At 37.5% G+C, this 144,179-nt stretch overlaps 4 protein-coding genes and 1 pseudogene across 4 annotated transcripts in view; 2 read left to right on the top strand and 3 right to left on the bottom strand.

Annotated features, from left to right (window-relative positions):
• GOLT1B (golgi transport 1B) overlaps positions 1-2,178 on the top strand; it is a 16,075-nt gene extending 13,897 nt beyond the window's left edge. The window contains exon 5 of the mRNA XM_027838581.1: positions 1-2,178. This exon is cut by the window's left edge and continues 345 nt beyond it. The gene's annotated coding sequence lies outside the window, so the exon portion shown is untranslated.
• A 7,877-nt stretch (positions 2,179-10,055) lies between these two features.
• SPX (spexin hormone) lies at positions 10,056-21,102 on the top strand. Its single transcript, XM_027838853.1, has 6 exons — positions 10,056-10,491; positions 10,634-10,681; positions 15,645-15,725; positions 15,862-15,919; positions 17,347-17,409; positions 21,018-21,102. Exons 2-6 carry the CDS (start codon positions 10,637-10,639, stop codon positions 21,050-21,052), a joined length of 282 nt encoding a protein of 93 aa, XP_027694654.1. The 5' UTR covers positions 10,056-10,491; positions 10,634-10,636; the 3' UTR covers positions 21,053-21,102.
• A 14,356-nt stretch (positions 21,103-35,458) lies between these two features.
• On the bottom strand, positions 35,459-94,678 carry GYS2 (glycogen synthase 2). Its single transcript, XM_027838758.1, has 16 exons — positions 94,367-94,678; positions 90,808-90,989; positions 89,185-89,376; positions 84,825-85,007; positions 74,061-74,205; positions 64,516-64,633; positions 63,343-63,463; positions 59,894-60,000; positions 55,591-55,650; positions 54,680-54,758; positions 52,288-52,401; positions 50,152-50,278; positions 45,681-45,776; positions 43,676-43,839; positions 38,881-38,961; positions 35,459-35,813 (listed from the first exon to the last, which is right to left on the bottom strand). Exons 1-16 carry the CDS (start codon positions 94,485-94,487, stop codon positions 35,598-35,600), a joined length of 2,106 nt encoding a protein of 701 aa, XP_027694559.1. The 5' UTR covers positions 94,488-94,678; the 3' UTR covers positions 35,459-35,597.
• Positions 94,679-105,228: 10,550 nt separating this feature from the next.
• On the bottom strand, positions 105,229-106,919 carry LOC114025395 (annotated as a pseudogene).
• Positions 106,920-112,949: 6,030 nt separating this feature from the next.
• On the bottom strand, positions 112,950-142,257 carry LDHB (lactate dehydrogenase B). The gene is made up of 8 exons (XM_027838889.1): positions 142,150-142,257; positions 136,499-136,633; positions 129,886-130,003; positions 125,869-126,042; positions 124,398-124,571; positions 122,444-122,561; positions 116,107-116,230; positions 112,950-113,313 (listed from the first exon to the last, which is right to left on the bottom strand). The coding sequence occupies exons 2-8, from the start codon at positions 136,625-136,627 to the stop codon at positions 113,146-113,148; spliced, it is 1,005 nt and encodes a 334-aa protein (XP_027694690.1). The 5' UTR covers positions 136,628-136,633; positions 142,150-142,257; the 3' UTR covers positions 112,950-113,145.
• Between the last annotated feature and the right edge of the window lie 1,922 nt (positions 142,258-144,179).

Genomic DNA, 144,179 nt, shown 5'->3' with positions numbered 1-144,179 from the left:
AGAACTGTGATGCCTGATTTCTGTCTCCTTATTTTGAAGGTGCAGGAGAGCCACCAGGCATTTGGGTTTTGTTTTGTTTTTTTAAGAAATGCTCATTGCAATGGCAAAAACGTTACCTGTTGTTTATCAAGAGTTGTAGCTCCAAAAGTGTTGCATGAGTTAGGATGGATTATGTCATTTTAATGTATTAAAAACAAAGGAAAATCCAAACAAATTTGTTGTATGAATCAAACTTTTTTTTGTTTGTAAATACATAGTTTAAATAAACTTTTGCTGTTCTTAGGAATCAAAGCCAGATGTAAATGCTAACTGGATTTACCTTCTGTGCTGGAATATGCAAAGGTGATTCATTTTTTAACTTGGATTCTAAATTATAGGTGACTAAAGCTCTCTTTGGTCAGTAGAATACCTTGGATATACACTTGGGGGATTTCATCTCCAAGATACCTGCATGTATAATTACATGTGAGCATAAAAAGATGTACCCTTTGTACCCTTTGTCCACTAAGTAACCTGTTACATATCTTGTCTCATGGAATAGTCTTTTATTTAAGATACTTAATAATGCTAACTTGTATTTTTCCTATTCAAACATAGCTTGTTTTTGAAAAGTCTGTCTGGCATGACGATAGTTTCCTTGGGGAGAGAGAAGAACTCTACAAGTTTCAGATCTTATTTTGCTAATGTTCATAAAGAAAAACTCCCTAAAGAGTTAACTATTGTTTGCCTTGGGACATGTGAAGTGTTGAAAAGTTGAAACTTTTGATTGTATCTTAAAGGGCTATTCATATAAACTGAAAAGTTGGTTTTCTTATTTAAAAGTGTCTTATGTTTCATGTGAAGATTTTCCACAAAGAGTTGCCTAAAAAAACCTGAGTGATGATATAAGCAAATTATTTTAGGCTATTTAGTGGCTAGATTCTTTCAAAGCCAAGGAAGTCAAGAAAAATGTATTCTGTTTTGTTATAACTATTTGGCAAGTGGTACGACATTCATTTTTTTTTATAGGCTTCCCCAGTTGGCATGTTTTTTTCAAGGATGTAGAAACATTTGAAACACATTTTTTTTATCACCCACATTACAGCTTGTTTTACCACTTATGATCACATTCATTTTTCTTTTTTTTACATTTTGCAATGCTTCTTGATCCAAAAAAAATCATAATTGTAGAAATTTGATTTGCGTTTTAAAAACATTCTGCTACTTCTCAAGTTTATTCTGCTGAAAGAGTTGATAGTGAGAAAAAGAGGAAAAGTTCCCAACCTCATCAAAAACAGAAGCAAAAGACTTAAATATACAATGAAATGGTTCAGTGTTGTGGATTCAATGCAAAGGCATTTGACGCATGACAAAACTCATGCAGCGGATAAGACATTTTAAGATGGAGACTCCTACCTCAACAGCTGTCGGAATCTTAAAAGACTTGGTGTTTTATGTCTGTGTGATGTTCAAATAGGCTCATCCACTGAAGAATGTAAAAAAACATACTTCGGGCTTTGAATGTTCTAGGCCTTTGTTCTACCTATTTTTGACAGATGATCATTATTTACAGTAGATTATAAAATCTGTCTTTTTTAAAAGCAAGAACAAAATCTATTTAAATGAATAGCTGCATTGCAATTGGACCTTTGTAGATGCGAATTTCTATCAAATTATTCCTTGCACTGTGATAAACACTCCTTTCCCAAGAACATTCTTTTAGCAAATAATGTTGGGTAGAAATTTGGAAGAGATCTAACAGTGATCCCTCAGTCAATGAAATTGAGAGGTGGTGCAATTTTCATTTTAAGTGAGCCCACTGTTAAGATCAGTCTTGATTTCTGAGCTGCTTGGAAACATTGTATATTTTATAAATGTACTGGTCTTCTGACAGAAAGCACTGTAAATACCACTGTCTCTTTCTTAAATTAGCTTTCTGTCTTTGCTACTAAAGTGTAATTTGATTTCCAGAGAGGTAGAGGAAAAGGTCAAATGCTGCCTAGCCTTAAGTGTTTCTGTCATTGCTCAAGTGTATTTTCTGTAACAGAAACATAATTGGAATGTTTTTCTTTCCCCTAATAAATTGTAATTCTTAAAATATTGCTGCTTTAAAAAGTCTCACAGATTATGTGATCTAAGCAATTGAATAATGTAAATACACTTGTCTTACCTCTCAATAAAAAGGTACTTTTATATTAAGTGGTGGTCAAGTGTATCTTTATTCTAAAATTCAAAAAAATAAAGGCAGACAGACATGATAAAGTAAACCACCTCACTTTTTTAATGCACTTTATAATGTGCTTTTTATGAAATTTATCATACACTTAGTACTTCTATAAAGTACTTGGTATAATTCATTTACCAAATCACAGTATTCATGTAAAGTAACTGTATTTTAAAAACATGAATTTTGTGAATAAAGCACCTATATCCCAAGGGTAATTTACTTGTTTTAGATCATCTGGCTTCTGGAAAGAGCTTCCAAGATTGGCAACCTTCATTCAACTTTGTAACTTGCCTCTACAGTCTCAACCTTGTGTATAGAAAGTTATCCACAGTTGAGTTGCATCGCAGTCAGGTAGATAAGTGACTGTAATCTAGGTATTTTAATTTCCCTTTCATTTCAGGCAACTGTTCTTGGCTAAACAATTTCCCTCAGCCTTTTAACTGGTATATGTAATTAAAGGATTTTTGCAGGGTAAAAAATGATACTTCACCTAAAACCATAGTAATTTTCCAGTATGTAGTGTTGGTAGTAACTATGCTTTCTGAAAGCTAGATGGATTTATTTACAGGTAAGGGTATAGTAATCTCAGATTGCTACTACTCTAACTGTTGACAGATCACCTCACCTACCTGGGCCTCAGTTTTTCCAGTTACCAAATGAAAAATTTGAATGAATTATCTCTAGGATCTATTAGACCCTACTTGGTGTATTGTGCTACATGCAGGAGTTTACTGTATATTTGCAGCTATTGAGGGCAGTCATCACAGTTGTCAGTAGTTGCTACAAACAGTTGCAAAACAGATGAAGGAGGAATTCAGGAATTATGTAGGGGGGTTAGGAGTGCCCTTTTTTTTTTTTAATTTGACCAGTATCTTGTGGGTAAGATGCTGTTGATGTATGATGAGTTACTGCTTGTAAGAATAAGGCTAAATGATGAACCACTTCTGTTACACTCTCATCATTATGAACTCTGATCCTTATCTGATCTCAGTCTGTAGTCATTCCACCTCTTCCTCTATCCTGTAAACCCAAACATTCTTTGTCCTCACTGTGATCTCCAATTCTCTGAACTTTCAGTTCTTTTCCAGGCCATCGCTGTTGCACTGACTGAGCTCTTCTCCATCTTGACTCCTTGGTAAAGCAATTCAACTCTACAATGTCCTCCTCCCAAGTCCCTTGCCTCCTTTTTGTCTTGCTGATCTTTCCTGGCCAAGCCTCAACCTTGGATTACTTCCATTATCTGTTTTCCCTCCCTCTTACATGCTGCTGAACAAAGCTGGAGAAGATCACTGAACTATGCTGACTTGAGTCCACTACAAATTTGTTGCGTAATTTCCACTGGGTTCTTATTGTAGCAAGGCAATCCTCCCTACTTAACCTACTATCTCACTCAGTATTGTGGCTTTTCAAATGTTTTTATCCTTCCTCAAATTAAACTTGCCATAGCTTCCCTCCCTCCACCCTTCAGCTGAGAACTTTGCCTCATATTTCACTGGAAAAACTAATGCTATTTGCCAAAAGCTCCCTCTTCTCCCCTCCTCCTCATCTCACTTCACCCAGATCCCACGTTGAGACGTAGTCCATCTCCTTGCCAAGGCACTCCTTCCATGCACAAGTGATCCCATTTTATACAACCTTCTCCAGCAGATCGGCCCTTCTATCCCTGCTTTCTCACATCTTCAATTTCTCCTTATCCTACTGCCTATAAATATGTTCGTGTTCTTCTCCCTACCCCCGAAATTCTCAAAAAAACACTTGCTCTAGCCTTCCTCACTTGCTATTAATTATGCCATACCTCTTCTGCCTTTTGTGGCTAAAACTGAAAAGGCCATCTACAACTATCTAAAATCCTACAATCAGTCCTACTTCCTTTTCTCTTCTTAACTCTGCACTCTGGCTTCCATCTCATCATTCAACTGAAACTGCTCTCTCCAAAGTTGCCAATGATCTCTGAATTGCCAAATCAAATGGCCTTTTCTCCCTCTTCATCCCTCTTGACCTCTCTGCAGTCTTTGACACTGTTGGTCACTGTCTTCTCCTTGATACTTTTGTCTCTAGGTTTTCCCAACACTACTGTTTCCTAGTTTTCCTCCTGCCTGTCTTTTATTAGTTGAGCCTACTAACCGTGGATGTACCCCAAGGCTCTGTCCTAGACCCCCTGCTCTTCTATACCCTTTCATTTGGTGATCTCATCAGTTCTGATGTGTGGGCCACAAAATTCCAATCAACAACAAAGGCAACTGAGGCAGTGCTCTAAACACTATCAAATCAATTTGTTAGGGAGACTGGTGGTCCCTAAGCAATTGAATCCAAGACCTCCCTCTCAATAAAGGATTCCCCTGTCCTGTGGAAAGATGAGCAGCAGAGACTTTCCACAAGCCTTATGAACCTTATTTCAAGCATGGTACATTTAGGAGGGGGGATACAGTGGAGAGTGGGGGTAAAGGTCAGTGCTAATAGAGCAGCACAAGCTAAGCTAAATCCTTACAACCAGTCTATCTAATGCAGTATAAATCTATACATCAATCACAAGTAATACACTCATCAATACAGGATGGGTAAATTAATCATAACTCTTATCTTTACAGCATTGATTAGCATAGCTTAGTTTTACTCTGTTCCCTAATACAATCACTGATACTTATTAAATCATAATCTGGGTAAATATTAATAAGATTGAGTAGGGGTATCAAAATTATCTTCAATTATCTCTATACAAATACTTCTCAGATCTGTTTATCTAGCCTTAACCTGTTTCATGTCTATCTCAAACTGACTGTCTTATAAACCTCAAACTCAACATGTCCAAAACTGAATTCATTATCTTCCCCTTCTCTGCCAACTTTACTCTTCCTTCTCTTCCTAACTTTACTATTATTTTCAAGGGCATCACCATCCTCCTTGTTAGGTTTGCAATGTAGGTGTCATCTTCAATTCCTCCTTCTTTTCTCCCCTTCCTATCCAATCAGTTGCCAAATACTATCCAATCTACCCTCCCAACATCTCTTCCATATGACTTCTTTCCTCTGACACTGCCACCACCCTGGTCAACACCTCAACACCTCACACTCAGACTACTCCTGTAGCCTTTTGGTTGGTGTTCCTGTCTCAAGTCTTCCCACTCCAGACTATTCAGCTTTCAAAATGATCTTCTTGAAGCACCAGTCTGAACATGTTACCTCCCTACCTCTACCCCATTCAACAAACTCCAGTGGTTACCTATTCGAGGATCAAATATGAAATTCTCTGCCTTTGTTTTTAAAGCTTTTCATAACCTGACCCTTTTCTACCTTCATAGTCTTTTTACACCTTACTGTCCTTCAGATAGTCTCTGACCCAGTAACACTGGCATCCCTTCTGTTCTTCTTACACATCATTCTGTCTCCTGAATCCATGGCCAGAATCCTCTCCCTCTTCCTCTCTTCCCCATAGTTGCCCTGGCTTCCTTCAAGTCTCAGATAAAATCCCACCATCTTCAAGAAGCTTTTCCTCATCCCCCTTATTGCTAGTTCCTTCCCTCTGTGATTATCTCCAATTTTTCCAGTATGTATCTTAACATAGTTGTTTGTCTATGCCACCCAATTAGATTGTAAACTTGAGGGCAGTTATTATTTTTGCCTTTTTTTGTACTCCTGGGCAGCTAGGTGGCACAGTGTTGAGAGTGACAGGCCAAGAGTCAGGAAGACTGATCTTTCTGAGCTCAAATTGGACCTCAGATACTTACTAATTGTGTGACCCTGGGAAAGTCACTTAACCCTGTTTGCCTAAGTTTCCATATACATATATGTATGTATGTATGTAAACATGTATATATGTGTGTTATATATACACGTGTGTATAAATATGTGTGTGAGTAACCCTGTTTGCCTCAGTTTTCACATGTGTGCATCTGTATACACATATGTGCATATGTGTGTAAGTATATGTATGTGTGTGTATATATGTGTATATATACATATATATGTAGTCATGTGTTGCTAAAGGTTGGAAAAAGGACAGGTAAGACAGCAGTCTCTGAAATCAGCTCCTTAAACACTGGACAAGAGTACATTTTGATTGATTTTTTTTTCCCTCTAAAGATTGGGCAAGAAGATATGAAACTAAATATATTAAAATATATATATATAAAATACATTATATGTTGTATCACATCTATTTTTATGACATTAGATTTTATATAACATAAATATTATGTACAACATATAAATAATATATAAATATTTTTAAATATATAGCATTTTAATTTTTATTTTTAATAGTACCTTAATATTAGCAAAAATTTGGGGATCTAGTATATTCAAAAACTCAGCAGCAAAGTCAACTAAAATGCAAGTCATGAGTGGTCATTTTTGATCCAAATAAAGGAGAATCAAACCCCTGCTACTGGAGATCCACCACCTCCAGCACCAAGCTGATCCCAGTCCCTCGGACTTCCTAGCATTTCAGCCCCTCCTTCCAGCTGGAGAGACAGCCGCTAAGGTGCTCATACAATCCATGAGAGTGAGATCAGGAACAGAAGTGGTTCAATGCAATCTTATAAATGGAGATTACTTCATCAGCCCTTAAGCATATTCTTACCTTTTAGTCCTAACATTAACTAACAGTTCCTTTCTCATACTTCACACTTAGCACCTCACAAAAGAAATTACAGAGTTAAAAAGGACCTTAGAGACCATACAGGCCAGTCTATATCTGAATTTAGCACAGTTCTTGACACATTTGTTGTTGCTATTGTGCAGTTTTATCTGACTCTTTGTGACCCCATTTCGGATTTTTTGGCAAAGAACTGGCATGGTTTACCATTTCCTTCTCCAGCTCATTTTATAGATGAGGAACTGAAGCAAAAAAGGGTTAAGTGACTTGACGAGGGTCACACAGCTGTGAAGGCCAGATTTGAACTCAGGAAGATAAGTCTTCCTGACTTCAGATCCGTCACTCTATCTGCTGTGCCCCCTAGCTGTCTACCTTGGCACATAGAAGATGCTTAATAAATACTTGTTTCTTCATTCATAAATTATAGCTGAAAAATTCATCACCCTGCAACGAATCTTATGGCTATGAGCCTCTAGGCTGATTATCTAGTCTGATTGGTCCTCGGGCAGCAGGTGTAACAAGCCATCATTAAGCTTATACTAAAAAACTTTCCAACTTAGTAGGACCTACCAGAGCAGTGGGGATTAGTTTTCGAGTATGGGTTGGACTAGATGACTACCGATATCCTTTCCAACTTGGAAATTCTGTGATTCTCTGATGTGTTGGCATAACTTTTGAAAATACAGGATCATCCTCCCACCACAATGAGGCATCTAAGTAGAACTTCAGTGGTGATTTCTATATGATCGAATCTAAAGCAGAGAATTTCACTATGCAAGTGGGATAAATAAGGACTTTTCAAAAATGATGCTGAATTCAGGATCTTTTTAGCAATCACCTCTTTCCTAAACAGATGTCAAGTGCCATTTTTCAGGCAAGCACAGGTTTTGCATTACTAAGTGGTAAAAGCAAAAATCACCTTCAGTGAGCCCTTGTTCAAGAAGACTTGACCATAGCAAAACCTGGTCCAACTATCATCAGAATCAAAATTCATCTTTGGATTTCCCTCAGCTGCTATGCACAGAGTAGACATCTAATAAATGGTTGTTGTTGAATGAATGAATGCATCAGTACGTATAGATGGATGGGTAAATGAATGGATGGATGGTCTTCTTGTTATTTATTAAGTAATTTTCCTATTTCAGCATATTTCTGATTTAGTCATCCCTCTCCAGGCTGCCCTGCTGACTCATTTCCATAAGACCTTCCCTACCGTGCCCTAGAGATCTCTTCACCAGGGAAGGTCACTCCATCTCTGGACATAATCACATTGGAAGTTTCCTCCTCCCCAAGGTTTCACCTTGCTATTGACTGCTTCCTCTGAGAACCTACAATTTAAGAAGGAGGCTCAGGTCAAAGATGATCCTTGTCCAGGTGGCAGTGTTGGCCCATCTACACAGGACTTTCTCTACCATGCTCTCCCAGCCCCTCTGTTTCAGCTCCCTTTGCTGTGTTGTCTTCCCCATCAGAAAGCAAGTTCCTTATGGGTAGGAACCACCTTTCTTCCAGCTTCTGTTTGCATTTCCAGTGCTTAGCACAGTGCTTGGCATATAGTAGTGTTCAATAAATGTTTGTCCATTGACTGACTGGTCACTAAGAATTTAAATGTTTAGTAAGTAAACAAATATATGGCATGTTCCTTTTAGAGTACCTACTGACACTACATTGACTTATATATTGATTGTGTCAAAACAATGTGGATTATTAAAATGACAGCTTTGACATAAAACATTTGCTTTAGAAATCAAGTGGAATTAGTCTAAACAAAATATTGATTTGTTTTTCCTCAAACTTGAACAATAGGTGAGATAATTAAAGAAAACTGTCTTAAGAGAATTATTATTCTTGATCCTCTCTTACTCCTTTTTCAAATGAGTAGGGAAGTGGTGGGGCTATTTTTCAAATGTTCACAGAATTACAGAGCTGTTGGGTTTCAAATATTATATTATTTTATCTGATAGTGTGAGTATAATATTCCTGTGCTTTTTTAAGCAGATGCCTTATTTCAAGGATTCTTGATTTTGTTGGTGTGAGTACTCCCTTCACCAAGGTAAATTGCAACTCCTTTCTTAATTAACATGCAGTCTTCAAGTTTTACTTTGTCTGAGGATTTCTTCTTTTTGAAGCCAATGTGGTAGGAACAATAACAACTCACCTTCCTTACTTAGTGAGGCTGGTCCTTGGACCACAGACATATAGTCCATCACTGGATAGTGCTCAAAACCTTTTAACGTATTAAGATCTATCAAAGCTTAACTATGCTGGTGCAGCATTTAAGATGCCAGAGTCACCTTCCATCCCATGATAAGGAAATGGAATAGGGTATTATTTAAGAAAAGGAGACCTTAAATGTGAAATTCTTAACTTCTGATGAAAAGAGAAACATTGGAAACATGTAAACTGAAGGCAGATTTATTGGGCCCAATAATGATAATGAATGCATTCTTTTATTTTACATTTGGGAGCCATGATTGTATAAATTCTGTATAGGACTTGCTTTATGAACTCTCCACTGTAATATATTAATGGCTATCTTCGTCTGAGTATTTAATTGTTCACAGGAGACAAACTTCAAGAAAGGCACTAGCAAAAAAAAATCTATGGCCTCAGATATCTATTTAAAAAGATGACTATTTTTGATTGTGTCAAAACAACTCTTCTTTGATATGGATTATTAAAAAAGATGACAGATTTGACATAAAACACTTGCTTTAGAAATCAAGTGGAATTAGTCTAAACAAAATATTGATTTGTTTTTCCTTAAACTTGAACAATAGGTGAGATAATTAAATGACTTGACTTTGATAGGCTTGGCTTTTCTCAAAAATGTGAGAATCTAAGACAACTCCAAAACACTCATGATGGAAAATGCTATCCACATCCAGAAAAAGAACCATGGAGTCTAAATGTAGGTGGAAGCATACTTTTTGCTCTCCTTTTCTTTTGCTGTTTTGTTTTATTTCTTCTTTCTCGTGGTACCTCCCATTAGTTCTAATTCTTCTATACATCATGACTAATGTGAAAATATGCTTAATATGAATGTATAAGTAGGACCTATATCAGATTACATGCAGTCTTAGGGAGAGGGGAGGAGAAGGAGGGGGAGAAAATTAAAAACTCAAAATCTGATGGAAGTGAATGTTGAAAACTAAAAATAAATAATTTTTAAAATGCAAAAAGTGTGGATAATAAGCCACTGTACACACACACACACACATTTGTATGTATTTATATAAACATATGTGTGTGTACATACATATGTGCCAAAATAGAGAGAATTGAAAAAGCTTGGTGTAACCTGGATGTACAAGATCCAAAGGGAAACATTTTGTGGGATCTTTACACCCAAAGCTTTCTTCCTTCTGGGTTAGCCTGAAGATCATTATAATGTCCCGAGCTGTGTTCTTGACTGTCTGTTCCCATCACTTGCTTTGACTTTGATTGTTCCTACCTTCCAGGTTTTATCTTTGAAGGTCCCTGCTCCATTCTGATTGCTTTTATCCTTGATTGTTCTTTCCCACTCCTGATGTCTTAATTTATCCTCAAGCCATCCCTTGTGTGAGTTAGAATGCACTCATAATAACTGCTTTTAGCTCATCTGCCTTTTCTAAGTTCAACTTGCATGCCATGGAGATGAGATGTACAAGTAGACACCACCCAAGAATCCAACAACAAGTGACATTTTGGAAAGTGTGAGTACATTGCTGTGCTAATACAGAACTGGTATGGTGAAATGACTCAAATTCCCCCCCCCCCCCGATGATTTCCTTCTCCCATGACTCCAAGAAGATGAAGGAAGAACTCCCATTAACTGAGTAACTGTTCTTTCCTCAGGAGATGGGGACTAAAGCAGGAAGTCAATTTCTTCGGCAGCTGGCAGTGGTCAGTACTAGCTAAGTATGTCCACAAATTCAATACCTCCTCCTTTGTTTTCTGTTCTTCACTGCTCTCATTAATTTTCCCACTATATAAAGAAAACTACTGGTTGCTAATCCTAGTCTCATGGTTAAAGTTGGCAGTACTATGAGCCTAGGCAGAAATCAAAGAAAAAAAGACTCCATATGCTCCAGACTGTCAAAAGGGTTCATGACCAAAGGGTCTAGATGTAGTAGAACGAATTTTTGAAAGCCAACCAGTGTCTGGGAAAAGGGATCCTTTACTGATGTACATGTTGTTTCCCCCTGGTGATTGGTTTCTCATTTTTCACTTCTATTCTTTACCTCTAAGGCTCCCCACATGAGCCCAGTGATGCATGAGGGAACAATTATCGTACTCCATGTGATAGATGTAGATGAGGATTTATTCAAGAGGAACCACCTGAGCAGCCCTGATCTCACTTATATCACTCATATCTACTTACCCGTGGTGGTTCTGTCCTTGGCAACTGATTTTTGAGGGTTTGTTTTTCTTTTTTTCTTTTTCCTTTTGCTCTCTCTCTCTCTCTCTCTCTCTCTCTCACACACACACACACACACACACACTGTGTCTCTCTCTCCATCTCTGTCTCTGTCTCTCTCTCTGTTTCTGTCTCTCTCTGTCTCTGTCTCTGTCTCTCCCTCCCTCCCTCCCTCCTTCCTCTCTTTCTCTCTTCCTATTTCTGCTACTGGGAGTTAAGCTTTGTTTTTGTAAAACCTGTTTGAATTTATCTGATTTCATTTTTATTCATTTTATTTTGCTTCTAAAAAAAAAACAAAACTCCCCACTTCAGAAGATTATGTTTTATTTTGCCTTTTCTTTCTCCTCAGTGACCAGATTTTTCTTTAATCTTTTTGGAATGCATTAAATCTTTTTTAAAAAATTTCAATTTCCCATGTAGAGATTTTATTGTAATTTCTGGTTGTTTGTTGTATTTTTAAACAACATTTATTCCAGGAAAGTCCTATCCCAATTTTATTTTTTTATTTTATTAGCTGTTATATCTAAACCTTTATCCAACAAGTTCTTTTCTTATATTCTACTGGCAAAATAGGACATAGTTGAGTTTCTTCTATTTCTAATTAAACAGAGGGGTATGGCAAGAGAAGAAAAAAGAGGCCCACAAACCAGTGTATTCCTTGTGAAGGGGTGCAAATACATTATTGATCAGGCCCTGTAGTTCCATATGATGGCTCTGAATGACGGTGCTACCTACCTCAGAGGAAATATGTTGTTTTCGACTTTATTAAACTGTCTGTTCTGTTTCCTGGTCTCTGCAACTATAGCCGTCAGAGGAGCTGTGCTCCTCTGATCTCTAGGTGTCCCAAACTTCTTGACAGCTGCTAGTTCTCAAACCCTCTTAACTCAAGCTGCCAAGGTCAATCTCCCCCTCCCATAAGAAGCTTTCTTATTTGGTCTGTGGAAGTTTGTATGAGGGGTTTAAATTTAATGGCTGCTCATCCTAGCAGGGCTGAGTCACCTGCTTTCTTCCTTTAAAGAAAGTGGGACTCTGGCCTCACTCTTTATGAGACATCTCAAAGGGGAACAAACGAAACATTTCAAATAGAGAGCCAGAAAACAGAGTTGTCCCTTTTGAAGCCTGAGTAGGCTTCCTGACCCAGTGATCAGTCCTCCCTCTCCGGGGGAGGGAGTGGGGGAGTGGTGAAGGGGGAAGGGAATGGGAAGAAATGGACCAATCAGAGTTTAATGTCTTCATCCAAAAAAGCCAAGTCCTTCACTCCTAAGCATGTGTGTCTCCAGAAGTGGCCACGTGCAGGTTAGGCCTACCTGCTCCATAGGATAGCTACTGCTTCTTCCTTCCTCTATCCCTCCTTCCTTTTTTCCTTCATTCCTCCATCTTTCCTTCTTTTTTCTTTCATTCTTTTCTTCCTTCCTTCTTTCCTTTTTCTACTTATCAATATACCACCACCACTTTCAAGAAACCTTTTCTGCCATTCACAGTGACATTTTCCAAAACTTATTCTAATGTCTTTTTTGATTAATTTTCTTTCTCTTTTAATTAATTCTCTTTCTCCACTTAGCTCTCTTTGTGGAAACATTCCCCAGGGTTCTGTAATCAGCCCTTTCTCTTTCTAACCCCCTTAGTGATCTCCTTCAGTCATGTGTCTTGAATTATAACCATCATGCAAATGCCTCCAAGGTCTTTAGCTTCAACCCTGATCTTTCCTCTGAGCTTCAGACCAACATTTCCCATTACCTTTTGGACATCTCTATTTCCATTTTTAACTATCATATCTAACTTAATCTATCCAAAAACAAGCTTATCATATTCTCCTCAATCATAATAATAACTCACATTTAACTAATGCTTTAAGATTTACATAGTGGGGCAGTTAGATGGCGCAGGCCCTTGAGTCAGGAGGACCAGAGTTCAAATCTCGACTTCAGACACAAACACCATAACATGTCTAGCTGTGTGACTCCAGGCAAGTCACTTAACCCCAATTGCCTCATCAAAAAAAAAAAATGATTTACATAGTAATTTCTTCCTAACAACCCAGTGAAACGGGTATTATTTTAGGCACTTGATATCACTCATATGAACCTCATACCTAGTTTTCTTGCCTTAAGGCTCCCCACATGAGCCCAATCTATCCAAGACATAGAATAAGAATTACAGATGCTCAGAGCTGCAAAGGACATTACAGGGTGCTCTTGTCTAGCCTTGTACCTAAACAAGAATCTTCTCAAGAATATAAGGATAAATGATCATTCATCCTTCGCTCAACTACCTCAAGTGAGGGGGAACTCACCACCTCTCAAGACTATACTCAGTTTTTGTATAGTTAAGTTTTTTCCTTACATTAAGCCTAAACTTGGCCTCTTGGTAACTTCCACCCACTGCTTCTAGTTCTACCTGATGGGTCCAGACAGGTTTATTCCCTCTTCCATGAGGCTGCCTTTCAAATATTTGGAGAGAGCTATCATATGACCCTTCCCAAAATCCTTCCAGGCTAAATATTCCCAGTTTTTTTTTTCAACTAATCCTCACATAGCATGAATCTAAGTCTTTTATGATCTTCTTGATCCTCCTCTGGACAATCCAGTTTTTCAATGTCCTTTCTGTTTGTTTGGTTTTTTTAAGCAATTGGGGTTAAGTGACTTGCCCAGGGTCACACAGCTAGTAAGTGTCAAGTATTTGGTCTGAGGCCGTATTTGAACTCAGGTCCTCCTGACTCCAGGGCCAGTGCTCTATCCACTGTGCCACCTAGCTGCCCCTTCAATGTCCTTTCTGGAATGTGGAACTCAGAACAGAACATAATACTCTAGATGTGGTCTGACCAGTGCAGAATATGGCAAGACTATCACTTTCCTAGTTTGGAGTACTATGCTTCTCTCAATGCATTAATTAGCCTTCTTGATTTCTAAGATTACATCATCAGAACAATCTTCCTAAGCACTACCCGAGCTAAATTGATCCCCTGCTCAAAATTCTTCAATCACTTTTCATTCCCTACAGAATAAAATTCAAATTCCTTAACTTAGTCTTCAAAAGCCTCCATGATCTGCCTTTTTATAACCTTGTCTATTACCACCTTCCATACATTACTCTCAGGTCAAATTGCATTACTAAGCATTCCCCCAAAAATTTAATTAATTATTGGTCTAATGCCATTGTTCATTGTCATCTCTACATAGAAAACCTGCCCCTCCGAAATGCTACCCCTTAAAATCATATCCATCCTTTAAAGTCTGCTTAAATGACAGCACATTTATTAAATCTTTCCTGTCTCCAACTCCTATGGCATTTTGAACTTTTTTATACCCTCCTCCTTGCACCTTTTACAGTGTTTTATACATAGTAAGCACTTGAATGAATGATGTCAGTCAAATAACGAGTCCATGACACAAAGTCATATTGAGATTCCCTCACACTTTAACTTCTCAAAAATTGAGCCAATGTTTAGTTGTAGCACCAATTATAGCTTGAATAGTAAATAGATTGCTTGACCTGGGGTCAAAATGACTTGGGTTCAAATCTTACCCCCCCACACACACACAATAGCTGTGTGACCTTGGACAAGTCACCTTATGTTTCTAAGTCTAATTTGCCTCATGTGAAAAATGGAAATAATAAGATCATCTATCTCACATTTCTATAAGCCACAAATGAGATATTGTATGTAGAATACTTTGGAAATCTTAAAGTGCTATGTAAATGTCAATGATATCATTCAACTTTTGTTTCTGCGCAGAGTCATTGATCATTTAGAAGACAATGATGTTTCCTTGAAAATTAGTGGGACAAACTGAGTTGATGATGCTGATGTATTCAGAAGGTTGCCTGGCTGACGTGGCTGAGTAGCTAAACTGAGAGTGTCTACCCTTTTAATCATCTTGACTTCCTGCTGGCTAATCTCCCAGGAAGAGTCATCAGACCTCTTTCTCTATCTCCAGGGCTGACGAGAAGTCCCTTTAGACACTCACTCTGAAAGAAATGGAAAGGTGTCCATTGACAGGGAAGATTTAAAAAGGTCCCTGTATTCAAATTGGTTCAGATAAGTTTTACCAGAGAATCCTGGCAGGAAGTAACAATGAAAGTAGGTGAGGTTTTCCTTTACCACAGAGGAAAGCTTACTTCTTGTTAACAATTTTCATCTTTAGTCAATAAGCATTTCAGAGGGTGGAGAGTATTTTAATAATTATATTTTTAGAATATAGTTTCATCATATTAAAAAATATTTAACAATATTTAAGAATTGAACAGAGCTTGATAATTATGCTAATATTCATTGATTAGTATTGTTGATCCATTTTTTCCTTTATTCTTTTTGGAAAGAACATTCATTACATCTTGTGGTCTTATTGTAAAATTTATATATTGAGCATCATAACAGCACGAGGAGAATTTGAAATGTCACAACACAAAACAAATATATATAACCAGGGTCCTTGTTTCTCTTTGTAGGGAATCCAAAGTCTGAAAGCTTCTGGCCTGGCCTTGCTCCTGGCAGTTTCATTTATCTCTCTCTCCTGTTGTGCTCCCCAGGTAACCCCATTCTTTAAAAGTGGAATCCTCTAAATCTGTATGCAGTTATTCTTTTGTGATTGGCCTTTCTGTTTTTAAACCCACAGAGGACTGAATCATAATGTCCAATTAACTGTTCTTCTCCCTGGATTTGTAGAGACTTTTTGAAAGAAGAAACTGGACTCCTCAAGCTATCCTCTACCTTAAGGGAACTCGTAAGTACTAACCAAAACAAACAAACAAAAAAGGGCTTTCATTTTGTGAGCTATTTATTCAGTGAGAGCAAGAGTCCATAGCAAAAGATGCGGAGGAACTCTGACAGGCTACTCTTTTTGCCTTGCAATTTTAAAAATGTCTTTTAAAATTAAACAAGACTGCAGAACTGAAAAAGTAAAATTTTTCAGCTAATTAGAAATTTTCACAGGCTCTAAAAGCTGGCTTTGCACTTGCATCCCAATATTCTTGGGAGGAGAGAACTGGGCTCTTAGATTGGTTACAAGATAACATTTCCAGCTCTTGAACATAACTGCCACAGCGTGTAGTCCCAGTCTATATATTGGGGTGCTCTGCCAGCCTTCAAATGTGTCAGATCCTGTGGGTTAGTATGCTGAAAGAGGGAGATCATCTTTATGTGAATTGGGAACCTGATCTTTAGCCAAGTTAATGCCTAAAGAAGCGCCGAAATTATCACAGGGCAGACTGCTTTTTATTTGCTTTTGTATCACCTTCATTTCTGAATATATTCTTCCTCTTCGCCTTAACCAGCCAGATACATTGTTTATCAGGATTTAAGAAAGAAAAAAAAGATAGAGGGAAGTAGTTCTGCCAAACCAACCAACACATCAGCTATATGTCACAATATGTGCAATATTCCACATCTATAGGTCCCCACCTTTCCAAAGAGTAGATGGATGGACGTTTTTCTCAACTTTTCTTGATCAAACTTGGTTCGTTATAATTACATTCAGTTTCATGTTTATTTTCTTTTCCTTTACATTGTTGTTGTTTTTGTATGTTGTTTTCCTGGTCTTGCTTACTTCACTCTTGCTGTGCGTCAGTCCACAAACATCTTCAGGGCAGAGTTTACAGCAAAAAAAAGCCAAATTCATTTTTTAAAAATTTAAAAACCCTTCTCCCATCCTTTTCTCTTCCCTCCCCTCCCCAGGTCCCAGAGAGGCATTTTTCTTTCTTTCTGGAGTCAATCAGGGTTAAGTGACTTGCCAAAGGGCACACAGCTAGTAAGTGCCAACCATCTGAGGATGGATTTGAACTCAGCTCCTCCTGACTCCAGAGTTGGTGCTCTATCCACTGCACCACCTAGTAGAGGTGTTTTTCAAAATTCCTATCAATCACCTTCAGGCTGAAACTTAGAGAAAGAGTTCCATTGGGTGAGATTCTAGGATTTATTGAGGGAAGTCAGAGAGATTATTTCCCCTTCCCTGTTACCTAGCAGGACCAAGCCATCCTCCCAAGTGTATGTGTTACACACACAATGAGATAGCAGCTATTCAACTTAGCTGCCCCTCTCCAAAGCTGCAGCCAGCATCCCCCTGAGGCTATCCGAAACTCCAATCTGCTTCTCTAGTTTTGTTGTTGTTGTTGTTTGTTTGTTTATTTGTTTTTGTGTTGTTTTGTTTTATAGAAGGCCGTCAATTCATTTCAGAGGAGAACCAGAGGAAAGATCTCTACAACAGACTACAGCTGGGTAAGAGAAACAGAAACAGAGATACCAGATGCCTTTGAGTTGGAAGGGAGTCAGAGATTATTTTATCTGATTATTAGATAATTCAATAATTTAAAACTCACTTTGTAATCTAATGTCTGGAGAAGTTACATGACTTGCCCATGATCACACAGCATTCCTTAGAACAAAGGTCCCATGACTCCAAATCCAGTGCTCTTTCCATTTCATCCTGGAAAGGGGGAGTGTACTTTGCTATGATTCATTGCATCATAAAATGTTGGAGTGGAAAACGAAGTGAAACCATATAGTCCAATTCATGTCCGGATAAAGAAACTGAAGCTGAGAAGTCAAGGTAATTTAACAAAATAAATGTAGAGTTGGAATTAGAATTTTGTGTCTATTGACTTATATGTGCTGGGCTTACCATTGTTCCTGTCAGTCAATGGGCATTTATGAAGCACTTACTACATGCAAGGCACTGTGCTAAGAACTATATCAAGAAAAGGAGATAGGTTTCATGCCTAAACAGATTCATTTCCACAAGAAAAGACAATTTAGCCCTGTGCTCAAGTGGGACATTTTTCTTGTGATTACTACTGGTCATACCAACAACAAAACAGCTTGCTCTCTGCTCAACTGCAGTCACAAAGGGGAGCAGTTAGGGATGAAGGTCAGGCAGGGTTCACAATTTCACCGCTGCAGGCTGTGCCAAAATCAACAGGCATAAAAGTGAGATACATGGGCAACCAAAAGCAGATGTGTTTAAAAAGTAGGAGGAGGAGTGGCCTTAGATTTTTAGGAAAAAATGACACAGTTACTTCATTAGAACAACCTTTGTTTAAATTACATTCTTAAAAGTCTAGATGTGCTCTAATTCCTCTGCATTGAAAAAGGTTGATTCTGGGCATAAGATTTAAGTGCCAGAATCTTTATAGGGAGATGAAGGTGGCATAGTGAATAGAAAGCCAGTGCTGCAGTCAGGAAGACTTGGGCTGTAGTCCTTCCTCTGATACATGTCGGCTATATGATCTCAGGCAAGTCATTTAAACTTTCAGGGCCCCACTTTTAGACTGTTAAGTTTCAGAACAAATGCTGATTGGTGGGAAGGAGTTAATTCACTGGATGTTTTCTACAGTAATGAAACTGACAGGACTATATATATATGTGTGTGTGTGTGTGTGTATCTATATCTATATACACATGTTTATTATGTGTATATATACATGTGTATTACACATGTGCATGCATATATATGTTTATATTCTTTGTTATATCATATATGCATGCCTTGTGTATTTGTGTATATGTATGTATGTATGAAAGTGTGAATCAAATACACTTATTAAGCTAATGATATGTGTCTGGGACTGAGAAGGGCTGGGCATATTATGCAAAAATAAAGTAACCCCTGTCTTTAAGGAACTTATATTCTTTTGGAGTCAGATGCCATCTATATTATAAGTATATAACAGAATAAATACAAGGTAACCATTTTAGGGGAAGGTACTAGCAGTTAAGGTTGGTCAGGAAAGGTTTCAGGTAGGTGTCCCTTGAGCAAAGTTTTGAATAAAAGGAGAGATTCTAAGACTCACAAAGGTGTCTCTTCAGCATTCCAGGCATGAGAGAGAGCTGGGGGCAGAGTAAAGTATAGTAAGATTGGAAAGGCAGGCTGGAACCAGATTGTACGTGAAAACTAAACAGTGGAGTTCATATTTGATCCCAGAGACATTAGACAACCATTTCAGGAAGAGAAAAGTGGATTTGGATAGGAGCACAGAAGACAAGTTGGCTAACCTTGACACTACTATGATTGGGTTGCCATTTCTTTCATTTCAGATGCATGTCTATTTCCTCTCCCCATTTTCGTGCTTAAGATGATTTTTAAAAAGCATCTCATGGCTCGTATTAAATTATGGGGCTTTTTTTTAAAGGCACACCTACCTCCACTTCTGCAAAGAAAAAAAATCACCATGTGTCCTATGTAGTCCTCAAATATTGTAGAAGAGCGAGAATTGTAGCACACATGCTGTTATTGCTGTTCCTGGTACATCCTTATCAAAACTGTAGCTAGGGCAGGACAGCTAGGAGGTTGCCAAATTTCAAAGGAAGTAAACATTTGCACCAGTTGAACTTTCCACTTGGTCATGCGCTTCTCCAGCAGTGGCCTAGACTGTCCCAGGTTTTGTGTCTTCCCAACACTACTCCAAAGGTGATCAGACTATAAGTTTTAGAGCTGCTTGCTCCAGGCACCAATATTGCTAGTTACAACTTTGATCATTGCTACACTGTTGTCTGCAAATGTTCTTGTTACTCTGAAAAGCTAGTGATCTTGAAATTACTTATTATGAAGAAAATATTAGCTTACTGAATGCCTGCCAGTGAGTATAGGACATATCACAATGTTGAGAATATATGGCAAGTATCCAATATGCTTCTCTTGAATAGGATTAATCTGACAGCAAACCATTTTGTAATTTTTTTTATTGTTATATCATTTTTTAAGGAGGCAATCAGGGTTAAGTGACTTGCCCAGGGTCACATAGCTAGTAAATGTATGAAGCCAAATTTGAACTCAGGTCCTCCTGACTCCAGAGTCGGTGCTCTACTTTAGAGCTGAAAGGGACCTCAGAGACCTATAATCTGTCCAGCCCCCTTGTTTTCCAGTCTTCCCGTTGATTTTCAAATTTCAACTTCCTCAAATCAAATTTCATAAATCAGATTAAACCAGAAAAACATTTTTTCCTTATGCCAAATTAAATTTAACACTATTTTAGCGTTTATCAGACACTTGTCCATTTTATATGGTAACGATACTGCAAATCAAGAGTTATCACGTTCATGCTGAGTTAGTGAAGTTTCCATTTATCCAGGAGTGAAAAGCATGTAAAGAAAAGATAGAGGGCATTCTCCAAAGCGTGATCACATCTACAGCATCCTAGTCACATAGACAGGAAAGGCTCAGACCTGTCCTTTCATCTAAGACTGACTCTCTCCAATATGCCATGATGCTTCTCTAAATTTTCACAATACAAAATTAGTGTAAGTTATATTACGCTATAAACTATTTCCAAGGAAGTGTCTAAATCTTTTAATAAATCATAGATTTAGGCCCAGAAGAACCCTTAGAGGCAACCAAGGCCAACTCCTCCCATTTTGTAGTGGGGGCGGTTAAACGGCAACGTGCCCAGAATCACACAGTAAATGTCAGAGGCAGGATTGAACTCTATCCACTGTAGCCACCTTGCTGCTCAAAATCCAGTATATTGAATAAAATAAGGCGGCCACCAGCTGGACCTTTGAAATCTTTTATTTTATATAGACTTTGCTTTTCACCATATTTATTAGATCAGTCTAGACATGGTGCAGTGCATAGAGCACCAAGGCTGAAGTCAGGAAGACCTGAGTTCAAATCTGGCCTCAGACACTTACTAGCTGTGTGACCCTGGGCAAATCACTTTACCCTGTTTGCCTCAATTTCCCCATCTACAAAGTAGGGATTGTAATTGCACCTGCCTCCTAAGGTTGTTATAAGGATCAAGTAAGGTGCTAATTAGTAAGCACTATATGAGTGTTAATTATTATTATTATGTGATGAGAACATTTGTTTACATTTTATTTCTCCGGAAAAGCGCCGCCAAAGCCTAAACCCAATACCTATTTCTGAAGCTGTCACCATGTTCTTTGAGTTCCTGCAGAAACCACCAGAAGAAGGTAGATATGTAATGAACCCTTTCAAGTGAGACAAGCAGAATTTTGTATACTTTCTTAGAGACCATTTTGAATATAACAAAGTAGCTTCATTCTTGTTTTGAACTTCTTTAATTCTTTAATTTTTATAGTTATAGCCCCAGAAATTCACAGCAATGTTTGTTGTGAAGAGGCCAGAATACTGAAATTATAATAATCCCTCAAAACAAACAAAACAAAACAAAAAATTCCTTAGTCAGATTGTATAATTTAATATGAATTTCACAATTTAACACTTACTAGGGCTTCTGTTACTTCAGAAAAATTTTTATCTCCCTTTTATAAACTGAAGTGATAACTTGCATGGAGTTGGGAGGGGAGAAGCCCCTCTCTCTTAATGTACCATTAAAGATAATGATTCAGTTCCACAAAGAGGAGCAAATATAAAGTTTATAGCCAAAACTAATTTTATATCACAAGAATGAGACACAGTCTGGCACAAGGCTGGCTCTTTCTACTGAAAGAGCATGGGATTTGTAATCTGGGGACCTGGGTTCAAAAGCTGACTTTGTCACTTTAGTAGTTGTGGGACCTTAGACAAGACACTTAATTTTGCTAGGCCTCAGTTTCCTCATCTATGAAATGAGAGGTTTAGGAGATGTCTACTATGGTCTGGTAACTATGACATATTTACATCATGTCTTGAATCTGAAAACTAATAAAAATGTAGTATGGGAAACAGGAAAGTTTTGCTAATGAACCACTGCTGCAGACCCCACCCTGAATTAGTGTGGTTCAATGGATGAGAAACTGGACTTGGAGTAAGGAAGACCTGTGTTCAAATCCTGATCCAGGCACTTACTACCTGTGTAACCCTGAGTAAGTCTCAACCTTCCTATGCCTCCATTTCCTCATCTGTAAAAAGAGGTAGATATTCATAATGGCCTTTAAAGTCCTTGCTAACTCCAGATCTATGATTCCATCTGAACTTCAAGAAGTTTATTGTAAGCACTTCTTAGGTCTGCTGGTCATGGTTGGGGATGTAACAAAAAAAAAGTCATAAAAATAATAATAACTCAAAGTTCTATAGGATTTTATGACTGGCAAAGCACTTCCTTACCAAAAACCTTACTTTCAGTGTCAAGTTTAAGGCTGCACTAAGACTTTTGGGACATCCTGTCTTAGTTTCCCTGTTTCATAGATGAGGAGCTAATGCTCACAGAGTCACAGTCAGGACTGATCCACAATCAATGTGAGTAATCAGTAGAAGAATTCTAGCATTTTTCCCCCTCATATAATGCCAACAGTTCCTGGACAAGGTATACACACACACACACACACACACACACACACACATGCATGCACGCACTTTTTTTTTTTTAAAGAAAATGTTTTATTTAAAGTGCTAATTACCATTACCATTACATGGTGTTCAATACAGGCCTAATTTGCCCTTTTGTTCCAACTGGGATTCCCTTTATGTTTAAAATATACTATGTACAAGACAGCAATGGTTACTGGAATAGTCCTATTTATATGATTAAATCATAGGTAGAATTGCAGACATGAAAATTTTAAAAAATACATCAACTTTTAAATAAATACAGTATAATGACAAATATGTACAAATACTCCATACAGTTATGTCCTTTGTATTAAATTTAGAAAATTTTATATAGGATTATGCACAAAAGATGACTTGACTATATTTGAGTATCAGGACAATGGTAACAGGTTTTTTTTTTAATTCTAATGGATTTAATAGGCCACATGTCTCTTTAATCAATTGTTGCTCATACATAGGCATCTAAATTATTTCAATATACATAGTTTAATTGGTTTCTTCAACAACTTAATATCAATCCATTGTACATCTCAGAATGTCAAGACATAGTCTTGGTGAATTTCATATTGCACCATACAAAGAAGGCATTTTTAGTGGTACTCCTTGTAATTTCTGTACCCTCTCAGGAATGACTTTTTTCTAAATGGGCAGTATTAGATTTTTTTTTTAGCATTAGATTTTCAAACAAACAAAAAATCCAATAACTCTGTGTGCATGGCCTTAATTTAAAGATAAATGAATGCTGCATAGACTTCCAAGAATGTTGCAAGATATTTATCTGTATGTATGTTATGGACCCAAAACAAATAGGCTTTGAGATGTTAGTTAAGTCTTATTTTCTTTAAACAGGAGAATTGATCACAAGTTTGAACTTGCAGTAGTATGCCCCTCTCCTTCCCTATCATGTTAATAATTGCTGCTTAAATTGAAATCAGGGGTTTTGATTAACTAGGATTTTACTTTGAGACATTTGGTGATGGCATCAACGAACAAGTAAACACATTCAACTTTCTTCAGAACAATTAGAAAATATACATGAAGTTTTTTCTGACATTATCCCAGCAGGTTTTTGTGTACCATGAAGTTTTCCTCAGAAGTATACTTTATAAAGAATTGAATTTTATAGGACAGAAATAAATAAGTAAACTTTTTTTCAGTTTGTTAAGATTGTTTAGCACAGAATAAAATGATAAATTTTTAAATTTTAAATTTAATTAAATTTAAATTTAAATTATTCAGAATAAAAGGAAACAGTAAAATAAATTAATTTTTCATTTAAAAATATTAAGATCTTCTAGAAATAATACTTCAATGCCTGAATGAAAGATGCTGGTGCTGAAAACAGATTTATTAAAAACATCACACAATGGCCACATGACTCTGGGATACACACTGACATTTTATTTGTAGTTCGTTGATATTTACAAACACTTTATTTAAATTATTTCCCTTCATACTTACAACAACTCTGTGAGGTAGAAATTACATGTATGAATATCTTTTGAGGAATCTGACTTGCCCATTGTTATACAACTAGAAAGTATTGATTGTATATCAGATTGCTTACTGTCTCAGGGAGGGAGAAAAAGAAGGAGAGAAGGAGGGATAGAATTTAGAACTCAAAACTTTAAAAAAAAATGTTAAAAATAGTTTTAACATGTAATTGGGGGGAAAATAAAATATTGTTCTAAAAAATAAAGCATACAAAAAGAAAGCATTGGTTGGAAGTAGGTTTTGAATCTAGATGTCTCCTGATTTGAAGTCTTATGCTCTTTCCACTATCCCATACAGCTTCATAATAGAATTTTCAAAATTATTGTTATGGCATACATATATGAAATAATAATGATTTAAAGCAATCAATAAGGAAGCATGAAAAATGTGTGGTACAGATTATTTATAAGTGCTTTGGTTATTGAGAATGAGGAAACAATCATTGTGGACTGAGAATAATTTTTGTAAACGAAGTGGGTCTTGAGCTGGACCTTGAAAGAAGAAGAGGGCAGGATCCATTCTTGGTAGGAGAAATAGAATGAGGAGGAATGATACCTGCAAGGGAAGAGGGGCAGTGGTGGTGGAAGGTGAGAGAGGTAAGGTCAACTAGTCTATTTGGAATGAGAATCCATCTCCAAATATCAGGAGAGAGGATTAAACAAACAAGGTGGGGAGAATTGCTGGGAGGCCTTAAGCAACATGGTGAGAAGTTGGCACTTGATCTGATAAGCAGTTGTCGAGTGCAACTTTCTCATTCTGCAGTGAAGAAACCAAGGCCTAGGAATTTGCTCAAGGTCACATAGGCAATAAATGTCAGAATTGGGACTGACTGCAAAGCCAAGACTTTTCCTACTGTACCTCACTGCAGTGCTTTTGGAAGATTAATATGGCAAGAGTATGAAGAATAAATTAGGTATAGCAACAAGTGGGGAGAACCAGGATAAAACAAGTTTGTAGTTGTACCCTGTTTATTACTGTCCACCACAGGCTTTGAGGCTTTACTGAAACCCAAGAAACTGGACTACTTTTTTTTTTAATCTACTTAAAGGCCATAGAGAAATGAATTTTCTGGCATTTAAAACATGAGCACTGATAAAAAGTAATATTAAAAAGTCTATCTTATTGTGTCCCCAAGAATGCCACACCTTGGACTAGGCCAGATGGAAAGTAGGACAGGAAGATATTGGACTAATACACGTATGAATTGACTGTCCAGCCTAAGATGAGGATGGAGGTGTAGAGATAGCTCTAGGAGAGTTCATGAAGGTGACTGACTGGATATACAAGCTGAAGGAGGGAAAGGAGCCAAACATAACTCAAACATTTGAGTGAAGGAAAGAGGAGGGATACTATCATTAGAAAATGAAAACCAATTTAGAGAAAAGCCAAGTTCAGTTTGCAATGATGGCAGGATATGATCAGAACTGTGCTGTAGAATGAATGAGAAGTCAGAGCTGAGATTTAAACTTGGGAGCCCTTAATATAAAAGTGATAATTGAAGCCTTGGAAATAGCTGATTTCCTCTAGGGAGAGTTTAGTGGGGAAAGAGAAAAAGTCAGAAAGAAACTTGCAACACTATAAGCCCGTGAAGGAAACAGGAAGCTGGAGAATTGAGAAAGAGAATGGCATCCCAGAACCCAAGAGAGGGAAAGAGAATGAAGAAGGAGAAAGTGACCAACAGAATGAAATTCCCAGAAAGGTCAAGGTGGATAAATATTTATGAAAAAAAATTTTTTTTTAAATGTCTTGTGTTTTAGAAGAAGGTAAGACAGAAAGAATCTGGGGACAAAGAACCTTAGACTCAGATAATATTCCCTTGATGATTGTACTGGGTTTTGAAACAAACTTTTATAATTTTTTTTTACCATTGTCTTACAGCTAAAGAGATAAATCTTGATCAATCAAGATTCTTGGAAGATAATCTATTAAACTGGAGAAAATGATCCAAGTTACAGAAAATTTTCCTTAAATTTCTGTTGAAGCCATTATTTATGTGAATAAAAAATATGGTCTACACATGGTCTGTGTTCTGAAGGAATATATACATATGTGTGTACATAAATATAATATAATCTCAGTTTAAATCTTTTTATGGATAATTATTGAAAAATATTTTAGTGGAAAACGTTACTGCTTTTTTATTTATTGTCTGTTTCATTTAGATCACAGTGTCCCACTTTAAATTTGTCACAGCATTTTAAAATTAAAGGCTCAAATATGTTCTAAGTAGTCCTTCTTGTAACTATTAGACATCTTGATAAGTGACTTTTAAATTTTTTTCATGGTACTACTCACTACTATTTTATCTCTAACCTGTTTGATAGTGGCAATTAACTAATGATGCTACATCCTGATGCTAGTATATGCTACGCTTATGCTAGCATAAAGGGAGGCATAATTTCTATGATGTGAGTAGATATCTATCATCAATTGCATTTTATCAATTTAATTTAAAAGTAAGTTTCAATGGAATATGAATCAACCCCAGCTATCCACAATTATAACGAGGTTAATGCATCAAATGTCTTTGGGGGGGGGTGGTAGGGGAGGAGTGGAGATGGGATCAAGCCTGTTAGAGGGAGCTTCCTCTTTTCCATGCAGATCATCACCAGCTCTGAAACTTAGAGTCTTAGAAAATTGCCTAGAGAATCTGAGAAGTCTACTGACTGGTGTATGGTTATACCATCTTATACAACCAGCATGTGTCTAAGGTAGAACTTGAAACAATCACATGTGTCTGAGGTAGAACTTGAAACAATCTATTCCTGATTCCGAGGTCAGTTCTCTATCCACTATACACCACCACTCTCATATTTTATGGACGGAAAAAGAGTAATAAAGACAGGTACACTAATACAGTGTTCATGGAACTTTGAATGGATCCAGATGTTTTAGTAAACAATTTTAAAAGCTGTTGAAGGAACTGGGGATGTTACGTGCTGGACCAAGAGTCAGATGAGATCAGAATTCAAATCCTGAATCTTACACTTATTAGTTCTGTGACCATGAACCTCAGTTTACATATCTCTAAAATGGGAATAATAATAACTTATAGAAATGATGATGATGACAGTCATCCCACTTATAGTGATAAGGATGGTCCCCATTAGAATGAGAGATTTAATACTCCTCATTAAAGATAGGTAGAAGAAGCAGAGTTTGTTCTACCTGTCTAGTAGGTTACTTGGGAAATCATCCTAATTACAGCAATCACCTCCTCTTCATTTGGCACATGTTCCTCTAGACATGGTCTAGGGTTTTAAGAATGTTAAAGAATCATTCACATATAATATTTCATAAATCTATCACAATTTCAACTCATGTCTCACCCCCTTACCCTGGAGTTCAATCCATGGAAACTTCTAAATGAAGCTTGTGGCTCATTTCATCTTTGTGTGAGAAAAAGGCATTCATGCTTATATTATAATTAGGTACATTTGTTGCAAGAAGTAGAAAGGTAATAGAACACCATATTGAGACATCCCAAATGGCTGTTTGCTACTCTAGTTTAAAAGAAAAAAAAAAAAAAAAAAGCTTACCTGTCTGTTTGTTAGGCCCTGTGCTATCTTCTGTTAAGGCCTGAAGTTCATACACAGTCTAATCAAAAAAAGCACTGCTCCCATGTCTCTAGACACCTGTAATCAGGTAAATCCAACCATTTTTACTAAGGAAAAGCTACCATATGTTTTCAATAAGTATGTTAGAGAGAAAAGAGGATCCCTGCCATCTACCATCTATAATAGCTTCTGCATCAAAGGGGATGGGTAACTCAACATTGCTTCCTTCTCTGGTTGGTCTCAAATAGGTCTTTAGCCAGCCACTCAAGAGGTCATAACCTCAAAACCCCAGCCCCTCACATACCCACTGAGAGAAGGATAGAGTCTACTACCATGGCATTGGTAACACCCATTCATAGGATGCCATGTAGCATTTAAAAATGACTGTCTCTAGGTGGTCCTGTGTGGCTATCTTCTCCAGTGTTCCCCAGCAGGTAGACCAATGTCCGAACTAAAAGTTTTGCTCTCAGTATGAAAGATCACAACATTTTGTCAATTTTTTAGATCTGGGGACTTCTGTGCTCTTGGATTTGTCCAGGAAGTGTGCAGTGCTGGATTGAAATGAGAGAAAGGTGAAGTTCTATCTGGGCAGACTTGTAATACCTTGTAATCCCTTCCTCCTTGGTTGTTGTTCTTCATTCTCAAAGAGGACCAAAATGACATCACCATGCTAGAGTCGAGTTTCAGTGTGTCTGACTGTGGCTGATCAGACCAATATGAGCTCGGTATGTTCTACCAAAGGTTGGACACAAATAGCCCATGTGAACATTTGGGGTGGATTCTCTAAATTTGCACATCTCAAGTTTCTTTTGAGCTACTTCAATTCTGCTTTGCTCATAGAGCACAGATCCTTCTCTGATGAGGGCATGTCATGTTGAGTGATCCTGTGCCAGTGTCTCCCATGTCACACAATCAATTCCAAAGTTCTTAAGAGAGACCTTGAGAGTGTCCTTGTATCACTTCTTCTGACCACCATGTGAACACTTGCCCTGTGTGAGTTCTCCATAAAATAGTCTTTTTGGCAAGTGTATATTTTGCATTTGAACAACATGGCCAGCCCTTAGGAGTTGTGCTCTCTGAAATAGAGTTTGAAAGCTTAGCAGTTTAGTTTGAGAAAGGCTCTCAGTGTCTGGTATCTTATCCTGCCACGTGATCTTCAGAATCTTCCTAAGATAATTCAGATGGAAGCAATTCAGTTTCCTGGCATGGTGTTGATATACTGTCCAGGTTTCACAGGCCTACAACAATGAGGTCAGAATAACAGCTCTGCAGACCTTCAGTGTGGTAGTCAGTCTAATACCTCTTCTCTCCTACACTTTCCTTTGTAGTCTCCCAAACACTGAGCTAGCTCTAACAATATATGCGTCAACCTCATTATCAATGTGTACATCCCTGGAAGTACACTACCAAAGTAAGTGAACTTATCCACAGCATTCAAAACTTTTCCATATGCTGTAACCAATGGTTCCACCAATGGATGGTGTGGTGGTGGCTGATGGAGCACCTGTGTTTTCTTGGTGTTAATTGTTAGGCCAAAATTAGCCCAAGCAGCAGAGAATCAATCTATGCTTTATTGCATATCAGCTTCAGAGGCTGCATTGAGTGCACAATCATCTGCAAACAGAAAATCATGCACTAACACTCACTCCACTTTGGTCTTGGCTTGTAGCCTTTTCAAGTTGAAGAATTTACCATCAGTGCTTAGGTGACCTTGATGCCGTGTTCATCCTCATTGAAAGCATTTGATAACATGGCTGAAAACATCATGCTTAAAAGCACGGGAGCAAGTACACAGCCTTGTTTCACTCCATTGATGACTGGGAAAGCACAAGAGCACCGTCCATTATCCAGAACGCTGGCTAGCGTGCCATAATGAAATTGATGTAAATGCTGATGAACTTCTCCTGGCAACCAAATTTTGATGTAATTTTCCATAAGCCCTCATGACTGACAGTATCAAAGGCCTTGATCAGATCTACAAACATTGTGTATAGACCTAGCATTTCTCCTGGAGTTGTCGGGCAGCAAACACCATATTTACCGTTCTTCAGCCCTTTCTGAACCCACACTGGCTCTCAGGTAGATGGCCATCTTCCAGGTGAAGAATCAGCCTATTAAGGAGGACTCTGACAAGAATCTTTCCAGAAATGACTAAGAGAAAGATGCCCCTGTGATTGTCATAGGATAATCTATTTCCTTTACCTTTATAGAGATGGACAATGGAGGCATCCTTGAACTCCTGAGGAATAATCTCCTCTTGCCATGTAACCTGGAAAATTTTAGTCAGTTTTTGTACGAGCCAAGGACCCCTACCTTGTAAATCTCTGCTGGAATAGAATCAGCACCAGGTGTTTTGCCACACAAAAGGAACCTAATGATATTCAAAACCTCTTCTACAGCAAGGGAGGGATTAATTTCAACCTGAGGTAAATGTCAGTGGCTTCAGCATTGATTGATAAATGGTCTGTTGAGAAGACTATGGAAGTGTTCAGCCCATCTCTCGAGGATCATGTCCTTATCAGTAATCAATGTGGTTTCATCAGCACTGAGTAGTTCAGATGCTCCATAGGTCTTTGGCCCATAAATAGCCTGCAAGGCATCATAAAAGTGTTTTGGATTGTTACTATCAGCATAAAACTGCATTTTATCTGCCTTCTTACTGAGCCAAGAATCCTGCATCTCTCTAAACTTTTCTTGTACTGAACTTTTGGTGGAATTAAATGTTGCCTTCTTAGACATGGATGAACTATCCTGCTGGTAAACCCTGTGTAGTTCTCATTTTTCATTTAGCAGTTTCTGAATTTCCCCAACATTTTCATCAAACCAGTCTTGATGTTTGCAAGTGTTCTGACCCAGATGAGTAAATACAGTGCTGTACACCAAATCTCTGAAAGCTGCCCACTCCTCTTCTGCTCCACTGTTGCCAGCTTGTATTGGCTCAACTTTCCCTCCAAGTTAGCAACAAACTGTTCCCTCTCAGAGAAGATCTCTAATCTGTGGACGTTTATTCTTCTGGTGGTTATTTTGCCTTGGGGCCTGTGCTCTTGTTGAGTGTAAATATTTAGCTTGGAGAGGAAAAGTCTATGACCAGTTCAGCATTCTATACCAAGCATTGCCTTGGTCACTCTCATATCCTGTCTGTCTCTTCTCCTTACAGTGACGTAGTCTATAAAATGCCGATGTTTGTTGCAAGGGTGCATCCATGAAGTTTTACTGCATTTAGGTAAACAGAACACAGTGTTAGTGATGAGAAGGTCATGAGATCCCAAGTCTTCAGTAGTAAGTGACCATTGCTGTTGCTTTTTCCAATTCCATTCCTCCCAAGGACTCCCTGCCATGTTTGATAGTCTGAGCCTACTCTAGCATTAAAGTCGCCCAGAATTATAAGCTTGTCCTCTTTTGGCACATTGATGATAAGGATCTCCAGGTCTTAATAAAATTTGTCTTTGACCTCATGAGAGTTCATCATGATGGAAGCACAGGCACTTATTAGGGTGGCATGGCATTTCCTACAAGTGGCAATCACATTGTCATGAGTCTGTCATTCATTCCTTTTGGTAGGCATACAAGCTTGTTGACTAGATCAGTTTTGATTGCAAAACCTACACCAGCTTCACTTCATGGTGCTCCCCTTCACTGTGGCCATTCCAGAAAATATGTATCCTGCTCCAATTTCAGTAAGCTGGCCTTCATTTGCCAGCCTTGTTTCCCTAAGGTCTGCTATTTGGATGTAATACCTGCTAAGTTCTCTTGCAATAAGAGCTGTTCATCTTTCAGGTCTACTGGATTTTGTGTTGTCTATAAGGGCGCACACCTTCCAAGTGCTGATGGTGAGTGGACTCATCTTTGCAGATGTTTTCATATATATTTTTGTGTTTCAACCACAGTCCTCATCTGTTGCAGTAGTGAGGTCAGGGTTGGGTAAGCAGACAATTTTTTAGGACACCTTTTCTAGCCCATTCCTCACATGAGAAGGTGAGCAGTGCAATCCTTAAAAGGCTACTCAGGGGCAGCTATGTGGTGCAGTGGATAGAGCACTGGCCCTGAAGTCAGGAGGACCTGAGTTCAATTCTGGTCTCGGACCAGACTCTTGACGCTTACTAGCTATGTGACCCTGGGCAAGTCACTTAACCCCAATTGCCTTAAAAAAAAAAAAGGCTGCTTAGACACCCAGGGGGCTGCTGAATCCCACTGCTGCTTCCAGTGAGAAGATGACCCTATGGCCTAGGTTACCTGTGTGCAGGATTGTGACTACAGCTCCCAGTGTATCCGCACCTGCGGCGTCATCACTTGCTTGTCACCACAGGACTTTGAGAAAGGTAAAATGGTATGGGTGATGTCTTTTGATTCACGTGTAAATTGGATTTAAGTTAGGCAGAGTCATCATAGTCCAGTGACAGGACAGAATCAAGACAAATGGTGATGGCTCAAGATGCAGTGGATGACCTTGGCATCTTCGATGTCTAACCAAGGTTCAAGTGCTCCACAGCACCTGCTTCAGCTGCCTTCATGGCCATTGGAACAGATTGTTCTCATCCACCCATTCTACCAGGAGAAGTCTTCACATGCATGAGGTAGACACCCCCTTAACTCACCAACTGGTTTGAGACCCCTTGGTTACCCTCAACCTAGTTTAGCCTTGTCTGCCAAAACAGTTTACCAGGGTATGGCCACTGTGCATGCTACAGCTTCTTGGAGCCATGTGTGAGAGTAAGATGGAACAGTGGACACCTAAGGTGGAAAGAAGCCCTGCAAAGGGCTCAGCAGCCTTCAAGTCAGAGGTACTAATATTCCCCGAACACACCCTACACCCTTCTTACACCCACTTCCTCCTTAGGAAGATTCTGAAGATCAGCTGGCAGGATAAGAAAGCAGACACTGAGGTCCTTTCTCCAACTAAACTGCCAAGCATTCAAACTCTACTACAGAGAGCACAACTCCAATGAGCTAGACATGTTGTGGCAATGCCAAATGTACACTTGCCTAAAAGAGTCTTTTACAGAGAATTCACACAAGGCAAGTGCTCACATGGTGGTCAGAAGAAGGATACAAGCACACTCTCAAGGTTGCTCTGAAGAACTTTGGAATTGATTATATGATGTGGGAGACATTGGCACAGGACCACCCAGCATGACCTCCCCTCATCAAAGAAGGTGCTGTGCTCTATTGGCAAAACAGAACTGAAGTAGCTCAAAAGAAACTTGAGATGTGCAAATTTAGAGATGGTCACATGGATTACTTGTGCCTGACTTGTGGTAGAACATTCCAAGGTCCTATTGGTCTGATTGGCCACAGTTAGACATACTATAATGGACATTATCTAACTTGACTCTAACATTGTGATGTCATTTTGGTCCTCTTCCAAAACAAAAGACAGTAACTGACCAACCACCTCCCAAGAATGTTGTGGTGCTGTTGGATAGAGGACTAGACCTAGAGTCAGGAAACCTGAGTTCATATCTGGTCTCAGGCACTACTACTAGCTTTGTGACCCTTCATTAAGTCACTTAACCTGTGTCAGACTGTTTCTTTATCTGTAAAATGGAGATAATAGTAGTACTTACTTCCCAGAGTTGTTGTGAGGATAAAATTATAATATTTGTAAAGCACTTTGCAAGCCCTAAAGCCCTATATAAATACTATTATTATTATTATTAATGATCAGTCTGTAAATGTGAGGTTAATGGAGTAAATCAAATAAGCCCACCCCACATAAAGTAACAACAACAACAGTAATAGTTAGCATTTATATAGCATTTTAAGGTTTTCAAAGTACTGTACATAGGGGCAGCTAGGTGGCACAGTGGATGGAGCACTGGCCTTGGACTCAGGAGGACCTGAGTTCAAATCCAGCCTCAGACACAAAACACTCATTAGTTGTGTGACCATGGGCAAGTCACTTAACCCTATTGCCTAGCCAAAAAAAACATGTGCTGTACATGAAATGCTATTGTGGTACCTCACCTTGGTAGGAATAACCTCCAATACACTGAATAAAATCAATCAAAGGTATTACAACTACATGTGAAAAGGCTTTGATCAATTTATATATTTCTGTTGAACCCTTAGATGAATTGTAGGAACATTATAAAGGAAGAGTGTTCAGGGTGGCTCAGGAAATTTGGTCACACCCCAAGGGTTTTCTAAAAAAAAAAAATAACAAACCAATGCAAAACCAGGTTAAATAGATTACTTCAAGCTGTAAATAAAGAGAGAATATTCCAGCTAAGGCCCTGAGGGGTTGCTTGGCTGGGAGCAGAGCAGTCTGGATTGCTCTTGGTCTCTTCTAGCAAGGCCTTAGGATTTTGGGCCTCCCATCTTTCCATCAGTGTTCTAACATCACCCCACCAGGGACAGCAGCATCTGGGAGCAGTGTCTTAACAGGAAAGTTAATTTTAATATTGTTAATATCAAATGCAATATTCCTTTCTCTGTTTCAGAAAGCCATCTTGACAGGAAGAGAAGCCCCTCAGTCCAAAGAATCCTAGGAATGTCATTACATTCCTGTTCCTAAGGCACTTTACTCTCAATTAAGTTGTCCTGAGCTCCACCCTGGGATTCTGGGCTCTGTTTATCCTGTAAACAGAAACTAACTTGGACTAGTCACAGCTACAGAAAGTGACTCCAAGTAACCTTGCCCCCACATTAAGGTTTGGGACAAATTGGATCACGAAGGGTAGTAACAACCAGAATGAAGCAAGTTTTCTTGTTTGGATTACCAAGGGTAACTGGTCTCACTCCTCATATGCCATACCTCACACCCTTTTTCTTCCTGAATGTTTAAAAACCTTTCTGTGATTTTCCCTTGTGAACACCCCTGTACTTAGATTCATGGCAGTGTCCCAGGCTTGTGACCCTCTTCATCAAGATTAAAGATGCCTAGCAGAGTGCTTGACATATATATAGTAGGGGGCTCAGCCTTGGTAATGGCCACAGTGGTGACAGCCACAGTTCTATCCTGTCTCCATCCCGGCCTGGGGCTGTGGGAATGATGGAGCACAAGGAAGAAGCAATGATGGCAGCAGGGTGAGGGGGTCACTGTATCATAAATCTGTTTATATCTGACAGATAATGAAGCACACATCAAAGGAGACTTCACCTCCTTTTCAACAACAAGGTTCCTGGCAGGCAAAGGAATGTGCCCACAGCTTTGCCATTTATCTTACTGTTATGTCTTCCACACTCCCAGGTATTACCATCCCACTTTCTGTTTGACTCTCCAGACTTCCACTGTCCAGCTTTACCATCCACTCTGCTGCTATCCACTGCGCCACCTAGCTGCACCCCTGAAAATTAATTCTTCAGGACCAAAGATGGGCGTTTCCTTGTAGATGATGAGCCTCTGAGTCATAACAGCTAAAAAGAGAGAGTCTTTTCTTATGTAGGGAATGACAACATTCATATATACCCTAAGTAGAGTCCAAGTTCCTTGAGAACAGGGACTGTCTCATTTTTGTATTTATGTCCCCAGTGTCCAACATAGTACCTGGCATATAGTAGGTACAATAAATGCTCATTGATTGGTTCATTCAACTGGTTATTTTCAACCATAAGTACTGGTGCACGCACTACTAGGGTCTGAATTCTTTGGGAAAAAAATGCTTTGAGTTGTCAGGAAGGCAATCACTGTGTCTTTATATTTAGCACATTATAGATGACACTTGGCTATTATTCCCAAAAATAAAAAAAAATTAAAAGAATATTTCTTAATTAAAAAAAGTATATTTTAATATTGTTGGCCTTTCCTGATAGAATGTTTTCTTTTCCAAATTTTTTAATTTACTAGCTAACCATATTTGGGTAGAGAAATTAGGGGAAATACCTAAATAAATGAAACCCAAATAAATAAAAATGATTTTACTTATTGGGTTTTATTCTGAGGATGGTAGAAATAAATTGCCACTTTTTTTTATCTCTTCTGACTTTTTCAGTAGTGACTAGTTTTCCATTATCACCAATTACAAGAAGAAAAGACACTTTCTCTAAAGTTTACTTTATTTCTATAAAGAATTTTTTTACATATATTAGCTTAGGTTCCTTAATATGTGATGATCCCTAATGACTATGATTTGAAGTTACTGTTTCACAGATGATAAACATCCATGAGTAGGCAATAGTACAGAAACTCAGTTCTTGTGTTCACCATGTTGCTTTTTCTTTTCATGAGGGACTTGACCCAGGGAAAAGGGAGACTTAATATTTATCCGGTCCTTTTCAGCTTCTTCGTCTTCATCGTATCTCTCATCCTCATCTTCTATATCACTATTTTGAGGACTGGAATGCTGAGAGCTTGTAGGTGATGGTGGCACTGATGAAGGCCTTGGAAATTTAAAACCTTTTGTCTGCCAGAAACAAACATTATAATGACTGGTTACTCTTAATTGCACAAAAATTGGGCTGTATTTTACTTAGCAAAAGTCTACTTAGTAAAATTCTCCCGTATGCATATTTAATAAATCATATGCCAATATATTTCTCCTTGTCTGCTGAGGTACCACTAATAGGCAGTTTGTTTCGACTTTAGCAGCTGATCAATAGAGTAATCAACAACTTAAAAGGTCCAGTGACTAGTAAGTACAGTGGAAAGAGTACTGGATTTGGAGTCGAAGGACCTACGTTCAAATATCAGTTCTGGTGTCTACTTAACCTAAATAAAACCAAGTAAGTTCATCTGTAAAAGGAGAGGACTGGATTAGACAGCCTCTAAGATTCCCCCTGCTCTAAATCTATGATCTTCTGTCGATCACTTCAAATTTTCTTCTGCTGATAGATCCTCTTTGTAATGAGTTAGTTATTAGCTCAGGAAAATTTTGTAGATGGAGGTTGGCAGACCTGAAGGTGACAATGATACCTTTTAAAATTAGAAGGCAAAACTAGGGACGACCTGAATCCACTTACTTCTTTTGGCAAAAGCATCTCTGTTTAGCCCTTTTAAATAGAACTGTCCTTCTACTTTCCCTGCCCCTTTTGCCCTTGGAATAGGTGGGGGGTAGGGTGGAGAAACACCTGTTATATCAGTTGTGGCTACACGGAAGAATAGGGTTTACTTACCATGGTTGTTTAAACATTAAATCCCCCAGGTTCAGTAATTATTTTTATTGAAATAAGGGTTACTGTGGTTTCATTTTAACATATTTAGGTCTTTTAAATCAGCATCCAATCAAAATGGAGATTATTTGCCTTTTTCAATAGCTTCTTAATGAAGTTTTGTGAGACAACAAAGTTGTTCAGTCATTTCAGTTGTGTCTGACTTTTTGCGACCGCAGATTTGGGGCTTTTTGTTTGTTTGGTTTTTGGCTAGGCAATGGGGTTAAGTGACTTGCCCAGGGTCACACAACTAGTAAGTGTTATGTGTCAGAGGTCATATTTGAACTCAGGTCCTCCTGAATCCAGGGCCAGTGCTCTATCCACTGCGCCATCTAGCGGCCCCCTGGGTTGTTGTTTTTTTTTTTTTTTTGGCAAAGATAATGGAGTAGTTTGCCATTTCCTTCTCCAGTTCATTTTACAGATGAGGAAACTGAGGCAATCAAGGTCAAGTGACTTATCCCACACAGCTAGTAAGTGTCTGAAGCCAGATTTGAACTCAGGAAATGAGTCTTCCTGACTCCAGGTCCAGCACTCTAGTTACTGTTCCATCTAGCTGCCCCCAGACAAGTAAGTACACACAGACTATATTGATGAAAGCAAAAATAATTCTTTATGAATTTTTGGAATCTTATAAGTCATTATTATTTTCCTTCTCCTCCTTCCAAAAAAATTTGAGATGGCAGAGTAATTTTTTTAAATGTTGGGGTCAAAGTCTGCCCTCTGATCCCCATTTCAGCTTTCTTTGGGAATATATCACCTATTGTTATAATGGAATTTAATAGGAAACATGCTTCTGTATTCAAATGCTATGTGCTGCTTGGCTGGGGAAATTTTTTAAAATGGCATGAAAGAACTGGACTATGGAGCCTACTGTACAATAGAAATTTCAAAGCTATGACACTGGCACCTGAAATCTGTTGTTGAGCCATAAACACAGCAAGTGAAGCTGGGTCATGTTATACCCACCAAGGGGTACAGAGTTAGTCCCTTGAGGAAAGAAATGTATGCCATCTGCTGGACAGTTGTACAACTGCAGGCATCAGCAAAGGCCCCAAGGTGAGCTGGGGCAGTGAGACTGAGTTTTGCAATTCACAAAGCCGAACAGCAAGGCTCAGAATGGAGCAAAAGGAAGAAAAAAGAAGGGGGAACAGTGGCAGGTGGCAGGTGATCAGAACTGCTGAGAGCGAACTAGGTGTGGACCCAGATAAAGGGGTCCTGGAGCACTTGGAACAAGCCTTGGACCTTGCCCTGGCTGGAACCCCACCCAAAACAGTAATGTAAACCACAACCACAGTACAAGCCTCCTGGAAAGAGATTCTAACTGGGGGGAAATTTCTTGATTCTATATGGGCTCAGATGTGAGTCCTTTATGTGTTCATTAATCTGTTCATGAAATTTTTGGTTTGCACATTTAGAACCTGAGATTTTATAAAAAGAAACTTTTAGCTAAATTTTTCTTCTTTTTTTCCCTTTTAAGATTATTTATTTTTAACATTCTTTTAAAACATATTTGAGTTCCAAATGCCCTCCCTCCCTCTTCCTGACCCACGGAGAAGGCAAGCAATACAATATCATTCGTATATGTGAAATCATGCAGTACATATTTCCTCATTAGCCATATCTCAAAAAAGCTAGAAAAATAAAGAAAACAAGAAAATTATACTTCAATTTGTACTCAGAATTCTTCGGTTCTCTCTCTGGAATTAGACAGCATTTTTTTTTTCATCACAAATCCTTTGGAATTATCTTGGACCATTGAAGAGGGGAGGGAGCTAACCAGCCTTCAGCTACATTGGCCCCTAGATTCCAGTGATGGACTTATTCTGATTCCCAGGAAATTCACCTTCAACCAGTCCTGCCCTGTGCATTCCTACCAGAGACCAATCATAGCTAACATTTTAATTCTTCTCTACCTGGAGCAGACATGCTTGTCATCTAGAGGTTTCAAACACAAGTTTTTCCCCAGCTTGTTCAGAGAAAATGAGAGGACCATCTATGTACCCGGTGAGGGACATTAATCAGCATTAATCAGCAAAGGATACAAAGGAGTATCCTTTCCCCTCACCAAGGCCAAATCCTCTACTCCTATCCTTGATTCCATCCAGTTCTGTTTTCTTACCCACATAGTCATCCGTCTTAATATTCATTCTTTTCCTATCTGCTTTGATTTGAATGTGGAAAAGTGCGTATATTGATTTTGTCAGTAACTAAATGCTACTAATAGAGTTTCCTGTGAAAAAGAAGTTTACATACATATAAGTACATATATAAATAATTTTAGCAATATATAATAAATTTTATATATATAAAATTTTTTCTTACCTTTGGTGGTGGTGAAGATTCAGCATGAAATTTATCTGGAAAAGCTCTGCTCAGTGTCAGGTGTCTGGCATGCATATAGTACTACAGTAGAAAAACAATTTTACATGTTTTTAAATATATATAATTTTATACGTTCTTCATATGTTTCTGAGTTTTGAAACATTTTCTAAATAAACAATCATTCTTCTTTCACACCTATGAGACTTGTGGCACTGCAAACAGTACAAATTTGCTCAGGTGCTGCCTTCCTTAAACCAGCAAAGGTAGTACACCACCCTGTTTTATCTAATAAAATAATGCAAGATCTGAGTTGTCCACCAGATGGCTCTCTTCCTGGGCCAAGAGTCCAAGTTTTTGTCAGTCTTTCTGGAACATCAGTCTTGATAAAAGCCTAAGTTATTACCCAGCTTAGCCAGCTTCCCCCATGGTATCAAGCAGTAGTACTGGCCAGTTTCAGAATTTAGTTATTGGATGAAATTGGATATATCACTCAAAATGTAAAACCATGTAATCTGTGCTTCATACTAGGAATTCCGTAACTTTTTCAACCCCCTTCTTCATTTTCAGTCAGCTTTCCTGTACCTCTATTTAATATGAAAGTAAAGAAATTCTAGTATTTACCATGCATATACACATAAGAAATAAAATGGATTAATTAGTTTTAATAGTATGACATAGTTATTTACCCTAATTCTTCATACTCCTTGAAAAACTTCTCATACCCCCTGGTAGTATACATACCCCAGGTTGAGAACCATGGTCTAAAATAAGTTCTATAGCTCTTATCTCATTCCTGGACTCATTTTTGTTGGTTCACAACTCCACCCACATTCACTAGACCTAGATTTATATATCATATTGTGATCATAGAATTTATTTAATGAAAAAAGGAAAGGAAATGGATCACATTCTCCTTCATGGAGCCATTCATCTGTAGCCACCTAATAAACCTCCTCCCACTTATCCTACCAGATCTTTGGAAGTGGTTGGAGAAATTTCTGAATCACCTATATCTGTAGTTCTTGTAAAGGAATAAGGAAAAGGGTACATATTTGTGTGTCCAGGAATAGTCTTCCTTCTCAGCCCTCCGTCCCAATTAAACTTAATTTCTGGGAATTTCAGTGTTCAAGGTCTTCTCATCATAGTTACTCCTTTTTCCCCCTGCTCCAAGGCCATAACCTTCACAGAGCTTATCTCTGACAGTCTCATTCACTAACCAATATAGTGATTGATAGATCACAATCTGTTCTACTTATGAAAGCCCTGTAGTCCCAATGCAAAAGTGTTGTTTTCAAGGTTAGAGGAAAGAAAAAGAAGCAACCAAACCTATATGCTCATAGATAGGTCTTGTGACTTTCTATCCTATCATGTGGCTTTCTATTTATTGCAGCTGTGCATTCCCCAAAACTCCCAGGGAGGGACAATGGGCAATCTCCCTCCTGTGTATTGCAAGATCATCACAAATCACTTTGCCAGTCTTCACCCAAGGCTCAGAGAAAGATAAATCAAACAGATAGAAGTTAAGGCCTGGGCACAATTTACAAAATAAGGAAGAAAAAAATGAGGGGAACTACTATCCTCAACCTGATTTTGACCAGTTCAATGCCAAATTGAGAGAAATACAAATGAAAGGAACCTTGAAGCAGAGTGTCTACTAAGTCTTATCATGATAGAAAAGATTAGTCTACTATGTGTTTCAAATGTTGGGAAAGCCAATTTCAAAGTGTTCAGAAAAAGGCAAGATCCAATGGCCTAAATTTCTGCTGAAGTCACTCTAAGAGCAAAAAGGGGGAACTATTTAAATCAATCAATCAGCAAGCATTTATTAAATGCTATGCCAGCTGCTGGGGCTGCAAAAAGAAAAATTAAAGAGTCCCTGCACTCAGGGAACTTAAAGATTGGTGTGGCTCAGTAGAGATCTCATTTATCAGCTCAAAATTTTAAAAGATCTTTTTGGAAGATAGAAGCAAAGGCAGGCCACAGGAAAAGACCAAGGGGGCAGCTAAGTGGCGCAGTGGATAGAGCACCAGCCCTGGATTCAGGTGGACCTGAGTTCAAATCCAACCTCAGATACATAACACTTACTAGTTGTGTGACCCTGGGCAAGTCACTTAACCCCATTGCCTAGCAAAAAAAAAAAAAAAAAAGACCAAGAAAGAGTAGTATCATCCTCTGTAAGTGTAGTGGCAGGATTACCAAACTGCCCAGAAAGAGCTAAAACCGGCAATGCATGCTAAAGATAGCAAAAAGGAATTTTTTAAGGTTATGTTGGAGGCAAGAGAAAGAACCAAAAGGGACAGGGCAACTACTCAGGGTAGAGCAAAGTAAGTGAGATGTGAAGGCAGAACTACTCAACTCTTACTTTGCTTCTGTTTTCTCCATAAAGGGATAATTCAAGAAAGCTATCATAATCTCCCCATCTTCTTTTCTCTAGGATAAACATCCCCAATTCTTTTAACATGATATGAACTAAAAGCCTTGCACCATCTTGGTTGCCCTTCTTTAAATGCTCTCTTGTTTATCATTGTCCTTCCTAAATTGAAGCACCCAGAACTGTATGTGATACCCCAATTATGGACTGACCAGGGTAGAGTATAGTGTGACCATCGGCTACTTATTCCTGGAAAAGATGTTTTTCTTAATGTGAAATTGCATTAAGCTTTTTGATGGCTGTCTTACACTATTGACTTGTATTGAGAAACCTGTTCTGCTACTTGCTGGACATCTTCACCTGAATGACCTGTAAGCATCTCATTTCAACATGTCCAAAATATAACATTTTATATTTCTCTTTAAACCTATCTCTTCTAAAAACTTCCTGTTTCTGTTGACGATACCACCATACTTAAAGTTGCCCAGGTTTGTAATCTTAAGTGTCATCCCTAACACTTTGTTCTCCCTCAAATCTCATAAGTAATCAATTGCCAAGTCTTATCTACATTTACTCTTCAATGTCTAATTTCTGTTCTAATCTATTCCCTCCTTTACACTAACACAGCTTCTATCCTAGTTCAGGTCCTCATCACCTCTCATGTGGACTACTGTGACTATGTCCTCATTGATCTCCCTCCCCTCTAACCTCTCTAACCTATTCTACAAACAGCTATCACATTTTTTTTAGGCAATTGAGGTTAAGTGACTTGCCCAAAGGTAAGTGTCAATTGTTTGGTGTGAGGCCGAATTTGAATTCAGGTCCTCCTGGCTTCAGGGCAGGTGCTCTATCCACTGTGCCACCTATCTGTCCCTAACGTTGATATTTTTAAAAGACAAATCTGACCAGGTCACCTCTGACCCCACTCAAAAAATTTCAATGATTTTATATTGCTACCTGAGTTTTTTAAAAAATTGTCAAATTTAAAAAAATGACTGGAAAATTACCAAAAAAAATTAGAAAGGACTTAAAGAAAATTATTAAAAAACTACTACATTCAATATTATGCCAACAAAAATGAGTACTTAAAGAATGAATATTTACCAAAAAAAAAGTCCAACTTTATTTTTAAGACGGAGACATACCAAATAATTCAAACTCAGAAGGAACATTGAGAAAGCCATAAATGAATTCCAAAAGAAAAAAAAGATCCCATGCATCTGGACAAATGAGGCATTGTTACATCAAATTTGGAAGCCACTGACCTAAGTTTTGATCACTTCTATGCATGGTTCAGGTAGACCAAAGAAAGAGGTCATGAGAGTTGAGGAATCAAGATGCCAAGGTGTTCAAAGGAAGGCAGTGAACAGGGGTCAGAGTAGAAAAAAATACTATGAGCCAAGTACTGAATTTAATTGGGATGACAGAGACTTACTGACACCTGGAGGTCCAAAGATGACAGCAACAAAGATCTGGGCAGAATGGAGTGAATTTTTTTTTTTTTGGCTAGGCAATGGGGTTAAGTGACTTGCCCAAAGTCATACAGCTAGTAAGTGTTATGTGTCTGAGGCCAGATTTTAACTCAGGTCCTCCTGAATCTAGGGCCAGTGCTCTATCCACTGCGCAACCTAGCTGTCCCAAATGGAGTGAATTTTAAAAGAAATGAAATGACTGCTGAGTTGTGCTGACAGAGGAAGAGACCGAAAGTGGCAATGTTGAAGAAGGAGTACCCAAACTCCCTCTCAGAGACCTATGTGTCAGGACATCTCAGAAAGGGAGCAGGATCCTTAGAGAGAGTGCCAAGAGATAGTTTGTCTTCAGGGAAAAGTTAGGTTTCAGAGAAAGACAGAAAGAATGTGAAAGGAAGAGATCTAGGGTGAAGGAGAGCTTGTTAACAATAAAGGAGGATTCCAGTGGAAAGGAAGGGTAGAGAAGGATGTGAACTAGGGAAAATTATGTTAGCTGTGCAGTAAGGATGGCAGCCAGCATGTGCCTCCTTCACTACCATCAATGCAGATTCCTAACAGACCCACACTGATCCCATGTTCATTTTTTTTTTTTTGGTGAGGCAATTGGGGTTGAGTGACTTGCCCAGAGTCACACAGCTAGTGAGTGTTATGTGTCTAAGGCTAGATTTGAACTCAGATCCTCCTGACTCCCAGGCCGATGCTCTATCCACTTTGCCACCTAGCTGCCCCTCTCATGTTCATTCGTGATATCTCATGAGGCACAGGTCACCTGATGAGGTGGCACAATGGGGACAGTGTGGTCTAACATGGAGGTAGAACTTGGGACTCTGACAGGCAGTAACTTAGGAACCAGGTGAGAGAGTGGGTTGGTCAGGGGGCTGGCCCTATACCATTTCTGCACCTGGGGAAAGGCCTTGACAGCCTAAATCTAGTTCAAACTCCAATGTTCACTTACCCTGCCTAAGTATTTCCAGTCCAGCAGATCAGAAAGTCTTTCAGTTCTGTTCCTCTGGATAATTCTCTGGCGACGAGACTGTTTGCAAAATCCATAGAGAAACTGAGTCAGCTGATTACAGGACTCATCTGGTGAGCAGAACCTCCTATCAACAATGTAAATACCTGAAGGGCATAAAAGCCAAAACACTCGTAAAATTTCAGTTTTTTCTGACATAAGTTTTCTTTCTGCTTTCCTTCCTATTGCTCTTTTTCCTTCTTCCCCTTATGCCCTTTTTATATTATTCTCTTCTTTCCTTCTTACCTTAGATTACCACCTGTTTTCCTCCTTGCCTATAACCCACCCCTTTCCCCATGATCCTTTACTTTCTCTGTGACCTCCTTCTAACTAGCTACACTTGGTTAAAAGTAAAGGGTGGGAGTCTTGGAGTACCACACTAGTACAGCAGAATATGCGTGACAATAGTATTACAGTCATAAAATGTTAAAGGAAAAAGCCATACACATGGCTGTGTATGGTCAGAGCCTGAATGTTATTTTCTAGCTTTATTTGCTGCTAGGTCATTTAGATGTGGCCTGTTTGTTTTGTTTTGTTTTGTTTTTGTTTTTGTACACATTGGTTTTATTCTTTTTTTAAAAGTCATTTTGGCATGATATCATACCAAGAGTATTTCTACTGATGGTGAGTTAATATAATTCTTGCACCTCATCTTATAGTATCTTCTGATGTTAAGAGAAACATGTAACCAAACCTGCATAATTGTACAGTTGTCATATAGGTCTATTTCACTGTTGGTGAGGTGCCCATTTGACGGGTAAACACATTTAAATAACACATAGGTGACTATAATAGGGTAGTAGTGGTAACCCAATTTAGTATGAGCTAACAAGAAAGTAAACTGATCTTGTTTAGATTATTTATTCTTTAGAGCAGGAGTTCTTAATTTGGGGTCCATGAACTTGTGTTCAAGAATGTTTTGATGAGTATTTCAATATAAATGGTTTCTTGGCAATCTCATATATTCTATTTTATACGCTTAAAAACATTATTCTAAGAAAAGGTGGCAGGTCATAGGCTTCACTAGTCTACTAAAAGGGCCCATGATACACAAAAGGTTAAGAACCTCTGCCTTAGAGACTCCCTCCTGGGGAAAAAGAAAAAAGAAAAAGAAAAGGTCTACAAGCCTCATAGGAAATCTATTTAAAGGCCAAATCATGGGTAAAGTCAGTTTTGGTTTCTTGGGGGTTTTTTAGGTAGAAATGATAAATGCTTATCAATTTACTCACCCCCACACTTTGGTTATTATAATACTTATCCTGGACAGTAGAGGGCAAAATAGATACACAGAAAGCAAAGGAACTGATACATGAACCGAAGGACCATAGGATTTAGAGCTAGAAGCTACCTCAGAGATCGTCTGGCCTTCTTCATTTTACTGAAGAGACTAAGTCCCAGGAAGCCTCACTGTTTTCCTGAAGCTTACCAAAGCAGTAAGTGGTAGCACCAGGATTCCAACCCACATCCTCTGGCTCCAAATTCAATAATCTTTCTACTACATTGCTCTGCCTATCTTAGTGATAATGACCTGTTTGGGATATTGGGACATATCATTAAGGTTTATAACCTTATCTTACCTACAGCCACAGATTTGAATCTAACTTTCATTTAAACCAAGAATGTAAATATTAATTAAATGTATTGTTAATTCTATAGAATCAGATACAAGACAAAAAACAAGCCAGTGTTATAGACTGTGTATGTGTATATGTGGAGAGACGGACACACAGAAACAGAGACAGACACAAACACAGACAGAGAGAGACAAAGAGATTGAGAGAGATGATAGAGATGCATATATGGATAAATGGATGGAAAGATAGACAAGTAGGTAGGTAGATATATAGATAGATAGATAGATAGATAGTGATCTCATCACATATGTGCATGTGTGTGCATACATTTAATCCATCTTGTTCAAGGTTTAGTTGAATGATAAAAATCTTACCGTAAGCAGCTGGGTCAGTTACATGTTCTTGCATGAAACAACCAAAGCCAGAGAGGTTTGTTGTCACACTAGGAATGCCCATCACAGTGCATTCAGCTGTCAATAGACAGGGAGAAAGGTTCTACTTTATACTTAGAACAGAATTATCCTGTGGAGGAAATAGGCCATAGTTTCCATCTATCTAGCGACAAAAAATTTCTGGTCCAGGTAGGAAAGGTGGTTGACATTTTCCTTCACATAGAGTATATTTGCTTACTTATATAGGCCTTATCCTAAATTTGTGAAGTAGGCAAAGAATATCTTTAACACTCCCTGTTTCTGTCCCTTGCTGCCACCCTTTCCCACTCCATAGGCACCAATGGACTCAAGTTCTTTCCCTTTTCTCCCAATCAAAGCCAGAAAAAAAGTTTAATAATTTTTTTGCATTTAAACTGTAAAATATTCATAAGACTTAAAGTGTTACCCTATCTCTGAAATAGCCTTCTCCAGCTCATTTTACAGGTGAGGAAACTAAGGCAAACAGCGTTTAGTGACTTGCCCAGGGTCACACAGCTAATAAATGTCTGTGATCAAATTTGAACTAGGTTTCTCCTGACTCTAGGGCTGGCTCTTTACACTGCACTACCTAGTTGCCTTAATTTTGTTTTGCCTTCATGCAAATAAATGGAGGTCTGTTTCAGAGACATTATATAAATTGCATTGTGCTACACTGATTTTCTACCTAAATGTAATTAACCAAGATTAAAGAAAAAATTCTATCTTATACTTTACCAAACTTAACAGCTTCACTCTATTCTTTATATTGCTATTCTATATATTCTGAGCTCAAATGACATTCAGATTTACCAAACAAGCTGAGGCTTTCTACAATCTTCTTTGATGGTAAAGATGAAAATGGTTAAAACTTTGATTTCCATGAAAATACAAATTTTACTTTTCAGAGATAGGGTAACACTTTAAGTCTTATGAATATTTTACAGTTTAAATGCAAAAAAATTATTAAACTTTTTTTCTGGCTTTGATTGGGAGAAAAGGGAAAGAACTTGAGTCCATTGGTGCCTATGGAGTGGGAAAGTTGCAAACAACTCCAGGATCTTTGCCAAGAAAACCTCAAATGGGGTCACAGAAAACTGGACAGGACTGACACAACTCAACAACGAAACAGAGTTGTTGAACCATTTTTTTTTTTTTTTACTAGCTGTAGGTATGTCTTGCAATTTTAAGAATAGGAACTGTTCATGTGACAGGCTCATAGAAAAATATACATTTCAACTAAGGCAGGAGTCATAATGGTTCCCTGGCTTATAAGAGAATTTAAATTTCTTAGGGTCTTAGGTTTTTAGGAAAATGTACTTCCATTCAGATTTTAAAAAAAAAGGGGGAGATGGTTGAACTTTAGGTACTAAGATTAGTTAGTTGATGTTTCTGACTTTCCTGGGAGAGATTACACAGCAGTTATCAATAAATTAGGGATTTTGAAACATATATAGCTACTTCATGAAAGAAAAAAATGTGGCCAATACAATTCAATACCATTTATTAATTATTTAATGTGTGTATGTATTAATGTGCATATATATATACATATATATATATACTGACACATATATAGATATATTTTCTGTCTACATGGTCTACAAAATATTAGATGATACATTCACTAAAATCAGGCTTTTGTTTTTATTATATATTCCTAAGCATAACACAGAATAAGGCTAAAATAGCCTATACATGCAAAATAAATGATAATAAAATTAGTTTAAATATATGTTCACATTCATGCGCTCAGGCCATCAGAATATATTATTTAAAGGATAGCTTCTAATCAGTTACATTTTTCCTTCATATTCAGTGGTTGATCTTGAGAAATATTAGGGATACTATGATAAATGAAAAAGCAGAATACATTAGCAGATATATTAACATAAATTAAAAGGGAATTAAGGTATTACAAACTGCTTTAAGAGATTTATGTGGAGTATTCAATAGTGAGTAACTAACTTCATGGCCAATATGAACTATTCAAAAATGAAACTAAACTCATTGAAGCTTAACTAACTAATTGATGTGAATAGCACTCTGGCTTCTTTTGGAGGACAGAAAGTCAATTGAATAGGTTATCACGTCCTACCTATCAGTAATCCTCTTTACTCTCTTCTCTCCTCATTCCTCCCTGAAGAACCTAGAGTTTTGGTGGGTTTTTTAAATGCTGGTTAACTTGCTTCTTAGAAGAAACCTAAACAGTGAGATTATATTCTGTGTCCATTTATATAGGCCAATAGTTTCCTCTTTCTATTGCAAAAATCCAGAAGGGCCTTTCACTCTGTATTGTATACTTCTTTGGACACTAGTATTTGCTTTTTGCTACAATTGAGTTTCTGAAGATTTTCAAAGTTCTTCATTGTTGTAGTCAAACCTATGATCCATAGTCCTCCAACCTCCGCCTTCCTTTTATCTGGGTCATTGTGTTGTTGTTTAGTCATTTCAGTCACATTTGATTCTTCATTGGACTTTTCTTGACAAAGGTACTAGAGTGGTTTGCCATTTCCATCCCCATATCATTTTACAGATGAGGAAACTGGGGCAAACTGGGTTAAGTGATCTGCTCAGGATCACACAGCTAGCAAGTGTCTGAGGCCAGATTTGAATTCAGGAAGATGAGTCTTCCTGACTCCAGGCCTGGCACTCTAACCACTGTACTGATGGGGTGCTGGGGTGCTTGTATTCAGACCTCATTTCTAAGATCATATTTCTCTCTAACTTCAGAAACACTATCCCTGACAGTTTCCCTCCAGCCCAAAGACCCTATCTCTGGCAGTGACTCATGAGTGGGGCCAGTGAAGCAAACTATCTCTCCCTGTTACAAGAACAAGTTGACCTCTGTAGAATTTCCCTTGTACTACCTTTATAATTGGTTTCCTTAGTCATCCTATGTGTTTTACTTTATGCTTTTAAAAACATTATTTTGGGGGCAGCTAGGTGGCACAGTGGATAGAGGACCGGCCCTGAAGTCAGGAGGACCCGAGTTCAAATCCACCCTTAGATCAATCACTTGACACTTACTAGCTGTGTGACCCTAGGCAAGTCACTTAACCCCAACTGCCTAAAGCAAAACAAAACAAACAAACAAAAAAAACCATTATTTTGAAAAGGGGTTCATAGGCTTCTCTAGACTGCAAAAGGGGTGCATGACCCACAAAAAAAGCTAAAACCCTCTAATATAGAGGAAGTTAGGTATAAAAATGGATATGGGGAATGCACTTAGAGTAAGGAATTCCTAAATTCAAATCCTGCCTCAGACACTTAATAGCTGTGTGACCCTGTATTTCTCTCTGCCTGTTTCCTCATCTTAAAGGGAATAATTAAAGTATTTACTTTTGGGGCATTGTTGTGAGGATTAAAAGGTAATGCATGTAAAGTACTCTATAAATCTTAAAGCACTATATAAATGAGAATTATTATTATTATTATTATTTATGGTCAATGTCCCATTGTTCATAGTAATGGATGAGAATAGAAATGCATAAAATGATACATTGCTTTCATCATGGTTTTCTAGAATTGCTTCACTTTTTTTTAATTTCATTGAACTTATAGTCAACTTTCAGTTGGTTTGTGGGTTTAAACAAGAGAACAGGATTGACCTGGAATTGCAGACAGAGGGGAAAAGACAGGTCTATCCCGGAGGTAAGGACCAGAACAAAATATGAATTATGAGGAATATGTATATATTTCTAAAGTTGTGTGTGTGTGTGTGTGTGTGTGTGTGTGTGTGTGTGTGTTTATGGAAGCTGAGAATTTCTACTGGCCAGCATGCATTCATCTTCAGTGTCCTGTTATATAATATATACTTATTAGATTAGCTAATATAGTTATTCCTTCCACATCATGACTTTCACCATCATGGTTTCCTACATATAGTGGGTTGATATAAGAAGCTAAATGTTTTTTGGGGGGAGTTTTGAGGAAACTGCAGATGACACATGAAGGCCAGCAGACAACAGAGAAAAAGTTTAAAAACTTAGAAATGCATAAAATATATGTATAGTATTGTATAATATCAACATGTTTTACCTTTTAATACCATAATAATTCAGATTTCTTCTCTGGTATGAAGGAAGGGACAAAAAATTTTGCATGGATTTTCCAGATCTCAGGACACCATACCCCTACATTCCACAATGTGGAAGGGACAGTTGTATTTACTATTTTATGCATTTCTATCCTCATCCATTACTATGAACAATGGGACATTGACTGTAAGCCATTCTTTGCAACAGAGATTTTAAAGATAGGTAAGACCAAAAAAAAGCAGTTAAGGAAAGTCAACTGACTCCTAACTCATCTGACAGTATGCTCTCAACACCCAACCATGTGCATATGTATGTACGTGCACACGCATACACACACATACATACACACACACACACACACACACACACACACACACGTCTGTATATATAATACTAACCTGGAGTATAACCCCAGGGTTCGTAGTATGATGGAAATACTCCAAGATGACAGCCTCTGACGAATTCTTCATAATCCATAGGTAATAATGGACTGGTTGAGGAAAGGAATTCTGGATGTAGAATCACCTAGTTAAGCAAAACTCACATGAGAAAGAACAGGAAAGGAGGAAAATAAAGCATAAAGGTATCTCATTGCCTATATGATCAAATATAGTATCTAAAATCCTTTAACTTTTAGAGTTTTGTTTTTGTTTTTTTGTTTTTTTTTACAGCATGGCTTCCTCTCATCTTTCTAGACTTGTTATTTACTATTTCCCTTCTTGTCTTCAGTAGTTCTGCCAATCTGGCCTTCTAGCTGTTCCTCACATGTGGCATTCCATTTCAATGCACTCCCTCCTCACCTGGGCCTCTTAGAATGCTTTGTTTTCTTTAAAATTCAGCTTAAGGGCCACCTTCTACATGATCCTAATCCACTTAGCATCATGTTCATATTGTATATATTTTGTACATATTCACACTATATGTACATTCCTCTCCCTTGTTAGAACATAAGCTCCTTGAAGGCAAGTGCTGTTCCATTTTTGTCTTTGTATCTCCAGCACCAAACAGTGCCTAGGACATAGTAGTCCCTTAATAAATGCTTGTTACAGATTATCTTAATTCAGTAGTATTCATTTTTATAGAGGATGTAAAAGATTAAATTAATTGGAATTAATTTCTCCCAATAGGTCTCTAGATCATTATCGGTGCAAATTGATTGACATAAAATAAGAACCAACAGGGACTTTCACTAAGCTTCAGACAGGGATATTTGTGAAATTTTTAAAAGTATTCCATTTACTTCAGCAGACATTAAACATCTATTATGTTCATGGCATTATGCAGGGTTCCAAATTAATAAACCATATATCTTCCTTTTATTGATTATTTACAACTTTTTCTATATATATATATATGTAGAGAGAGAGGCTGTTTGTACATAGTTTGCATGTTGTCTCTCCCAATAGACTGTGACATTCTTGAGAGCAAGTACTGTTTTTGCCTTTCTTTGTATCTCCAGCACTTAGCACTATGCCTGGTGTACAGGAGGTGCTTAATCAATGCTTACTGACTGACTGACTATTGTAGAGTCATCAGCTTTTTGGTATGACACTGTTATTGAAATTCAATTGCCAACCTGAAGTATAGAAATTGTCTCTCCTGATAAAATGTTGGTCCTTGAGACTAATAACTTTTTCATCTTTATTTTTGTGTTTCTAGTGCCTACCATAGTTCCTGGAACATTGAAGGTGCTTAATAGATGCTTGCTAATTGGAAAAGCAAACTGACCACTGAATATCTAGTTGGGGAAAGCCCATATTCCATCTAGCAGTATGGGAAAACTAGAACCACCCACATACAAAATCAGTCCAGGTCTTCCAGCAAAACAAAAGGACAGCACAAAAAGAAAAAAAAAAAGTAGTAATACATTAAGTCTTTCAGGGATAGATCCTAGATCACAGAATCAAAGAGTAGTGAAAGAGATCTTAAGGATCATCTATTCCTCTATCTTAATTTTTAATATTGAGAAACTAAACTCCAGAAAGATTAAATATCTTGTCCAAAGTTATGTACCTAATTAGTGGCCAAGCCAAGATACAAATCTGGGTATCTTGATGTCTAATCTAGTCTAGTCTAGTAGTTTTGTTTGCAAATGAAATCATAGGCCCCAGTCCAAAAAAGAAAAAAAAAGTGACAGTAAAACATGCTAAGAGGATTTACTTGGTAAAACAGTCTTTAGAGGATGTGCCAGAGGGTTTGTCCAGATTCAATGCAATCTCCTACATTTGACTTTTATCATAGAAAGAGAACTTTTCAGAATTCTGACCTTTAAAACATTTTAAGTTCTGCAATAATAGAGTTAATAATGTTTATTATATTCTACTACTTCATGAAAAGCAGAACAGTATATTAATAAACAAAGATTTCAACAAGTGAAAATTTTAAATTCAGATTACAAACACCACATTCTTCAAACAATCTGGTAAAATGAGGTTATACTGTTACAACCTGAGCTTCTCATCTATGTCCTGTAGTAAAGATCTATAAATGAGAATTTAATTTTCCAAAACATAGATCAGAACAATTAGCTCTACCTTGACTCTGTCTGTCCGGCTGTTGAAAAGTCCAATCCTCCGGATGGTACTGAGGATGGGATCAGTGGAATCATCGATCATGTTGTGAGTAGTCACTGGAGGCAAGCTTTGTCGCTAGGGTGTAGGATGAAGAAAAAAATAAGTTTTAGAGATAATCCATATGTGATTGGAATCAGCAATAGCTGATTGTCAGCATTTCTTCATTATAATAACAGTGTCCACTTATTAGCATGCCATGGTTTACAAAGTGCTTTCCTCATAACCAAGAAGGTTATGTAAGTGTTCTCTTCATTGTGCAAATGAGCATTTTGAAGTTGAGCAGTGAAGGGATTTGATCAGTCACAGAGTTAGGTTTCACAATGGAAATTTGAACTGAGGCCTTTTGATTAGAGGTCGCAACTTCACCCACTATACCATAACATCCTTCATTTCTTGATCTTCTACATGTAGAGGAGCCATGTTCTCCTTGGGATCTACATCCCAAACAAACCTATGGGGAACATAGCAGACTCTTATTGGAAGGGAACATTTGAGACGAGTGAAGATTTCAACCAAAGAGAGAAGAAAATGGCCAGGGAGCCAGCAAGCTGCTGTGTCTGACATTTCACACCAATAAATAGAAGGCTTTCCATTTTCCATCCTGGGATGCAATCACTGCAGAAAGTTTCTTAGCTATAGTTCCCTTCCAAAATTTCGGATCCAGTGGTTTGATACAAGCCTTCCAGTTCAACCAGGGGTCAAGTTGCTAATAGCCCTTTGTCCTTTCCTAAGTTGCTTCCTTATGCTGAAGCAGTGGCACTAAGTGCCAAGAGAGTGGGCTTACAAGTCTCTTTTTCCTGTTTTACTAGTTTAAATGCCTAGGTTGATAGAAAAGCTGGTTGTGAGCAGTGGTTAAATAGGTGGTGAATCCCATCAGGTTCTAGAAACCAGAATGTGGCCATGGGATGCTGCATTATGAGGAGCTCATTAGAGGAGAGATAGATAGATAGATAAATAGATAGATAGGAAGGAAGGAAGAAAAAGGGAAGGGAGGTGGGAAAGAAAGAAGGAAGGAGGGAAGAAGTGAAGGAAACATGAATTTATTAAGGCCCTACCTACTATGTGCCAGGCACTGTGCTAAAAGTTTTGCAAATATTATCTCATTTAATTCTCGCAACAACCCTAGGAGATTGATGCTATTATTATTTCCCATTTTATAGTTGAGGAAACTGAGGCAGGTAGAAGTTAAGTGCCTTGTCCAGGATCACACAGCTAATAAGTATGTGAAGTAAAATTTGAACTCAAGTCTTCCTCACTCCAGGCCCAGCACTCTACCAATATGGTACCTAGCTACTTCTGGAAAGGAAGAAAATGGCCAGTGGATTGGAAAGCATTAAAGAAGCACAAAATCCTTCAGTTCCATTAATCAAGGGTGAAGTCAAAGACATTCAACTTTGGTCAGGCTCTAATGCCTGGAAAATAAAGGAATCAACTGAGAAAGAAACTCAGGATGAAGATTGATGTGTATACATTGGGTAAATAAGATGTGGGTAGCATTCAAGGAGTAACACACATAATCTACCACCCTGAATCTCTATATTTTCAAGAACAGTATTGGAAAATTGCTTTTTTTTTTTTTTAGATGGCAGACCTCAGGAATCCACCTGAAAGTACTGTTATGGGCGTCATCATAGTTGTAAGATGAGTTCTTTATAAATCTCTTCCTGAGATGTACCATTTTTCATACTCCAAAGCTCCTGGATTCAAGTGCTGGGAGTTACTAGCTCCCCTTACTCCTTTATACATTTCTTTGGTGTTCTCATGTACTCTCTTGAGTAGTCTCAAGAACTTGTTTTTCCTATTCTATAAATTGATATGAAAAAACTTAAAATTCTCTCTAATTCCCTAGAAGTTTGGGAAATGAATGGTGGGAGATTTATTGTCCTGAAAATCTTTTCTCAAAAGAGGGCATTGGATTATTTTCTGTTGTGTTGTCTTTTGGTATTTTTCAGCACTGCTTATCTTGGTCACATTGCTTGAAGATTTGCTTTATTATTATTATATACTAGCATGTTTATCCCCCCTCTATAATTAATCCCACCAAGACTATCCCCCCATACACAGAGCAGCTGGCCATACTACAATTTAGCACACATACATTTTTCTATGGTACCTTACATAAATTGTGTTTTATACATTTACAAGGGGAAATGGTTCACTGAAAAGATTATGCATGAGTAGAGAAAAAACACAATTTAGGTGAAAATATTAGAGCTGCCTTTCTCTCTTTAGGATGTGTGTGTGTGTGTGTGTGTGTGTGTGTGTGTATGTGTAAATCAGGATTTTAAAATACCCATTTTCATTCTGGTTCAAATTACTGAACTGAAGCATGGAAATTTTTTTTCTTTTTTACCTGAGTGGAAAAGATGGCTCTTTTCATAATTGTCACATCATCTCGATCCAGGATCTTATTCAAATCAGGAATTTCTCCTCTGTAGAGAAAATATATAGAATAAAGCAAATTAAACAAAGCAATTCCCAATAAAAACTCAAAGTTTGTGAAAGGCATGGAGGAATTCCCTTTCAACAAAAGTACTTCCCGTCAGCAGAGGGTTCTAATCAATTTGATTATTTATGCAAGAGACATTTAAAATTAACTTTCAAGGAAGTTAACTTCACCCCCTGAATGGGATTCAGTCATTACATTTGGCACACTCCACCGTACCATTTACTAAAGCTCTATCTGCAGCATACAGAGTTTTCTATGGAGATCCCTAATCTAAGTTGGACTGGTAACAGCAAATGATCCAGCCCACCCTACATCCACCAATATCCATTCAGACCACCACCATCACCACAAGTTAACTAAAAGAAAAGCTTCTCTATGTAGTTATTTACAAAGGCCTCAGACTATAACTCAATCCACCATGTAAAAAGCCTAGCAAGCCAAAGATGACTTAGATTTTGATTGCATAATGACTTCACATGTATAATGGATATCATATTGCTTGCCTTCTTAACACATTGGTGGGGGCCAGGGGGAGAGAGAGAATTTGGAACTCAAAATTTGAAAAAAATGAATATTTTTTTAAAAAATAATTTGGTTGCATGTTTAAAGGTCATTTTCTCTAGGTATAACAATAAAATTTATTCTGTTTGTATCAAATTATGGGATATATAGTATCCTGGCCTCCTGACTTAACACATCTTTAGAAAAGTCTTTGTACATGGTGTACATATAGTACTTATGTTATAATATATATTCTAAATAGAAATTGTTTTTAAAAACCTAAATATTTGAAATGATGTCTTCAGGGTACCTACCTTAGTAGTGCATCATAGAGTTTCTTTCCAAACTTTTCTTTCACTGAATTTGCAGTATCCCTGTTTAAAATGAGATATTTTAGAATTAATTTTTGGTGCCATAGTTTGTCTTATTTAAAACTTTGAATGTTATTTTAAAAGCCCTTCTTTTTCTTCCTTTGAAAATGTACTGACAGCCTACCTATTGGGAAATAGCTAAATAAATTACAGCCTTTAAATGCAATAAAATATTATCATGTCATAAGAAAGGATGAAATGGACAGTTTCAGAGGAAACTAAGAAGATCTCTATGAACTGATCCATAATGAAGTAGGTGGATCCAGGAAGTCCAAAGGAAGGAAAACAAATACTTGGGGAAAAAAATAAAAATGAAAATTTTTAAATGAAGAAGAAAAGAATTTGTGCTGACAATTGAGAGTTTAGACTAACTCTACCTATTTTCTATAGTGCTTCCTCCTCCTCCTTATTATTATTTGCATTCCATCTAAACTATCCCAAATTGTTGAGAATTTAGTCTATAGTTTATATAAAATTTTAATTTTAACTTCTATCAACAAGTACAGGAATTCAAATATATGCATACATATGTATATATGTATATACATACATACATATGTGTGCATACATATATTAAAATGAAGATATAAAAATGAATAAGTGAAATGAAACAAAAAAAATTGTAAATGATTGTAGTTTGTATAGCTTCTTCAGTTAATGATTCTTAACACCAATTCAAAAATGTATATATATTAACTTTTGCACACTAATAGATCTACAATTTTTTATGATTTCTTTTTTTTACTTTTTCTGTTAATTTAATATGGATATATTGCTGTTATTGTTGTCTTTAATTACATAATTATAATGAGAGCATATTGGTTTTTTTGGTTCTACTTAATTTATTCAGTATCACTTCATATAGGTCTCACATTTTTAGAAATTTATCATATTTGGTTGCTTCTTAAAGGCACAATAACATTTCCTTGCATTCCTATGTAATGCTTTCATTCAGTCATTCTCCAACCATTGGACATCTACTCTTTGCTATTACAAATGGTGCTGCTAAGAATGGTTTTATGTAGATGGGTCTTTTTTCCTTCCTGGCAATAAATTCCTTAGGGATATAGTCTATTAGTATCTCTGGGTCAGAGGATTGTGAACATTTTTTGGACATTTATTGTATAATTCTATTTTTCTTTCTAAAAACATTGGACAATTTCTCAACACCAGAAAGAACAGAGTGCCAGTTGTTATTATAGCTCTGCCAATTAAAATTTTTAAACCACAATACTTTAAAAGTATCTGCTATGACCAATGCACTGTATTAGGCACTGGGAATACAGTGACAGAAACAAAACAGTCCCTGCCCTCAAAGAGCTTGAAGTCTATTGAAAGGATGAGATATGCATAAAAAAATGTAAAATATATCCAAAGTAATAAAAAGTAATTTCAAGAGGGAGATAGTATGACTTTGGAGATAGTACAACAAGAAGGATCACTTCTGTAAAGTCTCGGAAGCAGGAAATGGAAGTTCATGTATAGAATACAACTAGGACCTGGTTGATATGACCTCCTAGAACAGAATTGTGAAGGGTAGGAACAAGGATGAGACTGGAAATAAAGTGGGTGAGAGGAGTTGGAGAGACAGATTATTGAGGTAATTAATGCCAAACTGAGTATTTTATACACTTTATTATTCAAGAGGAAATAGGGAGCCACTGAAGAATTTGAGGTGATAAGGTCAGGTCTGTGTTTTAGAATATCACTTTGGCAATTGAGTGGAGGATGGATCAGAAAGGGGAGACAATGGAGGCAAGGACACCAACAAGGAAGCTACTAAAATAGTCCGTGTGAGAGGTGATGAGAGCCTGAAATAGAGTAGAAGCTGGAAAGTCTACCATTCTCATCCACCCACCCACCAAACTGGCTACAAGAGGACAAAATACAATTTAGTTTTACTTTCAAGCTGTGGGCAACCACTGTTTTACATATTGAGAGGGAAGAAAGAGTCATGAACAACTCTAAGGTCACTTAAGCAGCAAATGGCACTAGAAAGCTATGGAAAGACAGACTAAGTTGTTATGTACTACGAGGTTTGGTGGGGGGGAGTGCTTCCTCCATCTTCCCTCTGTGGAAGAATAGTTTTCTTTTAGGTCTTTCCTTGTTCAGGGGTGGAGTTTTCTTTTAAAACCCTTAGTTCTTCCAAACAGTGGCTGCCCATATAGGTAGCAATGAAGACCCTGTTCAGGTTTTCCACTATGAATTTGTAGTGGGTAAATTAGGAACTTGGACTCAGTGGTCTTGAAGGTCCCTTCCAGCTCTGACATTCTTGGGAGTCTACAGAGACAAATGAGGCTCTTATCTTGTTCCAAGAGTTTTCTTCCAAGATTATGGGGAGAGGAAGGTGGTTGTACAATTACAGAACCATGTAAATCTAAAGCACATTTAGATGATCTAAATTGTTGTAAAATTTAATCTAAATAATCATTTTCCCTGCATAACATTTAATTTTTAGGGTTGTTGTGTTGTAAAATGCTTAACACAGTACCTAGCACATAGTCGGCTCCTAATAAATGCTTATTTCCTTCCTTCCTTTCAATGATTTTTAACAAATGTTTTATTTTCAAATAGAAATGTCTTATTTTGCATTTAAAGTTTTTTTTAAAGTGTCTGTCCACAGCTTGGAAGTAAAACTAAATTATATTTTGCCCTCTTATAGCCAGCTTAATGGGTGGGTAGATGGAGAATGGTAGATTTTGGGGCCAAAACTGAACACCAGCCAGAGTTTATATACTGAATTTTGGCACCATGGATTGAACTGAAGGGCAACAGGTTTGCTGTTCTCCAATGACATGGATGAATCCCAGGGAGCCAGGGACAAATATTCCAAAGTTTTCCAGTGGCAATCTGAGATGGAAGAGCAGGAATTGCCCATATATTTTTTTTTTCCTGAGCTTATTTGTATATCAAAGATTTATATTGTTTCATTTTTTCCTATAGAAACACTCAGAGATACTATGAAATATAAAATCATATGTTTTTATCTTCAAAAAGTATAGCTGGGTTAGCTGATTCTGGGGTGAGGCCTAGTTTCCCTTGAATTAAATCATATTCTAGATTTGTTTCTTTTCTTTTCCCAAAATTGGGGTTCCTGGATGAGTCATTCTTAGCTACTTGGAAAATTCTTTTTTTTTCTAATCAATTAAACTAGTTTAATAACATTGTGCTTACAGAGTTGAATTTGAGATTTTTCTCTTATGGCACAGGATGCATTTTATCCATCCAAAGGCTGAATTTAAACTTTAGTACTTTTGAGGAACAGTCATATGCAATTTCTTGAAAATGGTAGTTAGGCTCTTTACTCCCAGATTTTCCTCTTGATCTGATTACTCGAGTTACTTCTTTGAATTCTGTTTTCTAAGCTTATCATCTTTGCTTGTAAAGTTTTCAAAATTTTTTCTAGTTTGGATATCCTTTGGTCATATTGGGTGGATTTGCCTTCCAAAATGAAAATTTCATTTCTTACCAATTCCATGCTTTTATTCATATCTACTACCACTTTTTCTACATTGATGATCTTCATTATCATTTTTTCTTGGGCTGTTTCTATAGATACTAGTACTTATGCATTACTAAACTGAGATTTTTCTTTGCTCTTATCAGCTCTTTAAAAAAAAAACTGATTTCATTCTTTGAAAGTGTTAGGTTTTTTTTTTTAAGAGAGCCAATTTGATGTGTATTATACTAGATCCAGCACTTTTTCTGGGTCATTGTTGAAGTAATTTTTTAAATTTTTCCTTCTAGAGACTTTTCAGGATTTTTCAATTTTTAATATTATTGTTTTGGAGGTTTTATTTTTTTTCCTACTTGCTCATTTTCTTGTTCTTTATTTTTTCTTTCTCTGAGAGACTATTCTTTTTTTGAAGTCCTTTGGTGGTCCCATTTACATGTCTGTCTATCTAACTATTAGTATTTCTATCTCTATTTGTATTGGGGATATTGAAGAGTTGTGTTCTTTCCAAACTTCTTACTCTACTGTTTAGACAAAAACAATTTAATCAATTTTTAAAGAAGCATCTCATGAAATGTCTCCAGACAGTTCAATCCAATGTCAGTGTGTCCAGCCATGCAGATAGCCGTAACTCAGCATAGTACATTAACTGAGCAAGACTCAAATGGAATTCATTCCCTAATAATCTTGAATTAAGAAAAGGGTGCTCAAGAATATGTAGTATAGAGCAGTTTTTAAAAGAAAATCTTTTCAGGCTCAAAGCTCAAGAGCATTAACAAGAACAGTGTTTACCATAACTGCTTTCTCACTGCTTGTCCTTTCAAGGTTTCCACGTTAAAATTATTTGTCTTGGCAGGCATAATGAAAAACACCACAACTGTGACATCACTTTTGTGCACCTGACAACAGAAAAAACAACAAGAAGTGCCAAATGTTGAAGATAAAATGAAAAATATGGTAAATTGATTTTTAAACCCTAGAAAAGGGCATTTATATTTCAATCAGTTAAAGAGCAAAGATCCTCATTTACAATCTACATCATGTAATTTTCTAGCCAAACTAGAAGCCCTCTTTAGCCTTCTGAGTTTTCCTTTAATAGATCAATTTAGTTTTTTTCTTTCACGCTGGCTTTTTAACTTATAATTTTGTAAAGTTAGAAGTGGAAAAAATTAGGGATTAGGACATCTTCACCACACAATTTTCATAGCTTCTATATTAGTTGAACCTCCTATACTCTGCTTTAATCAACTAAGTATTCTTATCAAGTGGTGCTTCTCCTGTCTTATTGCTAGCAAGTTCTTACTTCCTGATACTCTTATTCCTGAGATTCAGAGTCACTTTCTTTCAAGGCCAAAAAAAATCTTTCCTGTTGCCTTTTCCCTCACCCCCAATTTTCACCAATGTAACTCAGTCCTATTTGTCCCTGGTCACTATTCTCCTTTCACTGTACCTTTTAGAACAACTTTTTTTTTTTTTGGTTAGGCAATTGGGGTTAAGTGACTTGCTCAGCTAGTAAGCATAAAGTGTTTGATCTGAGGCCGGATTTGAATTCAAGCCCTCCTGACTTCAGGGCCAGTGCTCTATCCACTGTGCCACCTAGCTACCCCTGAACAACTTCTTATCATTAACAAACTCTCCATCATTATATATCTCTTCTTATACTCTCTAGCTCTTTATTGCTTCTGAGATGACAAAAACAAAGCTTTCTCCAGAATACACTTAATCCCTTGTTGCAATCTCAAGCGCAAGGTTTTTTTTTTTCCTGTGATGTGCCAAAAACTGAGCCTAAAAGAGGAGTAAACTTATGCTTCCTCTCCACTAGAATTTCCCAATCCTATGTCTGGTACCATCATTTAGCAACCTCACCTTGTTTGAGGTTCACTCCATCCATCTGTATCACCTTGTCCAGTTCCTCATGGTAAAATTATCCATGAGCTTTTAGGTAGGCTTCCCCCCTTGTTCAAGTATGCCTGGATAACAGCTTTCATTTATACTCCCAGATTTACCCTCACACTTAGGGATTGAAATATTTAAGTTTCAATCTCCTTGATCATCCTAGTCTTCCAATTAATCAGCACCCTCAACTCTCATAACCTACATTTCAATTCTACCTCAGCCACTCTTCTGGTTGAGCGTATCTTAGAATTCACTATTATCTCAAACTATTCCACCTTCATGATCTTGAATTCCCCTTTGTGATTATAATCTCCCATCCTTCCATTTCTCCCTCTGCCTCATCCCTCCTAAATCTATTGTTCGTCCCTACTGTGATCTCCAACTCCTCTCTGTTCTCCCAGTCCATCATCCTTCCTCTGGTATCACTTTCCTCCCTTCATGAGTTTGATGCTATCAGTAAGAAGTCAAGTCGTCTTCTACCCTTGAATCTCCCTTTCCCCCTTGTCTTTCCATTATTCCTTCCCTGCAAATTCTCAGCCCTGGGTTACTTTGCCATCCATCTTCTCTGTTTCAACTCATGAGCTACTGAACACTGCTAGATAAATGTCACACTACTGTACTAACAAGATCCACTACAAATTCACTTTGAAAAGAGAATCTCAACTAAGCCCTGATTGATAAATGGCAATCCTTTTATTTTTTCCACAGCTGAATCTTTACTACACCCTTTGCAGTGATTGTTCCAATACTTTCTCCTCAAGTCATCAATGCCACACCACCCCACCTCCCTCTCAGTAATTTATCTCTCTATTTTGCTGAGAAAATAGAGACTCTTTATTGTGAGTTCTATCACTTTCTCTTCTCTACACTTTAAAATCTCTCTTATTCTTTTATCCATCCTCTCCTCCTTTGCTCTTGATTACATCCTCCCCTTGTCCGACCGGGCATTCCCTCACTCAGATCTTTAATCTCAACATCTACTTGCTTCCTCGCTGTTTTGAAGCAAAGGATGTAGAGAGTTTCCAGATGGAGGTAATGTGGTCACTGACAATGAAAACTACAGAGGTTAAGAATTACAAAAACAGGAAAAAATTAAGAAAAACAAGAACTAAAAACTAAGAAAACTTAGATCTAGGAATTTGGCAATTGAAGTGGGGAGACACATAGGATGATAGGTTGAGCGTGTGGCAGCATCAAGTGAAAATATTACAAGAGTTGAGGCCTGAGTATGTTTTTAGGCAGTGAAGATAGTCTCTTACTGTATAGATCTCTAGGTAGGGAAGGAAAAGAGTTATATTCAGAAACAAATATACATTCAGAAAATGTAAAAACAAAATAGAAAAAAATTTGAAAGGATTCAAGAAATATAGGATTCTGATATGTTTTAATTTTCTATAGTTGCTCTTATTGGTTGCATGTTTTGCAGTTGTGTTTAGTTCAGAAACCTTACATGCCAGTCAGCAAGCTAATAACCATTTATTAAGTAACTACTATGTTGTTATTGTTGTTTGTTCTCCATTCTCAAAAAGGACCATTATATCAGGGAGGTGATGCCATGACGTGCAAGTGAATTGGATTTAAGTGAGGGAGGGCTGACTATATACTAGGCAGGCAGCTAGGTGGCCCAATGGATAGAATGCCTGGCCTAAAATCAGGAAGAAGTCATCATTTTCCTGAGTTCAAATCTGGCTTCAGACATGGAAAAGCTGTGTGACCCTGGGCAAGTCACTTAACCCTGCTTGCTTTAGTTTCCTCATCTGTAAAATGACCTGGAGAAGGAAATGGTAAACCACTCCTGTATCTTTGCCAAGAAAACCCTAAATGGGGTCATGAAGAGTCAGACAGGACTGAAACAACTGAATAACAACTATCTACTAGATGCTGTGCTAAGCAGTGGGAATACAAAGATACAAAGAAAAGCAATTCAAGGAGCTCAGAGACTGAAGGGGAAGACAACATGCAAAAAACTGTAAATAAGCAGTATGTAGGGTCAGTAGAAAATAATCAACATTATGAGTGAAGGTACTAAAATGAAGGGGAATTGGGACAGACTTCCTTTAGGATATGCTTGTTCTAAATGTGATTCAATGTAACTTTGAAGAGTATCTTTCAAGTAAAAGCAAGCATTTTGGCAATGGAAGGTACACATTCAAGTGGATAGTATGACTTTCTGAATAACAATCTGAAATGCAAAATCAGAATTAAGGTAGGCCTCTCCTACTTGAATAATTTTACACTTTCATGAAAACTCTTTTGGTAGTGCTAAAAGCCACTCCACTTGTTTAGAAAAACAGAGTGTTCCCTACAAGTACTATGCCATATCTCAGAACCCAAAGCTTTCTTACCCGTAAGAGGAAGTTGAGTCTGGATAAAGCCTCCAAGAAGATGTCAGCTCCTTTGTTTGAAAATTCGTATCTCCCCGCAATGAAAAGGAATAAAGTCTTTTCAAGGTCGAAATCAAGATGACTGAAATGGAGCAAAATAATAAAATGTGTTCATTTGGGGCTGGGAAATGACCTAACTAGTATCCATTCCTCTTGCAATGTCATTTGAGGTTCTTAATATCTTTGAGAAAGATTTGATACCCTAATGGAAGCTTCTTGGCACATTTTTCCTGAACTATTAATGTTGGAGTCCAAAGAGCCCAGTCAAACACTCTTAAAATGAAACCTAGGGGATTTGACAGTGATTTAATTCTGAGTTAAATACAAATTATATTTCATCCATAAACACTCTACCATGATTAGGAAGGGTATTATGGCAGGATAAACAATCCCAACTTCACAATGGAGATCATCAAAGGAGATCCACTAAAAATCTGTTTATTTTTACAAATGATAGGAAAAGAAAAGGGAACTCTTTTTTGCTAGGACTTTTTAATGGGTTTTGGGGATCCAGAATTGAAATTTGTGCCAACTAGTGCAGTAAAGGATTCACTACAGATTCCTGTAAATATATTGCCTATAAGGCACCACTGCACAGTGGATGAATCAGGATGACCTTCTTTTAAGTCTTGCTTCTCATATATACTGACTATATATCTTTGGTCCAGTTATTTAATCTTAATTCCCCAGACAATTTTTTAAGACTATAAAGTGCCGAACAATTGACTATCTGTATTAATAGAAGGACTTTCCTTCCCTATAGCCATAAAGTCATGGTTCTCGACCAAATGGAATATATCCTATGTGAATGAAAGCAATAGATTAGTGAGAAAACATGGAATTCTTCTTTTTCATCTATGATTATAATCCTGTTTTCCGTGTGCTGGATAACTATTAAAATTCATGTGCTGATTTGAATTGGGGAAAGTATATTGGTACAATGGGAAAAGTGTTAGATTTGGAATTGGAAGATCTGGGTTCAAATCCTAGCTCTGCCACTTGCTACCTGTGAGACGAGATACATCACTCTCTAAGCCTCACTTTCTTAATCTGTGAAGTAAGCACATTGGACTTGATGATTTCTATGGTCCCTTCCAGTTCCAAGACCTCTGATCTTGCTGCCCATGTACATACCCATAGAAATGACCACGAACAAAATCCTGGATCCTGGACTTATATAAAACATGCAAATTTTGAAACTCGTGAACAGCTGAAAATTTCTTAATGTTCAGGCCATTTGGAGTAATAACATCTGGAAAGGCAGAGAGAGATCAGAGCCAGAGATTTAGTGGACTTTAAGCTCATTATGAGGTAATAGTATGTGTTGTAGCCTAAAAACTCAACATGATTTTAGGCTATATTTGTAGAAGCATAACATCCAAAGAAGGGAAGTGATAGCCCTGCTATGTTCTACCCTAGTTAGAAACCATCTAGAGTCTTGTGTTCAGCTTTCAGTGCTACTATAGCAGCTTTGGGAGGCCATTGGTAAACTGAAGTATGTCCACAGAAGGGTAACCAGGATGACAAGAAAACTGGTTCATAGCATAAGGGAACTCAGTTGAAGGAACTGGAGATGTTTAGCCTGGAGAAGGAAAGACTTTACCAACAATATGGTACTTGTCTACAAAGGATTATCAAGTAGAGATGAATCAGACTTGTAGTGCTAGGTCTAAAAGGGCAGAACCAAGAGCAGTGGAAGCTGCCAGGAACCATATTTCAATTCAGCACAAAGAAAACCATTCTAACAATCCATGCTGTCAACAAATGGGATGAACTACCTCAGAAAATAGTGGATCCACTCTTATTGGGAATTATCAAATAAAGACTTAGTGACTACCTGACAGATACAGATTTCTAGTTAGATACAGACAGGTTTAAATGACCTTTAAGGTCCCTTCTGGCTCTGAGATTCTGTGATCTCTCACAAGACAGAAAAGCTTCAGGTTCTCATGATTCCAAATTCAGCACATTTCCCACTACACCAATCTTTGTTTCAAACAAATCTTGAAAAAGACGAACTAAAGATTCTAAGGAAGGGCATTAGGGAGTGCATTTCTAGCATGTGCACAGCCTATACAATGGCAAATAGGTGGGACATAGAATACAGAGTCCAAGGAATAGCAAATAGACCCCTTAGGTTGAAACATAGTGCAAGAAAAAGAATAATATGAAATAAGCTTGGCTGATTAGTGGGAGTCAGACTATAAAGATCTTTAAGGGTCAAGGTGAAGAGTTGCTATTTCATCCTAGAAGCAATATAGAGCCATTGAAGTTTCTTCAGCGGAATAATGACACTGTCAGTAAATAGGAGAGTGATGTGGTCACACTTGTACTAGAGGAAGATCATCTTGGTAGCTTCATTTATCGAGGAAAAATTAGAGAGCAGAGTAACAGAATGTCGGAGGGGAGGGTCCAGTTAAAATATTACTGCAAGAGTCCATGTGAAAGATGATGAGGAACTGAAGCAGGGCAGTGGTAACGTGAAGAGAAAAAAAGGGGATAGATTGGAGAGAAATTATGGAGGCTGAAGAAAAGCAACAATAACAATGACTTGGCAACTGGTTGTGTATGGCTAGTTAGAGAAATGGAAGAGTCAAAAATGCTGCTAAGGTTACCAAACACTGTGACTGGACAGTGCCCTCAACAGGAACTAGAAAGTTTAGAGAAGTAATTAGAGTCAGGACAAGATAATGTTTTATTTTAGACATGTTGATTTTGAGATGCCTTTGGTCCATCCAGTTCAAGATATATAACAAGTAGTTGGTGATGAGGAACTGGAAGTCAGGAGAGAGATTAGGGCTGTTCTTCTGGGAGTCAATAGGAGTTGATGAGATCATTGAGAGAAGGTAGAGGGAGAGGACATAGGTCTCAGGACAGAATCTTGGGGTCCCCCGTGGAGAGAGAATAGGACATAGAGAATAGTCTATCAGAGGAGTCTGAGGAGTAGACAGCTAGAAGGAGAACCAGGAGAGAACATTATCAATGAAATATGAGGGAAGCAAGAGAATTCAGGAGGAGTGGTCACCATCTCAAAAGCTACACAGAGATCAAAAAGAATGAGGACTCAGAAAAAGTTCTTGAATTTAGCACTGAATAGACTTAAAAACCTAAGAGCTAGTCTTTTCATTTATTGTCAGATTGGAAGCCATATTACAAGAGGTTGAATGAGAAGAAAGTGGAATAAAGTATAGATGGCTTCTGAGTTTGGGGCTATGGAAAGGAGGAAACATAGAAGCTAATATCTTCCTATTTAAATAACATTTCACTAAGAAGGTGCTGGTTAGGCCATGTGTGGCTTGCCCATGATACAGATCTGGAATACATGAAGGTCTAACCTTTTCACCCAACTCCCCACCATATCCACCAATATTGGCATGCAGGTTCAATTCCAGACACATATATATCCCTCCTTAAGATGGTACATGAAACTCTGACCTATCATATACATAGTCTCATGCTACTGGATATTGGGGATGAGGTAGAAAGAGTACATAGGAAATGATTGGGTGTACCTAGTGTCTGCACCCAGGCCCAACATATACATCCTCATCTCCAGAGCAATTGCAACTTCTCTTGAGGAGAACTAAGGGAAAAGGACCCTACTTCAATCAAACCATGGAATTCTATTGTTTCTCAGGTATTCCAACCATTTCTCCCTGCCTACGTCAAATTTCACATGATGAGGGAAGAAGGTCTTAGCTAGTCTAAACACGAAGGCAAAAGCTTCACCAGAACCTATCGTGGAGGGTGGGAAAGTATAGGAGGGGAAGCCATATTTTCTCCTCCCACTCTCCCCTGTGCCAAAGTATCTAGCTTGGCCACAAGAAAGTTTATGATTAGGGACTACCCACCATTCCCATTTTCATCCTCATGTTTCTCCTCCTTGCAACTTGCTAGAAGCTACTGGGAGTGTTATAGGTAAGGCTGCTGAGAGATGGAGAGATGCCTGACTCCAACATCCCCAGACTCTATTGAATGGCATAGATCCCAATCTAGTCTTCCTAATCTTGGCCATCCTAATCTTCTCCCATCACTTTATTGATCATAGCCTCTCCTGCAATGTTTGTTGTTCATCCTTTCTTTTGAAGAAGACCAATGACATCAAGGGTGGTCTTAACTTGTATGTGAATTGGATTGAAGTGAGGCAGTTGCACAAAGTCATCAGCCTCACTCTCTTCCAGAGTTATTGAAGCCCAGTGGCAGGACAAAAGTCAAAATGACTGGTGATGGCTGGGGATGCAGTGGATGACCATGGCATCTTCGATGTCTGACTAAGCTCTTGAGCACTTCACAGATTCAGATGCATTCATGGCCATTGGAACAAACTGCTCTCATTCACCCTTAGGGATATTAACAGAGGCCTGTTGGCTGCCCTCAACCTGGTTTAACCCTTCTACTGTGACAGTGTTACAGGGTATGGCTACTGAGCATGCTACACCTTCTTGGACAATGGACTCCGATTACATAGTGGGGGTAGCTAGGTGGCTCAGTGGATAGATTCCCGGACCTGGAGTTGGAAAGACCTGACTGAGTTCAAATCTGGCCTCAGATACTTACTAGCTGTGTGATCCTGGACTAGTCACTTAACCTCTGCTTGCTTTAATCCACCAGAGGAGAAAATGGCCCTGAGAAACAGTTGATCTACTCTCCCAGCAAGAGTCTGCTCCCAAAAAAACAAACAAACAAACAACAACAAAAAAGGGGGGGACAGCTAGGTGGCACAGTGGATAGAGGACTGGCCCTGAAGTCAGGAGGACCTGAGTTCAAATCTGACCTCAGACCAAACACTTGACACTTACTAGCTGTGTGACCCTGGGCAAGTCACTTAACCCCAATTGCCTAAAAAAAAAAAAAAAAGAGAGAGTCTGTTCCCATTCCATCACTCTCTCTGCTCTTCTTCTCACCAGCAACCAGGCTCCACGAACCCTACTTCAGGAATATTAACACTATTAAAGGGTATTTTAGATTGCTTCCCTGAGGCAAAATTTCTAAATTCAGGTAAATCACCAACTGAGGGGCAAATATTCTCCTAGCTTTTCTGTACCTCAAAAGGTTGGTAATATGTATTTCATTGCCAGTCTCAGTGAATATTTACCTAAAATGACATTTCAGTAGAATGTAAGCCCCTCAAAAGCAAGGATTTTGTCTTTGTGTCCCCTGTGCCAAGTGCATACTAGGTACTTACTAAATCCTTAATTGCCTGATATCTCAAATCTCTTTCTCATTGTGTAATTCTTCATTCAATCAGTGCTGTTGCTGTGACTACAACATTAATTTGGGGTCAGGGGAGATTCGAATAAAAACACAAGCTAGATGAGGTGAGTACTAAGAAGAATGCCCTTGGGAAAGTCTTTCAGGTTTAATGATCAACAAAAGTCCATTGACCTTTCTGAGTTATAAGTGACCAAGGATTTCACAACTTCAGTTTTAACCTTTCTCTCTCTAGTCAGAAGTGAAATTGATTGCAATGTCACTGGTCATAAGGACTTTAGAATAAAACCTTGAGACTCCAATCAAGCTCTAAAGTTCTGATTCTGTATTTGAACCATGATAATTAATGTTCATATAGACTTTAAGATCTGAAAAGCGCTTTGTATACATTATCCCATTCATTTTAACAACCCTATGAAATATTGTCCCTATTTTACAATTGCAGTTAAGAGGCTTTTCCCAGGTCACATAGCTCCTAAGTGAGGAAGTAGGAATTTGAAGGTCTTGTCTTTCTACTATGCCATAATGCTGTCTCAGATGGATCTGAGCCCAGATTGTTTTGATAGCATATGCATCAAATAAAAAGTAGCAGTAATAAAAGTGATAAGAATTCTATGATTTTTACTCCTTTTTCATTTTTTCAGTAACTATTTACTTCCCAATGCTTTCTGATGCTTTATTGCTATCCCTAAATTTAGTATTGTCAAAATCATTATATTGCCATGGCCCAAATATAAGCAGTTGTTCTGTCTTCTTCTCTCCTCTTCTCTTTTTCTGTCTCTCTCTCTCTCTCTTTTTTTCTCTGTCTCTGTATCTCTCTCAGCAAATGTATCTCTCTTTTGCTCTTGCACTCACCCTGCTGAAAGCATTAGCTTCTGGGCAATGGAATAAAGTGCAAATGGTGAAATTTCTGGTATTAGTGAGACGGCAGGGAGTTTGTGAAGGCAAAGAAAAGCCTTCCCAGTGCCACTGAGATCATATCCTCTTCTTCCTTTCTATGCATCTCAAAAACTGTTAATATCCCTAAGTCTCTTCTTTTTTACTCTGGTCTCTGATGAAGAGATGATCTCTCTCCTTCCTATGCAAGACTAACCTTTGTACTTATCTTATCCTGTCTTTCTCCCACAAGATCAACCCCACATTTCTCTCCACTCTTCAGTGTTTGCCTATTGTCTCATTTCCTGTTGCCTACAAACATGCTCAGGTGTCCTCCATTGTTTAAAAGAACTCTCACTTGACCCTATCATCCCCTTAAGCCTTTATTTTATATCTCTTTCCTTCACATATAAACTCCTTCAGGGAGAGCGGAACTATGTCCTTTCCTTCTCTTTTATAATCTGGTTCCTACCCTTGATTCAAGGAAAACTGCTCTATCCAAAGTTACCAGTGATCTCTTAATTGCCAAATGTGTTGGTTTTCCCCCACCTAATCTTCACCCCTCTTGACCTCTTAGCAGAATTTGTTGTTGTTGACTACTCTCTTCTCCTGGATATTACTTCTTTTGGGGGTTTTGTGACTTTCTTCTTTCTTGGTTCTCCTCATACTTGTCTGATCAGTCCTTCTCAGTTTCCTTTGCTAGATCATCATTCAGATCCCACCTCCTAACTATGGGTGTTTCCCAAGGTGTCTTTGGCCCTATTCTTATTTTTCCTCTACACACACTCTCTCAGAGACTTTATCAACAACCATGGGTTCAATTATTTCTACACAGATCACTCTCATATCTGTATTTCTAATCCTAGTCACTCTCCTGGACCTCAGTCCCACATCACCAATTTCCTATTGGATATTTTAAACTAGACATTTCATAGGTATCTCAAATTCAGTCCATCCAAAAATAGGAACAATTATCTTTCCCCCAAGAACTCAATGTTCTTCAGAATTACCCTGTCCCTTTTGAGAGTACTACCATCCTTCTCGTCACCCACATCTGCAACCTGAGAGTCACGTTCAATTTACCACTTTCCCTCACACCATGTATCCAATCAATTGCCATATCTTGTTGATTCTAACTCTAAAACAACACCCTAGTCTGTCCTTTTCCCTAAAAACACAACACCACCCACCACAGTAGTTCAACTGATTCTCTATAGTGAAGAATGAAGAAAGGCCACTTTCACTGCCTCTCTACTATTCCAAGACTTTTTGTTAAGAATTTGTTCAATCACAGTGTAGTATGTTCATTGGGTGAACATTTACTAAACAACAATAGTATGCAAGGCATTTTTTTAATACACAAAACTTCATCACAAGTAACCTTCAAACTAACAGAAGAGATAGGATATGTACACAAATAAATGTAACCTGAGACAGGCTGCAGTAAATGTTGTAAGCATTGTTAAAACAAAAAGCAATAGGATCCCCAAAAGGGGTCATGAAGAGTCAGACACGATAGAAGTAACAAAATGACAACAATGGTGTAAGATGGTATTTTGTATAAACTATCATCTATAATTGAATACAGGAATTTGAATAGAAATAATAATCATATGAGAAACATCTTATTTTTGGCACAGGAGAATAAGGATTAAGTGGCATTTGAGCTAAGCCTTGAAAGATGGATAAGATTTCAAAATGATGAGATCTTAAGAGAGGGGAGTGCCTCACAAGCAAAAGAAAGGAAGAAAGATAGAGTTGTTAAAAGTTGATTAGGAAGTAGAAGATAATCCCATTTATCTGGAGTGTGTGGTACATGTAAAAGAGTAGTCAGAGATATAGTAGGAAAACTAGTTTGGGGCTAAATTGTGAAGGACCTTGAATGCCAAGTTATGAAATTCAGATTTTATGCAGTAGACAACAGAAGATTTTTAAGCAGAAAGGTTAACAAAAGTGCTCTAAGAAGATTAATCAGGAAACGGTCTATAGGATGGATGAGAGTTGGAAGGGAAGAGAAAGTCAGAAAGGCTACTTAAAAGGCTGTTGCAATAATCAATATATGAGGTGATAAGAATTATGAAATAATATGGAAGGGGAAGATGTCTGCTGGACAAAAACAATTGGAAATTAGAGACTGGAATGTAAGAGAGGTAGGGTTAGAGAGTAAGATAGTTAGATACAGAGGTAAGAGGGATACAGATAGAGATTTGAAACTTGCCCAAAGTTGTAATAATTGAAGCCCATTCAGGGAGAGGGAAGAGAAGGGAAGGGTAAGGACAGAGCTTAAATTTAGGAGTCAAGAACAGAGGAACTAGTTAAGGTAAGAGGGAAGAAATAGTCAGAGAGTCTTAAGGAGAACCAGAATCACAGAAGTCAAAGGAAGAGTTTATCTGTAAGAAAAATACTGGGAAAAATACTTCAGATTTAGAAAGATGGAAGCTAAGAAAAAGGGAAATTACATATTTGGTAATAAAGTAGTCATTAGTGAGCTTAGAGTAGGTTCAATAATAACAATAACAATGATGATGATAACCTATATTTATATGGTGTTTCAAAGTGCTTTTTATGTATTATTCCATTCAATATTCAGTGAAGTGGAGGAGGTGGAATCCAGATGAAAGGGCAATTGGATAGGAGGTATGTAAATCCTTTGAGAGTGGGGACTGTCTCATCCTTTGTATTTGTACATCTTGGGCGTTGTACTGTGTCAGGCATATAGTAGGTTATTGAACATTCAAGAACAATATGACAAATTCACAGAACATAGGAGTCAAGTCAATGCTTGACTTATGCTATGTGAGGCATAATGCTAAGCACTGAGGATACAAAGAAAGGTTAAAAGACATTGTCCCTGCTTTCAAGGAGCGCACCACCTAATGGGGGAGAAAACATGAAAACAATTATATACAAACAATTATGTACTGACTAAATCAGAGATAATCTCAAAAGGAAGTCACTAGCATTAAGGGGGGTCAAGAAAAGTTTCTTGAAGAAATTAGGATTTTAGCTGAGACTTGAAGGGTACCAGAGAAGCCAGGAGTCTGGGACAAGGAGGGAGAACATTCCAGGCATGGGGAAGAGAAGAAGCAGCTTAGCCAGGGAAAACGCATGGAGTTGGAAGGAGGGTATTAGAGAAACAGCAAGGAGATCACTGTCACTGGATTTTAGAGTATGTGGAGTAGAGTAAGGTTTAAGAAGACTGAAAAGGTAGGAAGAAGCCAAGAATAGAGTGTTCTTACAGTATTTGACCCATTTTAAAACTTGAACTTGACTTCCGTTTTCCTAGGTTAAAGCCCAGGCTTAAGTTTCCTTAAATAGAAATTTCTGGTTTAAACTCATTGTGACAACTCACTTCATACCACAGATAATTTTAACCATGATTTTCAATCCAATCCAATAATTATTTATTAAGTAGCTACTGTGTGCCAGACCCTGTGTTAAATGTTGGGGATACAATTAATAAAAAAAAAAAAAGACTGTCTCTGCCTTCAAAGAGATTGTAATCCAAAGGATGAATGAAATCTAAGGATTTCCATTAGATGCTGCCAAAAACAAGAATTATGTACATCATATGTATAGCTGAGACACTTCATCAAAGATCTGCCTAGAAAAAAATATAAGTCAATCACAAAACAAGGATAAGATGCAGTGAAAGAGAGTTCAATTATTGCATCAATATCCTTAAGATATTTTTTAAAAATAAAAGGAAGGGTTGCAGAACAGAGCGGGCCCTTTCTGAAGGATTTATTGAAAAACATGGTCCAAAATTATCCAAAATGAGAAAGTATAGAGATGTTGTGATCTGCATGGGGAGAGAGCACCCATGCAGACGAGCTCACAAATGCATTTAAATGCCCAAGTATATATTATTCTATATACATACATATGGAACGGTATAAGATGGGGTAGTTAGGTGGTGTGGTAGATAACAGTGTCAGGCCTAGAGTCAAGGAGACCTGAGTTTAAATCTGTCTTCAAACATTTACCAGTTGTGTGATCCTGGGCTTAACCCTATTTGCTTCAGTTTCCTGATCTGTAAGATGATCTGGAGAAGGAAATTGCAAACCATTCCAGTATCTTTGCCAAGAAACCCCTCAAAAAAAGGTCATGAAGAGTCAGACACTACTGAAATGACTAAACAACAATAACAGTGGTATAAAATGGTATTTTGTATAAACTATCATCTATGATTGAATATAGGGATTTGAATGGAAATAATAATAATAATAACAATTATTATTATTGTAACTGGCATTTATGTAGCACCTTAAGTTTTGAAAAATGCCTTACAAATATCTGATTTTATCTTCAAAACAACACCAGGAGGCAGGTGCTGTTATTATCCCATTTTACAGATGAGGAAACAAAAGCAGGCCAAGATTAAATGACTGGGCCAGGATCACCCAGGTAATAAGGGTCTGAGTCTAGATTTACATTCTGTTTTTTCTGATACCTCGCCCAGAACTCCACCCCCTGCACCACCTTGGCTGTCGCAGATAAGTACCCTATCACTCCTCCCCATCCCTCCATGCCTCCACCGCTTTATCCATCAGCTTCAAAGCCCAGTGACAGACTGTGTAGACAACAATTACCAGGTTTTCTTTTCAGCATGTGTTCGGCTTCTATGGCAGTGATTTCAGAAACCGTGGTGAACACGTGAGCACAGTGAACGGAAGCTCGCTCCATGCAATACCGATGGTAAATCTGTCTCTCCCCAGCTTCCTTGTCTATATCAAACTGTTAAACAAAGCACACACATTTGCCTCTGTTGAAACGCCTACACAAATAAAGGAGAACAAATCTTTCTCAATGCTTCTGTTCGAGGCTGAATGATAGGACAAAAGTGTCTGTGGTGTTTCAAGCCTTAACAGAATCATGACTAGGAATTCTTAAGCCTGGGGGAATATGAAGTTGGGTGGGGGTGAGAGAGGGGTGGGTTTTATAAACCAAGCACCAGTCAGGCCCACTCTTATGCAGAAAGTTTCATGAGATGAATCTAAATTGCACGTTGTTTTAGTTTCTGTTCTAGCACAGAAAACAATGCAAAACAAAACAAAATTATTAGCATTAACAGAGCTCCACATAAAAATCTCCAGCCTACGGGAAACTAAAATGTACCAACCTCTCAAACAGGTAAAATAGATACACTTATCCTACCAAGGCAGGCTGTTCCTTAGCCTGTTCTCCCATCCATAGCTAACAAGTGAATTTTCCTAGGCATAAAAATGGTGGCCCAGTAACAGAGAAAGTTGGGTGCCAGTAGATAAGCTTCTTGGTAATGGAAACCTATTCTTGGAGACGGTGATGGTCCAGGGCTAGGTGACAGATCAGGAATAGTTGTGCCAGGCAGTACAGATGGTCAGAGGAGCACAAGGTATAGGGATGGTGGGCCAAAGGGAAATCAGGGGGATAAAAGGTGCCCCCCTGGATGTTGTTACCCTGAAGAAGACTCAGTCTCCACCCTAGATGTGGCCCTGAGGCTTATTATATGAGTACATAGCTTGGCAGGTATGGTTGAATTAGGAGAGGGCATGTCAGACCCTATCTATGACCATATGCAAATAAGACCATTCCTACATAAATAAGCAGCTATGATTTTAAAAAACAAAAAGATTTAGAGACAGATTGAGATAGACGAACTCAGTTCCCTGATATATCTTGTTATATTACCTTCTAATCTGATATGAACCTCCCAGCCTGTATCCTTTCTCCTTCACTGGTTTTCTTTCTCATCTTAATCCTTTTAACTCAAGACCTATAAATAAACTGATATCAATCTGATTTGAATCTAGTTTTTTATTTAGTCTCATTCACTTCAGTATTTGAAATCTATCCCTTCTGCCCCTAAGTAAGAACTGTCTTACTGTGTTTCACTGTTTGCCTAATCACTGGGATATATATGTATATATTAGCCCTCTCTTCTGTTGAATATGGAAGTCATCTGCCTAGTGTTGAATTTTTATCAAGACTTGTGACTCCAAAACTTGTATTGTGAACAATGTTCCTTAAATTATAAAATATGGACAATTGATAGTCTAAAGGGATATTCCAGATGTTTAACATGTGGGTTTCTGGTATTATTAGCATTTTAAATGTATTTACCTTGTAATATGAAAATAACATGTGGGCATCCAAAAAAACACCATTTTTTCCTCTTCATTCTGGTGCCTACCAGCGTCCTCTTTCTTCTTAAACTTACTCTCCACCTCCTACACACACACACACACACACACACACACACACACACATACACACACATGCACACATACTTCCACATACCCCCTCTCTGGTAGTTATCCCTACTCCATCAAATCTTCGGTCCATAGACATAATACAAATCATTGAAACAGACTTAATCAAATATAGAAAAAGGAACCTCACTTATTAAAATGAGATCAAATTTGCAATTCTTGAAGGTTCAACAAAACCAGGGGTTTTTAACCTGAGGCTTCTAAACCTATGTTTAAAAATATACTTTGATAACTGTATTTCAAATAATTGGTTTCTTTTGTAATTCTATATATTTTATCTTATGATTTAAAAACAATTCTGACAAGAGTTTCTTAAGCTTTACTAGGCTGGCAAGGGAGAGGTTGTAATAAAAAACCAAAAAGTTAAGAACTACAAAAATTATTTCTTTACTTCCTATTTTAACTAACAAAAAAACTGACATATAATACTAATACTCTATAGCTGCCTAGCACATTCATTTCCCTCACCTAAAAAAAGAAATTGGACTTTTTCTTTCTTTTAAGACTCAAAACTCTCATAATGTCTGAGGATATTGCCCATAAACACTGGAGGATAAAATTCAACTTGGCATAAGAAATAATCATTAATCTTATTTCATAGAAGTAAGATGATTTTCCTAAGTTTACGGTCAGCATGATCACTTTATGCTTCATTAAATTAATTGTAAAACATTTTACTATTAGCTACTCACATAGAAATGAGTTGTTAGATACTACTGCTATTTCCCAACTCCCTGGTAACCTTAAGAGGCTATAAAAATTAACCATTATACTTTTATTTGAGTGGCAGTTCTTTTAGGTAGAAACAATATAAAAAGTTCGTATGTCATGGTGAATGCTATTGAACTCTGCCACTGCCTTCTTATCACTCTATTGAGATTCCTTTTATGATTTTGTCATTTTTATGCTTTGCCTGGTAATGCTATAAGTTCCCAGGCTGTTACAACTGTAAGAAATCCCCTAGTTTTATGGATAAGGAATAAAGGATGAGGAAAGTCAAGTTCCTTGCTGAAGGTCCCATGGCCTGGCAGGCACTAAGAGCCCATCTTTAAAGAGAGGATAGTGTCCCCTGCTCTACCTACCTGTGAGGACCAAAGGATATAATATATGTGAAAGTACTTTGCAAAATGTAAAATCACTATTTGGGTATTATAAAATTATAATTTAAAGTAACATCTTACACTGCAGCTGTTCTATACACCTTCAGCTTGATCTGGAACTCAGTGACATTTTTGGAGAATATGAGAGAGAGAGAGAGTTTTTGTCTCATCTGTAATAAAGAACTGTCATTTCTGGTGTGTACTTGGGCTTTAATGGGCAGATTGGGCCTAATCTCTCATTTCAATTTTGTAATCCCCCAAATTTTTATGGAGGGGGCAAGTAGAGGAAATGTCACTTAAATTTTCAAAACCTAGGGCATGAGGCTATGAATTACATACCCATTTTTATATAGACATATACATATATATACATGCATACATATATACATACACACATATCCATATATACACATATATTCAAATATACGCACACATATACATATATTCATATATATATACATATATATATATATACACATATATATTCATGGTGGTACCCATCAACATAGGCCATGCCAGTTTTACCCTTTTTCTTCCTTACTCTGCTCTGGGTTACTCTTATCCATGAGTATTTTTACACCTTTATAACAGTGATAGATAATCTTAGATTCTATGTACATATATTATTTTACATTTCTAGGAGGGAATAACAAATTCAAAATATAGTTACTATTTGAGATATTCTGCCCCCTTAGACTTTAGATTTTTATTAACAAATTTTACTAATTTATTTTTTTAATTTATTAATAATTTAAATTGAAATTGTTTATTGTTGAGTTGTATCTGACTCTCTGTGAACCTGTGGACCACAGCATGTCAATACTGTTCATGGGGTTTTCTGGAAAAGATACTGGAGTGGTCTGTCATTTCTTTCTCCAGTGGACTGAAGCAAAAAGAGGTTAAGTGACTTGCCTAGGGTCACACACCTAGGAAGTGTCTGAGACCAGATTTGAACTCAGGTCCTCCTTGACTCCAGGCTCAGCTCACCATCCACTGATCCACCTAGCTCCCTGCAGTTATAATTTATAAATTCTGAATCATATTGAACTTCATGGGTTTATGCATCTATAAAGAGAGCTACTTGGGCAAAATGATATCAAGGTTCTGTTTTAGCTGTAAAAATATATAAGATAATCATTTTGCTTCATGGATTGTTTACCTCTTATTGAATGCAAACCTTTTGGAGTTCAAGTTTACTGCAGTTCAAATTCTTTTAAGTTTACTCTTGACAGACATATTTTTCTGGTTCAAAAAATGAATTTTGTACATAGCTCATTATTTGGGAGGCCGTAATTTTTTTTCTATTAATCATAGCCACAACTTTGAAAGACAATCAGAAACTTTTGTTTAAAAATTTAGAAGGGAAAAATAAGTCTTTATTAAAATATGTTAATATGATCTGAAGTATTTCTCAGTGTAGATGCAATAAATGCCATTAGAATTATCATTTTATTCTTTTAAAAAATGTATCCCTATATGTGATGGGTATTTATTTCATATTATCATTGTTTATTATGCAATAATGGGTATACTCTCATGGGTTTAAGGTTTATTTTAGATGACCTCTAGAAGAGCATCTATGAAGAAGTAAAATCTATGGACATTTTGAAAAAAATTAGTGGTGTCAAAGGATTCACAGTTTGGTTTCCTTTTGTAGGGCTTTGGGTTGGTCTCACACTTGATGTGGTATGAATCCAAAGTATATAAAATACCCATGTATCTAACTGCTCTCGCACAAAAACCTTACTGCTCCTGCTTCTGACCTTAATAAATATTGTAAGCTAAGTAACTGGTGTGTAAACTTTTGCATAAAAGCCCTCCAAGAGTTAGGGAGGTTACTTCTTCCTGAGCAGAAACAGAGAGGCAGGATGCCTGGTGGTTGCATTTTTACATTCTGTGGAGTTGTAGAAAGGGACTGATCTTAAGAACAGAAAGGAGATCTTGGTTTTGGATAAAGCAAGATGAGCCATTGTATTCTCTGAAGCTCTTTCTGTGCTAGCATGTGTGAGCCAGGTTAGGCCTGCAGTTGTGAATGGTTAAGTGAGAATGAGGTTGATAGACCTTACTCAATTGTTTAGGAGACAGCTAGGTGTCTCAGTCTGGGCCTGGAGTCAGGAAGATCTGAGTTCAAATGTGACCTCAGACACCTACTAGCTGTGTGTCCCTGCGCAAGTCACTTAGCCCTATTTGTCTCAAATTCTTCATCTGCAAAGCCACCTGGAGAAGGAAATGGCAAACCACTCCAGTATCTTTGCCAAGAAAATCCCCCCAAAAGGGTCACAAAGAATCAGAACAGGATGAACCACAAGCAAATCAATTATCGAGAAGGAATGTGGTGTAACAAAAAGAGCCCTAGAAGTCACTGTGTTGGGACTGGGAAGAGTTGAATTCCAGTTTCCGGCTCTGCCAATGATCAGTTTTGATCCAATGCAATTCACTTCTTTCAGAGCCTCACTTTCTTTCTCCATCTTTGAAACAAGTGAGTTGGAATACATGGTATCTCAGGTCACTTTAAGCTCTACTACACTGAGTTCTGTGTTGAGGGTGGCTAACTGGAGCTGGTTTTGAGCAAGCACTTGGTCAGGTGAGGATAAAGTAGGTATCAGAAAATTTGAGCTGATGATAAAGTGAGAACATTTCAGGGGCTGGGCTGATCTGGGCTTAATATAGAAAAGAAAGCAGGGACTTCTCCCAAGAGCAGCTCAGCAAGGCAAGGTCATATTTAGAAACTGATGCTGAGTAGGTGATTGAACTGATAGATGTTAGAACGGAGAAGCTGGGTAAATAGAAAAGCAAAGGCCTGGCCAACATCAGAGGCCATTGCTGCACCCTGGCCTATAAAAGAAAGTTGCGTTGACAGAGGCTAGCAGTTAAGCACCATGATTTAACAAGGTATCTGGGGATTTACTAGTTGTATAACCTTAGGCAAGTCACTTACACTTTCTGAAGTTCACTTTCCAAATCTGCAAAATGGTGACAATAAGAGTTATACTGCCTATGTCACAGGATTGATGTGAGAAAACCATAAAGTTTATGTGAGTTATTGCTCTTGTACTGAGGCTTACATTCCATGGAACAGTTACATACCATGATTTAACAAGGGAGTTGGGGTCTTAAAAGTTGTGTGACCCTAGGTAAGTCATTTAACTTCTCTGGACCCAGTTTCCTGATCTGTAAAATGAGTATGGGGCTGGGATGGATTAAATGACTTCTTAGATCCTTTTCTGCTTTAATCTACGATCCTAAATTGCCAAAGGGCAGCTTTAGTTTTGATGTCAAGAAAAATTTTCCAACAACTAGAGACAAAGAGAATTGTAGAGAGCCATCTCTAGTGGTTTCCTCTTTACTTGCATTCTTCAGACAAAAGTTGCATGACCACTTATTTAGGACATTGTAGAGGGAATACATGCTCAGGTTTGGGGTGGGCTACATGGCCTATGAGGTCCTTTCCAATTCTGCAAATCTATGTCACTGTGTAGAAGTCATAGACTAGCAGAACTACCTTTGAAGAAGAATTGTACCTTTTCTCCCTCCACCCTTACTTTTCAGCTTCTTTTTATATATTGTCTTTCCCCATTAGATTATAAGCTTCTCGAGTAAAGAGATTGCTTTTTTGCTTTTCTTTGTATCCTCATAGTGCTTAATACAGTGCCTGGAAAGACTTACATGAACTCATGCACATAATAGATGCTTAATAAATACTTCTTGACTGACTAAAGAAAGGTGTGGTCCCGTTGTTGTTCAGTTACGAACAACTCTTACATGAGCCCGTGGACTTTGGAGTTATCTTGGCAAAGATACTGGAGTGGTTTGCCATTTTCCTTCTCCAGTGTGTCCCCATTTTACAGATGAGGAACTGAGGCAAATAGGGGTTAAGTGACTTGCTCCAGTTCATATATCTAGCAAGTGACTGAGGCCGGATTTGAACTCAGATCTTCTCAGCTCCAAGCCTGTTGCTCTATTTACTGCACCAAGTGGCTGCCCAAGGTGTGGTCCTCTATTTGGGCATAAGTATCATGAGGCTTGATTGGAAGTTGGAATCTAGAATCAAGAGCACTCTTGTTTAAGGATGCTTCTACTTCTCCTCACTCTGAAACAGCACCACCCCCACCTTTTAAACTGGGGATTCATTTACCCCATGTACATTCAAGACAATAGACTACAAAAGCAAAAGGAAATGTCAGGATGCTTTTTGTTGTAGAAATATTCCTATGTCATCATGGTTGAGAGGTTGGATGGACAGATGAATAGATTGATGGGGGGTAAAGGTGAAAGAAATGCCCTTCCTTTGTCTTAGCAAATTCACTTTTCACTTAGCAAATTCACAATTTGCATTGTACTATTTTTATTCTATGACAAATAGTAAGTGAAATATCTCAGATAAAAGCTTCCTTTCTTAAATATATAGAGAATTGAGTCAAATTTATAAAAAATACAAGTCATTTCCTAATCAATAAATAGTCAAAGAATATGAACAGGCAGTTTTTGGGCAAATGAATCAAAGTTATCATATTAAAAAATGCTCTAAATCACTACTGATCAGAGAAATGCGAATTTAAACAACTCTGAGGTACTACCTCACACATATCAGAGTGACTAATATGACAAAAAAGGAAACTGTTGGATGTTGGAGAGGATATAGGAAAACTGGGGCACTGCCTCCTTGGTGGAGCTGTGAACTGATGCATCCATTCTGTTTTTTTGTTTTTGTTTTTGTTTTTTGTTTTTGGTTAGGCAATGAGGTTAAGTGACTTGCCCAGGGTCACACAGCTAGTAAGTGTCAAGTGTTTGGTCTGAGGCTGGATTTGAACTCAGGTCCTCCTGAATCCAAGGCCAGTGCTCTATCCGCTGTGCCGCCTAGCTGCCCCCTGATCCATCCATTCTGGAGACCAATTTGGAACTATGCCCAAAGGGCTATAAAACTGTGCATACCCTTTGATCCAGCAATACCACTGCTAGGTCTACATCCCAAAGACATAAAAAAGAGGAAAGGACCTATTTGTACAAAAATATTTATAGCAGCTCTTTTTGTGGTGTCTAAGAACTGAAAATCAAAGTGATGCCATCAACTGGGGAATGGCTAAACAGGCTGTGGTATATGATTGTAATGGAATATTATTGTGCTGTAAAAAATTGCAAGCAGGATGATTTCAGAAAAATCTAGAAAGACTTAGATATACTGATGCATAGTGAAGTGAAAAGAACCAGGAGCTCATTGTACAAGGTAACAACAATATTGTTTGATGAAGAACTGTGGTTGACTTAGCAGCTAAGACTTAGCTATTCTCAGCAATCCAAACATCCAAGACAATCCCAAAGGACTAATGATGAAGCATACTATCCTCCTCTGGAGAAAGAACTAATATTAATTGAATACAGACTGAATCATGCTATTTTTTCACTTTCATTTTCTTATTCGTCTTTTTGTACAAAATGACTAATATGAAAATGTTTCACATAATTGCACATGGATAACCTATATCTGATTGCTTACTGTCTCAAGGAAGGAGAAAGGGAGGTAAAGAAGGAGGGATAGAATTTGGAACTCAAAACTTTAAATAAAAACCTTAAAAATTTGAGGAAAAAAATTCATAAGTGTGTCACAAACTGACAATGCTTCCTTAGATGATAGACTTTTATGAAACTTGTGAGTTGATGTCAATGTTCCCAGGAAGAGGCAAATAAAAAATTTTAATCAGTTTCTATTACCTCTTACATAACCTAAAATTCACTCCTTCTACCCATGTAAAAGTTGAATTTGATCATAACCTTAATTTGCCTTCCTAATCAACTTAACTGGTGTGTTGGGGCTGGTTCAGATTCCTACAAAGGGAAACCAACTTATAAACCATTCAGCACCACTAATGTTTTTTTTAAATTTCCATATATATCACTTGATGTTCTTCTGTGTCACCTAAAATAGAATTTAAGCCCATTTAGGAATTCTTATCTTTTGCATTGTACTATTTTTATTCTATGACAAATAATAATAGTAATATACAATAAGTAATATGAAATAAATAAGTTTATTTTCTTTTCCCAAAAGAATAAAATTATAATATGAATGTCTTCTATTGCATCTACATTGAGAAAAGTGTTTCTAAAGGGGAAGCAATTAAGTAGGTCCAAGATATACTTTGAATTAGTATTTATTGTTATTATTTACCTTACTATGGCTGATTTTAAAAGAAAAAATGTCCCATGCCCTTCAGATATCTTGTCTCACACAAAAGTCAGATATGTCCACTAGGCTTGTCACGGATCACTGGTTTGAGTCAGTAATCACCTTCCAAGAAGCAACTAGAAAATTCTCTGAAGACCTTGCTGCCTATCAAATTCCTTAATGAGCATATTTTAAATGAATTCCTTATGTTTATCATCTGGCCTTTGGGTCATATTGACCTTTTTTATCCAGGGAAGCTGTTACTAATTGCTTTATGAAAGCTAGGTTTTGTTGGTATGAACTATCCTGTATGAATATCTTTGAAATGAAAATACCACTTTCCATTCTCATCATCAGAACATGTCCCCATTCACCTAACCTCAAAACACACCTGTGTTCTATTTCACAGAATCATAGACTATTAGAGCTGGAAGGGACCTTGGAGTTCATCTATTACAACTTCCTTATTTGACAGGTGAGAATATCTATGCATCAGAGAGAAGAGATAATTTACCCAGTTTAGTTATTAGAAGATTTGATATTAGAACCACATAGTTATTCTGAAGAACTAAATAAATATGCAGGATACAAACAATCCAACTGGTCGAGTAAAATGGAAGGATGCCAAATGGAATTACAATGGAAAATGGTGTTGGGTTCATTTTCTAAAGTGAGTACACATAAAGGTATGGCCACTGAAGCATATATGGTTCGCCCACCTTGAATTACGGCCCAGGTTTCAGCATTTCCTCCCTTCCATTACCTACATACCATATTTACCCCCAAAAGAACTAAAAGGAAACAGTAAATACTATGTAAATACCCCATCCTATGAAGTCCCAGCTACTTGAGACAGGGCATATACTGAGGGGAAGATTCCTAGAATCTTTTTGATGCCTAGGGTGTGGATAAAGGTAGTATCATCAGGACTGAAGGAAGAGAGAAGCCTCCCAACTTCTGCCAGTTATTGTGTATGCTATATCCCCAAATCATTTGGGGATACTAGAGTGGTTTGCTTTTTTTCCTCCAGCTTATTTGTACAGATGAGGAAACTGAGGCAAACAGGGTTAAGTAACTCACCCAGGGTCACACAGCTAGTAAATGTCTAAGGTCAGATTTTAACTTAGCAAGAGGAGTTTTCCTGACTCCAGGCCCAGCACTCTATCTAATGTGCCACTTAGCTGCCCCCATCACTGCATTATAGTATTATATATCATAAATATATATATAATGTATTATATCTATATTATATATAATATCATTGTCAATAAAAGTGAGAAGCTGAGAGCATTCTGTATCATTATTTCCACTGATGGGATAATGATACCTGTCATCATGACCATTGCATTACAAAAAGTGGGAAATTCTAAGGTTACCCCATAACATGGGATCCATTATTCCCCCACAAACCTTCTAAATACTTCATATGATTTACGTTGTATGGCCCCAAATGAGGCTTTCTTTGAAAGATTACAATTGTGCCCTGTTTCACGTGCCATTTACTAAATGTCTGATTTTCCATGAGGAGTGCGGTTATGAACGCTGATTGAGTTCTGCAGCCTGACTTCTGAAAAATCAGAATCAATAATTCTGATCATCATTAAGAATCAAAAAGAAAGGGGACAGCTAGGTAGTGCAGCAGATAGAACACTGGTCCTGGAGTCAGGAGGACCTGAGTTCAAATCCGGCCTCGGACGCATAACACTCACCAGTTGTGTGACCTTGGGCAAGTCACTTAACTCCAATTGCGTCACCAAAAAAAAAAAAAAGAAGAAGAAAGAATCAAAAAGAAAGAGGAAGAGGTGGGAAGAAGGAGGAGGGAACAAGAGAGGATTATTTTACCTTGTCAAGGTGGTTGTAGAAATCAGTGTTCGCAGCACAGAGGTACCTTCCAAGTAGTGTTGCGTGAGTCGTAAATATTGTGGCAATAGGAAGTCTCCTGGCTCGAGAAAGAATTAGTCCAGTTCCTGCCTGCCATTCATGAAATTGAACAATGACATGTTTACCATCCACGTGGTCAGTTACCTGACATAGGAAGAAAAAAATAACACTTAGAATTTCCAAATACTTTCACATCTACAGGTTTATACAATTTTGTTCACACAAAAACTTTATAGGTATTCATTGTTCTTTGTTTTATAGATAATAAAATGGAAGAACAGAGAGATTACATGGTGGTGTAGTGGATAGAATGCTGGGTCTGGAGTCAGGAAGAGCTGAGTTCAAATCTGGCCTCACTTACTAAGTTTGTGACCCTGGCAAATCATGTAACCTCTGTATGCCTCAGTTTCCTCATCTCTGAAATGGGGATAATAATAGCATCTAACTCCCAGGGTTGTTGTGAAGATCAAATGAGATTATAATTGTAAAGCTCTCAGCATAGTGTGAGCAATATAAATGTTAACTAGTAATGGTAGCAGTAGGAAGATCACACAATTAGTGACAAATCTAGGTCTTCTTACTCCATTAGATCAGGCTGTTTCACCAATTTCCACTCCTTCTTCCATTTTTAGAGTGGAACTAAGAGCATCCTTCCTTCTCAGTTTTGACTTGTCTCTTATGTGAAGGGAGATGGAAGTAAGAGTTATAACTGCAAAACACCCAACATAATTCAGGAAGCCTGGAGACTGGATGGAGAATTTAGTTGAATATTAACCTGTATTGGGAAAGACTGGGGACGATTTGGTTGGTGTATTTTAAGATATTGGTCTTCCCACATAGTGATCAAAGTTAAGATGATGGGAATACATACTGGAAGGAACATCATAATGAAATGGAAAAAAGCATTTGACCTAGAAACCAGAAGTCCTGGGTTCTAGTAATAATCTAAAATTAGCTATCTTTTTTAACTTGGGTGACTCCCTTAACCTTTTTTGACCTTCAGTTTCCTCATTTGTAAAGTAAGAAAGTAGGATTTAAGGTTCCGTTCAGCTCTAATATTTTATAAATCTTATGATGGTGGAGCTGCTTACCTCAATGGCATGTATGATCAGAGACTTAGGGCTATAAGAAATCTCTACAGATCAGAAAAAGGAGACCTATAGAGATTAAGTTCCAGGTCACTGAAGAAATAAGTAGTTAAACCAAAACTTGAATTAAGCATTCTTTCCACTTCCCCTTCTGACATGATTGAGTAGCAGTAAATCTATACTTCAGAAAAGGAAATAAAGAGGGAAAGGCCCTTTTTAGTTCCTCAAACCACAAGGTGACCTTGACTCACCAGTAACAAGATTATCTAAAGCTCCGTTATTAAATTCAGAGTTACTTTCCTGTGTTAAGTCTTTCATGTCAGGCTTTCTCCATACTCATTAAACTAACTGATGATTTTCAAGGGGGGATGAGCTCTACCTGAAGATTTTTTCAAATTCTTCAGCTCCTAGCACAATGCCTTGCTCATAGTAGGTGCTTAATTCATGCTTATTGATTGATTAATTGATTGATTGTTTAACGTTACAGAGGAAATCAGCCATTGATAAAACTCAGCCTCAGACTCACCTGGCTCTCACCCTTTCCAATACCAGTTTCACTTTCACTCATATTCCCAGACTCACTGGTTGTGGTGAGGGAGTCAGAAAACTTCTTGCTCCCCACTGATGCTTATAGTTACTACACTTGCAGTCAGTACACTTACGCTGACTACTATCACTACATCTCAGCAACCTCTCCCCCTTTGAGGTTCATCCAATTCAAATTTATGATCCAGTCAAGATTCTGGTAGCTTATCTACTGATTCTCAGGATACACTCCCACTTTCCTCAATGGGTTCATTGCCTGCCTCACATTCTTTCTCTCTACTCCAAATCCTGCTTTCATGCTACAGATCTTTAGCATATGTATTGATTCACCCTCAAACACCCTAAAGTCCCAATTCCTCAGTCTATTCATTTCACAATACCAGTATAGTGTGCTTATCCACTCCACCTCATGCACAGAGATGGTTATGACCCTAACAACCTTTCTGTATTTATGACCTATAAAATTCCTTTATCTAATTATAATCTTTTATCATTTTTTTTCTCTCTACCTTGTAACCCATAACCCAGTTCTTCATCCTCACAATGGTCTACAATGTCTCAATTCTTTTGTAGGCTATCTCATGATCAAGCTTCAGTTTCTTCCCTTCACTATCTCAACCGCTTAATGCAGAGGTGTCAGACATGCCACCCATGGGCCATATGTGGCCCACAAGTATGACCTCAACCAGATTAAAAGATGATTGGGAAATATTTAACAAAATAAATAAAAATACAACCAAACATAGATAATGTCAATATGTGATTTTCTAAGTCAACATGTGCCTACAGGAATCACTATGTGCAGTTTAATGGACCCCATTTCTAGTTGAGTTTGAAACCACTGCCTTAATGAACCGGTTCAATTCTGCTCTATCCTCTACACTTTAGTCCCTTCTGCTTTTATCCTATCATTGCTCATGCTTTGCCAAGCTTCATCTTTGGATTGCTCTCACCATCTGTTGCCTTCATTCTTATTCGTATATTGCTAAATGGAACTGGAGAAAGTCATAAAACCATGCTAACTGGGAACACTACACATTTAGGTTTCATAATCTTACCTGGTCCTGCAGCAAGGCAATCTTTTTACACCTCCTAATTGAACACAACTCCCATTATCCCAGTTAACACAGTAACTATTCCAAATTTTTTCATTCATTCATTCAAACTGGATGTCCTGTGGACATCTTAAACTCAATATGTCCAAAACTGAACTCATGACCTCTTTTCCCATGTCCTTCCCTCTTTGCATATTCCTTATTACAGCTGTAAGCACCATTATTCTCATACTCTCCCAGACTCACAAACTTTGGTGTCATCCTTAACTCCTTACTCTCACTCACTTCGCATATCCAATATATTGCAAAGTCCTATTGTTTCTGCCTCTATAACATCCCTTATATACTCCCCCTTCTCTCTACTACACAGCCAATGCCCTGGTAAAAGCCACCATCACCTCCCATATGTATTGTTGCAATGGCCTTCTGGTTGGTCTGCCTGCCTCAAGTCTCCCCACTTCAGTGTGTCCTCTTTGTTGCTGCTGCTGAGTCATTGCTGAGTACATATTACATAGCATTAAGTCGGAAATTTTAAACATTTGTTACCACAGTTTTAAATGAAAAATTAGCAAAATTATTGAACAGGACATTAAAGCTTTGTACTTGAAGACATAACTCAGATCATTTCAGTATGTTATATCATCATCATTATCATCACTGAGTACCACGAATATTTTTAAAAAATATCTTATTGATACTATTTTCAAAAGTTAAAAATAGTATTGTAAATATTACATGTATAGACTTGCTTTTGATAATTTGATATTTGTTGCTGGTATTTTTTTTTCCAGACCTGTGATTTTATTGGTGTCATGCTCCTTGATGTGGTAGCTCTTTCCACTGTTGAAGATGGGTAATTCATCTGTAACTTAGTGTGTTGGAGAGTTGGCTTGGGGCACTGAAAGTTCAAGTGATTTGGCCAGGCTCACCCTTGTAGTAACTAAAGTGGGTCTCTGGTCTTCCTGATTCCAAGGTCAGTTCTCAGTTCACTAATCCTTATTGCCTCTCTAATAACTTACATAGATGACTAGCGGATTTACACATCTGTTTCTTCTTGACTGTGTAGGCTGACTTTTATATCAGTAAAACAATGACCTAAAGATAAAAAAAAAACCATACCAATGAGCTGGTAGGGTTCTTAAAAAGGATTTAAAATACAAATTTGGTTTGCATATCTGTAGTTTTCTAAAATCAGAAGAAAGATTAGAACAGAGATACAGTGGTATGGTATTTCTATTTTTGGCCACGTTCCAGAAATTAGTATTTACACTAGATAAAATCACTTTCTCAGATTCCTTTGAAAAGGTCTTAGGTCAGCCAATAATTGCATAATCATTTAATTTGCTTAACCTAAAAAGAATAGTGTTTTAGTGAAGTGAGGGATTTAGACATCATTTAATTTAATCCCTTCTTTTTATAAATGAGAGCTATAGAGAGAGAACTATTTGGCCAGGTAGTATCATGAGTTAGTGGTGAAGCTGAGACTGGAAACCCAGTAATCTTTCCTCTACTGCCAGCTTCCTCTTATACCACGTGCCTCTTGCGAAATCATTCTTGTGCATTAATCTACTGTGTCTGAAAATGAAAGCAGAGTCATCATGGCCCTGGAATATTGCTATCTGGAAGTAGTACCTCCTTTAAGAACCAGGCAGTTAATGACCCAAATATAAGCATATCATTAGCTTCCCGGTCATGGTAAGGAATTCCTATATGGCATGCTTCCCAGAGGTCTCCTTTCCATCTGTCCAAATTCCAAGCAGAATATCCTATGTCAAACAGCACCACGTAAGGGCTCCCTTCTATGAGCCATCTTCCAAAATGAACCTGTTCATTATGCAAACAAGAAAAACTTGTGATTAGTGAATGAATATAACTTTTGTTGAGTAGAAAATTATTTTCTAAATTGAATAGAAAGCTGTAGTGATCGTTTTTTACATCTGATTGAAATACTTATTTGAAAAAGACAACTTAATGAGCTGTGCTAATTATCCATTCATCTATATTATCCAAGTTCTATCCATGCATTAAATCAGATAAATGCTCATTTTCCTCTGAGCATTCCAAAGCACATATTGCTCATATGTAGTTAGACCTGTCTGCAATGACTTCACTTCTCCTCTGACTTATTTAAATCCTATTGGGTTTTTTTCCCCCAGATTCTGCCTGTCTCATCTCCTCTGTTGGAGTCTTTCAGAACCTTTCTCCCTTATTCCTCCTCCAGCTTTCACATGGCAGCCCTCTACCCCCATAGGCCACAGTGGTCTCTCCTTTCTCTGAAGTTCTGTAACACATTGCCTATACTGGCATTTCACATTTGCTTCTTTGTACAAAAGAATATAAATGGCAATATTTGTCCTAGATCCTCAGCTAGGCTGCCTAGAATGCTTTGTACCCAGGAAATGTTTTGTTCCTGACACTTCCGATGAAATGCTCATAAATCAATGAAGAGTGTGAAGAAAAATACCTTTCAGACTACAATTAATATAAATCATATTTTTTAAAATGAGCAATACTGCTTTTCCCAAAGGACTATTCTGCATCATAAGTTTAGTAGGAGTTTTACAAATGATATAATACAGAAATTGAGTCTTAGTTCAGTCTTCTATCTATTGCAATTTCATTGTGGGGAGGTGAAAAAAAGTAGCTCAGTAATATGATTAAGTAGACTTACATAGGTGTTCTGGCTGGGCCTGTCTCAGGCCAGTTCTATGGCAGTTCACGTCTGATACTGGAATGAAATGAGATACTCAATTCATTCAACAGCTAACTAAAGGACATTTACTTAGCCAGAGTGGCAGAAAGATATGCAACAAGGATGGCACAAAGGCCATCTCAGGGTGATTCAGCTAAGCTAAACTCTCTAACTTGAGTTGTCCATGGTCTTTCACCAGCCAAGTACTCAGAACTCCTTGTGGTTGTTTTGTACTTAAGCAACCAGAAGTGATATCAACAGCCTGAGATCTTAAGTTCCCAAGCCAGTTAAATCTGAAGGATAGTTTCAATACCTTTTAGGGAAAAATTAACCTAACTTACATGGTGGCAGGGATTAGTTTATTGCCCCTTCTACAGTAGGGAATGTAACTTTACTCACTTCCTTAAAAATTGTTTTTACTCAATTATTTTTACTAATCTAATATTGAAAAGGTAACAGGGCTTTAGTTGTTGGGACTTCGTGTCCCAACTGACCTCAAAATAATACTAAATCAACTGGATGTTTTCTTTGTTCTTTTTTAGTTTCTAAGGGAAGCACAGTACCTGACACCCATGCAAATTCATTGCATCCACTGCTTTTTTAATTGCAGGGTTTGGAGGCTCACACTCTTCCACTTGGGTCTTCATATTGTGCTCAAAATATGGACCAATCAGATAATAATTTTCTCCCCATTCATCTGCAGTTGTTTTTGCCTTGGTCTGGATTACAGTATAGATGCCACCAACTGTTTAAAAAAAAGTTTATAATAGTTTCATTAATTTTAAGGTTACTATTTCATTCTTTCTAATTCAAATGAACTCATCATTTAGGATTCAATTAAACAAATCTCTATTAAGCTAATCCCATTAGTAATCATGAGGATTCATTCCTTGTCTGGTTTGCTATAAGAATAATACTTTATATTGGCTTCCTCACATACACATACCCCCACGTACCTGGCTAATTATTAGAAAGGAGAGGCATCTCTTGGTGGTTGAAAAAAGAAAGTGTGATAAACTACCCTTACAACAAACACTCTCAGGGGCTATAGTCATGACTCCCTCACCTCTACTATGGCTATATGTGATGGAAGGAATAGTTGGAGTTATGGAAAACAATCACCATAAGCATAATACCAATTTCCCCAAACTATAGGGCCATTTTTTCCAGCTGACCTCCAAAACAAAACATAGAATCCTATGAGTGGATCCATCCAATAGAGATGATGTGTTAATGGGGTGATCCTGATCTTCCCAACTAGTAAATAATAATAAGATTTCATAATGGCTAAATGCCTTTCACTTCCCAGAATCATCTGTAGTGTGACTCAAAGCCTGAAAAGCTTGCTGTTGATCACATATACATAATAAAGGAAGGAATTTGTCAGAGCAGTAACTAGGAAAGGACCATTAAAGCTTAGGTTGAGAAATTTGTCCTAGGAATGGAAATCACCCTAATCCTAGCCCTGTTAAATTCCAGGGGGTCTCTATTGCCTCCAGGATCAAAAATAAAATGCTCTGGTTGGCATTTAAAACCCTGCACAACCTGACCCCTTCTTTTCTTCCCAGTTTTTTTTCCTTGTATTCTACAAACTCAAGAATCTAGCTACATTTATTTTTGCCAGCCCATAAACACTCCATTTCCTGATTCTGACTCTGAGTCTTTTAATTAACTGTCTACCATGCCTGCAAGGTAGATCTTGTTAGTACATAGTTGTTAACCTTGCCATTTCATCCATTAGCATGTGAGCTCACTGAGGGCAGGGATTGTGCTTTTGCCTTTCTTTGTATCCCCAGTGCTTAGCACAGTGCCTGGCACATAATACATGCATAAAAATCATTTCTTAATTGATTAACTGAACTAATATCTCCAAAAAGTAATATACTATCTGTATGGAAGGATATGGTTGGTAGAATTGACTTAGCCTTGGTAATGACAGGGTGTGGGAGAAAGATGAGGGAGTTACTTATGGACTGATTGCTGATGCAAAAATTAAAAAAATGAAATCACATCCTTCTTTTGGTTCCAGCTGGCAGAGCCACCTCTTTTTTCCCCACCTCCCTGAGCTCTTGCCCAATGCCAGCAACATCCCCCTCCCTTTCCACTCTCAACACATACACACACTTCATGGGCCTGGGATTGATGTACCCTAGAGATTGACTGTGAAAACACGAACTTTGGACGGAAAGTGTTGAAGTACCTCTCAGTTAGAACCAGAAAAGTTGGGATTTGAGCTCGGGAGAGGCCTAGGTCCAATTCCTGTCTTTCACTATTTGTATGACATTAATCAAGTCACTCAATGTCCCTGAACTTCAGTTTACTCCTCTTTAAAATTGAGAAAATAATATTTATTTGCACTATTTGCACCATGAGGTTTCAAAGAAGGCACTTTAGAATCCTGAAAGCATAACACAGACCTAAGTTAATATCTTTTTTTTCCCACTCAGACCTGTGAAAACATCCTATGCCATGATCATCAGCATCTCATTAGTGACCTAAATGGTTTTAAAGAGTTGCCTGTGACACTATAATTTTAAGTGACTTTCTTATGTGTCAAAGGAATCATCTTCCTGACTTCAAGGTTGACTTTCTATCCATCATGCCATACTTCCTCTCAAATGTGAGCAATTAGCATTTAAATGGATATTACAAAACTTGCAAAGATCTGTAGTTTTACTCTGCCATCCATACATCCAACTCCCTATCAATTAGAGAATTAAAATTTGTGCTCTTAAGAGGATTTCACAATACTTTCCATAGGTAGAACTTACTAATTTATAAATTTATGCTGATGAGAATCTTGATAGATTAATATTTATAAGCCAGTTTGAAGATGAAAACTCTAAATAGGCACTATAGGATTATAGGACTTAAATTTATATCTGGTGGTAATTGTTACCATCTTATCATAAAATCATGGAACTTACAACTGGAAGGGACCATAGAAATCATGTGCTTTATTGTTATTTTCAAACGTGTTGAAATCTTCAAATTATTTAGATTTTAATTGCCATTTACCTATCAGTGATATAGAACAGTCTCCAAAATTTTGTAGGATATATGTCCTCCTGAACCGTACATTCTTAAAATATGATCAAGAAATGAACTGAAATTTTGTTGTTAATATTGTGGTCAATATCTTCTCATTATCTTTTTATAAAATTTCTTAAGGAAGCCACTAATTTAGTAATTGTTCATGATATCTCTATAAGACAAAATCATTATAAACTATGAATCCCATTTTCTAAGAATCCAAAAAGAAACTGGTATCAGTAATTATTAGTAGATCACTCCGTTAGCATAATTTGCTTTTTTTTTCTTTTAATGGTCTTCATGTAATCAGATCAATGAGAGAACAATTGTTTCTTCATATTAATGCAAGTATCAACATTTTCCTATGTAGACCATAGTGAAAGAGAGTTTAGCTGCCACTTTAATTAGGATAATAGAATTTGGAGCTGAAATGAACCTCAGAGAATATCAAGTCCAATCCTCTCATTTTAAAGAAGACAAAACAGAGGCCTGAATGGCTAAATGACTTGTTCATGGTTACGAAGGTAGGTCACACAGGAGTAAAGCTGGTATTGGAATTCCCATCTTTTGAATTTAAATGCATGGCCCTTCCTACTTCGACAGGCTTTTATCTTAAATGATCAGGAAATATATTTAATAATTCACAAATTGATAATTAACAATGAAAATGAATAATTAATAATAATGGAGTGATCAAGATTCTAATTTGATTTGATTAGATGCAATCTCTCTGTAAAACCATTCAGTTATTCTTTTGGCTAAGAAATCCTCTGGGAGGGGGAGAGTAAACACATAGATACATCCCCAAAGCCTTAGGTATTTCCATTTTCTGCTTATAATCACTGGGCTTCTGTAGCTACTTGAAATGTACATGCTCCCAAATTAGTCCCAAGATGCTCAATTCTTCCCCTCTTTATTTTAATCACTTACTTAAATTTTCATTACCCACCAAAATAACTAAATTTGCTACAAAATGTCAGTTCTTTGGAATATTTTATTGACAGCCCACTAATAAATTAATTCTTATTATGATCATTTCTAATCTGTTTCCAAAAAAGTAAGTGGTTTAAAAAAAAAAGTACTACAAACCTTTATTGGTCACTTCCCAGGCAACTTCAAAGAACAGCAAATCCTCTATTGGAAGTCCCTGCACGTCCCACAAAGGAAGCCCACTCAAGGAGGTCACAGACAATGATCTTCCTCGCAGCATTTTCCTTTACACCACGTTGAAATACAATGTCAAAATTCCCAGGTTCCCAGAGAGGTAGATACACTCAGAGATATGTGTGCACAGGCAGCTTGCTGCCAGACACCAAGTGGAGAGATTGTTTGCCTTAGAGAAGTAAATTCACAGAGTAAAATCCCATGAGCTTTTTGAAGAGCTCCAGGCCAAAGCTCCTGTTTGCCCTCTGCACCACATAAGAGAGGTCCAGGCAGAACAAATTCCCTCCCCACATTTCTCTGAAGCCACATGATACAAACACAAGTAAAACCCATGAACACAAGACTTATAGGTAATTACCTTCCTGCTCAGCAAGGCCTTAACAGGATCATCCTCTGATGAATGGCCTGCCTTTTTTGGCCAAGCTACCTGTCCCACATACTTACCACTTCATCCAGAAAGCCTTTAGTTTCATAATTTTGAAAGAGAAACAATATCAGATCATCCTAGAAAGTTTTCTGACAAGTAAAGCACTCTACAGAAAAATTGAATCTTAGGGCTAGTAGAATGAATCTCTTGTCCAACATCTCTGCTTTAATATTTCCCCTGGAAAGAAATTACCAACTGAAACAATCTTTTCCATTTTTGTATGGACCCAATTATTAGGAAGGTCTTTCTTCTATTTTCAAAATCCTTCTCTTTTTGCCTTTCTGAGATTTGTTTTAGTTCTCTGCTGTATAAAGTTTTGGAACTTTATAGAAATACTAAAAATTGATTGAATCCTTCATTCTTCCCTAATATCCCTTTGAATTTCCAAGATTTACTTTTTTTCTTTCCTGATCCCCCCAAAATTACTATGAATTAATTTGTAGAGTTTTTATATATACTTTCATATATATGTGGGTAGTTAGGTGGTATAGTAATAAATAGAATGTTGGGCCTGGAGTCAGAAAGACCTAAGTTCAAATCCAGCCTCAGACACTTATTAGCTATGTGACCCTGAACAAGTCACTGAACCCTGTTTGCTTCAGTTTCCTCATCTGTAAAATGAGCTGGAGAAGGAAATGGCAAAATTGGTAGGAAAACCCCAACTGGAGTCCAGAAACCTAGCATTTACTTAGAGGTGTGACACTGGCAAATCTTCACCTCAATCACCTCATTTTAAAGCTCATGATACTTGAGCTACCTATCCCTCAGGTTTGTAGTGAGGAAAGTAGTTTGTAAAACTTGAAATGATCCATAAATGGAAATTGTCATTCTCTATTCTTTGGGGAAGGGAATTCTAAAGTTAGCATCTTTGCCACTTTTAAGCATTAAGCAGACATAAACCAGCTGATTTCCTCTTGTTGCAAGGACATCTTGGAGGCAGGTTACTCTCTGCTATAACTACAATCTAATTTACCAGAAATTAAACAGAAAAAAATGGTAGCCAATGTCTCAGCAATGTCTCTATCTCATTCTCTACTTAGTGCTAAGTAGGATTTCCTGGAGGAAAAGAAAAACTGCAATTGAAATGCAGCAAAAATTCCAAAATGGAAAAATTTGCTCTGAACAAGCAAGGACTACAGGACTACTTCAGGACTTGTCATCAGCAATTGTGTTTTTGCTCTATTTCAAATTTCACCTACCTTTTATTTCACACCCCCAGCCTAGAGTCAATCAGTACTTTGGAATACTAATACTTGCAATTAAGACTTAAAAGTCTTTTTGAGCCAACAAATGTTTATCCTTTGCAGTAAAACCATGAATGAAATTCTGAGATGCTAATAGCTTGTAGCTATTTCAGGCATCAGTTTCTGTTGGATGTTTAGTTTTAGCAGTCTATTACTTGAAATAGACTTGAAATAGGACTTGAAACCCTTTCAAATGATAAGCATCATTAAAACCATGCCCCATCAACTGCCATCACCACAGAGTTATGCCACACGAATCAAGAGGACCAAAGGATTTTGTTCTAAATTTGAATTGGTATAAACATCATATCCAGCTGCATCTGAAAGGCAAAGTACAGTTTAATAATTAGTCAGGGAATATGATCTGCGTAGAAATACAATTGGGTTGGGAAAAAGAGCATCTATCTGTTTTCCAAAATACAAGGGTTTATCTAAATTATTATCTTGTTTTTGAGCTATAATTTGCTTATGTCAACATTGCCTCAATGTTCCTGCAAATGCAAGTTCCACTAGAACCAGAAAGTAAAGTATGTTTAAAATGATGTGAGTGTATTGATAAGCCAAAATCATATGCATATACACACACATATACGTATTCATCTATCAGCCTGAATTTGAGAGAAAACAGCCAATATAGCAACATGGAGGTCTTTAATCAGGACAAGTGAGTTGTAGCTTGGGAGTGCCACACAGCAAGTGCTGGGGTACCTGAGGAGGGGGTTGGGAACAGGGATTGGATACATATAGTGTACTAAGGGCGAGGGAATGGCAGGCTGCAGGTAGGAGAGTTTAGGAGCTTCTCACAATTTCACTAGGTAAACTGTTTTGCACAACAAGTGAAAGTCCATACATAGAGAAAGCTTGGGGATCTCTAGAGGGGAGAGTTTGGGAGATTTACAAAATAATCAGAGGCTGGGAATGAGTACTACCTGGGAACAGAGGCCAGATCAGCTTCAGTCAGTTCATAGTCAACTGAGTTTGTCATATATAAATACACATGTCTACATAGGCATATACATATACTCATAGACAAACAAAATTAAGGGTGTTCATTCAAAATCTAAGCAATATTCTTTGTCCATTCAGTCTTTCCTTTGGACAGACCAAACTCATTTGACTCATTCTGTATCTCTTCCAAGAGGACGTGCAACATTCTGGGGTTTAATGCAATCCACACAATGTTCTCCGCAAATGAGAGTATCTGGACAGTCTCACCATTTACAAGGAATCTCTCTTCAACCATGCTAATTCTTCTCAAGTACATTAGATAATATATTTGGTGAGCTTAAATCTCCCAGTTTTATACCTCACCTTATGTTTATGAGGATCTTTAAACATCATAAATTATTGTGATGTATTATGATAAAGTTATGATACCTTATTATAAAAGAGCCTGTAAGGATGTATTTTGTTCTGCTGAATCAAATACTGAATCAAATGTTGACAAACAATAGGATCTTCTAATCTCTATTGTACGTGTTTCAGATAAATATGATATGTAAACAATGTGGTTCACTGGTAAATATTTATTTTGAAAGCCTGTTTGTCTCCTCCTAATATCTATGCCTTTAATTTATGCATGGATGACTATCATAAAGAGTTTACATGGATTGGAGAGTAGTCATACAGATTGTTAGCTATTGATGTTCTCCCATTTTTTTCTTTTTTTTTCTTTTTTCTTTTTTCTTTTTTTGGTGAGGCAGTCAGGGTTAAGTGACTTGCCCAGAATCACACAACTAGTAAGTGTTAAGTGTCTGAAGCTGGATTTGAACTCAGGTCCTCCTCGCTCCAAGGCCAGAGCTCTATTCACTGCACCACCTAGCTGCGTCTCCCATTTTTTTCAGTGTTGTTAATGCCTGAAATTTTCTCCGTAGCTTTCTTGTCATAAAAGTCTATAGGATCAATGGAAGGAGCCTGCTGAAATATGGTAGAATTAATCCATTTTAAAAATTGTACAAGTTGGGTTTCCTGAAGCATAATTACTGTCCTTTGCTAACTACAGTATTATAGAGGGTAGGGATACTCAGGAGTTCTAATAAGGAAGGATGCCCCAATGAGGCATTCTGTGGATAAGCACTAAACTGGAACTCCAAAATAGCTCCTGTGGTTGCTTAATATTCTCTTCTGCACTCCATCTGACTCTATTCCCTTCTAATATGATCTGACTCTTTTGGATATCTATGAGTATTTCCCACCCAAGCTTGAAATGCACCAATCCCCCTCTCCCCAGTCTTTCAGAGCTGAATTTGTTCTATCCTACTGTGAATGTCTTTGTCCATTTTTCCTTTGTTATATCATATTTAGATCATTCAGTATTCTGGCACTTTCTCCCCAAGGAAAGTGGTGAATCAATGTGAGGACCTTTGGATTATTCCTTTGTTAAAACAGAAAGACAACACCAAGGATACATGACATCTTACAATGGAAGTGAAGATGGACAAGTCAAAATGCAGCTGTGAAAGATCAATAAAACTAGAACAGAGTATCAGGCCACAATAAATAAACAGATAGGTGAATGAATAAATAGATAAATGAATAGATAAATAAATAAATTAATACATTAACAAATAAACAAACAAATGATAAAAGGACAAGAGGAATGTCCCCAGTATGTTGAATGATTATCTCTGGAGAATTTATTAAAAGGAATGAACAAAATTCATACACATTTAGGAATTGGGATCTAAATTACTGGAGGAAGATCCTGAGCAGATGAAATCATGGGTCCATCAAAATATAACACCTTCTCTAGAAATTCTGCCCCTAACTCACATTCACATTGGCACATTAGATCACAGAGGAGTACCTTCTATTCTCAGGTTCTAGGCTAATGCTATGAGAGGCTAATTCTAATACTGTAATTCTTGAGCCTCTGCCAGTGTGCTTCCCGTTAACAGTCAGTAGACTTAATTAGCTTTTAGTAAAAAGTAAGCTGGTATAGTAAGAAGAATTTGTTTAAAACATTCTGCCCCGCCCCCCCCAAAAAAAGTTTGGGATACAATCTCCCACAAACACACATAATGGCTATGGAAAGAACAGGATCAGACTCAGATTGCAATGGTAGTGAGACACAAGCCAGAGCTTTTTATATTCCATTCAGTCATCCACTCAGTCTATCTCATCATCTGTCTGCTGTTGCTGGGCCTACTTTTCCCCACCTAGACCAGTATCCCACCCCTACTGCCTCCCCCATCCCTATGCTAGACCTGAGACTTAGATTTCCATACATGAAGTCTTTCAGAAACTATGCCCCAGTCCCTGGGAAAGTTAATATACTCGTTTTTCAAGCTCCCACCCCAGGGCTTTATACTATTGATTGTTTGAATGATTATGTACAAACCAGCATATTTTGTCCATTATTTCTACCATACTTCAGCTTCACAGCCCATCCAGTCATCCAGTAAAATATCCAGGTCATCTAACTATATGTTTGTACTCCCCCAGAACAAAACTCCATTTCCTAGTCACCCCTTATATGTTGTCTTCCCCTACTAGAATGTAAGCTCCTTGACCAAGTCAGAGATTGTCTCTTTTAATTTTTGTGTAACCAGCCTTTAGTGCAGTGTCTGGTACATAGTAAATGCTTAATGATTTCCCTCCCCCCCCATTCATTTTCATTCATATGTTGGAAATGTAGCAAAGGGAAGTATTCTCAGGCCAGTTGGCACTGCTCATTCTAAAGTCTAAAGCTGGCATGTCTCTTCAGCAAAGGGAATTAAAATCTTTGGCCTCTTTTGGGTTTCTTTGCACCCGTCTGTCCTCTCTCTTTCTTCTCTCATAGTCTTTTACTGACCTAGTCTCTCTAATGATATGTTCTGTTGTGGGGATTGAGAAGGAGGAAAGTAAAAAATCAGTCAAAAATGGCTTTCCCCGAATCCATTCCTTCTCAAGGCCTGCTTCCTTCACTACTGTCTCCAACTCTTGAACTGACCTGAAAGAACTTGGAACTGAAATTCTTCCACTCCTGAACCAGATAATTGCTGAAATTCCTCTAGTTATTTAAAGCCCAGCTCAGATAACTTGTCTGCTCAGTCAATCAGGCTATTATCTTCTTGATCCAATCAAAGAGGCTTGTACTTCATAAATGAATCATGGGGTATAAACTCATCTTATTGACATATGTAACTACATTCTGTGATTATATTAGCTGAGCTGGGTGGAGAAGAAATCATATCCCCACTTCTCTTACAAAAGTATCAAAGTGAAACCCAAAGGATACCGTTATAACTTTGTTAAAATTTTACATAACAGAAAGGCACTTTAAGAAAACATATTTGCAAAACAAAACCAAACAAGCTATAACTAATGGGTTGGCTGTACTGAAGTGAATTGTTCTTAGAAACATTTTTTCAGACTGCAAAATAAATAAAGACATATTCAAGGTAAAGAGCGACCAGCTTTCCTCCCTACCTTTCCTCCCCACCCCACCCTTCTACTTCCACCCTTTTCTAACATTCCCATACTGCTTTGATATTCCTTGGTGCCAAAGTTTTTTCTTGATAGATGAATAAAGAGATGAAGAGAATTAAAACTTTTTGCTACCACCCAGCTTCTCTGCCCAAAACCCAGAGCCACGTTTTAGCTCAGTGTTTCTTTCAAGTACAGTAAGTGGATAGAAGCCCTAGGGATGTGAGTTTTTAGCACTTCTAAGAGTGTTTTTGTTTTGCTTCCTATTAGGAAATACAGTCTTCTCTTTTCCTTTGTCTCTCTGGGTTTGTCAGATTTACATTCTTCCTAATCCTTAGGGCTTTCCCCATTGCTGAGTATTTTGTTTTGCTTCGTCTTTTTTTTCTTTTTTAATTTAGCCAGTAGGTGATACTTATAATGATTTACTAGCAAGTCTGATGCTGGCTCTGGCTGTTTGTATGTCTCCTAGTAGGTGGCAGTAGGGGGTGCACTCTCTGGTTCTCAGAAACATGAGACCTGTAAACCCTCAGCACTGACTCCCTCTATGGATAGCCCACACCAAGAGGCATGTAAATTTGTGGATCTAAACAATTGAAACTTTCCTTGCCATATTTCAGTAGGTACCACAATAACAGTGTTGATTATGGTGTTGACTTTCTGCAGAAGCAAATACACAAGTTTAAATTATGCATATAGCCTTTGTTCTTGGCACAGGAGCAAAGCAAAGAACAACAAGCAAATAAAACAAACACAATAACTCTAGGTAATAAACATACAAAACATTTACCTAGCAATGCTGTGAGCCCATGGTTCTCTCAGACCCTGGAAGTCACCCAGACAATATTAAAGCTGCTTTGGCCTAGGAGTCCTAGGAATCGCACAGCTTGAGCTCTCTTCTGAACAACAGAAGAGTGGAACCACACAGTTCCTCAGGATGTTCAACTTACACTTGTAGGAGGATTGGTCACAGGATCAAAGGACTAAAGCCAATGGACTTTGAAAACCATCTAGAATAAACTCTTCATTTTGCAGGCCCCAAGGAGGATAAGTTATGTGCCTAAGGTCACACGAGTAATAAATATCAGGAACATGATTTGAAATAGGTCCTCCAACTCCAGAGCTAATGCTCTTTCCACTGTATCAACACAGTAACTTTGGAGGAATAGGGGACCTGTGTCTCCTAGCATGTAGGAATGTACTGTTGTTTCTGGGTGCACAGAGGGTCTTGGTTCATCCTGGGCCACTGCACTTAGTTCTGGCTGTCTTGTCACAGACAGGGATGTATGACCTCTTTTGGCCACAGCTAACCTATTGCCTCCACTCCCTTGCCCTTTAACCTTTAGCCTATGATCAGTTACTCTTCTCTTGTTCTCCTGTTCTATGCATCAAGAGGAAGGGGAAGCTGTAGAAATAGGTGTTACTTTTCTTCACCAAGAAAGCAAAACCAGAACTCTAGCATTATTTTCTTTAAGGCAATTGGGACTAAGTGACTTACCAAGGTTCACACAGTGTCAAGTGTTTGGTCTGAGGTCAGATTTGAACTCAGGTCCTTTGGACTTCAGGGCCAGTGCTCTATCCACTGTACCACCTAGCAGCCCTTCTAGCATTATTTTTATTGTCAAGTCCTGAAATAAATCAAAGCCATGAATTGAGGAATAAAGCAACTTTAATTGAGATAGGATACCCTGAGGCTATCCCATAAGTGCAGAGCACAGTGGATTTCCCAACTCCAAGACCCATGCAAAAGCTCAGACAAGAGGTGGAGGAGGTGGTAAGACAGTATGGAGTAAGGCTTGGTCATGAGACTCCAGTGGCCCTTAGCAACTGGGGCAAGGAAAGTCACTTGTTGTGGCTCTTTTGCTCTTTATGCCATGAATTACAATAGAAGAGGGCAAGGACGTTAGAAGCTGAGATCCAGTTTCTAATCTAATCCAGCTGGGTTCTTTTACAAGTTTAAAATCTATGGTTGGGATTAACTAGGGTATGGTTCAGCTCAACCTAATCAAGAGCAAATATTTTAAGAGTAGGTATATAAGAACATTACTGAAATGTTGACATTATAGGGAACATTTAAGGGAGTGGCAGTTCATACTGCATTTGGTATTAACAATTTCTGTCATCATATTAACAATTTTCTGTCATATTATCTCCTGCTCAGGCACCATGTTTTGTTTTGTTTTGTTTCGTTTTGTTTTTTAACTGAAATAGTATTTGGGTTTTAAAAAAAAACACTGAACTGAATTTATCTGAGAGGCCCAAAATGTTTTGTGTCTATGCTCTTCTGCTAACTAAGGCTGTAGTTATTTTTCATACTGTAAATGTCTGGCAGCTGGGACCCGGCCTAAGATAACTCACTTTAGACAAGCCACCTGGAGAGAATGGCAACTTTCCTCTTGTTGACTTCCACCACCTTCAAGCCAATCCTTTAAAGATCTCTTCCATCTCAATATTAAGACTAAGATGAACCTGGTGTAACAGTAATAATATCAACAATAATAACAATAACTGCCATCCAATGACAAAAAGCATGGACCCATATTCACCAGAAAATTTATGGCAGCTTCTATTTTTTGGAGCAGCAAAGAAATAAAAACAAAGATGTCCATTGATTAGAGAATGGCCAAGTAAGGTCTGACACATAGTTGTAATGGAATATCATTGCATTGTAAGAAATGATAATAAATACAGAGAAGTATGAGAAGACAAGAAGTGATGAGAAGTGAAGTGAGCAGAACCTTAAAAATTATATTTGTGACTACAACAATCTAAATGGAAAGGATGACAATGAAACAATCAAAATTTGTGCTAAGAAATTGTAATAACCAAGGTTGGTCCTTGAATACTTTACCCCACTTCTTTGCAGAAGTGGAGAACTATGGGTATGGAACATTGCATATAATGTCAGATTTTTCTAATATCTTGGTTAGTTTTTCTGAACTTTTTCCTCTTTTATTTGTTTGTTATAAGGGATAGCTGAAGGTAAAGAAGGGAGGAAGGGACACATTGAGAAATGTAGGTGATGTAAAAACAAAAGGTTAGTGCTAGTGCCTTCCCTTTAAAGTTATATTATATTTACTCCATCTATTTCTTATATGAACGTAGTCATTTGCATGTCATCTTTCCCACTAGAATGAGCATCTTGACATCAGGGATCTTGTTTTTACTTTTCTTTATATCTGCAGAGCTTAGCATAGTGACTTGCACATAGTAAGCACTTAATAAATGATTGTTAATTAATCTCCATGAATATGATGGAATATTATTGTACAGTAAAAATAAGGGATATGAGAAATTCAGAAACACGTGGAAAGAAATGTATTGAATAAACAGAGCCAATAAAAGAATAGGAAAAATGATTACAACAGTGGAAATGAAAAGTTCAGGAAAAAGGAGCCTAACTCTGAATAACTGAAAAGCACACAATAGTTCTGGAGAAATGATAATGAAACATATACCCCTCCTCTTGGTAGAGAGGCTGGAAACTACAAGGATAAAATGTTGCAAGGAATACAGTGTTAGATATGATCCTGTATAGGTTGTTTTTGTTTAAAATTTTTTTTTCTTTAGTATGTTAATGGAAAATCAGATCAGGAGAAAGGTTAAATCTTTGTTCTTTCAGTCAGTCAGTCAACTAGCATTTATTAAGTGCCTGCAATATGTCAGGCACTCTGCTAAGTGCTGGGGATACAAAGAAAGGCCAACAAATAGTCCTTGATCACAAAGAGCTTATAGCCTAATGGAGGAGACAAAATAAAAATAACTATGTATAAGAAGAAATATACAGGATAAATTGTAGGTAGTCTTAGAGGGAAGACACCAAGCTTAAGGAGGACTAGAAAAGGCTTCTTGTAGTAGATAACACTTTGGCTAATACATGAAGGAAGCCAAGAAAACTAGGAGATGGAGATGAGGAGGCTAATGTTATTGGACCACAGAGTACGTGGAGAGGTGGGATAGTCGAAGGTATAAGAAGACTGGAAAGTGGAGGGAAGGCAGGTTATGAAGGGCTTTGAAAACCAAACAAAGGACTTTGTATTTGATGCTGGAGGTGATGGGGAGTCCACTGGAATTTATTGACTAGAGGATGACATAGTCAAACCTGTACTTTAGGAAGAGCACTTTGATGACTGAATGGAGTCTAAATTGGAGTGGAGAAAGACTTGAAGCAGGGAGGCCAAGTAGCAGGTTATTGTAATAGTCAGGGTATGAGGTGATGAGGGACTGTGCCAGAGCGGTTGCAGTTTCAAAGGAGAGAAGGGAGATATACAAGAGATTCTACTTACAACCTTATGAAATATCAAAATTCAACAACTTATTGCATATTGGGGGAGGGAGGTGGGGAGTAAGGAGTTAAGGATAGCACTTAGGTTGCAAACTTGGGAAATGGCTGGAGCTAAGGTTCCAAGGAAGTAGGAATGGAGTAGTTTCTGTCAGGTAATAATCCCTTTTCTTTCTTTCTTTTTTTTTTTATAGTGCCACTTTTAAATAGATTTTATTCTCCAGGACAAGAATTGCATTTCCACTTATTTACAGTACTGACAAAGTGCAATATTATTCACTTCTCTCCCTCTGCACTCATTTAAGTATTCAGAATGCCCAGATTTGCACAGTAGCTTAAATGGTACTTTTAAACCACTACTGCCTTGGCCACAAATTTGAGTCTTCCAATTTTTGGAAAGCTGTGTGGAATGTTCTTTCTTCTGGCGTGCTTAGTCTACCTCTTCAATGGTGGGTCCAGAAGCACCTCCAGATGGGGCTGCTCCACCCCTGGGAACCCACCAGGCATGCCTCCTATGTACCCTGCACTCTGGTACAGCTTAGCAATGATGGGGTTGCAGAACTTCTCCAATTCTTTCTGCTGATGCTCAAATTCTTCCTTCTCAGCAGTCTGGTTCTTTTCCAGCCAGTTGATTATTTCATTACATTTATCAAGGATCTTCTGTTTGTCTCCATCACCAATTTTGCCTGGCAGTTTTTCATCCTTTACAGTAGCTTTCCTGTTGAAAGCATAAGATTCAAGAGAATTCTTGGAAGATACTTTGTCTCTCTGCTTCTCATCCTCAGCCTCCTAGACCATATGCTCAATGTCTTCTTTATTCAGATGACCTTTATCATTGGTGATGGTGATCTTGTTCTCCTTGCCTGTGCTCTTATCCACAGCAGAAACACTGAGGATGCCATTTGTATCAATGTCAAATGTTACTTCAATCTGAGGAACACCTGTAGGTGCTGGGGAGATTCCTGTGAGCTCAAACTTGCCAGGCAGGTTGTTGTCCTTGATCATTGCTCTCTCACCTTCATAAACCTGAATAAGCACACCAGGCTGGTTGTCTGAATAGGTGGTAAAGGTCTGTGTCTACTTAGTGGGGATGGTGGTATTACATTTGATCAGAACTGTCATAACTCCACCAGCAGTTTCAATTCCAAGGGAAAGAGGAGTGACATCCAACAGCAGCAAGTCCTGCACATTCTCAGATTTATCTCCAGACAAAATGGCAGCCTGGACAGCTGCACCTAGGCAACAGCCTCATCAGGATTGATACTTTTGTTGAGCTCCTTGCCATTGAAGAAGTCTTGCAGAAGCTTCTGGATTTTGGGGATGCGAGTGGAACCAACTACCAGAACGATGTCATGAATCTGTGATTTATCTAGCTTGTTGTCTCTTAAGACCTTTTCCACAGGCTCCATGCTATGGAAGAGATCAGCATTCAGCTCTTCAAAATAGGGTCGGATGATTGATGTATAGAAGTTGATACCTTCATAGAGGGAGTCAGTCTCAATATTGGCCTGGGTACTAGAAGAGAGGATATGCTTTGCACATTCACAAGTGGTGCACAGATGGTGAACAACCCTCTTGTTCTTATTGATGTCCTTCTTGTGCTTTTGCTTGAACTCAGCAATGAAACGGTTGACCATTCGGTTGTCAAAGTCCTCCCCACCCAAGTTGGTATCCTCAGCTGTGGACTTAACCTCAAAGATGCCATCTTCAACAGTAAGAATGGAGACATCAAAATTACCACCTTCAAGGTCAAAGATCAACACATTTCTCTCGGCACCAACCTTTTTGTCCAAGCCATAAGCAATAGCAACAGCAGTTGGCTCATTGATGATCATTCACCACCGTGAAAGGCCAGTGCTTCATGTCTGACTGGGCAACTGCATCATCAAATCTGTGACCAATCAGACATTTGGCATCAAAAACTATGTTGGTGGGGTTCATTGCAACTTGATTTTTTGCAGCATCACCTATTAAACATTCTGTGTCAGTGAAGGTCACGTAGTTTGAGGTGGTCCTGTTTCCTTGGTCATTAGCAATGATCTCCACTTTCTCATGTTGGAAGACTCCCACAGGGGAAAAAGTGGTGCCAAGATCAATGCCAACTATGGGTCCTTTTAACATGGTTGTTAGGGAGTCGGGGGTCGAAGCTGACCGCTGTGGAGGAAGAAGGGCTGCTGCTATACTGAGTAGACCCCATTTCTTTCTAAAAGAGAATGGAGACCCAGGGTGAATGTCTTTATTTCAAGATGCTAGAACTATGGAGGTAAGGAGGAAGGAGAAATCTCCTTTTCTTGCTCCTCCTCCTCTTCTTCCCCTAGGGCAAGTCCCTCTCAGAGTCTGGGTTCTTCCACCCCTGCTAGATTGTACTAGAGTCACCTTCAAACTGATTATAGAACTGTCTTTTAAGGATCTTAAAGAAGCAAGGCAAGACTCTATAAACTAATGAAGTTTCACCTTCTGATGCACTCAGAGAAAAGCGTTCACACTTTGTAAAAGGATCACCAGGTGTATATTAACATCTTAATATTGGAAATTATATAAACTGAGCTGAAGGAAAATTAAATTCCTTTTTACAGTCACAAAAGAGGTTTTAGTTCTACTGAGGAAAGGAAAAAAGGAAACAGTATATTCAGAAATGATTGTGATATAAAAACAAAAACATTAATAAAGCTTATTTTTAAAAATGAATACTAAAATCGAGATGAACTCTTAGCAGTGACTAATCTTGGCCTCAGAGAAAAGAAATACAACTCTCCTTTTGGTAGAGAAGTGGAGTGCTACAAGTTTGAAAAGCTGCATAAACTGTCAGATGTGGTCACCATGTCAGCTGTATTTTCTTAACTGGTTTTCTCTTCCTTTTTTTTAGGCAATTGGGATTAAGTGACTTGCCCAGGGTCACACAGCTAGTAAGTGTCAAGTGTTTGGCCTGAGACTGGATTTGAACTCAGGTCCTCCTGACTTCAGGGCCGGTGCTCTATCCGCTGCACCACCTAGCTGCCCCAACTGGTTTTCTTTTTTAATAGAGGAGGAAGTGTTGGGTATAAATGTTATCTGGAAAATTATTGAAATATTTTAAAAGAGAACAGATCATACAAAAATTTTTTTTTGTTAGGAGGGCAGTTATTAGACGTACAGATCAGAGGCATGAATTAGATATAGCAAGACTTTCATGCTGTCATAGACAAAATGAAGAGCTATGGGCTAGACCAATGGTGTCAAACTCAAATGGAGGTGGGGGCCACTGAAAAATAAATAAGGATCCCTGTGGACTGCATATTGACTTAGGTTTTTAAATGTAATATCTATGTTTTATTGCATTTTTTATTTATTTTGTTAACATTTGCCAATCACATTTTAATCTGATTTAGGATGCATTTGGGAGTGCTGTGGGCCCCACATTGCCAGAAGGCTGCATTTTTGATATTTCTAGTCTAGACCGTAGTATAATACAACTTTGACCTGGTTTAATATCTGATTTTAAAGAACTAGATGACCACTGGTTAGGCAATTTGTAGATAGAATTCATGTTCAGGTACAAATTGAACTACATGACTTCTGAGATCCCTCCAACCTCTAAATATTCTATGATTCTATGACATAGTAGTATTCTCAGATGAACAATGAATTTATTTTTGCGTGTCATCATATAGTTCTATTGTTCCTTAAACGTTTTTGATGTGTACACCTAGTCTCCCTACTTACAGCATAAAAATTTTTGCAACTAATGGGAAATACTTATGTAGTCAGAACAAATTGCCTTTTCTGAAACTAGGCTCTTAAAAAGACAGTACCTCAATTGATAAATGATCAAAGGATATGAACAGGCAGTTCTCAGATGAAGAAATTAAAGCCATCTATAGTCATATGAAAAAATGCTCTAAATCACTATTGATTGGAGAAATGCAAATCAAAACAACTCTGAGGTACCCACATCACACCTATCAGATTGGCCAACATGACAAAACAGAAAAATGATAAATGTTGGAAATGTGGGAAAATTGGAACACCTAATGCATTGTTGGTGGAATTGTGACATGATCCAACCATTTTGGAGAGCAATTTGGAACTATGCCCAAAGGGCTATAAAAATATGCATACTCTTTGACCCAGCAATAGCACTTCTGTGGCTGTATCCCAAAGAGATCATACAAACAGGAAAAGGACCCACATGTACAAAAATATTTACAGCAGCTCTTTTTGTGGTGGCAAAGAATTGGAAACTGAGGGGATGCCCATCAATTGGAGAATGGCTGAGCAAGTTGTGGTATATGAATGTGATGGAATACTATTGTGCTATAAGAAATGATGATCAGGTGGACTTCAGAAAACCCTGGAAAGACTTGTATGGACTGATGCTGAGTGAAGTGAGCAGAACCAGGAGAATGTTGTACACAGTAACAGCCACATTGTTCAATGACTAACTTTGATAGACTTAGTCCTTCTCAGCAATGCAAGGATCTAAGACATCTCCAAAAGTCTGATGAAAAATGCTATCCACATCCAAAGAAAGACCTACGGGGTTTGAATGCAGATCAAAGCATACTATTTGCTCTTTTTTTTTCTGGTTTTATTTTGTTTCCTCTTTCTTGTGGTTCCTCCTATTGATTCTAAATCTTCCTTACAACATGACTAATATGAAAATATATTTAATAGGAATGTATATGTATAACCTATATCAGATTGCATGCCATCTTGGGGAAGGAGGTGGGAAGGAAGGGAAAGAAAAATTTATAACTCAAAAGCTTATGGAAGTGATTGTTGATAACTCAAAATAAATTAATAAAAAAAACAAACAAAAAAAGACTAATCATTTCTATAACCTCTAAAGACAGACTATTTTGAAACAGGAATTACACCTCTTATAATCTTGATTTAGTTGTCATAATTTGAATTCTTTGTGCAATAGGCAGTTTTTCCTTCACACTATCTCTTATAGGACTAGGCATGTAGCAGGTGCTCTATATAAATTTGTTGAATTTAAATTGAAATTCTACAATATATTTTAAAAGCTTTATGCCTGAGTTATAGTCCTATATACTATGGTTATAGCAGTGGTCAAATATTCAGTGCCATCCTGCTGATACTATTCCTAGCTTTCCCTATAAAATACTTTAATAAATACGTTGTAGAGAAAGTAACAAATGAAAATAGACCATTATTTGCATGCTTCTTTGAAAAGGGGTATCAGACTGCATGCCTAATCATTGTATGTTGTTCCTTGCTAACATAAATAATGACACACATAAAACCAACCAAGTTTAGACTACATTATCTAGATCTCTACCTGAGGACTATTAGATCAGTGACTGTACAGGCTATATGCCAAAGTTAAACCAGGAGGTAGGTAAGCATTCTTTTCACTACAGAAATTTAATAAGGGAGGAACAATATGCCCTACCAGACACGTGACCCCTCAAAGTTTTACTGAGTCCAGATGTTTTCTGGTAACTAATTTTCAGACTCTCTTCCTCTGTAGCACGTGGATCACACAACACTTACTCCTTACCTGCTTTCTTGATAGTAACCAAAATACTTACATGAAGAAATAGCAGTTGTTAATTGCTTGAATGGAAAGTAGGTTTGCTTTTTTCTAGTTTCCATAAAGGTCTTGAGAAGTTATAGGATTCCCTTATTTCAAGTTTATCAGCATTATTTGAAGACAATAAGTGATTAATAAATATTTGTATCACTTCAATGCTGAAATTTCATGTCACAATGATTTCATAAGTTTTAGGGCTAATCTCCTTTTGGGGGTAAATTAATCCAGTTTCATGTATAATTATGGCATAATTCCTTTAGGGAATACTTGGTAGAGTATGTGATACTGCACATAACTGAAAATTTGAGTGTATGAAGAATTCTTATTTCCTTATTTCTGTCAATATCACATTCTCCAAACACTAAGGTTCAAAATCTTGGAATTATTCTTGACTCCTTCAACTGTGAAATCCAGCATTCACCAAATCCTGGTGTTTATTCATCCACTTAACTCTCCTGCTGAATTTGGAGTTATGGGAACTCAATTGGAATCCCAGATCTGACATTTTCATTTAGGTGTCACTTGTTAATCCCTGAGGTTTTTTCAAGTTCTAGAGTTCTATGTTATTTTTTTTCCCTATGATCCTAATTATCTCTGTAAAGACATGAATTATACTATGGAGTGAAAGAGTCTTCTGGTTGACTGAGGAATCAGAAGAACTGATGATGCTGTAAAGGAACTGAACATGCATATAAAACGCTTTAAGCAGGCTATTCCTTGCTCTCTTCCTTGGCAGAATGAGGAAGATTGCTAAGAGCTGCTGGCGAGGGCAGAGGAATGTTCTTTTTCTACCCGAGGTTATGTATGATGTATGTGTGAATGGATTGCTGATCTTGGGTGAATGAATATCCAGAAATGGAAGACTTTAACTTTGAAGAGCCTCTCAGCAAAGGGAGTCAGTAGCAATGACCACCAGAACCAGTACAGCAGCCAAGTGACCTCCTTGACCCATTTCAGCAGTGAATTGACCTATTAGCTGAGATTATCCTATTCTGAAAAGAGCCAGCCCAGCTCAGCAAAGTACTGACCCATCCAATGAAGACATTAGTCCCCGTAGTGAACTTAATGGAGACTCCTTAAAGGGAGAAAAGGCTCATAGGGCCACAGATTGTGAAACATCTCCTATATCTTGGATCCTACAACTTGGAGGGTCCCGAAACCCTCCTTCCTATGCTGAACTGATGGGCTACAATCTGCCTCCTTTGGGACACAATTTTGCCTGGCTTACCAATGTCTCCATATGGTATGAGGGAGGCTGAAGTAGCAACTGAACTTCAGTAGCTACTAATCTGGATAGAAGATATAACCTAGAGAATTGAGGTTCTGGCAAGTCCTTCCACAGGGCTGAGCTCCTGGATATGAGGCTGACATATTAGAGAAGCATGGGGATGAGGCAGAGAAGATCTCCATCTGAACTGATTCCAGGGCAGTAGCTATGGATCTGGTTAAGTGGTCTGAAACCTTGAAAGAACAGGACTGAATAATCTTTTGAGGCCAGAACCAATGGGAAAATTTTTCTAATACCTACTGCATACAATTATTTGTGGGTCATGTCAGTAACCACCAGCGACACGATTTGCTCTATGCAGAACTGAACTGGAACCATCACAAGAACAGTAGAGGCAATGGAATGGGTCCATTGCCAATCTAGACACGGGGTGGTGATGTCATGTGGTGCCAGGTAAAGGACCTTATGGTCCCAGTCCCCTTAAGGTTGAGGCAGCTATTCCAGTCCATCTGGACTCCTTGCGATTAGATAACACCCATACTTTTCTTGTTGTTATTGTAATTATTGTTGTGTTGTTATCATCTAATCCTCATTCCAAATTAGTAATCAGACTTATTGGAGGCTAAAGGACCCTGTTTGTGTGAAGAAACACCTAATTACTCTGGAAAACAAGGGGCTTAGGTTAGTTTAAATAGTAAGCTATCCAATGACAGTCCCTTGTGCTCTACAGTGCTTATCCAGTCAGTCCTTCCCAACTGTTCTTCCTTCACCTCCCCCAAACCCCAGCTAAAAGGACCCCCTCCTGCCAAAAAAAAGTAAAGGGCCAAATTTGCATAATACAGCAGGCTTCTTTCTTTGTGATATCTTCAATTTGCCTTGAGGTTGATGTAGCCAAAGTGCCAGGTACCAAAAATTTTGTGTTTTGGTCTATCTAGCAAACAAGCAATAATTCACCCTCTATCCCCACCATCCCTTCTCTCAGTCACAGATTTCTTCCTCACTGCCACAACTCTATACTTCTTTTTGGCTTTGAAGATAGTCAAAGAGAAATTAGGTCTTAACATTGTAATAGAGGGCCAATCCAACAAGATTTTTTTTTGGTAAGGTTCTGATGAAGCATGTTTCCACCTCAACACTATTTTCATTTCTTTGTGAAATATGAATTACATTCCAGTTCCATCAGACAAAGCAATATTTGGCAAAAATATGAGCAGTGAATAGCACTAAAAACACAATTTGCTGTAAAGAAAAAAAAAAGCAAAACCAAACTCTCTGGAGACAGATTATTTAGCCTAGCAATTACAACTGTATTTTTTTTAATCATAGCATTACATTAAAAAGAAAAAAGCTATTTATACAACCAGAAATATTAAAAGAACGTATCTTGGGGAAGAAAGCACACTTCAGTAGTTTATTTATTGGTTCATAGGTTCATATAGCAAGCCTTTTAATCATACACTTTGATTCTGTGGCCAGAGTTGAATTCAAAAGAAAAATTCTATCCACCAAAATGGCTAATTACTAAGTGGGCACAGAGATTCATATCATGTTGATTGGGTTTCTACAGAATCTTATGAATGTTACAGGTCTTTCAGGTCTTTTTGGATGTCCCACAAGGTATCAGCACTCTTCTTGAGTTGAGCTACCTCCTCATCTTTCAGCTTCTGGTTGATAACGCCGGTTAGTCCTCGGACATTCAGAATGCATGGAAGGCTGAGGAATACTTCATTCTCAATGCCGTACATCCCCTTTTGTAAACAAATAGTATCTATTAGTGTAAGAAAGACATAAAACTATAAAGAATTTTAAATATTTTCAAAGGAGTAAGTTCAAAAATTGAACCAACACTGTTTCATTCATGTATTTCGATAGAAGAACAGGCATTTGGGTTACTGGGAACTAGATCAAGACACAGAAATCCTTTCCTCATCAAAAGTTCTTTAAGAACACAAACCTACAATAATAAGCTTAGAGTCAGAGGCCTTACTTTCAAATTCTAGCTATTCAAATACTGCTTGTGTGACCTTGAGCAAATTTCAGTTCCTCATTTTTAAAACAAGGACTAGGAAACCTCTAAACTTCCTTTCAGCTCTAAATCGGTAATCCTCTCTTAGTACTGAATTTGGCTATGCGTTAAAAATTGTATCCCACCTGTCCCATGAGGATAAAAATTGAATTTGACTTAATTATACTGAAGACTTAGAGACCAGATTTTCCTGAAATCTCTCCAACAGAGTGGTGGTGTTTTATACATAGGAATGGGCAGACAGGCAAATCAAATTACTTCCCAGTGTTGGGAAATATGCCTAAAATCTTTCTTTGATTACTATATTCATAGAGTTGCATATTTTCTCCGTGACTAGCCTATCTATGGGGAAACATAGAACCAATGTGTGCAAGCAATAAAAACTTTTTGTCACAGAATCCTGGAGTTGAAGAGACCTTAGAAAGTAGAGATCACACTGGACAACTACTATACCTTAGAGAGTTCAATCTCCCTTTGCTTCCAAATAAGGAAAGAAAAAAGGTCAAGTGAACAACCCAGAAAACTGCTACAGTATTTCAAAATCAAAGCTAATGTTTCTAATAAGTACACCATTCCATGATTATACTGATATTAAGGGCAAAAAACTCTTACTAAAGTTTAGCATATTTTCTAATAGAAAGCTATTCAATATTAGCAACGGGTGAATTAATTTGCTTGAGTTTTTTTTTGTCTTTGCTATGGGTTTTACTAGGCAAGTGGGCAAGCAGCAAAAACAATATGTGTAGGGCTAAAATGGTGATGGTTCCATTTAAAAATTTTAATTATGGAAATATGATTGACTTGCTATGACTTGATTAGCACCACTAGAGTCTATGACTTAGTTCAGTGGTTCCCAAATATTTTTAGTCTCAAGACCCCTTTTACATTCTTAAAAATGACTAAGAACCCCTTAACAAACTCTTGTTTACATGAGTTATATCTATTGATATTTTCTGTATTAGAAATTAAGATATTTCTCTTAGTATTTTTATGAAAACAGTTAGTTGTAATCTCATGGATCCCTTTAATGGGTTCCAACTGTCACCAGGGATCCCAGGTCTACACTTAAGAGAACCACTGGCTTAGTATACTAGTTCTAGGAAGCTATCTGAGATATAAAGAAATTAACTGATTTGCCCAGGGTCACAATCCTGTTGTTAGAAGTAGAATTTGAATCCAGGTCTTCTTGATTCAGAAGCCTCCATTATGGCACACTGTTTCTTTCTAAAATATGCACACCAATAAATAATGCAAATGATATTGCCAAATTTAATTTAAGTCTATCCGTACATTTTGTTTTCCAAGTTCAAGTAATTTTTGTTTTACAAGATTTTTGCAAAGCTCCATTAGTCAAAATAATTACTGAATATGAAAAAAGGCTAATTTATTATGCTAAGAAAAATTGGTAGAGCCAAAAGAACAAGCTACACAAAGACTACAATGTAAATGAAAAGACCACTAAAAGGAAGCCAAACTCTGAGTAACTAGAAAACTAAAAATGGCCCGAGAGAATATGCAATGAAATAAACACCCCTCTTCTCACTGGAGAGGCTACTAGGATAGAATATTGCATACATTGTTGTTGTGGTCATTGTATCCATTACTTTTTGCTTAACTGTTTATCTTTGTTACAAGGAAGAATTCAGTTCCAGGGCAGAGTGGAGAAGGTGGGTTTGGGGGAGGTATATCCAGAAATGATTAAGATGTAAAAATAAAGGGCATCAATTAAACTTAAAAAAGAAAAAAACTATGTCTACTAAATCCAGCAAATATTACTGTCCACCATGTCCTATTATGTTATAAAAAGCATATAATAAAGCAATTGTACAAATACAAGCTAATAAGAAATACAAAAATGATAAGATTAGCCACTTGCAGAAATAAACCACTTTAAAAGATCATTTTGTAAATGAATTGCTGATAACATTGAGGTATTGGCCTAATATCTAGAAAAAGGAACACTTCAAAGTAAGAATTTGTCAGGGTTTACTATTACTATTCAGGAAAAACAGTACACTGACTAGCTGATAGGCTTATCAAAATAGGTAAATTAGGAACTCAGATTTATGACACTATTTACTTCATTCATCTGACTTCCTTCATTCTGACTCTATACTCAAATGATCTGATAATATTTTGGTTTCACTGAAAGGTTTTTTTTTTAAAGAAAGGGAAGGCACAGACCAACTGGCACAAGCCTTCTGGTCCATGTGAGTTACATCTTTCAGTATAAATTGGCATAATGAACTTATGAGTCTTTTTGAAATTTGATTGTTGTGATTATCTTTGGATGAAGTGATTAAAATCAAGTGAATATGTGAATCTAAGGACCAGATCCTGGATACCTGATGACAACCTCCATTCCCTACCCAACCCCCTGTCTATCACTCTCCCACCATAATAAATAAACCCTGTGAGGATCTGCCTGAGAATTCAGATGATTATTGTCCTTATTAAACATTTCTTAACAGAAAGGAGTAAAATAACATGTTATTTCTCTACAAGTTTTTCTTACCTTCACCATAGTGGACACTGGATGAATCCTGGATAGATTTTTTAACATGGTCTCAATTAGATCGGCAACACTTAATCCAATAGCCCAGTTAGTGTATCCTTTAAGTTTGATCACTTCGTAGGCACTAAAACATAATGAAAAAGAGCATTGAAATAAAATTAAAATATTCCTTAAAATGCAACCTCACATTGCATTATGGTTAGGCTCAGTTGGCAGCATGCCAACATACCAGAAGACAGAACTGCCTTCTCCCCCTACTTCAGTCTTTTTTACAAAGGATGTCTCTCTGGGTAGAGCAGAGGGAAGTATATGTTTGGAAATGAAAGTTATCTAAAAAACAAAAGTTGTCAATATGTTTTAAATAAAGATGTACCCAGAGAGTTTAACAATTTTGAGTCATGAAATTAATAATTTAAAAATTACAAATAGCTTAACTTCTTGCACAATTATAAATAGTTTGGTCAAGAATAATTTCACAGTGGTTCAAAAAGCAAGACCAGACAAGGGAAACAAAACTGAGTTTTGGAGCCATAGGGCTGAGCTGCAAATGCCAGCTCTGCCCAGCTCACTTCTGTGACCTTGGGCAATTTGCTTAACTTCTCTGAGCCTTAGTTTTCTCACTTGTAAAATGAAATGGTTGGACTAGATGACTACTAATATCTCACCCAGCTCTCAGTCTATAATCTCATATAACTCCTTAACTTTTTAGAATGTTAAAAAAAAAAAGCCACTCAAAAAGTAAGGTAAAATAGTGGTGAAATAATCACTACAAATCAGATTCATATACATAAATACCCAAATAGTCATATGTTCAAGAAAGGATAAGAAGAATGGTAGGCACATTTTTCCCCCAAATAGAATGAATATTTCCTTTTCTTGAGTCAAAGACCTCATTTGAATTAGGCATGTTTGAAACAGTTTTGAGCAAGTTGAAATCTTGCCTGACAATTTTCAGTCATTGTGATCTATGCCACAAAAATGTAGTGGAGAATTTCAAAATCAAAGGTAGAAAGGAAAGCATGGTGGAGGAGAAAGAATGGTGGGGGTCAAAACATCCAGATTCCAGTCCTGTTATTATTTAGGTTGGGACCGTCAGAAAATCAATCTCCCTGTGCCTCAGTTCCCTTACCTATAAAATGAGGTCAAATAAAATGTCCCTAAAATATCACCAAATTTCTAAGGATATAGGCCATAGTAATATGGATTTGTTGACTTGGTTATCATAATTCCATACAAAAAAAATCTAATTAAAGGAATGTTTTTTTTCATTGCCATCTTATGTAACTGAAAACGTAAACCTTACTGTATGGCAAACACAAGTGCAAAGGGCTACAAAAGAAATGACATTATTTGAGATTGAGGAAGCAAACAATTTCAATACCTTCAAACAATCAAAACAGGAACTTATCCCTGCCTATGCCTAACCTAAACCAATCAATCACTCTTTACTTGTCCAAAGAATATCATTACTAAGTACATTATTAGAACTTAACAAAGTGCTTAGAATCAAAATCACAGAATTTCCTTTTTCAAAGGACCTCAGAGGTCATTAAATCCAATCCATAAATTAACAAAATCCCTTTTACAACATATCTGATGATACAGCCTTTGCTTGAAGCTGACCATTGAAGGTGAACCCTTATGTTCCCAGGCAAACCATGTATCTTTTGGATAGCTATAATGCTTAGAAAAATTTCCCCTTATATCAAGCCTAAATTTCAGTCTTTACAACTTCCACACATTATACCTAGTGCTATTCTCTGGGGCCAAGCAGAACAAATCTCTAATGCAATCCCTCTTTCAGATGATAGCCTTTCAAATATTTGAAGAGAGCTATAACAGCTGCCTCCATCTCTTCTGTCCTCTTGGCCAGTTTTCCTTTCTCCAGACTAAAAATCCCCAGAGTCCTCAAATGATCCTCATATGACATAATTTGGAGTCACTCCAGTATCACCACCCTAGTTGCTCTCCTCTGAACATTCTCCAGGTTATCAGCATCCTTCCTGCAGAACTGAACCAACCAATCAGTCCTTCAACTGAACAGCAAACATTCATTGAGTTGTGCTAGGTATAAAAACAAAATAAATAGAAAGGACAGTTCCAGGCCTCAGGGAGTTGGCATTTTACTAATCTGACCAGGATGGAGTTCACATAGCCTAAGCTATTACTCACTTTTCTCATCCTGTACACTATGCTTCTCTTAAAGCTGCCTAAGATTATACTAAGTATTTGGGGCTGCGTATCACTGTAGATTGGCCTTCAAGCCCACCAAACTCCAAAAATCTTGTTCAAAATGCTGCCACTGTACTATCCCTATCTTTCCCCCCCATTAGCACGAGTGACTGTCAAATGCTTTGCTAAAATATTCGACAATTCCACCGATAGTCTTACCCCACTCTACCAGCTTAATAAGGAAATGAAGTTAGCCTGACATAAACTGATCTTGACAAAGTCCTGCTGGCTCTTTGTGATCACTGCTTCCTTTTCTAGACATGAACTAATGATCCTTTTAGCAAAATACTCCGAAGTATTAACTTTAATTGAAGCCAAAATTATTGGACCATAGTTTGTAGACTCCATTCTCTTCCTTTTGAAAATCAGGACACCAGGACAAGTGTCATGGTCTGTCTCCTATTCTCCATGATTTTGTGGTTTATTTTTAAAGAATGAATATTACTCAAAAGAAACATGCAAAAATTGTAATCTTACAGACACACTTTAATCACTATGAGAAAAATTGCAGCATCTATTGGTGTACGAAAGTCACATGTTTTGAGAATCATTCAAGATCATAATGAACAGGATCAGTCCCACTGAAGTACAAAGGAAAGATGTCAAAGAAATGAAAACCAATGCCAAGAACTGAAAGGCCACTGCTGAAAAACAGCCTTTTTCATCCTCCAAGAACAAGCACAGACCTTTAGAAAGACCTGGAAACTAGAGGGGTTTATATTGATTCCTTTAGAGAATGGTGTGGGCTTCCTGAAGTTGGAAAAACATCAGGACTGGTTTACAACAACAGCTGCTAACTGTTACTATGAAGAAAAAACACTGGCCACAGGACAAGACAATACAAATTAGAATTTTGGGAAAGGGGAGTTTTTATCGGTGAAACTCCTTTTCATTCAAGGGTCTATTAAAACTGTCAAAAAAAAAAAGTCTAGATGAGCCTGCAAGATCTGGGAATCTTAAATACACTGTAAAACATCCACCCTAAATACATTTTGGGATTTTTTTTTTTTACTTTCAGTGGGCCTGGAAGTCTTATTCTTAATGATGATAATGAACTCTGATAAATATATTCATATACTTAGAGGCAAATTTGTCTAAATTACAGAAATTCCCAAATGGAGATGTAATATTGTAACATAATCTTATACTATGCTACATTTAACAAAAGGATTAAGAAATTTGTCAAAAAGAAGGCTCAGTGGCTTGGGAACTCACCTTATTTAAACTCTATTGAAAATATGCACTACAATCAAGGCTAGATTTGAAAAAATGGTCTGTATCATAAGTACCTTCAATATCTAATATAAAGATGTTTAAGTTTCATGATGAAGAATTAAACAGAGGTCAAGATCTTGCGAATTCAAATGCCAAATTGTGTAAAACAAGTAACTGCAGTAAAAGGGGGATATGTTGCATGAAATGTTGTCAACTTTATTGTTCATGGAAATAAAGTTAATTTTTGCCAAGACTTTTCACACAAGAACAACTGATAGAGAAATGAACTTTTGCTGCAATAGAGAGGTTGGAACTATGAATGTGAAATGCTGTATATACTGTTAGATGTAGTTTCTGTGTGAATTGCATTTACTTTGTTTTGCTTAAAAGCTTTTCTTTGTTATAAGAAAAGGTTAAATGTGGATGGGAAAAGTGTTAGTATAAATATAAAAGGCAACAATCAAACTTCAAAAAACTTATCCATCCTCTCAAAGGACCATTTGGAATGTTTTCTCCTACTTTCAGCTACATTGTCAAACTATACTTGGCATTCCTTTACTTTTTTAATCACACATTCTAAGATGAAGAATCATTTCCTTACAAAGTGCCTACATTTCTATTCCAGTAACCAGCTCTTCCTTGTTAATAAGAATCAGATCTAAGACAGAAGCTCCCCCTTATTGATTTCTTCAACTTTTTAACAATAAAATTATCAGGGCAAGTCAATAAATGATTAGTTGTTCTACTTTGGCAGAGAAGGCTCCTTCAGATATCCAGATTGTTTAAGTCTCCCATAGTACCATGTCATACCTCTGGGCCAGGCCTGTAATCATTTTATAATACTTTTTATTTATTTCTTCTTTATTTACAGGTGTTCCATATTATATTTCCTACTGTACTGTTTCTGTCTCTTCCTCTATTCATTGTTACCTCCCACACTATTATCACACTACCCCCATATGGTTCCTGGATTTCCTTATGAGGGTATATACTATCTTGATATAAAATGCTATTACCACCACCTCAACCCTGACTTTTATCTATCCAATTCCTTTTAATATATGCTAAAGGCATTCATATATATCTACCCATTCACAGGATTAAGTATAGAGTAAGTGACATCCCATGAGATCAACTTTTCCTCCTTGTCAGGATATATACTTCATCTTGCTTAGTATTCATCCTATTCGTATTTGTAAATAGAGACCTGAGGTCATTTTTATTGCTAGATCCTTCCTTGGATTTTGTCTCCTGTGAATTTCTGAATATTTGAAAATACCACCTGTGCCCCTAATAACTTCAGTACTTAGACTTCAAAGTATTTAGCAATGCTTTTTAGCAGTATCACTTATGACCCAATTAATTATCAGAACTGAGAAATGGTCATTAAGTTTCACAAATTTCAGAACATTTTCTAGTACATCATGGATGCAGGGCCCAAGAAGTCAGCAGGTCTATTATAAGGTTGACAAATAGCCTGCCTCAGAACCCCTCATCAGGCAGTCAACCACTGCTACTTGTCCCTTTTTCCTTTGACCCATACTGGATATTTTCATCTAACAGAATTTGTGGATATACATCACCATTCACCGGAAAACAAAGCAGTTGCTTCCTTCTCAGAAGGCTCAGATCTCTTCCCTTTGGGAAGAGCCTGTTCCCTGTTACTTAGGTTCAAGTATTCAATGATCTCTCTTCTTCCCTTTTTCCTCTATGTGACATTCCTCCACCTGCCAATCTCCTGACACAAGTTAAAAATCCCATTTATTCAAATAATTTTTCTTTTTTGTTAACAGTGAAGCCTTTCTTATATTTTTAAAGGAATACTTCATTCTCATCCGCTCATTCATTGAACTCTTTTAAGTTTCTCTTTTAGGAGAGAATACAATCTTCACTTTGAGCATATATGAATCACTTGGCCATGGCAAAAATAGAAACATCATCATCATCTTTATCATAGTTAACATTTATGTAGCACTTACTATGTGCAGGATGCTGTGTTAAGCATTTACAACTATTATCTCATTTGATCCTCCCAATAACCCTGGTAGGTGCTATTATTATCTCGATTTTGCAGAAGAGGAAGCTGAGGCAAACAGAGGTTAAATAACTTGCCCAGGGTCATCTAGCTGGTAAAGGTCTGAGGTGGGATTTGAACTCAGGTTTTCCTGACTCCAGGCACATCATTCTATCCATAGTATCACTAAGCTGCATTATTATAAAATGTCACTACAAAGTTATCTCTGATCTCCATACTTTTTGGAAATGAAAGCCTCACTCGGTTGGGGTTTTTTTAAGCCTAGACAATCAACAAAACAATAAACCAAGCCCTGATTTGTAACATTTGCCAATTTCCAAGTTGTAAATGCTCAGATTGAAAAATTAACAATCAGCTCTTGCAAGCCAGTATAAGCTAGCTCCAGCATACCCCTAGAAGGAACCAAATACATCATCTTGTCCCATTCCCTAATTGAATACATAAGGAAAGGTAAACATAGAAAAGTGAGGTAATTTACTCAAGCATGACTCCTAATCTAGTGGTGCTTGCAGTATTTCTCACTTGTTAAAAGAATTCCACAAGAAAGGCAATGTTTGATTTTACCATATAGCCCGTCCATTACAGGTTTCATTAAACAGTGCAAGTGCTTTCAGTCTTATCTCATTAGCTGCATAGAGTGACAAGACAGATGCCAATTTGGTGGGTGTGAAGTGGTACCTCAAAATTGTTTCAATGGATAGTTTATAATCTCCTATCCAACTCTGTATCTATCATATATGCTTATGGCTCTGATTAGTTGAGAAGACAACCAAAATAACTATACAATTCTACCCAGTGGGCAGGTAATGAACAATAGAATTGAGGAACCATAGGGAACTACCATTATTGACTGACCTTTCAATCACCAGCTTATGAACTTCCTTCCAGTTCTCACTGTCATTGTCAGTTCCCATTTCTGGATTCAGCTCTTGGAGGGAAACACCTGCCACATTCACTCCACTCCACACAGCCACTGCATGAAAAAGAAAGAAAAAATATTCTCTACCTGGGGAGTTTAAGAAGAAAGTATTTCTTATTTTAATTTCTCCAACTTTACCTTTTAGGTAAGTTATGACTATGCACTGAAGCTGAGATCTAATGACATAATGATAGCCCTTAGAGCTACAGTGGAGATTCTGAAGGAGTTCATTATTTTATATTTTAAAAAATTTTATGACTCACCTTTAATATTCAAAATTTTTCAACCAAGTGGCTGTCCCAAATTTAAGGTTGTTTTCAGTTCAAAAGCAAACACGAAATCCTTCAGATTACTTTGTAGAAAGTTCATGAAGAGAATCAGGAAAACTGCTAGCTTAGTCTAAACTTTTGTTCTGAAGGCTTTTGAACCCTCTTCTCCATCAAAGCTTAGATGACAGAAGTTGAGGATGCTATGTTTAGTTCATTTGCCTCCTCCCTGGAGTGGACATCAGAAACATTTGACTGGGGTTCAGATAATTATCACTTACGTCTAAGCCCATTAATAGTCTAATCTAGCGTGGACCTGAGTGAAAACTCTGAGGAGACTGTAAGGGCCTAGAATGGACTATCTGTGGGTCTGAACTTACATATTCAGACTATGAAGTTCCTGGAGTTATAACTAGGGGTACAGAGATAGGCAAAGAACGATCTTACCTACTAGAGGCCATAACAATGGTCTCTTTAGTCCAGTATATGCTCTTGCTTTCCCAGCATATTATAAACTGATCTGAATGTTTCGCTCTGCCCTTCCTTGTAGAGTCAAACTGTTGTTGTCATTTTAAATAAAATAATCATGTCATTAAGATGTTTTTTGCTCTCTAACTCTGCTTCATCATAAGGCATATGGACAAGGAATTAAAATGCATAGAGAGTAGCATGTATTAATTTCAAGGGAAGTTTTACATTATCTCTGTCACTGAAATTAGTGAAACCTTTACCTGTATTTAGGAAAAAACTAGACATTTATTAACCAGTAACATTCCAATGAATGAATACTAAAATCATATAATATTATTGGTCACCTCAATCTTTTGTGACAGATATACAGACCTGATAGATGACTATTCAAATTTATTGAATATTATTTATTATATTATAATGTTATATATTATTATTATCATCAAATATTTGTTGATATTCCCAAAAATCTATGCAGTAATTTTTTTTTGGAATGACAAAAATTAGTATTAACTTAAATTTCATTTGTCAAATTAAATCTCCATTTAGTTCCACAAAGACTTGATGGTTTGGACAGTAACTACATTGAAACATTTAGAACGGCTTTTTATCTACTTAACAAAAATTTTTAAATGCCATCAAAGCATAACATGCTACTAGTTCAATCCCTTTATACTGTCTAATCTGTACCCATATTCTCTTTTAATTAAATTTCTAATGAAAATACTCCATTGATATTTCCAGGTATATATTTGCAGTATTGCTCAAACACTTTAGAGTAAATGAATGATATTATATACCAGTAAGAGCAGGGTGTACATTAGTCTACAGGAAAGGATTGTAGAAAAAAGTTTTTTATTTCTATTGATAGATTAATACAATGTTCCTCAATCACTTTGTAAAGAATGAATACACTCCATTCCAAATGGCTTTCAGACACTTTATATAGTAATAAAGGTTTCATATTATTCTTTATCTTCATGTAGACTACTGACACATGAGATTTCTTACTTAACATTCCCTCCCACCCACTTACAGTTGAGGATGGGGGAGGTTAAAAGTCACTCTGTGAAATAAACGTAGACCGTTTGTCAGTCTTTATCTTTAAACCTTGCCTTAATACCATAAGAAAACAAAAGCTTTTTTTCTTTACCACTTGAGTCCCCATGTTCTCCAAGGATCCAGCCATGGCAGCTGCTTGGATGGATGCCAAGCTTTTCAGACATAAGATAGCGGAATCTGGCAGAATCCAGATTGCATCCACTACCAATCACCCGGTGCTTTGGCAGGCCACTCAGTTTCCAGGTGACATAGGTCAAGATATCCACTGAGAATAAAACAATGTCATAAGTGAACAAGAATTATATTCACGATTAGTTCATTGTCATGCCCACCCCCAAAAGTGAAAAATGGCCACAAAGGCCTAAGTAACATATCTTATGCTTTTTGACCTTTACACTGTTGCTCACACTGTTCATAAGGAGAATGTCCTTCCTTCATTTACTTTCTCCTCACTCAGTGAATTAGTATCCATCCTTTGAAACTCAACTCAAACATTACTCTTACAGGTAGTCTTCCTTGATTTATGTCCCCATGACCTTCCAAGTTGGTGATTGCTTCTTTTTCTCTCTCAAATTCATTTTACATCTTTCTGATGCACTCACCATGTATTATTTTGCAATTATTTATGCATTATGTGCATGTTTGCATTATGGGACACACGCATATTTTCATATTCCCCTAAAAGACTCTAAACACCCCAAAAGCAGGCACAGGGCTTTACCTAATCTTTGGATCTCCTTCAAAGTTTAGTACAATGCATTTTACACAGTACATTCTTAAAAATGTATTTAAGTGTTTTGTTGACCTCAGTGTGAAAATATTAGAGAAGGACAAGGCTCTTAAGAGAAAACTTTTCCATATATTTGGAATAAGATGAAAAATGAATATGTATAGACGTGATGTTAAAAAGAAAAGCGCATCAATAAAAAAAGTTTTTAAATAAAAAAAAAGTAAAATTCACCTCCTTTATCTCTTTTCAGAAGTTTGTAGCAGATATGAACATGAAATTCATTGTGTTCCTCATGACAAAAGAACAAGATCAATAACTGAAATGACTTGTTACCAATTAAGGTTGGGGCATTCTAATGTTTTCTTATATATCCCATTCCACACATTTCTTTGGGGAAGGGGGGATATTTAAAGGTGTGAATGGTCAATAAAAATATATCTGGGCTAAGAGATGAACTCTTTTATGTATCTCTTCTCCTAGAAGTCTTTAGTTGTCATTTTGTAGGTTAACCATAGTGTAAGTAATGTAATGTAATTTGTTTCCTAACGAAAGGCAAACAAGGTATAAGAGATTCAGGGTTTAGATTTATCCTACTTAGGCTCACCACTGTATGACTGATATTAATTACACTACTTCAAAAGATTGGGAAGATTAAATTAGATAATGTATGTGAAAGTATTTCATAAACTACGAAGTACCACAGAAATTTAAGTTAGTCTTTAGTGTACAACTAACACAGGTGTAATTAAAAATTAAAAGTTAAAAAGAGTTAAAAGCCAGTTTTTAGGAACTTAGTGAATCAAAGTTAAGGAACTTAAGGTGCTATATTTACCTGGGTTGGAAACCACAATTATGATACAGTCTGGGCTATACTTTACAATCTGGGGAATAATAAATTTGAAGACATTCACATTCCTCTGTACCAGATTGAGGCGACTCTCTCCCTCTTGCTGGCGGACTCCTGCGGTGACTACAACAATCTTGGAACCAGCAGTGACAGAGTAATCTGTAAGAGAAAAGATAGAGGGTCAAACTGATTATATTTGCAGAATGACTGTTGGCAACCAGAACATAGGAAGATGCTCAATAAACGTTTCATGAATGAATTAATGAACCATAAAAAAATATTTCCCTTTTCCCCACAACTTTGTACTCTGTAATGAGATTTTACTACAGAATAGCACAAAACAGGAGCAAGAAAGGAATGACTTTAAGATTTATATATTTTTTCATTTTTGAAAATAGATTAATAGTCATACATTAACTCTGAAGGTATACCAAAAATTGGAAGACTAGAAGATTTTCATTCAAAAGGTTTAATAAAAAGGCCTCAGAGCAGGGGCAGCTAGGTGGCACAGTAGATAGAGCACTGACCCTGGATTCAGGAGGACTTGAGTTCAAGTGTGACCTCAGACACATAACACTTACTAGCTATGTGACTCTGGGCAAGTCACTTAACCCCACTGCCTACCCCAAAACAAACAAACAAAAAAAAAAAACCAAAGTCCTCAGAGCAAGAAAATTCTTCAGAAGTCACTTTTAGTGACTATTTGTCAGTTACACCAGAATAAAAGAAGAATCACATTCAGTTAAATCTTTATCATTCTGAAAGGAGACAGCTCGTTCCATTTTTGAACAGTTTTTAGAAAGTTTTTCCTACATTGATCCCAAAAGTGTGCCTCTGAAGCTTCTTCCCATAGTTCCCATTAGGACCAAGTAGAAGGCTAAGCAGTTTTCATATGATAGCTATGCAAATAGTTAAACAAGGCTATCTCTTCCTCCCTAAGCTTTCTCTTCTGCCCTTTAAATACTCCCAGTTCCTTCAACTGGTGGTCCTCATATGGCATGATCCTAAGGCCCTTTTCCATCATAGTTTTGCTCCTCTGGACAATCTCTAACATGTCAATGACCTTCCTATGTGCCACAAAAAAACCAAACACAATACATCAGATGTGGTCTGACCAGAGTAAAATGGGACTATAACCTCCAGTGTCAAACACTAACTCAATTAAATGTTTCAAAGGCACTTGTTGGGACTTGATTACTTACATTAGAGATAAAAGGCTCTTACATTCCTGTAATTCAAGAGAAACACCCTCTGGGAGCCACAACAGTTTCCTCATTTACAAAATGAAAGAGTTGAACTCAATAACTTCTAAGGTTCTTTTTCTGGTTTTAAAGTCTATATATAAAGAATTTACTGAGTCATTTATCATTCCTGAAATCTTCTACTTTAAGGCTTCTAATCTGTAGTTCTGATCTGAGAAGGTAGAAGGGAATGATTCAACCTAGATTTTTTAAAAATCAGATTACTTTATTAAATACTTTCCAATTAGACACAAATGCAGAATTTGAGCTAGAAGTCTTTGACATCACATTCTTACAAATAAGGAAACTGAGACTTATCCATTATTTCTTGAGAACCATTTCTTTTATATTTCTAATCAAGTTTTATTTTATTTTTCAAATACTATCATTTCTCATATAGTTCTGAATCTGTTATCTTTCTACTACTGGGGAATAACTTTGTTTTCCCCTTCAGATTTATTTGGTTCATTTAAAATTAGGGAAAAATTCAATTTTATGTTTTATGGCCTTTTCCCAAAGTATATTTATTACTGGGTGGTGGCTAAATATCAAAAGATATAAGCATAGACCTTTTGACCTGGAAGAGGTACTAGGAGTCATCTAGTAAAGGTTATATTTTAGAAATTAAAAAAATTAGATATCAACCAATTCCAATTAATATTCTTGAAAGATCATCCATCGTGGACAGGGAAACTTTTCTCTTGGCAGGACTGCATAAATGAACTAGTCCTTAGCAAAAAGCAAACACTCTTTTCTAGCTAGGTGGCCAGCTCTGTCAAGAATTCTAAGTCTAAACTACATTCTACTTTTAAGAGATTTCCTTGAGAAAGAGCAAAGGATCATAAAATTAAAGGATTAGTGGTAGGGAGTAAGGAGATAATAAAATACTAAAAGTAAATTTTTTTTCAAATCAGAATATAAAAATGAGAATGAAAATGGGAATGGGAAAAATAGTCACTACAAAGTCGGTTGGTGCAAAGTTTTGTGTGATATCTTAAAGAAAATCACTATATTTAACTAGGCACATTTTGTTAATAATATTAAATATTAAAATAATTGTGATAATAGCTCAACTCTCCTCTCACCCTGATCAATCTCCCTCCCTCCAGACTGTGTTCTTATTTTCTTTTTCTCAAATATCACCACCAATTAACAAATATTTATTAAGCATCTACTATGTGGAAGGCACTGTGCTATGTATTGAGGAATAAATAAATACATACAAAACATGAAATAATTCCTACACTCAAGGAGCATACAGTCTAATGGGAGATCAGTACATATAAAAATAATGACACAAATACTATGTGAATAAATACAAATATATACAAAGCAGTTAAATACAAGGTAGGGAGGTAGGGTACTAGCAGATGGGGAGCATGGATTGAGAAAGATGGATGAGAAAGATTGTAGAAGATGGTCCTTGAGCTGTGTCTTAAAAGAAAATGGGGATTCTATGAGATAGGGGAAAGAAGGGGGTACATTCTAGCATGATGGAATGGAATATAGCAAAAGTAATGGAATATCATATGTTTGAGTAACAGAAAGAAGGCCAGTTGGTTTAGAATATAGAGTGAAGGAATGGGGGGGGGGGGAATATCCAATAAGGTTGTAGTGATAGGCTGGATACAAGCTTTAAATTTTCTAAAGGCCATAGAAAGTAACTGGAGTTGACTGAATAGAGGGGTCACACAGTCAGATCTGTGTTTAAGGAAAATCATTTTGGCAGTCGTGTGGAAGATGGACTGAAGTGGGGAGAGATTTGAGGCAAGGAGACCAATTAGGAGGGCACTGTAATAATCTAGGTAAGAGATGACAAAGACCTGAACTAAAGTGGTAGTTGTATAAGTAGAGAGAAGGGGTTGGTTGTGAGAGCTGGTGTGGAGGTGGAAATGGCAAGATTTGGTAACTGGCATTTGCAGTGAGGGAGAGTGAGGAGTCAAGGATAAGTATTATTATGAATCTGAGAGGCGAGAAGGATGCTGGCGCCTTTGACAGAAATACTAAAGTCTGGAATGAGGATGGATTTGTGAGGAAAGATCTTGAGTTTGGTTTTGGACAGATTGGGTTGGGGTCTCTCTAGGAGATCCAGTTTGAAATGTCCAACAGGAAAATGTAAGAAAGTAGGGCTATATTTATAGATCTGTGGGTTATCTGCATAGAGATGATAGTTAAAACATGGGAGCTGTTGACATTATTGAAAGTTCATGAAAGGAGAACAATAGAGGGCCTAGGACAGAACCTTGGGGAACATCCACAGATAGGGGGCATGGTATGAATGATGAGCTAGCAAAGGAAAGGAGCAGCCAAACAAATAGAAGGTGAACACAGAAAGAGAGAGAGAAAGGGAGAGGGAGAGAGAGAGAGAAAATCATAAAGACCCAATCAGGAGAGTATCCAGAAGACCTTGGTCAAGAAGGATTAAGACTGAGAACAATTGAGAAAAGACCATCAGATCTGCCATTTAAGAGACTATTGTTAACTTCGGAGAAAACAATTTCAGTTGAATGATGAAGTTGGAAGTCAGATTGTCAAGAAGTTGAGGAATGAATGGGAGGAGAGAAGTGGAATCAGTGAGGACAGAAAGCTTTTTTTCAAGAATTTGGCTGAGAAAGGGAAGAGAGATATAGCACTAACTTGAGGAGATCCTAGTGTATAGTGAAGGTTTTTAAGGATGGGGAAGAACATCTATTCTATGTTTTTTTAATTATGAAAAATTCATTTACAGTATCAACATATAGTAATACAGATTTGAAACTACCTTTATCAGCCACAATTTTAGGAGTTTGAAGAAATAAACTCCCATGCTGCAGATCCATCATTTCTCCTTTGAGTTTGTCTTCCAAAACATCAACAAGGGCAAGTTCATCAGCAAGACTCTACAAATACAAAAGCAGGTCTTTTTAGTAACAAAATATTAAGAAAATCCAATCTTTGTTCCACAAAGCTTTTGTTTCAGGAGATGCACAACAATATCTAAGAACTAGGTGAAACGTAAATGGCCATCTGATATTTTGCTTACCTCATAGAATCATAGATTTTGAGCTGGAAATGACCTTATAGATCTAACCTGACCCCTTAATTTTACAGATAAGATAACTGAAGGTCAGAAGTGCAGTGACTTTTCCAAGGTCATACAGGTATATTAAATGTCTTTGTTTAAAAAGAAACTTCATAATTTCAAAATAATCAATGAGAAGAAAACTATTTCTTCAAATTGATTTAGCAAATTCCTGATTAAAAAGCTCAAGTATTAAATTATACATATTAGAACCCACACTTGAGAATTGAGATTTACTTTGCCCTTTAAGCTACTGCAATACTAATAAGGAGAAATAAAAAATATAAAAAGATATTATATCACTGTTACAACCTGAAAATTGGGCCCTGATAGCACATTATATTTTTAAGAGTTTGAAAGAGCCTAGTCCAATTCAGCTTACAGATGAAGAAGCTAAGATGCAGAGAGGTGAATGAAGTTTTCAATTAGATCACACTGTTACATAACAGCAGAGCCAATGACTAGGTCTACCAATACACAGTCCTCTGAGTGCTTTCCATTTTATTACCTTGTCCCTTGGGAGAGGATGTGATCAACTTGAATGTTGTACTTAAATAAACTAAGTTTGATCAACATTTCATAATGCTTAGAGTAGGTAATTTGGATTTGCTAATATAGGTTGTTCGGCTTAATCAAGATCCTTTAGGATTTCACAATCATTTTATGGAAAAACTTCACTAATTCTAGCAAAGCTGATTTCTAATTGTGAGAAATACGGCCTCAGCCAATTTGGAATCAGGAATCATACAGACATGAATTCATTTCAAAGTATCTACTTATTATATCAGGGTCAAGTAGTACATTATTCAGTTCCAAGTATATTCCTACAGCTTTAGGGGCAGGTAGGTGGCACAGCAGATACAGTGCCTGGCCTGGAATCAGGAAGATGTATTTCCTTGAGTTCAAATCTGGCCTCAGACACTTCATAGCTGTGTGACCCTGAGCAAGTTACTCAACCTTGTTTGCCTCAGTTTCCTCATCTACAAAATTAGCTGAAGAAGGAAATGGCAAACCACTCCAGTATCTTTCCTAAGAAAACCCCAAATGAGGTCATGAAGACTCAGACATGACTGAACAACAAAACCTAAAGCTATGAAACAGCATTTCTTTTTAAATGTTAATTCAGATTTTTCATTAATTTAAATTGACCCTCTCCAATTAATACAAATATTATTGAATTTAATGTTTTCCCTTTGTAATCACCAAATAATAACCAAACTTAAATAGAAAAAAAGTTACAAGAGAGATAGAAGAGAAATGTAGATAAGTTTCAAGTAATTTTGATTGGTACATTTTTCTTCTTTATCTAAATTTAAGCAAATTCCAAAAACAAATTTACAAGAGTTACTCCTTAAAGATTGAAGACACTTAAATTAGAACCTGGAGGAGAATACATTTTGTGGAATGCAAGCCCTTTTTTATACTTCAACATGAAGGAAATCTCCGTGCCTTGGCCTAGAGATGAGTTTAGTCCAGAATGGATGGCACCAGTCCGGATAGGACAAGTTCCCTTAGCCATGTCCAACAATTCAGGAAAAATATGACCTGTCCTAAAATTATCCCAAGCCTGGAGCACTCTAATGAGACTAAATGGATTCAGTAATGACTTGTTTCTGGGTATTTAGATTTACTCTAGTGTGCTGATTTCCAAACAGGGAAGTGAGGGAGAGGAAGTGAGAATTCATATATACATTAAGCATTTATGTTTTCATCATTATTTAATTCCAACATATATACAATGTGATTTAGTATGTCAACATAATAAACTCACTTCCTATAAACTGAACAATATTTTGCACTTATTCTTTATTCACAGAAGGATGCTACAAATGTACAATAATAAGACCCAGAATTGAAGAGGTGGAAGAGAGCAAACTAATTTATCTTTGGGAAATTAGTGTTTTAATGATCCCAAATGTTTCTCTGAAACAAAGGCTCATCTTTTTAACACTAACATTTTCTTGGTGATGCTGTATGGTTGTAAATCATATGATGGTTCAGCTGAAGTTGGGGATCACCCACAGGGCAATGGAGAGATGAATGGTGGGATGTGAGCAGGCTGTAACACATTGCAAATGAAAACCTGCTCAAAAGAAGCTGAAAAAAGAATGGTCTCAAAGAAATAAATGAGAGAGAGAGAGAGAAGTATCCAACACAAAGGAAGGGGGAGGGATAAATAATGTTCAGATGTCCCTAGGCTCCACTGGTAGCTACACGATTTCAAAAGGGCTTATAGGAAGGTCTGTAGACCCTCTGTGGAAAATTTATTGGAGAACATGGAAAGGGTCACTTTAGATGAACATATGTAGATAGATGGGTATCATCAGAGGAAATATCCACATTGGTGGGATGCTGCATATAAGTATAGAAGTATGGAGTAGTTACAGGATCTGAAACCAAAATGCACTTAACTCTCTATACTGTTCAAGGTTACACTGCATATAAAGTCAGAATTGCAATTCTAGCTCTGGAAAGATAGATTGGAACCAAATTGTGGAGGGCATATAAATCCCCTAAATGTATTATTTACAGATGGATTTGATTCAACAAGACAGCCTGATACAGCAGAAACCACACTGAATCTATTGTTAGAGAGACTGGGTTCTTTCTTTTTTCAACGATTTTGCTCTATTTTCAACATTTGTTCTTTTATTATTTCTAGATAATTTGATCAATTCAACATCTTACGATTGGATTTGTTTCTCTAAAATGTTATTTTAAATTAAAATATTTAAATTTACCTTAAAATGTGCTATATGTACTACATTGCAGCCCTGGGTCCAATTACGCAAATTCTTCATTTATTTAATTTAAAAAAATGGACACCAAAGCCCTAAAATAATAGATCACTTGATAATACTCATGATGCTCTGTCAAGAAACTGAGCAGTAACGAATATTAGCTTATTTTAGTAGCACCACATGTGTGATGAGGAAGATAAAAAGAGCAAAAGAATGCAGGCTTTAAGCACAAGAGGATGTCACGTGATCTTAGATCCTGTTCTCTTTCAGTGGGTGCAGGAAAAAAAAATTGGCTGAGAAATTCATACTCAGCAACCAAGGAAGGAAGAGATCCAGCACTTTAAAAACATCACTGAAGCTCTGAATTTAGATGCACATACACTAATGAGGATTCTAGACAGCCTACAGTCACACAAATAGGAAATGTGATTAGTTACTAAATTCTTTTGGGGTTTAAATATTCATCTCTTTACTCCTAAGTTTAACAACCTATTAATTCATATAGTTAGGAAGCTTGTGTGTATGTGTGTGTGCATGTATTTTTATGTTACCAAAATATTGTTTGAAAGAGTAGTAATTTAATTTTATTGCAGGAGTGGTCATTTTGTTACTAAGAAACAAAATTATTAGCCATGATACTAGTGTTATGGATCTTGGTAAGCAATGATTAAAATGGCTTTCTTCAAGCTATCTGGCCCCAGTGTAGACCAGACTAGTTTTATAGTCTTTCCCTTTCTTTTCTATCAGAGTTATGGATTCTAGTAGTCATTTTGTGGCTTCTGAAATTGTACAACATTGTAACTGCTTCACTTCATTTTAGTATCTTAATAGGATGGCATCCACCTTCCCTACCAACCTTGCCTTCTCTCACCTCTCCACCTTAAGTCCTTGTACTCCAATTAAAAAAAAAATTGTATAACTTAAACCCTACAATCCTTAGCTCATTAACATCTATTTATAAATTTCTAAATCATGAGAACATATATTTTTTCAAGAGGAAGATAGCCAACATTATTTTTAGTCTTCTCAAATAGTAAATAATTTTAACTATTCTTCCCAAAGACGGCATAGAGTATCTTCATTTTGTAAACCAGAAATTTAAAGTAAAGAGTCATACAAAATAGTGGAAGAATTAAGAAATAATTTATTCTGTCATTTGAGGTACCTTGTCACCAAAGGCTATATGACTACTTTTATGGACATTTAAGGGGAAATGTCATGCTTTAGAAAAGAATTGGACTAGGAAACTTTTAAGATTCCTTCAATCTCTAAAACCATTAACTTCATAAATTCTTTCTTCTACTTAAAACAAATAAAAAGTCCTTTTTTGCACAAGTCCTAGAAATGCCATTGGAATATAAGGCATTCATTGTTATTTTGGGATCTCCAGTACCTAACAATGCTTTACACATAGTAGGTGCATAATATATGTCTATTAAGCCCAATTGACCTTTTTTTTTTTGAAAAACCAAATATTTTCATTTACTTAAGAGGAAACCTGTGAATTAAGTCCCTTAGTGAAAATAAAATACTCCTTTGTTAAAATATAGAAGTTTTGTTCTGTTTTTCAATCTGGAAAGCTTAATATCAGACCTGTGAAAAATCCAAATTTTCAAAAGGAGATGGAGAAGAAAAAATATTTTAGGTCTAATCATCTTCTTTCTTTATTTTCAATACTTAAATTCCAAGAGAGAAAATACATGTCTAGCTAGAGCAATTGTTTTTCTAGGATTTGAGGATGGTTTTTTTTTTCTTTTTGCAGTTACACTAAATTCCAGACACCTAATAACATTTACATCAGATAGAGGAAAATAAAAGGAAGTTATCTATTTTTTGTAGGCCTAGATTTTCCCAAAATCATAGAGTTAGGAAGGACAGGATGGTATGGTGAAAAGAGCACAAGATTTAGAGGTAAAGGACTTAAATCTAATCCTGTTCTGCCACTCACTACCTGTGTGACCTTGTCACATAACCTCTCTGATACTCAATCTCCTCCTCTACAGAATGGAGCTAGTGGTAGTGGTGGTAACAGAGGTGACTTCCAAGATCCCTTTCAGCTCTACGATCCAATGAACTGGCAGGTCCTTTCTCAAACTAAACTGTCAGGCATTCAAACTCTATTGCAGAGAGCAGAACTCTGATGGGCTGGCCACTGTTTGAATGCTAAACATACATTTGCTGCCTAAAAGACTATTTTACAGGGAGCTCACATGAGGAGAGTGCTCACACAGTGGTCAGAAGAAACCCTACAAGGACGCTCTTAAGGTCTCTCTGAAGAACTTTGGAATCAATTGTATGACATGGGAGACATTTGCACAGGACCACCCAGCATGGTGTGCCCTCATCAAAGAAGGTGCTATGCTCTATGAGCAAAGCAGAATTGAAGTAACTCAAAAGAAATGCAAGATGTGCAAGTTTAGAGAATCTACCCTAAACATTCACATGGACCATTTGTGCTGGACCTGTAGTAGAGCATTCTGAGCTCGTATTGTTCTAATCAACCACAGCTGGACTTGTAACTTGACTCTAACATAGTGATGTCATTTTGTTCCTCTTCGAGAACGAAGGACAATAACCACCACCAACCAACCTAGATGTCACCTAGCCCAGTCTTCATCTTAAACATGAAGCCCCAATAAACATTTCTGATGAATAGTCACCTAGCCTCCGCTTAAACACTTCGACTAGTCGGGAGCTTATTATCTCAAAAGGTAGTTATTCCATTTGGGGACATTTCTAATTATTATGAAGCTATTCATTAACATTAGGACCAAGTGTATAATATGCTTTTTAGGTCTATTCCTTGGATTTCTACTACCAAGTAAAATATTGAGAACTTAAAATACCTGACTCTGAAAATGCTAAAAAGTGCATGGTCAAGGCATTGTACAGGGCATAATTCACAATTAGTACAATGATCCATTATATTCAGTGGAAGAAAAAAGCTTTTATTTTTTTCTCCCCCTACATTTAAGGAATCCATTAGAATGAAGCAGAGATTTGGAAGAAAATTAGAAAAAAAAATAGAATTGAATAGGGTACCAAACATTCTTCTCTAAAAAAGAAATCTAAACCAGAGAGGAAAGTTACTTAAGACTTGGCCTAGAAGAAGTGTGCATGGGATTAGCTAGAACTTGCTAAGTGCCAGAAAAGAGAGTGGGAGAGAACAGTTAGTTGTACTCTATCAGTTCCAACATCCCTATTGTCAACTTAACAGATCACTTATGACCTCTTCAATTATTCATTGGGCCCCAAATAACTAGGCTATAGAAAGTTCTTTTTTTAGACCATCAAAAATAAGTTTATGGGGCAGCTAGGTGGCACAGTGGATAGGGCACAAGCCCTGAAGTCAGGAGGACCTGAATTCAAATCCAGCCTCAGACCAAACACTTTACACTTACTAGCTATGTGACCCTGGGCAAGTCACTTAACCCCAATTGCCTAAAAAAAAAAATAAATTTAAATTGTTCGTCTTTTAATAACATGATTCATTTCTGAAAAGAACACAGATAATATGTAACTAGTCCAAGTTACAATAGCCATGCACTATATTTGCCATTCTGGAAATGTACCTTTGCAAGTATGCTGATAGCACAGGCCATACCAACTTGTCCAACACCCACGACAGTAATCTTATTGTTTGGGGCTGCTGCCTCCTCTTCTGCAACTGGCACAATCAATTTTTCTTTAAGAGTTGCCATTTTGTCCTGCAAGAAAAAAAGAAAAAAAATTATGCACAGATGTATACTTGAACTGAGATGGTATCTTCACTGGATTACTGGAGCAATTTGCTAACATACAAGATCTGGTATGCCTAAAGGGTATTATGAGGAATTCAGAGTATTTTTTTTTTAAAAATAGACAATGCATTTAGGCTTTTAATCCAAGTACCCACACATCATTTCATTTTGTTTAATATTATTCTAATTCCTTTCCTCTTATTCATTTCCCTTTATTTTCAGCATGAGTCTTTCCTTTATACCTCAATCTGCTTGTTGTTGCATTTTTAAATCACTACAAAATTTTGCTCAACATGATTTCATTCATATTAGCACCTTAATTTTGGGGATGGTCCATATCTGCACTTTTTTTGTACCAGACCTATAATTTTATTTGTCTAGGGAGCTACCAGGAAGAAAATTCCCTTGGCCATTGGGTAACTACTCTGAAACTCAGTCTTAAGAGTCACAGCAGTGGTGGAAATTCAAATAGAAAGGGGGCCATTCATTCATATATGAGGATCCCTGTGCCCACATATTGACTTAGTTTTAAAATGTAATATTATCTATTTTTCTTGTATTTTATTGTGTAAGCATTTCCCAATTATATTTTAATCTGGTTTAGGCTGCACTAAGGAGCCACAGGGAACACCTCTGGCCTAGGGAACTGTGAGCTTAAGTGACTTGCCTGGGCTGACGGTATATGTCAGATATGAAACAAGGTCTTCTTGATGCCAGGGCTAGATTTCTATCCACTATTCCATGACACCACTCTTTCTGCTGTACTAATAAGAAATTTATAATGTACTCAAACAGCCACGAAGTTCAAATACTAAAAACAGTTTAAGCTAGACCTAAAAAAGCAGACTAGGAGTGGGAATTTATAGTTAAAAAAAAAAGCCATAACTAATATGATATGTGTGGAACCAATACCCAGACAGGGGCATGTCTTCTAACGGGACACAGCCTGGTGGAAGGAACTCCTTTGGGAGACCTTAAACTAGCCATCTGGTATTTTCCTGTTTTAACTACTTATTCCTACTAACTGGTGCTAAGCTCAATTGATTTTACCTGCTCAGGGAAACCAGAGAATTAAATTCCTTAAAAATTATATGCTGGGGGCAGTTAGGTGGCACAGTAGATAAAGCTCCAGCCTTAGAGTCAGGAGGACCCAAGTTCAAATCCAGCCTCAGACTTGACACTTGACACTAGCTGTGTCACCTTAGGCAAGTCGCTTAACCCTGACTGCCTCACCAAAAAAAGAATAAAATAAAATTATATGCTAAACTGTTGGTGGAGTTGTGAACTGATCCAACCATTTTGGAGAGCAATTTGGAACTATGTCCAAAGAGCTATAAAACTGTGCATACCCTTTGATCCAGCAATACCAATGCTAGGTCTATATCCCAAAGACATAAAAAAAAAGGGGGGGGGGGGCAGGGACAAGTACCTGTTTGTACAAAAATATTTATAGCAGAAGTTTTTGTAGTGGCTCAGAACTGGAAATCAAAGGCATGCCCCTTAATTGGGGAATGGCTAAACAAGATGTGGTATATGATTGTAAGGGAATATTATTGTGCTATGAGAAATGACAAGCAGGATGATCTCAGAAAACCCTGCAAAGACTTACATGAACTAATGTATAGTGAAGTGAACAGAACCAGGAGAATGTTGTATACAACAACAGCAATATTGTACTATGAAGGAACTCTGAGTGACTTAGCTATTCTCAGCAATACAATCCCAAAGGACTAATGATGAAGCATACGATCTGCCTCTAGAGAAAGAACTGATGTTGTTTGAATACAGACTGAAGCATCCACTTTTCTTTTTCCTTCTTTTATTTTTTCCTTTTATTTGAATCTTCTTGTACAAAATTACTGATAAGGAAATGTTTTACATGATTGCACATGCATAATTTATATCTGATTGCTTACCATATCAGGAAAGGAGGAATAGAATTTAGAAATCAAAACTTCAAATAAAAATGTTTTTTAAAATTGAAAACAAAACAAAACAAAAAACTATACTACTGGTGGGGTTCCTCTTTCATAATACAGTAGTCAAAATAAGAATAAAAAGTACCTGAAATGTGAAAAAAAATTATATGCTAAGTATGAGTTAGAAATATGAAGATTTATGGAGCCATGGGCAGGAATTTTTATGGCAGTTATTTTGGGTGCTCAGAAGTCACTTTTTTTGTTTGTTTTCCAGCCTGTCTTCCCAATAGCTAAGATTGAATAGAATTACTTCAACAATTCTTGCATCAATAATTTCTTGTCTGTGGTTATTCCATCAGCTCAAAAAGACGGCAACTCTTCCATTGTAGGCCTTCTAAACACTAGTGTATGGTTTAATGAGTTGCTGTGGCCAAAGAAACTCATCACTTATTGACCAAATCCATGACGATGAGCTTCTTCAAACCTAGCTAGTCCTCCATAAGACATACAGTCAGTGACTAGGCGTAGGACCTACACCTATATGCAGGAAGTCTCTTCCAGCATTCTATGACATACTGGGTCTTGTGTTCTTCCACCATAGCCTTTGAGATCTCAAGGTCACTGCCGCACCATAAACACCAAAATAGGAGGTGCTGCCTCAACTGAGGGTGCTGGATTAAATGTCCTCAATGCTCCCTTCCAACTCTAAAATGTATAATTCATGATCCTTTGTGGAGGTGTTAATATTCTGATGCTGTCTCTTCAAATACAAACATTGCCCTTTCTCATATACCCTTACAGATTTCTTGAAAGGAAGACAGCAAAGCTGTGCAGCTCCTTCCTTTTTCCTTTCTAAAACAAAGCCTATAACTATGATATTCAGATTTAAAAACAAACCATCCCTCTAGAGTAGGTGCTGAAGAACAAAATGTCACATTCCTTCTTGATGAAAAATGTGAAAGTACAATGTCCTTCCTGGCTATTATTTAAGTGATTGTTATTCTTAAATATACACTGGACTAAGGGTGGGGAGAAGTGTGTGTTTGGAGACAAGCCCTGGACCTAGAGTTAGAAAGATCTGAATTCAAAACTGGCCTCGGATTCTTACTAGGTATGTGGCTGATGAAGTGACAAGTGACAAATCAGTTAACTTCTATCTGCCTTTAATTTCCTCATCTGTAAAATGGGGAAAATAGTACCTATTTCCCAGGGTTGTTTTGAGGATAAAGTTTGTAAAGCTATTTGCAAACCTTAAAGCACTATAAAATGCTAGTTGTTGGGGCAGTTAGGTGGCGCAGTGTATAAAACACAGAAGTTAGTATAAAGTATAAAACCCTGAAGTTAGGAGGACCTGAGTTCAAATCCAGCCTCTGACACAATACTCACTAGCTGTGTGAATCTGGGCAAGTCACTTAACCTCAATTTCCTCACCAAAAAAAAAAAATACTAGTTGTTTTTATTGTTGTTAAATGTTAGCTGTGGAAATAAAGTAACATCAAGTGCACAAAGTATCCAGCGATTCTCTGTCTTTCTTACAGATTTATTTCGGTGATTATGATGCACTCACATGTTGTCTTTAAGGGATTAATGAAAACCTGGCTCACTGAATTGGTTGTACACACATATACAAGCAGGATAATGACTTGTACTCCAACCCCCCAACTTCAGCACCCACATCCCCACATCCTCAACATATGTAAGTGTACTCAAATTATTTGTCTAGACATGTTTTAGAATGTAAATAGAGCTAGGCAGGTGAGTACTAAGTAATAAAAACAGGCCAGAAAGGTTCTAAGAACTATTGCTTTTATCACAGAAAACAGGCTTACTGTATCTCTTGTCATCTCTCTAGGGCCTTTCAGAGTTCTCCAGAGATTAACCTGAATCACAAAGCTCCTTGTCTTAGGAGATCTTTCTCAAGTATAGTTCTTTAAAATATATGTGTGTATGTACATGTATTTATATTTAGTTGTTCAGATCTTTTACTTCCACAATCCTCACTACTTGAATTTGAACCCCTTCACTTGTATAAAAAAATGAAGATTTATCTGTTCATAAATAGCGTAGCAGGGCTATCTGCAATACTATCTGGTATGACTTGCACCCCCAGTAACAATGGATATGAAGAATTCAGAGGAATAAGGGAAGACTTGTATGAAGTGATGCAGGTAAAGAAAACCAATCGAAATTGGTTGAAATGCACAGCAACACTAGCTATAAAAATGAAGTCAACTACAAACAACAGATTTTGAAATTCAATAACATTAATCATCAAGTTTTTAAGTACTCACACTTTCTTTTAATAAAAGATATACTGTTAGTAAAGTTAGCATAAACTTTAAGTAACTGTAAACTGTTAGTAAAGTGATAGGTTTCGTTTATGATCAATCACAATCACTTTTATAGGTCCTGTTTTCAGGATTAGATTTTGTGGGAATAGTGAGTCTGCTGTGGTAGTGTGTACATTATCAGAACAAAATTTATAAAGAAAAAAAGAGAAAAATCCTTTTTCTCTAGTTTAAACCAAGGGTACCTCTCCCACCTCCCATTCTTGGGGCCTGTAAATTGCAGCCTGCATGTTTTTTGCCTCCCACACATACACCCCATGTGCTCCTCCGCCCTGCACCACATCCTGCACAGTAGCTAAGGTAGAGGAAGATGCTGAGACAGTAACAGCCACAGCTCCCATAAGAAAAAGGTCTCGGGAGAGAGACTAGGCCATTTTGACTCAGCATGCGGAGATGGTGAAATTAACAAAACCCATCAGGAAAAGCCTGGAAAGAATTGGACAGCCAATTACTTGACACGCACTGGGTAGGGGGCTATGCTTTCTTCCCTAACTGTAGTATAGTATTCGCTTTCAGATCAATCCTACGTTTCTGCTGTTCCCTCGACTACTGGACTTCATCACTATCGATATCTGTGATGGGCATCCCGAAAACAGACAGTTCTCCACCCTCTCTCCACCTGGTAGAAGGCCCGGTTCGGAATTATTCCGTCCCTATCCCTCTGTCCTAGTTCTCGGTCTTCCCTTCATCTCCTCCCCTAAGCTCTACTTTCCCCACCCCCTTACTCTACACTTTCAACCCCCCTTGTTCTCCGGGCACAGTGCCCTGGGCTTCTGCCAGCAGGCACCAAGATGATGAGAACTCAGTGAAGCTCTCAAGGACACAAAGGTTTCTGAAGATTTGGCTGCAGAAACCCATAGGCAACAGGTTTCCTTGCCATACACCAGAGATAGGGGTCCGGGCCCTCTTTGCTGCAGTGCAGATTAAAAAAAAAAAAATCCACCACCATACATTCAGCAGAGCTTCCCTCTCTCCCGGCCAGTTGCATCTCCCCTTTTTGGGAAAGCATCTCCGGAATCGGGGGGAGGGGGGAGAGAACCCTAGTGGCTATCAAGATGTGCCAAGGCTCTCCAGACTTGAAGGGCAAGCTATCCTTCTTGCCAGGGTCTTTCTCTCCTGCACCGACTCCCCCCCCCCAAAAAAACTGCACCGCATCCCCATCCCTTCTTGCCTTCCTGATGGAGCAAAGGGACCAATCTGTTGGACCAAAACGTACCTGCCTGAAGAGTAGATGATTGCCTGTGATGAAATTTGTCCCAAATAGAGGAGAGTGTCAGCTGCGTCTTTCTCCAGCAGTGCCCTAGCTACAAGGAGAGAGGAGGAGGCGGGGCCCCAGCACCCTCCACTGCCTCTAAGGTTTCTCTATTGTGATTGGAAACTCGAGAGACGCCTGCCCTCGGCTCATTCAATCGCCTTCAAGGACAAGGGCTCAAGTATGCAGTCGTCCTTCCCGTTCTCTGGGTGGAGAGAGGGGGAGGGCGGAGGGAGGAAAGAGGTCACCTACAGAGAGTTTCCTACTAGGTGTACTTACATCTACCCTTCCTTTTTACAGCTTTATTGCTACATGATATATATGCATATACACACACGTTTCGACTTTACAATCTCATTTTAAAAGCCCATTTCTTTTCTTAGGATAAGATCTTTGACGTGGGTTTTGCTGGCATTTTAAGAATGCAAAACTGACTACGTTAAAAAAAATTGTCTGTCCTTGAGAACTTCTACCATAAAGATGCTCCTGAAACTATAATAGCAATTCAATGGAGTGAGATTTCAGAGATAATTAATTTGCCTTTTTACTTGATAAAGTTAGATTTCATTATATTTAATGGAAAAATAAACACTATCTCTTCAGAGGTGGGTCTTTTAAAAGTGCTTTACTCTTGTAATGAGGGGACCTTCCAGGTTTCTGAGCAATTCAATGGATTGAACAAACATTCAGTAAATGCAGGATGTTGTGCTAGGCATTGTGGAAAAACTTCATTACTTACTTCAATATTTCAAGGGATCCAAGATGTGCACTATGTGGGTACTCTCTCCAACTATGTAGATTGCAACCCATCTATCCTTCTAATCCTGTGGACCTGTTTGATACCCATATTCCCTTGTAAATCTTCCATAAGGACAAAGGATCCACTTATGTGCTATGGGACTTTGTAGAATCTTTGTGGAATCTTTGTCAGGTAATTGGATCACCTTTTTTTTCCCTCCCAGTTAAAGGACAGTTTATTGTAAGGCCAATAGAAGCGGGCAGAGTTCTTTGACTTAATGGGGGTGAGATTGATTACATACAACAAGAACAGTGAAAGGATCTGGATAGAATTAAGGAGTGGTAAGTAGTCTGGGTGGGCCAATTGCAACCATAAAAATACTATCGAGGCTAATTAAGTGATCTAGATGGGATTAAGGAATGGGTTGGATGGGCCAAGCGAGACAGTGAAAGGAATGTCAAGTTAGCTAATTAGGTGATTTTAGGTCAGCTGGGGTGGGCCAATGGCCTTGGGCAGAGGTGCCAGTGATCTGGGCTGCTGAAATGTATGGGAAAAATCCAGGGACTGAGTTGCTTTCAAAGACATGGTCTTTTCCTTTTAGGGGTCATTCCCCCCTCAAACAAATGGGACCCAAAATATTTTGGGGTAAAGGGCAAAGGTCTTAGTTTCTGAAACTGCTTCCTGCTGGCAAGGGCCAAACACTAGGGTTTGATAAATCCAAAGATCCTAGCTTCTGGGATAATAACTTCCTATTGGGGGGGGGGGAGGCGGAGCCAAGATGGAGGAATAAAAGCAGTGACTTGCTTGAGTTCTCTCCCCTAAACCCCTCCAAATACCTGTAAAAAATGGCTCTAAACAAACTCTAAAGCAACAGAACCCACAGATTGAAACAAATTTCCAGCCCAAGACAACCTGTATGGTTGATTGGAAAGGATAATAGCTTCCTATTTGACAAAAACTCCTGGGAAAACTAGAAAACAACACAGCAGAAACTATTCTGTCTTAACTGCATACCAAGATAAGGTCAAAATGGGATTTAGACATAGAGGGCAATACCATAAGTAAATTAGGAGAGCAAGGAATAGTTTCTGTCAGATCTATGAAGTAGGGAATAATTTATGACCAAACAAGAAACAGAGAGCATTAGAAAATGTAGAATGGATAATTTTGATCATATTAAATTAAAAACATTTTGCACAACCAATGCAGCCAAGATTAGAAGGGAAAGCAGAAAGCTGGGAAACAATCTTTACAG

Source organism: Vombatus ursinus, unplaced genomic scaffold (assembly GCF_900497805.2).
Source record: "Vombatus ursinus unplaced genomic scaffold, bare-nosed wombat genome assembly UNPS02014830.1, whole genome shotgun sequence".
Classification (NCBI taxonomy): domain Eukaryota; kingdom Metazoa; phylum Chordata; class Mammalia; order Diprotodontia; family Vombatidae; genus Vombatus; species Vombatus ursinus.
Note: the sequence above shows the minus strand (reverse complement) of the source record. Positions and strands in the feature narration are given on the sequence as shown.

Coding starts and splice junctions, on each gene's coding strand:
- SPX (XM_027838853.1), top strand. CDS start 10,637: ATGGGGACTAAAGCAGGAAGTCAATTTCTTCGGCAGCTGGCAGTG. Junction 15,726..15,861: donor TCTCCTGTTGTGCTCCCCAG/GTAACCCCATTC, acceptor CTGGATTTGTAG/AGACTTTTTGAAAGAAGAAA. Junction 15,920..17,346: donor CCTCTACCTTAAGGGAACTC/GTAAGTACTAAC, acceptor TTTGTTTTATAG/AAGGCCGTCAATTCATTTCA.
- GYS2 (XM_027838758.1), bottom strand. CDS start 94,487: ATGCTGCGAGGAAGATCATTGTCTGTGACCTCCTTGAGTGGGCTTCCT. Junction 54,759..55,590: donor CTCTATGATGCACTACTAAG/GTAGGTACCCTG, acceptor TTTTCTCTACAG/AGGAGAAATTCCTGATTTGA. Junction 50,279..52,287: donor GCCGGACAGACAGAGTCAAG/GTAGAGCTAATT, acceptor TTGCTTAACTAG/GTGATTCTACATCCAGAATT.
- LDHB (XM_027838889.1), bottom strand. CDS start 136,627: ATGGCAACTCTTAAAGAAAAATTGATTGTGCCAGTTGCAGAAGAGGAG. Junction 124,572..125,868: donor AATTGTGGTTTCCAACCCAG/GTAAATATAGCA, acceptor TTTTATTCTCAG/TGGATATCTTGACCTATGTC. Junction 113,314..116,106: donor CAGTGTCCACTATGGTGAAG/GTAAGAAAAACT, acceptor TGTTTACAAAAG/GGGATGTACGGCATTGAGAA.